At 47.5% G+C, this 114207-nt stretch overlaps 3 protein-coding genes and 1 pseudogene across 5 annotated transcripts; 2 read left to right on the top strand and 2 right to left on the bottom strand.

The window, feature by feature from the left end:
* Nucleotides 1-16673: 16673 nt before the first annotated feature.
* Nucleotides 16674-17680, bottom strand: G0S2 (G0/G1 switch 2). Its single transcript, XM_081224928.1, has 2 exons — nucleotides 17538-17680; nucleotides 16674-17378 (listed from the first exon to the last, which is right to left on the bottom strand). Exon 2 carries the CDS (start codon nucleotides 17345-17347, stop codon nucleotides 17036-17038), a length of 312 nt encoding a protein of 103 aa, XP_081081054.1. The 5' UTR covers nucleotides 17348-17378; nucleotides 17538-17680; the 3' UTR covers nucleotides 16674-17035.
* Nucleotides 17681-46436: 28756 nt separating this feature from the next.
* LAMB3 (laminin subunit beta 3) lies at nucleotides 46437-88410 on the top strand. The gene is made up of 23 exons (XM_081223806.1): nucleotides 46437-46519; nucleotides 48455-48519; nucleotides 49333-49487; nucleotides 61496-61610; nucleotides 62135-62208; nucleotides 68533-68724; nucleotides 69754-69817; nucleotides 70168-70361; nucleotides 72462-72582; nucleotides 73362-73550; nucleotides 74586-74741; nucleotides 75107-75303; nucleotides 75611-75722; nucleotides 76460-76838; nucleotides 78039-78199; nucleotides 78300-78520; nucleotides 78802-78999; nucleotides 79321-79465; nucleotides 83134-83341; nucleotides 83745-83886; nucleotides 84264-84440; nucleotides 85152-85305; nucleotides 87901-88410. The coding sequence occupies exons 2-23, from the start codon at nucleotides 48492-48494 to the stop codon at nucleotides 88035-88037; spliced, it is 3519 nt and encodes a 1172-aa protein (XP_081079932.1). The 5' UTR covers nucleotides 46437-46519; nucleotides 48455-48491; the 3' UTR covers nucleotides 88038-88410.
* A 2023-nt stretch (nucleotides 88411-90433) lies between these two features.
* Nucleotides 90434-109315, bottom strand: CAMK1G (calcium/calmodulin dependent protein kinase IG; the record flags this gene model as incomplete). Of its 2 annotated transcripts, XM_081224926.1 has the most annotated exons (11): nucleotides 90434-90524; nucleotides 91107-91531; nucleotides 91768-91855; nucleotides 93304-93382; nucleotides 94142-94254; nucleotides 95341-95416; nucleotides 96764-96887; nucleotides 97523-97661; nucleotides 99769-99843; nucleotides 103525-103653; nucleotides 109224-109315. In XM_081224926.1, 11 exons carry the CDS (start codon nucleotides 109313-109315, stop codon nucleotides 90434-90436), a joined length of 1431 nt encoding a protein of 476 aa, XP_081081052.1. The 2 variants fall into 2 exon arrangements, with proteins under 2 accessions (XP_081081052.1, XP_081081053.1); XM_081224927.1 differs by lacking the exons at nucleotides 91107-91531; nucleotides 91768-91855.
* Nucleotides 103727-104410, top strand: LOC308612488 (small ribosomal subunit protein eS25-like; annotated as a pseudogene). Its single transcript has 2 exons — nucleotides 103727-103745; nucleotides 104026-104410. The product of its transcript is annotated as a small ribosomal subunit protein eS25-like (transcript).
* Nucleotides 109316-114207: the final 4892 nt, after the last annotated feature.

Here is a 114207-nt window from a genome sequence, read left to right as displayed (position 1 = left end):
AAGTGGGGGATGGGCAAGTAGGGCAGGCTTCAGAGGAGAGGTCAACCCTGATCCATATTGGAGCAAGAGCAGGAATACTCCACGCAAGTGAAGAAGGGTAGGAGGGAGCATTGCTAGGGTTCCAGAGTGTGTGGGAGAGAGAGGAGGGTTGGTCTGTAGAACATTCCATGCAAAGGAAGCTGTGTGAGAAAATAGAAGGAGGTGTGGAAGAGAATGGAGTGTTTGGGAAACTGCAAACAATTCCACATGGCAGAATCACCGAATTTCAAGGGGTGGGGTTACGTGGGGCGACATCAGCCAGGAGAAGTAAGCAGGAACCACATCCTTGAGGGCCATACACATTTACTGCTGGAATCTGTTGTTCTGGCATTTACTGCCAGACATGAAGCCTCTGCACCCTCATGCCTTCCCAGAACTCTGCCTGTTCGCTGGCCTTTTGCATCCCTCACAGCCTTATGCTGAAAATTCTGGATCCCTTGCCCACCTCGGGCTCATCAATCCAGCCCCCCTCCCTCCATCAACACTTCACTCTCCCAGTGCCACGCTGGGCCTGGCCTCATCCTCTGGCAGCTTGCAGCTCTGAAGCTTTGCTGAGCCATGTTCCTGGGCTCCCCAACCCATACGCAGGTAGATTTTCCTACCACGTCTTCCGCGTTTTGGTTCTGTTTACTTATCTGATGTCTCAGGAGCCCTTTCTGCTCTTGCCTCTCTCCCCTGCTCCCAAGCATCTTCTTCCCTTGGATTCTGTCCATATATAGTCTCTGGGCTTTCTTCCTACTCCTCAGACTACTTCCTCTTGGTGTTCTTTAGATTCTGTCCTCACTCTTTCCTCCGTTCTATCTTCTCTGGGCGATTTCCCTCATTCTCATGGTTCCAATGGCTATCTTTAAGTTGATGACTATTAAAAACCTCTATCTCCTGGGCCGCATTGTATCCTAAATTTCAGGCAGCATAATCACCTGTTTACTCCACCTCTCCCTCTTAATGCCTCCTAAACACCTCAAACTCAACATGCCGAAACTGCCCTGATTATTTTTTTTAACAGCTTTTGTGAAGTACTGTTTTTGTTTTTTTCGGTACGCAGCCCTCTCACTGTTGCGGCCTCTCCCGTTGTGGAGCACAGGCTCCAGATGCGCAGGCTCAGCGGCCATGGCTCACGGGCCCAGCTGCTCCGCAGCATGTGGATCTTCCCGGACCGGGGCACGAACCCGTGTCCCCTGCATCGGCAGGTAGACTCTCAACCACCGCGCCACCAGGGAAGCCCAGTATAGTTTTTATACCAGAAGAGTATCTCGTGGTAAGTGTACAGTTCAATGGTTTTTAATAAATTTGCGGAGTTGGGAAACCAACACCACAATCCAATTTTACATTTCTGTCACCCCCCAAAGATTCATCTTACCCATTTACAATTACTCCCTGTCCCCATCCCCAGACTTGGGCACCCAATAATCTAAGTTTCTGTCTCTCATTTTAGTGGAATCACATAATATGTGATCTTCTGAGCCTGATTTCTTTGACTTATCATGTTTTTGAGGTTCATCCGTATTGTAGCATGTATCAGTACTTTGTTCCTTTTTATTGCCAAATCATAGTCTGCTGTATGGATATACTACTTTTTGTTTATCCATTCACTAATTCACAGACATTTAGAATTTCCCACTTTTTCGCTATTACAAATAGTGCTTCTATGAACATTGGTGTGAAAGTCTTTGTGTGGCCTTGCTGGGTTGTGAGGTAAATTTATATTTAACTTCTAAAGAAACTGCTAAACTGTTCTTCAATGACTTTGTGATTTATTTCAATCAAGGGCTTTACCATCCATCCAGTTAATGCTCCAGAACCTTGGAAGTCCTTCTTTACTCCTGCTTCCCCATCTCCCTACATTCCATTACTTACCAAGCCCAGGCAATTCTACCTCCTGGATATTTCTAGAACCATGTCCCAGTCCTCACCCTTGCTGTGACTATCCTCACTCTTCTCTCTGCCTATCCCACCTTCTCCAATCCATTTATTTATTTATTTATTTGTTATTATTATTTTTTTTTGTGGTACGCGGGCCTCTCACTTTTGTGGCCTCTCCCGTTGCGGAGCACAGGCTCCAGACGCGCAGGCTCAGCGGCCATGGCTCACGGGCTCAGCCGCTCCGCGGCATGTGAGATCTTCCCAGACCGGGGCACGAACCCGTGTCCCCTGCATTGGCAGGCGGACTCTCAACCACTGGGCCACCAGGGAAGCCCCATTGATTTATTTTTTAAAAAGATTGTGAAACATTTGATATGCACAAAACAATAGATGAAGCCATGAACAATTTAGGGGGCATGATAATGAAGCAAAAGCCTTGCTGGCCTACCAACCACCTTAAGACCTGACTGTTGCCAACACTGTGGAAGGGCCCTGTGGGCTTCAGTGCACCCAATTCTTCAATGACTCCTTATTGTTCTTAGAATAAAGTCCAAACACATTATTTTAGCTTTAACAAGCTCTTTGTAAGCTTTGAAATACGTTCCCAGGAACCTCTCACCACTCTACCCCCATTCCTTCTTATCCTTTAGGTTCTACCCATTGAAGTCTCCCTCCCTGCCCTCCCTTGGACATGTAACGTATCCCCAAACACTGGGTATTTCTCTTATCATAGCTCCCATCACTTTGTACTCACAGTTGCCCATTTGTCTGTTTTTCCCATTACACACAGGTCTGAGAGGGCAGAGGCTTGATCTATCTCACCAGTGTATCTCCCGTGCTTAGCACGGTGCTTGCACATGGTGCGAGCGCTAGAAAGCATTTTCTGAGTGCTTAATGGAAACAGACTCTTATACATACAAATAAATATGTCTGATAGATATTTGAAGGTCAGGAGAAATCTCTAGGCTAGAGATATTGATTTGGGAGAATGAAATCATATAAGTTAAAGTTAAAAGCAAACAGATGACACCCCCAGGGAGTCGGTGAAGGGCACAGTGGGATATCACAGAAGACGAGAACTGGTGGAGAGGAGCAAAGCAGGAACAGGCAGCCGGAGGACCTGAGGCAACAGGTAACCTGGGGGAGGGGTGGGGGTGGGCGGAGGGTGGTCTCTACGAGATGCGAGAGGTCACAGCTTCTGAGAGGTCAAGGAGGATGAGAAGCGACCAAAATACATCGGGTCTGGAAATAGGAATCGCTGGAGTCCTGTCACAGTCGTGAAGGCACTAAAGCTAGGATGCTATGGGTTGAGGAGTGATGTACAGAAGGAAAGGACATGTTTAGTGTGAGTGTGGAGGAGGGGGACATTCGAGTAGCTTGGGAGGCACGCAGATCTGAAGGAGGGTTCTGATTTTTAGGATAGCAGTGAGTTAAGGTTTCATTCGAATGTTTTCGAGCATTTTCTCTGTGCCAGACACTGTGCTGGGATGAGCAGATTTTCAGCGTTTGGGAAACATCCAACAGCGTCCATAGACGGAATCGCTGGAGCGACACGATTTACAGGGTCCGACGATCTGGCACGTGGCTCCAGAAAAGGAGACTCAAGGAAGGAAGGTGAGGGTGGCTATTGAACTCCTGCGGTCTGCTTCTAAATTCCATGAGCTTTTTAGCCCAGCGTGTTTCCTTCCTTCGATTTTTGAGAAGCAGATGGCTAAGGCTTCCCCATGTGTCCACCTCTCTTGGAGGAGGGCGAGGAAGCAGGCGGGGAGTTGAACTCCTTAAGGTCTCCTTTTCCTCGGATTTGGCCACAGTATGTAACTTCTGTCCTCATATCTGCCTCATCCTGCGCCGTTCCTGATCTTTGTGCATTCACACCTGTAAGGCAGGAAAGTCTGTCCCAGGGTGGTTGAATTTTTCCTTTTCTGTCTGATGGGAGGTTCACGAAGTTTGAGGGCTTGGAAATCACCTGGGAAAATGGCCTTATAGGAACGGAGGGAGAATTTCTAGGTTTAGGACGCTACGAGTTTTAACAGGTTTCTGCCAGAAGAGGGAGCCCCAGGGCTGAGAGAGAAAGCACAGACTGCTGGGGTTTAAAATCATGGGGATGGGGTCTTTGTTTCTCGTATTGTTTTCAGCAGTCCTCAGGGGTTTATGCGTTAAGATAAAAGAAGATGAAAGAGGGAAGGAGGGAGGAAGACAGACTCACAATACACCGACATATACACAGAAACAGTCACACACACACAAATCACATAAACCCCCCTTCCTCACCCCTCCCTACACGCACTCACAATTTCTGCTTTAGTCCAGTGATTCCTAAAACTTGCTGTGCAATTGAATCATCTGGGGGAACTAAGGGCAGATCCCCAAGCCCCACCAAGGCCTGTTGAATCGGAACCATCAAAGGTGGGACCCAGCAATCTGTATTTTTGCAAAGCTCCCCAGGTGATTCTGAAGTAACTTTTAGGTAGACAGACTGGGGAACTCTTCTGGGTAATTAGGTAAATACTTTAAATATAGCTTGTTTGAGACTGAATTTAATGGCTCCAGCCATCAACATGTTGAGTGGTAGGTAGAATGTAATCCATGAATGCTGTTATAACTGAGCCCTTTCCTCTCATCTTTCTTTCTTCTTCCCTCCCTTCCTCCCTTTCTTTCTTTCCTTCTTTCTTTCTTTCTTTTTGTATTTATTAATATAATACATGAGAGGCGTTACAAAGTCACATGATATCAAAAGGCCTATGATGATAACAGCAATCCTTGCTTCTCCCATCCCCATGCCCTAGTCCCATTCAGAGGCAACCACGTTTTAATATCTTCTTTCTTTCCTTTGGGAATTAACTGCATATTTAAAAACATTTACTGCTATTTCTTGATTTTGCAGTTTTAGAGATTATTTATTGATTTTCCACTAAGGAATATTAGGACTTTTCCTTTTTTTTTTAAACAGCACACACAGATGCTCATTCCCTTCCTTCTAGATTCCTAACACTATTAAATTACAATTTTAATTAAATCAATAGTCAGTGTTCATATTATTATGACTGATTTTTTGCAGCTCAGCAATATAATGTACTATGATTGCATTTCTTTTCTTCTATTCCCCACCCCCGACTGGGGAGTCAATAATCACCTCATTTTTGTTTGTTTGCTTACTCAGTTGTCATGTTCTCCAAATCCTCCAGTAAGAGCAATACAACTCAAATAAATTGGTCAAATTAATTGGATAAGCTATGTATTTTTTCCCTTGGAGACATCCATCTTGGAGCCCCGTTCTTCCTGTTCCAATCTGGACTAGGAGCTTGATAGGCTGGTAGATGGGACCTCCCTCTGCCATCCACCTGGCAACCCCGACTTTTTCTTGGTTTATTTCTTCATGATGGTAGGGAACTTTTTTTGAGACCTTGGATGCAGGAGTGCTATTTTACATTGAACATCTTTACATGGGCTTTAGTCCATCAGACCCTGGCCACATACAACCCAGTGTGTCAGCCCTGCCTGCTTGTCCTTATTTTACCCTCTCCCTGATTCATTGTTTGGCTGGGTAAGGATTTCAAGATTGGAGATTATCTTCTCCTGGAATTGGAAGACATTGCTGTATTGCCTTTCGGTTTCTAGCTTCCAGTGTTGATACTGAGAAGTTCAATTTCTGTCTGGACTCCTGATCCTTGGTTTGTGAACTGTTTTTCTTCTCTCTAGAACTTTTGGGATCCTTTATTCCCTGGTGTTCTAACGTTCCTAATTATGTGCTTTGGGGAGAGGTTTTTTGTTGTTGTTGTTCATTGTGTTGGGCACCCACTGGGTCCTTTCAATATGGAAATTCAAATTTTCATTATGGGAAATTTTGGAGAAATTATCTTTTTGGTTAATGTATTCCCCTCCATTTTCTCTGTGCTCTCTTTTTTGGAATTCTTATTAGAAGATGTCAGATTTCCTGGATGGATCCTGTAAGTCTCTTATTGTTTTTGTCCTATTTTTCATCTCTTAACCTATCTGTCCTACTTTCTGGGAGATTTTGTCAATTTTATCTTCCAGTACTTCTTTTTAATTTTTAAATTTCTAGTTGTATTTTTATTTTAAAAAGCTCCTTTCTGTTCTCCACTATTTTTAAAAACACTGACTTCCTGATCTTCATTGATGAATACACTGCCTTCCTTTATCTCTGGGGGGATATTGACATTGCCAGGGCTGTTGTTAATGATTTCTTCTGCTCCCTGGATTACCTGTGTTGGGGTCTCCATCGACAATGTCAGAGGCTTTCATTTTATGCTTGGTGATCTTTGGAGTCAATTCCTTGGCTGTTGGAAGCTTTGTGTGTGAGGGCAGGGCTTGTCAACTATGGGAATGCACTGCAGGGTAACCCAGAGGGAAGTTGGCAGTATCATTGGGGGACCCCCAAATATCAGTGTCTGTAATCATTTTTTCTTTAGTTGTATACTTTCTACAAGGAGGAATGCTTCATTCTTCTGCCTGGGGTGGGCTGGAATAAGGAGAATGCAGAGGGCTGTGCGTGTTCTGGGATCTGAGTCAGGATAGGGGCTGGGGAGTCTCATCTTTCAGGATGGCGTCTTCCTCTAATCCTCTGTTTCTAGCTCCCTGCCTAAGCCCACCCTTTGCTGTGCCTGATGTCCCTGAGCCTGGCATCTCTTTGGCCGATTTCTCCAGAAAATAAACTTTCCTTCTTCTTGGAGGGAAAGAAAGGGGATTTGGAGCGTCTCTTCCTATTTTTGCTCCCATCTCTCCCTCTGAATTGAGGTTTCTGGTGGCCTGATCCCTGGGACTCTCCTGGGCTCTGTGGCTTCTTGTTGGCCTCCATGGGCTCTTGGGCTTCAGCAGTCTCCAGTTTGCTAAGTCACTTATCCCTCGTCCATCCACTTTCCATCTTCTGAAAGGGTATTGACATTTCTCATCTGTTGTTGTCTCCATTCTGGTTCTCTGTCCTTGTGATTTATAGCATGCACATTCTTCTACTGTACTGTGATCAGTGCATTTTGTAAGGGAGCAGAAATGAATGTTTGTTCAACTGGCACGTATAACCCTAGAGAGTGCTTCTGAGCAGCCTGTCAGGTTTGAAAGGAGAAGAAGTCTATAGTAGTGCCATCTTCTATTCCTTCCAAGATACCCAAAAGTCAGGAGTGTGGGAGTGACACTTTTTAAGAAAAGGAGGGGAAATCTTTCATTTGTTCATTCATCCATTTCCCCCAAATGTTTATTGAGCACTAATAAATGTCCAAAACTGTGCTTGGTGCCAGGAATATATTGTAAAAGCTGATCAATATCTGATGTTTTCCTTCAAGGAGATTCTAGTTAACTATAAGGAGGGTAGGCAAGTAAATCAAAGCTCACAATAGTGTAATAATAATGTGCATAGTGTGCTAACGGAGTACAGAGTAGGGCAGCCAAGTCATCCTAGGGCAGTGGGAAAGCCTTCAGGGAGGAGGTGACCCTGGGGCTAAGTTTTGAAGAATAAGTACAAGTTACGGAGATGAAGAAATTGGGGGAAGGCCATACCAAGCAGAGGGAGCTATATGTGTTTAGGTAAGGAGTCTAGAAATAGCTTGATACGTCAGAGCGACTTCAAGTAGTTTGAAGTGGCTGGAGCAGGGGTCCATGTTGGGGAATGGCCTGAGTAAGAATGTAACAGCCACTGAAATATAAATATTCACGTTAGTCCACAGCATGATGCTGGACCTACTAATGAAAGATGCAGAAATAATAATATCTTATTCTCTCTGTGAATTTGAGCAAATTAAAAAAATATTACTTGTAAAAGGAGGATACTATGTGATTATATAAAGAGATAAGATATGTAAAATGCTGGATCAATGGTAGGAATGTAAAATATTCTGGCTCTTTCATGACAAATCTGTCTTGAATCCTTCTACTCTCTCCAGTTTCCTAACAGTTTCAAAACAGATCTAGAAAAGCTTAACTATTAGGAAAATCTTTTCCCACTTTCCATTTCTACCAAGTAAGGATTAGTTGAGCATCTTTAACTGAATATTTTACTTTATTTAATCAGGAGTTGCCATGTTTATGTGTCCTTGGGTATCTGGGGCACTTTTGCCTAAAGTTTCTTGCAAGGCCCCTGGGTGGGACTGAGATAATTGAGTTCCAGTCTCCCTTCCTCCACTGACATATATGTGACCTTGGGCAAGACCCTGCCCCTGTCTTGGCTTCAATTCCTTCACCTGGCAAACAAGGGGAATTAGATTACCTTTAAGATTTGTTCCAGCTCAGAAATTGGATGCATGGAGCTTTTTAGCTGTACTGAAATTAGTATCAAGAAAGAGCTAGGATTTTTGGATTTTATTTTCATATCATACATAAGAGGGAAAGGCAATTCCTTCCAAATTTTGGCAAGCAAGCAGAAGTGAGATTCTTCCATCTCTCCTTACCTCTCCCGCCTTCCTTTCAGCTTCCGTCTGTGATGCACTCACAGAAAACCTAAAGGAAAATACTGGCACTAAAAGAAAAATAAACACTTCAAGTGTGTCCCTTTGAATTGGTAAGCTCTGTTGGAAAGGTTGGGGGAGCAAGACTCTTCAAAGCCAAGTGTTGTGAAAACACACCACCATGGTCTATAGGCATTTTCCAAAGTGTGAGTTTAACTATTTTAATTCCCCCAAGTGACTGGATCAGTAAACTGCAACCTTCTGGATGGTACTAGCTGTCAATGGCAAGGGAAGGTTTGGGCAAGTGGGGGTGTAGAGAGTGGGGAATGCTATTTCTTGCTCCTGTTAGGTTTCCTCTAATGGACCTAAAACCAGGGGCTTTGAAATCTGATTAGACCCTTCTAAGGCTCAGAATGTCAGTATCCTGAGCAGCAGGCTGGACTGGGATTAAGGAATAGATGAACAGCACAGGAAGAATTTTGAATGACAACTTTAGGCCTCCCTTGGTCCTTTGAATAAGACTCCTTGAGATAAAACATGCCTTCTTCAAAGCTCTAGATCTCAATATTAAAAATGTGAAACTAGCTGATGATTGGATGCAAAAGGCAGATATCTGCACTCTTAGCAATTCCCAAGATACAGCATAGTGTTTGTGCTCTGTCATTACTTTAAAGCCGCTTTATAAAAATGCTTAAGACCTGCAATCTTCGTATGATTTCAAAAGAACATGCAGACACTTTTAATAATATTTTTGCAATTTTTTGTTTCAACTTAACTTTCTGTCCCCAAATGATCAGAATGTGCTCAGTGCCAGTAACAGACATCTGGTTCCATCTGTGTTTTATCACATCTTCCCTCCTACAGAATGCAAAGCTCCAAAAAGAAAAAAGAATGCAAAGCTCATCGGGCATTTCTTTTTGTTTCTTGTTTTGACCAGCATTTGACATTGAAATCTCTTTCAGCCCAGCCCTCCAGTTTATTCCAAATAGATGCATTATTTCAATAGCGGTTTTTTGAGGACTTACTATGGACTAGGCCCTTACACAAATGGTGATGCTATTACATATTATTGTGATTTAAAAAAGTCTTACCTTAGCGTTTCAACCAGATTTGACTTCTTTTTATTGATCTCGTTTTTCCTTTTGCTTCTTTTCTCCCTCTCCCTCCTTCTCTGCTTTCCCTTCTGTTTCATCTCTCTCTTCCTCTGTAGTTTCCCACTCTTTGGGGAGGGGCAGGGTTTCCTGTTCAGAAGGTGGTTGGTTTCTGGGAGGAGTCAGAAGATCTGATTAGGAACTGGAACCAGCTGGTCTGCCACCTGATACAAGAAGGTGAAACACAGGCCAAGGAAGAAAGCCCACATGCTAGGACTGAGCTTGCAGCCAGGAGGCACCGGGAGATGAGCCCAGTCCTGGGCACTGGGCATCAGGACTCCCCAAAGAATAGAGGGCCCCTGAAGCGGCCCACGGTGGGAATGCTTGGAAGTGGTCCTGGTTGCCCTGGAGACTTGTCTATTACTATTGCTAGCTCTGAACATGCCAGAGGCACACCAGGCAGAACCCCTGTCCCACCCTTAGCAAGCGCTCACTCTCAGATTCCTGGCTTGGCCTCAAAGGAAATAATTAAAACAAGAGCTGGGTTTGGGCAGATTTTCCTTTCCCACCAAGAGAGACCAGCAATCTAATGTACTCTGTGAGGCTGCGTGTCTACGCGTTTCTTAGTTATAAACTCCTTAGGAATCATCGAGATGACTTATAGACCATTATGGTGATCACATCAGCGGGAGTGTGGAGTGGACGGCAGTGAGGAGACGGATCCACATGGGGTAGGGTCTCCACAAGTAGGGACAGTAATTCCAGCCTGATTGACACCAACTAATGATGGAGGGTCACATCCCAATTCAGAGGTTTCCATTCTTTTGGACTAAGGCATGGATAACAATGGGTCATCAGAAAGTTTACTTTCTTCATCCATTTATTTATTCTATATTCAACAAATATTTAATGAATACTTGCTCCTTGCCAGGCCCTGGGTTAATACTTCAACTGTTGGGTTTACTCCAGAATGCTCTTGGAAAGTTTCCCGAAGTCTGTTTTCATTTTTAACTTACAATTTTGTATTTTTGTCCACTGTATCTTTAAAAGAAAGGCTTCTGGAATTGTCTTTTGTACTGTGTTTTCTGTTTTTTTTCTTGCTCCCCCTTAAAACACTTTTTTTTTCATTTTACACAGCTGACTTATTTAAAATTTTCCTTTCTTACCCTGCTGCTTTTAAATATTTTTCTCCAGCTGAAGGATTAACAATTCACTGAACTAGTTGGTAAAGATCTAGTCCAGAAGAATAAGTACCAAATAAAATCCTAAATGATGTAAAAATTTTTTACCTGGCTTCCTGAGATTTAGGAAAATCCTTAATTTTAACCCTTAATATGGCTCCAGATCAGGGTTTAAATTTAACTTCTTTAGGGATGCCTTCTGGTTTAGCAGATTTACAGTGTAATTGCATCTTTTCTAAAGAAAACTCTGAAAAAAGGTTGTTTCATATAGAAGGTCAGAGAAAGGTGAGTGGAAGAGAGAGAAATGAAATTAGGGTGGATCTCAGAAGGTATTAGAGTCTTTGCGGGAGACCATGCTGGAATTAGAATTTTGTTTTTTAGGCCTCAGCATACTAATCAAAGAAGATAACTACTGACTCTTTAGATTTCTGGGGTTCCTCTTAAATGTATTAATTTCTTTGGGGGTTCCTCAAATGAATTAATTTATTGATTTTGATATGTCAAAAGTTCCCTCATGTTGACCATAGTTATTCTAAACTCAAAGTTTTTGCTCTTTATCAAAGTAAGTGCAAGAACTGGGATTATAGTGCAACAGGAAGCAGGAGTTCTTCCAAGAGGAGTTTGCAGATTTGACGTAGAAGAACCCAAGAAAGACAAGAAAGGCTACTTAGTAAGAATGTGTGCCTGTGAATGGTATGTTGGGTTCCCTTTCTATGCAAAAGTTAGGAAAGGGCCATGTAATCAATGACCTGACAGTCTTTGACCTCAGAATACAGACTAAAAGTGACCTTCTTTTACACCTTGGTGAGATAGATAGAGAGTGCTCTCAAGAAAGTTTTAAGGACACCCAAAGCCAAGTTTGATCATTTACCTTTTCCTGAATTGGTCACCAATCTAATGGAGCTCCAACTGTTGTCCCCTAGGACCAGCTTGGATTGGCTTGTTGACTTATTGGGCCATTCCATATGGAACACTTCTTTATTTGTGTATCAGAAATAAGGCATTTCAGTACAAAACAAAAACACATAAAATAAAACTTTACAATATAGATAAACAAAAGCAAAAGCAAAGTGAGCAGCAGGGAATTAGCAGTTTAATGGCAAATACAGTTATCAAATGGTATGCCTCCAAAAAAAGAGTCTAATGAACTTATACAAGACCTATGTCTAATTACTCAGTAGTATACCTCCCAGACAAAAATGTCTAATGGCCATATACAAAGGCCTAGGTATAATTATTTACCAGAATGTACATCTGTAAACTAAAATTTCTATTTACTTTACACAAAGACTGAGATCTAATGATTTTATACAAAGATGTACTTGGTTAGAAATTTTAGAAGCCATGAGAACTCAGTGAAACTCATCAGATTCAGATTATAGTTGAGACTGACTTATCTGGCAGCAGACCTGAAGGACAAATAGAGTCTGAACACAAGGAACCCGGTAAGTATATCTTTTGGTTTTGGGAAAGCAGGAAGTTCAGAGTTTGGTGTACTTTCCTGGTGGGCTGATATCTGTAGAAGCATATTTATTTGTTGATTGGTTGGCACTCTGAAATATATTTATGGGGGTGAGTCACTTCATGGTTAAATGATCCTTAGAAGTGAGGGAGTGTTACTGATTGGTTGGCTTGTAAAAGTGTGTTACCTGAGGAGAGTTGTGATTGATTGAGCCAATGGGTTTAAAACTGGTTCTGGTTACCATGACTACACAACAATCAAACTTTTCCTAAGAAAGTGTGAAACTTTTAAATGTTCTCACAGTTGATACCTAGTATCTGTTTTCACTAGAAAGTAGTACAAGTTCACATCTGATATAGCACAAAATGATGTATATATATTTATTTATGTTAATAGATCAGAGTTTTGTGGTGTTTTGTAAAGAGCAAGGTGACTAATAAGTGGGCTTCCTTGGTGGTGCAGTGGTTGGGAATCCACCTGCCAATACAGGGGTCACGGGTTCGAGCCCTGGTCTGGGAAGATCCTACATGCCACGGAGCGGCTGGGCCCGTGCACCGCGACTACTGAGCCAGTGCTCTAGAGCCTGCGAGCCACAACTGCTGAAGCCCGGGCGCCACAACTACTGAAGCCCATGCGCCTAGAGCCTGTGCTCCATGACAAGAGAGGCCACCTCAGTGAGAGGCCCACACACTGCAATGAAGAGTAGCCCCCTCTCACCGCAACTAGAGAAAGCCCTGCACAGCAATGAAGACCCAACACAGCCAAAATAAAATTAATTAATTAACTAAAAATAAAAGAAGGTGACTTATAAGTGTTTCACTATGACTAACTGTGAGGACCATTAGGTTCAACTATGAAGTTAAGGTATTTTCTAAGAGACAAGAGCATTAGTTAAGTAAACTTAATCAGGAAATAGTTTATTTTTAAATTAAATGAACTTAATCAGGAAATCGTTTATTTTTAAATTACTTCTAATAGTCACTGAGCCAGAAGGAAAATATTTGTCAACATGCTAAGAAAAAGAACAAAGAAGCACTGAAAACATAGAGAAGGAGGGGTGGGTTCTAGAGAAGCAGGCTGGAATGGGTAATACATTCTCTATTTGGTGGTTATATTAAACAGAATCCTAGCATCATATAATTGGATGGGACCTCAGAAGTCATATAACTAACCTCCCTCCAAGTACAGAAATCTCCTCTCCAGTTTATCCCATCCCTGGCATCCTTTGCTTGGGCATTTTTAGTAATGGAGAGCTTACTATGTATCACAAGGCAACTCATTATATTTTGAATTACTCTGATTTCTTAATGACCTATGATCTGCTTCCTTGTACTCCTAGTTGCTAGTTCTAGTTCTGCGTTTCTCAAGCCACATAAAATAAGTGTATTTTAGTGGACTTTGTTGGACCAATATGGCGGCCCTTCAAATATTTGGAGGAAATTGTTGTGTGACACTACTGTATTTTATCTTCTCTAGATCCATTCAATTGTTCTGTGTATGGCAGGAGTTCTAGACTTTTATCTGCCCAAGTTACTCTGATCTAAGCAGGTTTTTGTTTGTCAAGGTCTCTCTAGAAATATAACAACAACTATCTTTGGCTGAAAGCTTACTATATGCCAGGTACCACTGTAAACACTTTATGTGCATTATCTCATTTAATCTGCAAAATTATCTCGTGTGGAAGGTACTATTTTATAGATGAGGAAAGAATTGAAGTAACTTGAGGCAGAGAGTTTACAAGTAACTGGTCCAAGGTCTTAGAGCTAGCAAATAGAGGCGTCAAACCCAAGCAAATCCAGGCAGTCTGACTTAACTTCTTTGGTTTCCCACCTGCCAGACTGCAAAGTAAAACAAAACCACCTCTCCTTCCCTTTTTCTGGTCATTCTACTTCTACTAATAAGGTGTTAGTTTATTTCAGTAGCGCTATCACAAAACTCGTTGGGTTATACCGAGCTTGTAATCAGTGAAAATACCTAGGTCTTTTTCACATGCTAGAATAAGTCTAATTTTGTGGTCATGCAACTGATTTTTGGACCTGAATTCTGTGCTGTATCTTCTTTCGTGTTCAGTGTCAGTTGGTTAGCCTCAGTACATGGTTCTAGCCTGTTGAGTTGTTCTGAATCCTGACTCTATCTCAGCTCTGCATCATCAAAAAGAACTGATAAGTATAAATTCTGTCACTTCTCCTAGGTTGCTGATAAAATTTGCCAAACAGGATAGGGCCAAGGACCCTTTTTGTCCCTGTGTTGAGAGAGGGACTTTTGTTTCATCACAATCAGACACAGTCTTTCGAGACCACCTCAAAACCTGGATTCTGAAACGATTAAGCAAACCCTTTTTCTTTACTTTCCTTTAACCCAGGGTTTCTCAATCTCAGCCATATTGAAATTTTGGACTGGAGAATTCTTTATTGTGAGTGGCAGCCCTGTGCATTATGAGATATTTAATGGCAGCCTTAGCTTCAACCCATTAGATGCCAGCAGGAGTGCCCCTCCTTCACTACCAGAGAAGCAGAAATGTCTCCAGACATTTTCCAATGTCTCCTGGAGGACAAAACTGCTCCCCTTCCCATTGAGAGCCACCGCTCTAAAGTTATAAGTAATCGAGAAATCAAGTATATATTAAGAATCTACTGTTTGCCTGGGACTTGTTCGTTTCCTTCAACACTAAAGAGAAATACATCAAGAAGATTATACTCTGAGAGAGATGATCACCTCCATAAAACAACTGGGACAAAAATGTCCATTACTGTGTGATCCAGTATGAGACCCAGACTGAATGTCCTGTAGGAATTCAGAGAAGTGAAAAGATCAGTGAGGACAGAAAAGATTTCGATAGCTTGGATTTGATTGGGTTGGGTAGTTTATACACGTATAGGTAAAAGGCATACCCGTCGAAACTAAAAATACATAGGCATTTCCTATATATTTAGGCAAATATGTAAAATATATGTAGTTTTACATATAGGCAAACCAAAAAATATAGGCATTACCTTCTAAACCAAAAATTGGAGTACACGATTTGATATACAGTTTGACAAGAGGCAGAATATTTGAAATGATCCCTCTCTTGGAGAATCTGAGGTCTGTGGCTTCAGAAGGTGTGGCGATTGTGGGTGGGCGGGCATTCAGGTGGGAAGAGTAATGTGAACAAAGGTGTGAAAGACCAGAAGGGACTAGGAAGGTCCTGGGGTTCAGGCGGAGCGTCAGGTGGGAGGGCTGAGATGCAAGCAGCATGGAGACACTGGAAAATCTGGACAGGAGTCTTGGGCGCTGACATTTTTGAGGGAGGAGCAGCAGGATGAAGGAAGGTCACAATCCCCAGTCTGGCAGGGATGTTTTGGGGTGAATGTGCTAGAGAGTGCAGGAGGTGGTTTGAGATGCTGACAGCTGGACCAGAGAGAGGGTGGCTGCATGGGTGGAAGAATAATAGACATAATAGGAGAGGCACTTGGGAAGGAAAAGTGAAGAATAAGATGGGGTGAATTCCTGAGAAGTTTTTTGGACAATTAAGGTGAGGTTATGTCACCTTAATATAGGGTCAAGTTTCCCATTTTGGAAACTGCGAGAACAGTGGTTCCACTGGTATTCTTCTTTTCCTTTAAATACGTGTCTTTTCCCTTGATTAATCTCACCCCATTCTGACGGCTCTCTTGTTTGGAGTGATAAGGATAGATATCAGAGATGGCACTTGATCAGGGCCAGGAACACTGGGTAGGATTTGAGTTGGCAGAAATAAAATGGAACGGTGTGTGTGAGGGAAGAGGGTGGTGGTGGAGAGAGAGTCTGGTCAGAGGCGATGGCACGCACCTTGCTATGTTTGGCAAAAATGCATAGCCATGGATGGAGAGAGGGAAATGTCTGTACCTGGTTAGGGCAGGAGACGTATTAAAATCACTAGGGGAGTGGCATCAGGCCTATGCCCCTAACTACTTCTTTAAGAGCCATTGTTTAAAATTCCCTATGCTGAGCCCTATAGAGCCACTGGACTAGCTATTACCACAGAGCAAGTTCTGTCCCTGGAGGAAGATGACTCAGGACTGTGACAACCGGTCTTTCCCCCTCCTAACCTAGAACTTCTTACTGTGATTCAGTTTGTGAGGAGAAAGGCTTGGTAGAGCTAGACATACAATTAAATGTTCTTGGGAGATTGCCTTCCCTCTTTTCCTACCAGCTAGCTAGTTTCCTCCCTCCCTCCCTCCCTCCATCCCTCCTTCCCCCTCACTGTCCCCACCCCCCTCCACTAAAATACAGTTAGGAAGAAAGAGGTATCAGCCATGAGATCCTCTGGTGCACAGGTGTGAGATGGCAAATAGGCTTTGTGCTCTAGAATTAATCAGTATCTCTCATTCACTTACTCTAGCTCAGAAGTTGAGTTATCTTCTGATCTTAAAATGCTGAGTCTGGTGGGACTTAGAAAAGTTTCTCTCTTGCCACTCCTAACACAAAGCAAAAACAAATCCTCAACAGACTTATAAGCATGTAACATCAATATGAGTCCAGAGCCCTGAAGCAAGTGTTGCCTGACCTTCAGGAAACTGCTCTCTCCACTGGGCTCACGTAAGACCCCCTCCGCCAAAATGCCCGCCCTCCCTGCTGCCCACCCCAGAAAACCATGCCCCTCAGGAATCAGATGCTGAGATATAGTACAAAACGTTTTTTATTTCAAAATGCAAAATGGTGGTCACTGTAATAATAATAACAATAACAACAATAATAATATAAAAAGCATTTCTCCTCCGTTCACCCTAGTGCAAAATGCTGGATGCAGTCAGAGAGCTGGAAGGTTTTGGACATGTCATCCTTCTGCAGTGCTGCACAGCAGCAAAACTCAATCCCAAACGCCTTTTGGTGGATCCACGTGGTAGTTCAATTCTAAAGTCAGTAGTTTCTCGGAAGTCCAAACAGCACGAGACGCCCACTCGAGCCCGACCCTCGCGCTCTGCCTCACTCTCCTCTTCCTGTGTGTCTCTCTCCCGCTCCCTCCGCCGGCCCCCAGGGTTTCTACGAGGCGTGCAGCCGGTAGGTCGGGGCCCGGCAGCCCTGGACGGCCTCCAGCTGCTTGCTTTTCTCCTGCAGGGCCCGCGCCCGGAGGGCCTGTCGCTCCCGGGCGGCCTGCAGCTCGGCCACCGCTGCCTCCCGCTCCCGCAGGCGGCCGGCGGCCGTGAAGGGGCTGCACAAGGTCTCCATCAGGCCGAGCACGGCGCCGAAGAGCGCCAGCACGCCGCCCAGCACGTACAGCCTCACCAGCTTCCGGCTGGGCTTCTGCGCCATCAGCTCCTTGGCCAGAGGAATCAGCTCCTGGACCGTTTCCATCTCGACTCCGGGCTCTCGGGGTGGGAGTGATCTGCGGGAGAAGCGGAGCAGAAAAGGGGGCTTTTAAGCCACCGAAAGACGGATGCATCTTCCCGAGCAGCCCTCACTCGGCTCTCTTGGGGTAGGCCTGCAGAGAGGGGAGCCCACCCTGGACCCCGCGCCCCGCCGCGCTCTTCCCCGCCGGGCTCACCTAGGGGCGTCGAGCGAGCAGCAGGCAGCGCAAGCCGGGTGGGCGATCACGGTGTGCGTGGGTACCGCGGCTCTGCGTTCTCCTCCTCCTCCTCCGCCTCCTCCTCCCCTTGCTCGGCAGCCGCGGGTATTCCGGATGGAGATTCCGCAACTGACAGCTGGTCAGCGCCCCGGGGCCACTTATATGTTTTTCTCCGAGCCCCGCCTCCTGGGCTCCTTGGGCTGGGGCCCGTGCTGCACCGGCCAGAGAGTGGAGGGGGCGGGAAGAGGAGGGTGGGGGAGGAGCGGGGCAAGGACCCTGGGGGAGTCAGCCACGAGATGTGCACGTCGCGCCGGCCATGTGAGCCCGGGGTGCGGGAGGGCGGTCCTGGGTGTACAAGGGTGAGGACCCAGAGCCCAGGGAGGTATGCACGTCCATTTCTGACCCCTTTCTTCTTCTTCTTTTTTTTTTTTGGCGATACGCGGGCCTCTGCCGTTGCGGAGCACAGGCTCCGGGCGCGCAGGCTCAGCGGCTATGGCTCACGGGCCCAGCCGCTCCGCGGCATGTGGGATCCTCCCGGACCTGGGCACGAACCCGTGTCCCCTGCATTGGCAGGCGGACTCTCAACCACTGCGCCACCAGGGAAGCCCCTGACCTCTTTCCTAATCGTGTGGGTGGGTCACAGCTTCCCTCGTCCGGGGCAGCCTGGAAGGACCCCTTATAAGGACACCTGGGGTTCTACCTAACTGAAAAATTAGTTTTTATTCGGGAGGTTTGTCGTCTTTCCACACGTATAGGGATCCGAGGTAGAAGGCAAGGGGGAGGGATCCGGGTAATGATCAGAACGGGTCTCCAGGCTCTGCATAATGCAGTTTGTGCTTATACTGTTTATTTCTGGTCTGACTGGTTTTATTCATAGGTGCTTGCATTGCTAGGGTCACTTGATAGATAACTATTCACTGAGGGTGCCCTTTATGCACAGATGGGGGCGTGTGTGTGTGTGTGTGTGTGTGTGTGTATGTGTGTGAGTGATGTCAGTCTCTGTGCCTGTAGGTGTTTGTATCTGTACTTCTGTGTATCAGGGAACTGCCATTAAATCCAAATTGTCCCCACTCCCACTTGAGAAGTGAAGTTGGGGTCTAGGGAGAGGTGAACATGGAGGGGGGGCCGTTGGTAAAAGTTTGTCTGCTGGTTTTTCCTCAGTAATTATATGCCACTTCCCTGGATCTGGGGGGCAACACCACCGTACCAGCTCCACTTGGCATAGAAACAGTTTAGGGGCAGAAGAGTGAGAGTAGGCAGCCTGGGTAAGAAGCGAAAGAGTAGAGAGCGCTCTAGGAAGCATGAGGAGGGTGGGGTTGATTTCAACTAGGATTAAACTTCATCACCTTTGCGGCGGGTGTTCTGGGGTAGCTTTGGTTATCCATACACCAGAGTTAGTTAGCAAGTAGGGGAAAGGAGAGACATTGGGCTAAAAGCGCTTCAAGCAGAGAAAGGGAGAGGGCAAAGAGAGGAGGGGGAAATTGGACTGGCCAGAAAATTGCAAAAGTCCGTGATGCAATCTTGCAACAGCGAAGTCAGTCAGGCTGAGCCTTGCGGGGAGGGACCAGGAAACGGCTGTGGCAGGGCTCACGTATTTGGGTTCTTGGAAATTTTAACAGTAATCTTTCTTTGGGGTCTGAGGTAATTTCCTAGACAATTCAGTTTAAAAAGGCAACAATTACGCCTACCCTTCACCTTGGCTATTAGTAGTTCAGTTAATAGGATTTGTGTGTGCAGAGTGGGCAAGAATACCTAAAGAGCTTATTTGAAATTCTACATTTTAATATGTACACAAGCAGTCAAGGTGACAAAGGGCCAAATAGGGATGATTCCTGGAGGCTTGTGTCCCCTGCTTATTATTCTTTTCACCTCGTGAGGCAGGAAAATTCTGTTACAAGGGGGGATGAATATCAGTCTTGGCATTTTCTTTGAATCTTCCTTATAACTTTGGAGAAGCCTCTAATAACTGGCGGAAATGATCTGTGAGCAATCCCAAGATCTGTGTGAGTTTCAAATACTACGGCTTCTGAATGAGCGTATGCTGTACACCTTAATACCAGGGCTTTCACATGGTTTCTGATCTGAAGGTGAGTCAGCCCTTTGGAGCTTTGGACCCAAAACTCCGAAATGGACTGTTCAGTGAGCATTTCTAGTGTTTCTGTAACTCAAAGACGCAAACTGCACGTCTCCCAACGTCAGCAGACTGTAATTTATCGGGGGTTCCCCTTTCTTGTGATTTGCTGTGGTACAGCACGTCACCATCTCAGATGGGTTCCCCTCTTTCCCTCTCTGATAATCCAACTTTGACCACCGCCCCCAGGCCCTACCAGCTTGCTGTCCAGGGCTGGGCAGAGAGGGTGGCCAGTGCCATGGATTGGGGTCACTGGTGGATTTGGTGTTCCTTGTTTAGGTGGTAGCTGGAGCTGAGTGTGAGATGGTGGGAATAGAAGGCTGAGGAATCCAGGGTCACCACATGCCTAGGAATTTCTGACACAGCTCCTCTGTCTGGGTGGGAAAGAGTACCCAGTTTCTAGGGTAGCAGTTTGGCTAGGGCTTGGGAAACTAAGCACGTGATATGACTGTGCTCTTCTCTCTTTAGAGATGTAAAGCCTTGTGTTGCATCATGCAGGTCAGACATAGGGTATAGCAGTCAAGTTCATACCAGTTGCAGGGTGACCATCCATCCCAGTTTGTCTAGGGCTGAGGGGTTTCTCCAAGATATGGGACTTACAGTGCCAAAACTGGAACCGTTCCGGGCAAACTGGAGCCTATGAGTCTATCCCAACGTTAATTCCTGCCATTTCTAGGAAGGCAGGATTGGTCAGTTTAAAATTTGTTTATTTTGCTTGCCAAATCCCTTTCTCCCAAACATTAAAACGTTCAGAACTGTCAGCAGAAGAAGCAATCACAAAGGGGCAACATATGGTCCAAGGAGTCAGTACGGAAGAGGGATAGAGCTATCCCAGCAACCGTGCTTAGGGGTTTGAAGGAACAGGGGACAGACATCTTTTGGATGGTTGGTTGTGTATAAGCCTCAATTATTAGTATTATTATTTTGTTACTAGCTTGCTGCCTATCAAAGTCACTGCCCAGGGCTTCCCTGGTGGCGCAGTGGTTGAGAGTCCGCCTGCCGATGCAGGGGACACGGGTTCATGTCCCGGTCCGGGAAGATCCCACGTGCCGCAGAGCGACTGGGCCCGTGAGCCATGGCCACTGAGCCTGCGTGTCCAGAGCCTGTGCTCCGCAGCGGGAGAGGCCACAACGGTGAGAGGCCCGCGTACCAAGAAAAAAAAAAATAGTAACTGCCCAATTCCTGAGGTTCCAGGAGGCTGGAGCATGGGGATCATCACAGGAGATATGGTAAAACTATTTGTGTATCTTATACTCCAATTTTTTCAGTCCTTGAGTTACTTACATTTCATGTCAATTAGTTTTGGAGAGAAGGTTCTTATCTCTGAAATATCAATGGATGATTTTAAAATCTACATGGCTAATGTTTATCTTCCTCTGATCTTGTACATTAGAGTTCTAGTATCCTGACATTTCTGTGTGGATATCCTGCTTTTAACACAAGCCTGCCACACTTGAAACAAGACTCCCCACTTTCTCTATACTCTTCCAAACTGAGTCACCTTCTCAATATTCTTATTTCTAGTGGTGGCATCTCCATTTTGCCTGTTCTCTGGGTTTGAAATATTGTGACATTTTCTTTTAGAGGTCTTCCTTGACCTCTTTATCACACCATTCCCTGCCCAATGCCCTGCTTTATTTTCCTTCATAGCACTTCGTACCTGGCTTTACATTGATGTAATTATTGGTTTGCTTTTGTGTTGTCTTCCACACCCACCTGAGGCTAACCTTTATGAGGGCCAGAGCTTTGTTTTATTCTTCACTGCATCCCCAGGACCCAGTATAATCCTTGGCACATAGCAGGTCCTTAATAGGTAACTATGGGATTAATGAATGTCTTCCTCGTTGGACTGGCAGGAGATAGACTATGTTTATTAAGTTTGCATGCAGTCAGATTTTTAGTGTATACCCAAGAAGCATTCAGGATTTATTTGTTTTTGTTTTTGTTTTTTTTTTGACAGTTTTGTTGTTGTTGTTTTTGCCTTTAGTCCTTTTATCTCTAATCCATCTCAAACACTACCACCAAATAAATCTTCCTCAAATTAAATTTTTATTCTTAATTGCCTTTTTCAAAGCCCGGATGATTTCTCATTGCCCACGTGACGAACTTTTGGATTCTGCACGTTAAATTTACTTGATCAATATTCTTGGATCCAGGACCTGTATCATCTGATCTTCCCTACTCATCTAACTTCAGATCCCATTCTTCTCCATCAAGAATCCTTTGTTCCACAGATGGGTTTCAGCCCAGGAAACAGTTCCTTCTCATCGCTGCCGCCTCACCTTTGCTCCCCCTCTTCCTCCTACCCGAAAAGCTCTTCTCTTCTACTCTGTCTTCCTTCATGTGCTCCAAGAAGCCCCCACTGCCTGTGCCAGCACACTCTGCTCTTTCCTTTCTGTGAATTCCAGCTGCCTTTGTGGCTGGGACTGCACAGGTTGGCGCTGCATTATGTATTGTTTTATACAGCGCTCCCATTGTGTCCTGTCGCTTGCCCTGTCTCTGCAGAAGACCAGGTCTTTGTACGTTTCACGGTGCTAACGTCTAATCAGGGTCCAATCAATGCTAATGACATTGACCTAAAAGTCAGAACTGGGATAATGATTACAAAATGGTCAGTTAAGACTCTCTTGGGAGGTTATTTTAGGCACAGTGGCTTGTCCTTGGCTCAGGGCCTTGGGCTTGAAATTGCCCAAGACCTGGCAACTTGGCTCGATCCTCTCCACTCTGGCTCCCTCACCTTTTACTTCCATTCCCAACTTCATGTCTGATATTGCAGTGACTGGCTTACTCTTTGGAATCCCTCCTACCTGCCCCCGGGACCCCAGGGCCTTGACAAATCAATACCAAGGGAGAGACCCTTCACAGACATTTTGCTTTTGTCCCTCACAGCTTCTGGCCAAGCAGAGCCACTAGCTGCTGGAGCGGGCAGCGTGGGCTGGGAGCAGTGGCACCCTGATGCCCACATAGCACAAGCCCAGTACTGTCCGTCACAAGTTTGAATCAATGCAAGGAACTTCCTTCAAGCTCAAGTGCTAGCTGGACTTAAGAGTATGGGGCTCTGGAGTCAAACAGACCTGGGTTCCTTCAAGTCCTGGCTCCTCTTGTCAGGGTCTGACCTTGGATGAGTGACTTAACTTCTCTAGCCTCCATTTCCTCATCTGTAAAGTGAGGATGATGCTAACACCAACTAAGGGGTGTGGTGAATACTGAGCTAGGGCACTATGAAGGGCTTAGTGGTCTGGCACCAATGAAGCAGTTGGTTCAGTTATTATTTGGTTATGCTTCAGTTGTCTTTGCTTCTTGCTCCATGTCAGCAATTCCCGTGGTCGTTTATCCTAGCCCAAGACATTTGCATTCCCTAGGTGGTATAGGCAGCAATAGGGTCCAGAGCCTTTGTTGAAGCCAGCTGTGTGTCTGATACTATGTCATGTATAGCTATAAAAAAAGCAGAATACAAAGTTCTCCTTGCCCTCAAGTAGCTCATAGTCAAGTAGAGGACACAAACATTAAATAAGTTATGACAATATATTGAATACTAGGATAAGCACAATCATAGAACTATATACCAGGTAAACAAATAGAATGAGAAATGTATTGATTCATTTTGGGGAGGAGGTGGTCAAAGAAGGCCTAAGAGTGGATGATGTCTGAGCAGCTTAGAGTATTAAAGGATGGATAGTGTTTGCTGATTCTGTGGGGGAAAGGAGGGGCTCAGGGTTGGGGATTCAGGAATGAGAGAGGGCTTCACATGAAAAGGGGAGGATGCATGAGAATACATTGCATGGTCCAAGAGAAGTTAGACAAGATTGGTGTTAGAACATAAAGGATGGGTTTGGGGAAATGGCAGGAAATGAGGAGGAAGTAGTATGCAGGAGGCAGGTAATGAACAATTCTGTAAATGATCACGACGTGTGCCATGCCTAGGAACTGTTGACCATTCCCTTCTAGAAATACATTCTCCTTGGCTTCCATGATATCAGATTCTCTTAGTTTTCCTGCTGTCCTATTATGGACACTCCTTAGTTCTTTTTCTCACTCTTGCTTTTTATCTAACCTCTAAATGTCAGCATTTCTGAGGACTAAGTCCCGAAGCCTCTTTTCTTATTCTGCGTACTCTCTTTAGGTAATTTAGTTTACTCCCAAGCCTTCCATTACTGCCTCTATGTAGATGACATACAAATCTGAGCTCTAGACCTGTGTGTCTCCCTGCCTAGTCTACATTTCCATTTGGATATCTTGCAGGTATCAAACTTACCATGTCTAAAGCCAAATTCAATATTTCTACTCCATAAACTTGCACCATTATCTTTCTTAGTCTAAGCTTTGCTGTTTACCTAGTGTCTCAGATCCTAAGCCTGGGAGCCATCCTTTGCTCCTCTCTCTCTGTCACCTCTTATATGCAAACAGTTACCAAGACTTGTCATTCTACCTCTTAAGTATCTCTTGCTTTTATTTGCTTTCTATCCCCTCTGTCATCCTCCTAGTCAAAGCCCCTGTCCTCTCACCTGGACTATTACTGGTCTCACAGCTGATCTCTCTGCTTTGGGTCTTGACCCACCCAATCCAATCCAGTCCAATCCAGTGCAATCTTAAAAAAAAAAAAAAAAAAAAGCAAAACGTGTCACTCTTCTCCTTAAAACCCTTCAGTGGATCCCCACATTGCCCTTTGGATTATGTCCCAGATTCTTAGCATGGCTTGTAAGCTCACCCATGATCTTGTCCTTGTCTATTTTCCCAGTTTCATTATATATATAATTTCCCTCAACCTTTGCTTTCTAGGTGCCAGCCACACTGTTGTCTTCTTTCACAACTTCAGATCCTTCCTCATGCTATTCTCTCCCCTTGGAACACTTCCTTCATTTTTTCCTTTGACCTGGTGAACTCTTACTCATCCGTCAAGTGTCACTATACTCCCACTTCCTTAGGGAGTCCTTCCCTACTGCTTAGACGAGGCTAGTTCTCTTTGCTACACACGTCCACACAGTCACCTCATTTTCCCTTTCATAATTATCATCTATCTCCATTGCAGAGCTGTAAACTCTATGAGGGAAGGAACTACCTCTGTCTTATTCTCAGAACTAGCACAATGCATAGTTCCTTGAGGTGTTTAATCATAACTATCAATTTGTCTTATATTGAATTGGCTATTTTGCAGGCAATGGGAAACACTGATGAATTTTAGGCAGCAAAAGAGTTCAACAAGGCTGCCATTTTAAGTAGATAACTATGGCAGAGTGAAGAATACATGAGAATGGAGCAAGCTAGAGGCAGCCAGTGGGGTATTGTTAGAATAATTCAGGCAGGAAGCGGTGAGGGAGTAGACCAAGACAGAGCAGTGGGGACAGAGGGAAAGATCTGAGTCATAAATTATAGGTGAAACTGGAAGACTGTGGAAGAGAGAGGAGTTGGAGGTAACTCCCAGGCTTGGAGAAGAGAAGAGGAAAAACACATTTGGTGAGGAAGAGAATGAGTTCCATTTTGAATGTATTAAGTTTGGGCTGTTTATGGGACATACAGGCAATGATGGTCAGCACAGAGTTGTATGTAAACCATGAATCTGGAGCTCTGGAGAGAGGGTAGGTCTGGAGTTGAAGATCTGAGAGGTTTCAGTGAGTTGAGGATGGATGAGATCTTGGGAATGGGAGAGATAACCCCATGAAGGGACAGAGAGAAGAGGGAAAGGTTGGAAGTCTGGAGATTGAGGAAACTTCGATGCTTGCATAAGGCTGGTAGTGAAGCAGAGCCATAGGTTTTATTTCCTAAATCAGCTTCCAGAGTAGTTCAGTTCTAGGGGTATGTATCACAAAATCTGATTTTCTCCCTTCATATCCAGAATCTAGGTCAGAAGCCCTCTTGTGATAAAGTACTCTTTTCTTTCCTTCCTTCCTTTCTTTTTCTTTCTTTCTTTCTTTCTCTCTCTTTCTTTCTTTCTTTCTTTCTTTCTTTCTTTCTTTCTTTCTTTCCCTTTCTTTCCTTCTTTCTTTCTTTCTTCCTTCCTTCCTTCCTTCCTTCCTTCCTTCTCCCTTCATTTTTTCTTTCTTTTTTCTTTCTTTTTTTTTTTTTTTTAGTAAAGCCAATACTTTATTCACATTTCCTTAGTTTTTGCCTAATGTCATTTTTCTGTTCCAGGGTCCCATGAGAATATCACAATCCATTTAGTCATTATATGTCTTCAGGCTCCTCTAGACCGTGACAGTTCCTCAAGCTTTCCTTGTTTCCATTGACCTTGACAGCGTTGAGAAAACTGGGCAGGTATTTTGTAGAATGTCCTTCAATTTGGGTTTGTCTGATGTTTTCCTCATGGCTAGACTGGGGTTATGGGTTTGGGGGAGGAAGATCACAAAGGTAAGGTAACATTCCCATCACAGCATATCAAGGGTACATGACATCAATGTGACTTATCACTGTTGACATTGACCTTCAGGCTCAGGTAGTGATTGTCAGGTTTCTCCAGTGTACTCATTAAAAGGAAGTCTCTGTGCATGGCTCACATTTCAGGGACAGAGAGTTATGTTCCACCTCCTGTAGGGGAGAGTATCTACATTATTTGGGATTCTTCTGTCAGGTTTGTCTATTCTCCCCCACTTAAAAGGACTCTTTTCTAGTGTGGTAGGCAGAATTCTAAGATGGCCCAAAGATTCCTGCCCCTGGTGAACAAGCCCTGTAAAATTCCCAGGACCTGTGAATATGATTGGATAGTCACTCCCATGATTAGGTTATGTTACACGGCACAGCTAATTTTAAGAAAGGGAGATTATCCAGATGGACCTGATCTATTATGTGAGCCCTTAAAAGGAATTGGGCTTTTCCTGAAGAAGAAATTCAAAGTGTGAGAGGCATTCAAAGTGAGGGAGAATCTCCCTTGTTAACTTTGAAGATGGAGGAGGCAATGTGGCAAGAAATGTGGGTGGCCTCCCAGAGTGGCTCCCAGCTAACAACCAGTGAGAAAATGGGATGTCTGTCCTACAACCATAATGAACTGAATTATCCTGCAACTATGTCAACTTGAAAGAAGACCCTGAGCTCCAGATGAGAATGTAGCCCCCTGGATATTAGCCTTGGGAGACCCTGAGCTGCTGTGCCCAGACTTCTGACTTACAGAAGTGAAAGCTTATAATTGAATGTTGTTTTAAGCTACTAAGTTTGTGGTAATTTGCTATGCAATAATAGACAACTAATACAAGCAGTATGCTAGGAGCTCTTGCTGGGATGCCAGGGAAAAACCCAATCAAAACTTGATGAGGATTGGGGAAGACTCCCTGGGATGAGGAGAATCTGGCTTTGATTCTATGGTCCATCCTCATAAGCACTTCTTTGAAGACACCTTGTCCTTCCTTGTCCTCTCTGTTTCTTTCATGTTTACCCAGAAAGACTTAACTGTGGTAGAGTCAGCCATCTGCTCTATATCAATCTACACCCAAGAAATTGGAGAAATTTGTCAAACTAGGCTGACTGCTCATTTTCTATAAATTTAAGATCACAAATCTCAAATGAGCAGTTAGCTATAACTTATGTTTTCCCAGTCAGTTATTTTTATTATTCTCTAAAAAGACTTTTCCACACTTTCTCCCCACCTCTTAAACAGGGTATATCCTCTTCTTCCCTGATACCTCCTGCCCTGGTAAGATAGAAGGAATCAGCCAGGAGCTACTTCATTTTTCAACCACCAAATCTATCTGCATCAGTACCCACACTCTCTACCTTCCGTCACGTTACTAGGGAGGAAGCATCCTCCATTCTTTCTATATAGAGGTGCCCCTACATCTCATCCTGACTCAACTATTTAAGGTCTTGGGAATCTACACAAAACTTAGGTTGCTTTGGGTTGCAAGTAAGAATCTAATTCAAAATGATTTAACAATAAGACAAGTATATTATTTCACAAGACAGGGTTTCCAGGATTAATTCAGTAGTGTAACATTATTAAAAAAAAACCTGGTTCTTTCCATCTTTCTAGTCTATTATCTTCAGCATCTTGTGGAGATTGGCACAGTCTGGCTCACATGATGTTTCTAAGATAGCTGTCACTGTTCTAGGCATTGCTTTCAATATGATAACATCTGGTGAAAGGAGAGAGACTTTTTTTTTCTTTTATCAGCAAAGAAACCTTTCCTAGAATCTTCCTAGAGACTTCCTTTCATTGGCCAGAACTGCATTAAATGCCCATCCCTAAGACTACTTATGAAGGAAAGGATAACCTTCATGAACTTGGACCGGTGGTTCTCAAAGATTCTTCCTGGGACCAGAGCAGTAACATTACCTGAGAACTTGTGAGAAAAGCAGATTCTTGAGCCCTACTCCAAACCTACTGAATCAGAAATTCTGGATGCAGGACTAGCTGTGTTTTTAAAAGTCCTGTAGGTCATTCTGACACATGCTAAAGTTTGAGAACCATTGGCTAAGGCTAATCTTTGAACTGGGGAAAGGACAACAGCCCTGAAGACTTGAAAAACACTGGGGATCTTTAAGCAAGGAGGAAGGAGGGTAGGGATTTTGGATAGGAAGTCAACTTCCTGCCAGATCCTTCCTCTTTCCTGAATAATCATTTTCTCCTTTATTATAGTATCCCTCAGCATACAAACATACTCTAATATCTGTGTCTTAAAAAACCTAGTCCATGACCCCAAATCACTATCCCGCTGCTGCCAGCATTCTTTGGTCCTCTTCATAACTGAAACTGTTTATTAACAGTTGTCTACAATCACTGTATTTATTTCTTCATCAACCATTCATTCTTTTACCCACTCCCATCTGGCTCCCATTAGCACTACCCCAACAAAATCCAATGGGATGCTTATTAAATGAACTGAATTTTAGTATTCAACAGATAGAACCATTTCTTCCTTCTAGAAACACTTTTTTTCTTTTTGCTTCAGGGACACTGCACTCTCTTGTTTTTCATCGTATTGCATTATTTTATTCTTCTTAGCTCTTCTTCATTACACCTTTCTCCTCTATCAATCAGTGGTTCTCAGCCTTGAATGTCCATTAGAATAACTGGGGAGCTTTTAAAATTTCTGAAGACCAGGCTTCACACTAGACCAATTAAATCAGAAATCTCTCCAAGCAGGACCCAGGCATTAGTAATATTTAAAGCTCTAAAGGTGATTCCAATGTTCAGCCAAGATTGAGAATCACTACCCTTAATATTGGGGTACCCTAGGGCCCTACCAACATTATTTTCTTAGATCAGTGGTTCTCAGCTCTGGCTCCACTTCAGAATCATCCTGGGAACTTTTAAAAACTACCATTGCCTGGGAGTTCCCCAAGATGAATTGATTCTGAATTCCTGGGGTGATTCTAATGTGTAGCCAGAATTGTGAACCACTTCATAGATGATTTCCTATAGTTCCATGGATTGAGACTCAGTACTTTCCTATAGAACTTTCTGCAATGATGGAAATGTTCTGTATCTGCTCTGTCCAAGATGGTAGCCACTAGCTTCTTGTGGCTGTTGAGCACTTGAAATGTGACTAAAGTGTCTAATAAACTTAATGTTTAATTTTATTTTAATTAATCTAAATTTAAATCAAATAACCTTATAAGTGTGGCTACTGTCTAGCATATTGGACAGCACAGCACTATATGTTAATGACTCTGAAATTTATTCCTCTCCTGAGCTCCAGGATTACATATTAAGCTGTCTAATAGGTATCTCTTCTTGGATATCTAATAGAGTGTCTTTAACTTAATACATAAAAATGAAATTCCTGATTTTCTTCTTCAAAATTTGTTCCTCTCCTAGTCTTCCCAATCTTGGTAAAATGTTACCACTTCAATTGCTAAAGTCCCGAACATGGAAACCATCCTTTATTCCCTTCTTTTTTTTTTTTTTTTTGTGGTACGCGGGCCTCTCACCGCTGCGGCCCCTCCTGTTGCGGAGCGCAGCCTCCGGACGTGCAGGCTCAGCGGCCATAGCTCACGGGCCAGCCGCTCCGCAGCACGTGGGATCCTCCCGGACCGGGGCACGAACCCGTGTCCCCTGCATCGGCAGGCGGACTCCCAACCACTGCGCCACCAGGGAAGCCCGCTATTCCCTTCTTTTCCTCATCTTTGTCAGCCAATTTTCAGCAAGTCCCATTTGTTCTACTTCCAAATATATAATTTGACTCTGTCTTTTCACCTCCAGTGCCTCCAACCTGGGCCAAGCTGCCATTATCGCTCACATAGAGCAGCCAAAGCTAGAAGTCATTGCATCCTTAATACATGCTTTCTAAGACCGTTGTATGTATTAGCTTGTTAATCCTACAAATAACTCTACAGAATAGGTAAACTACTGTCCCCATTTTGCTTAAATAATGTGCTTTGGATCACACAGCTAGTCAGTGGCAGAAATGGGATTCAAAACTAGATTGTCTGATTCTAGGGTCCATATTCTTCACCATTCACTTTTCTGTCTCTCTGACTGTCTATAAGGCCCCATGTCAGTGGTTCTTCATCCTGGCTGCAAGTTGGAATCATCCAAGGAACTTTAAAAGATACCAGTTTCACAACCCCACCTCAGACCAGTTAATTCTCTTGGGGTCAGACCTGGGCATCAGAAATTAAAAAGAAAAAAAATCAGGGAATCCTCCTACATAACCAGTGTTTAAAATTACTCCCTGTCTGAGACCAGGCCCCTGCCCACATGTCCCACCCATTTCAGCTCCTACATCAATCATACTGTTCCTGTCCCTTCTTCTTACCTGTAGAAGAAGCTAAGCTCTTTCCTGCCACAGGACCTTTGCACTTGCTCATTCTTTGCCTGGAACACCCTTTTGAGGTATTTCCTAGGACTTGAGTAAGACTGCAGAGGTTCTAATCCCTGAAAAGATTGAATGCTCTAAATCATAAAGATGAGAGCAGAAATAAATGAAGTAGAAATGAAGAAAACAATAACAAAGATCAATAAAACTAAAAGCTGATTCCTTGAGAAGATAAACAAAATTGACAAACCTTTAGCCAGACTCATCAAGAAAAAAAGGGAGAGGACTCAAATCAGTAAAATTAGAAATTAGAACAGAGAAGTTACAACTGACATCATAAAAATACAAAGGATCATAAGAGACTACTACAAGCAACTATATGCCAATAAAATGGACAACCTGGATGAAATGGAAAAATTCTTAGAAAAGTACAACCTTCCAAGACTGAACCAAGAAGACATAGAAAATATGAACAGACCACTCACAAGTAATGAAATTGAAACTGTGATTAAAAATCTTCCAACAAACAAAAGTCCATTACCAGATGGTTTCATAGGTGAATTCTATCAAACATTTAGAGAAGAGCAAACACCTTCTCAAACTCTTCCAAAAAATTGCAGAGGGTGGAACACTCCCAGGCTCATTCTACGAGGCTACCATCACCCTGATACCAAAACCAGACAAAGATATCACAAAAAAAGAAAATTACAGGCCAATATCACTGATGAACATAGATGCAAAAATCCTCAACAAAATACTAGCAGACAGAATCCAACAACACATTAAAAGGATCATACACCATGATCAAGTGGGATTTATTCCAGGGATGCAAGGATTCTTCAATATATGCAAACCAATCAAAGTGATACACCATACTAATAAATTAAAGAATAAAAACCATCTGATATCTCAGTAGATGCAGAAAAAGCTTTTGACAAAATTCAACACCCACTTATGATATCAACTCTCCAGAAAGTGGGCATAGAGGGAACTTACCTCAGCATAGTAAAGGCCATATATGATGAACCCACAGCACACATTATTCTCAGTGGTGAAAAACTGAAAGTATTTCCTCTAAGATCAGGAACAAGACAAGGGTGTCCACTCTCGCACTCTTATTCAACATAGTTTTGGAAGTCCTAGCCATGGCAATTAGAGAAGAAAAAGTAATAAAAGGAATCCAAATTGGAAAAGAAGAAGTAAAACTGTCACTGTTTGCAGATGACATGATACTATACATAGAGAATCCTAAAGATGCCACCAGAAAACTACTAGAGCTAATAAATGAATTTGCTAAAGTTACAGGATACAAAATTAATACACAGAAACCTCTTGCATTCCTATATATTAATAAAGAAAGGGCAGAAAAAGAAATTAAGGAAAAAAATCCCACTTACCATTGCAACAAAAAGAATAAAATACCTAGGCATAAACCTATCTAAGGAGGCAAAAGACTTGTACTCAGAAAACTATAAAGCACTGATGAAAGAAATCAAAGATGACATAAACAGATGGAGAGATGTACCATGTTCTTGGATTGGAAGAATCAATATTGTGAAAATGACTCTACTACCCAAAGCAATCTACAGATTCAGTGCAATCCCTATCAAACTACCAATGGCATTTTGCACAGAATTAGAACAAAATTTTTACAATTTGTGTGGAAACACAAAAGACCCCGAATAGCCAAAGCAATCTTGAGAAAGAAAAAAGGAGCTGGAGGAATCAGGCTCCCTGACTTCAGACTATACTACAAAGTGACAGTAATCAAGACAGTATGGTACTGGCACAAAAAAACAGAATTATAGATCAGTGGAATAGGATAGAAAGCTCAGAGATAAACCCACCCACCTATGGTCACCTAATCTATGACAAAGGAGGCAAAAATATACAATGGAGAAAAGACAGCCTCTTTAATAAGTGATGCTGGGAAAACTGGACAGCTACATGTAAAAGAATGAAATTAGAACACTCCCTAATACCATACACAAAAGTAAACTCAAAATGGATTAAAGACCTAAATGTAAGACCAGACACTATAAAACTCTCAGAGGAAAACATAGGAAGAACACTCTCTGACATAAATCACAGCAAGATCTTTTTTGACCCACCTCCTAGAGTAATGGAAACAAAAACAAAAATAAACAAATGGGACCTAATTAAACTTAACAGCTTTTGCACAGCAAAGGAGACCATAAGACGAAAAGACAACCCTCAGAATGGGAGAAAATATTTGCAAATGAAGCAACTGACAAAGGATTAAACTCCAAAATATACAAGCAGCTCATACAGCTCAATATCAGAAAAAATAAACAACCCAATCCAAAAATGGGCAGAAGACCTAAATAGACATTTCTCCAAAGAAGACATACAGATAGCCAACAAACACATAAAAAGATGCTCAATATCACTAATTATTAGAGAAATGCAAAGCAAAACTATAATGAGGTACCACCTCACACTGGTCAGAATGGCCATCATCAAAAAATCCACAAACAATAAGTGCTGGAGAGGGTGTGGAGAAAATGTCTTGCACTCTAGGTGGGAATGTAAATTGAACAACCACTATGGAGAACAGTATGGAGTTTCCTTAAAAAGCTAAAAATAGAACTACCATATGACCCAGCAATCCCATTACTGGGCATATACCCAGAGAAAACCATAATTCAAAAAAACACATGCACCTCAATGTTCATAGCAGCATTATTTACAATAGCCAGGACATGGAAGCAACCTAAATGTCTATCGACAGAGGAATGGATAAAGAAGATGTGGTATATATATACAATGGAATATTACTCAGCCATAAAAAGGAATGAAATTGGATCATTTTTAGAGACGTGGATGGACCTAGAGAGTGTCATACAGAGTGAAGTAAGTCGGAAAGAGAAAAGCAAGTATCATATAATAATGCGTATATGTGGAATCTAGAAAAATGGTATAGATGATCTTAGTTGCAAAGCAGAAATAGAGACACAGACATAGAGAACAAATGTATGATTACCAAGGGGGAAAGGGGTGGGGCGGGAGGATTTGGGAGACTGGGATTGACACATATACATTGTTGATACTATGTATAAAATGGACCACTGATGGGAACATGCTGTATAGCACAGGGAACTCACCTAGTACCCTGTGGTAACCTAAATGGGAGGGAAGTCCAAAAGGAAGGGGATATCTGTATGTGTATGGCTGATTCATTTTATTGTGCAATGGAGGCTAACACTACCTTATAAAGCAACCATACTCAATAAAAGTTAATTAAAAAAAAGATTGAATGCTCTAATCTGCCCTAGTAAATCAAAATAAAAACGGTATTAAACTTTAAAATATGTGTAAGGGGGACATACAGCATTCTATTTCTGCCCAAGGTGTCTATTGCCATGTTTTGTTTTTTTTTTTTGCGGTACGCGGGCCTCTCACTATTGTGGCCTCTCCTGTTGCGGAGCACAGGCTCCGGACGCGCAGGCTCAGTGGCCATGGCTCACGGGCCTAGCCGCTCCGCGGCATGTGGGATTTGCCCAGACTGGGGCATGAACCCATGTCCCCTGCATTGGCAGGCGGACTCTCAACCACTGCACCACCAGGGAAGCCCTGCCATGTCTTTTAAAATATATTAGATATAAAATTTTTCAGAAGAAATTTTGCTGCTTCTCCTTTCCTGGTGCCTTAAATACATGTTTAGGCTGCCTTGTAATGTTCAGCCCTAAATCTCTCAGGCTCATCACAAGGGTCACCTCCTCAGAGAGAATTCTCTTACCCATCCTTTCTAAAGTGGTACTCCCAACATCCTGAGACCCTCATCTATCATGTCATCCTGGTTTTTAAAAATATTTCATAAAAATCATTGAAAGCTGTAATTGTCAGTGTTAGTTTCTAGTTTACTTCTTTATTGTTTGTCTCCTCCATAAAGGCAGGGTCTATCTAGTCTGTTTTGATTGCTGCTGTATATTTTTGTCCTAACCTAGCACAATGCCTGGTATAAAATATATGTTCAGTAATTATTTCTGAAATGAAAGAATGACTGAATGCAGGCTGATGTATGGCAAGTAGCAGTGAGTAGGTTAATTGTAAGGTAGATGGGCCAGCTTGGGTTGTTACCCTGTAAATGGCTATCTTCATGGGGTGAGATGGGAGAAGTGAGTTCACAGAAAGGAGTTCTCCTGACTGGTTGCTCCCCAGGAGGGAGGACCCTGGTTCCAGCAACCTGGGGAAGGCTTAGAGCTAAGGAGGGAGATGGCAGCAGGAACAGGCTATGATGCTGGACGGATTCTGGAGACAGCGGAAGCTAGTATTTATTGTTAGGCTGTAATTTCCCTGTGTCACCTTCAAACTTTCAGTAAGATTTCTCAAGCTCAGCAGTTATGTCTTTTGTTCTTAGGAGAATGGAGAAAGGATCATACATTTGTGTTTGGGGCCAAAATAGGCTGGAGAGATCAGGGGCAGCATGGAGAAATGGTAAAAAGGAAGCTAGGATTGTTTGAGGACAAGCAGCTACTGGAATGAATTTGCATTATCTGTTAGCATCTCCTTAGAATTCTCAGAATTGGGGTTATTCACATAATAGAGGAAAGAGTGACTTGGATGGCTAAAGAAGTTGAGGTCACTCTGGTTGCATAATTAATGAATTCTTTGGCAATTATGTGTTTAATGTCTGTGTTCCATTAGACAGTAGTCCCCCCTCTGGACAGGGATGTGTCTGACTTGTTTACTACTGGGTCAGTGGATGCCTGGCATTGGGTGGGTGCTCAGTAAGTATTTATTTTGTGAATGAATGGTTCGGGATGTTTTTGAGTTTCTTGGTCAGAAGTCAGAAGGGTTTGCTGAGATGTGAGGAGAAACTGGAAGAAAAGCCCAGGCTCTGAGGATGAGGACTGGGCAGAAGCTGTGGGTGGAGGGGTGTCCATGTGCAGGCTGATTTGCTGAGAGGATTCAGACCTAAGCTTGGGCCTCAAGGACAACTGGAGGGAGAACAGGTCCTATCAGAGGCCCAGGCAGAAAGGCCAGAAAAGCAGCAGACCAGATACACAGAGGGGTGTAAATGAGAGAAGCCCCTCTCAGTGCTCGTGCCAGCTCCTGGGACACTGCTGATGCCCAATGAATGGACTTAGACAAGCAGATACACCTAGACCCATTTGGCTGTGGGACAGGGTTCTTAGTGTACCAGGCTTGGCCCTCATTGGCCAAGGGTTGGGATGGGCCTGAAACTCCCAGCAGGACACATTTTCATTGGCAGCACAAGGACAGGCAAGGACCGACAGACCTTTTGCTACACGTCTCCCGATTATCTGGGAGTGACCAAGAATCCTTGAGTCATGTTTAGGAATTCTTGCTTCCCAAGACTCTCTCTCCATTTGTGCCCTCCTCTCCCCTGGACCCACATTTACCCCTTTCCTCACCTCTCAGGCTTCTAAAAGCTGGAGCTTGAACATCTTGAGGACCTGGATCTGTGACCGACTTCAGAAGTATTTCAGTTCCAAACACCAGAAGTACAGCCAGTTTGATTCCTGGCCTTTCTGTCCCCAAGTACCAGCCATTGTGGATGGGACTGGGAGCACAGCCTTGGAAGTCTGCTCATCAGTGGATCAACTCATCATGAATTTTCTCAGGTTCTAATTCTTAAGGGAAATAAAAGGTATTTCTTTTTCTGGATGATTTTTTGTCTATGTTGTCTTGAGAGGGAGTTATAGGTATCAACTCATGGCATCATATTCTTTGAACACTTTTTGGTAGATTTCTCCTTGCCCCAAGGATTCATACTAATAAATCAATATGTGTTTATTGAGCACTTAACTATGTGCAGACAGTGGATGATGCACTCATTAGCAGATAAAAAGAGTGGCCAAGGGTTGCCCCTGTCCTCAAGGAGTTTGCAATCCAGGTTTGGGAGCAAATCACAAAATAACTAAATGTTGAATAGCTGTAAGTATGTAAATTTGAGGTAGAAGGGATCTACAAGACAGAACAGAACTGGTTGCTACTTGAATTGTATCGGTAAGGTCCGCTGATGGAGTTTGGGAAGAATTTACAGAAAATAACAGAGAAGCCATCACCTATCCAGGAATCTGATCTGAGTCTTGGATTTAGCATTTGGCCAAGTACACAAGGGTGGAAAGGGCGGTGTAGACAGTCAGAGCCAGATGAATGAAGCCTAAGTGTGGTCAAGGATTAGAGCAAGTGTGGCAGGATCAGAGCACTTGTGGGAAGTGGAGCTGTGTGAATTAGGGCCAAAAAGACAGCTTTTTTTTTCAGCAGGACTCCAAGAGCCTGGCTGTGGACTCTGGACTTTAACCTGGAGATGATGGAGAGTGTATAGGTCAAAGTACTTGCCAAATCCAACTTTGTAAATGGAGTGCTAAGCCAAAATTTACAAGACGAAATGCAATAGGAAAAAGTGCAAAGGCATGTGTGTCCTTCTGTGTGTGTGCATTTGTGAGTACATGCATGTCAAGAATAGCACAAATTCAGGACGCCACTGACCTATTTTAATGGCATTTGACTTGAAAAAGATAGAGGTATTAATGTATCTATAAACTCAATATGAGTCCTTGATGTGATTTGGCTGGCAAAAGCCTCCTGCACATCAGGCTGCAGCAGTAGGAACAGAGTCATACTCTTTTCTTCCCCCAAATCCTCGAAGAGGACTACTTTGCTGAGGTGAGCCAATATCCATACAGGAGCTTCCTGAGCTCTTTCCTGTGAGCGAGTTTTATTCTCATGTGCTATTTCCACCCAGGTTTTTCTTGGGCTCAGGGCCAACTTCACTTTCTCAGATCATTGTGCATCTGCACTCAAAGTTTACTGAGCCACTTGAGATGACACCTTCGAAAGTTGTCAGGGTGAAAAAGTATTGATGTACAAGCAGATGACCAAGTATTTGTCTGGGACTGAAGAGTGTCCTGGGAAGTGGAACTTTCAGGGTTAAAACGAGAAGAGCCCCAGTGAACTAGGCTGGTTGGTCACCTTACAACATACCAGAATCTTCTCCTTGAAGATTTGCTCTCACCACCAGTGGTTTTTCTCTTAAAGACTGGAGTGGTGTATATGTCTCATAGATATTTACCCTCTGGGTACAACCTGCAGAGATCTCACTGTGTTTAAGGTTTTCCATGAGGCAATCTTGTGATGCTTTAGGCTTTGCAAATCTAAAACATTCACTATGGGCATTTTTCCTACCAGCATCCTTGAGCAGTCTTATTCTACACGTTATCCTATCAAAATTTTTTTTAATGAAAAACAAATTCAATTTTGAGAAGCCAATTGTTGTAGTGGAAAGAGCATGGATTTTGGAAGCTTAAAGATCTGCTGTTGGATTCTGGTTTCACCATATACTAGTTGTAGTGGACAATGCTATGTGTTCACAAAGTCCTACTTCATTTTCCTCTTTTGGGCACATAGGAAGGTCACTTAGGAGCCCTCTGAGTAGATCTGCCCAGTGGGTTGTAAGCAGCATGACTGTGAACCCTGGAGTAACTGGGGAGAGTTCCTCCATGCCCCTATAACCTTGCTGTCAAGGCCACTAAGACCATGTGTCCTGGCTGGTGCAGATGCAGGATGGCGGAAGTCCCTGAGTGACTGGATGGAACAGAAGACCTCTTCCCTCACCATTGTTCTGCATCGTACTCTGTGCAAGCAACAAATAAACATTTGTCTGTTGTGTTAAGCTGCTGAGATTTTGCGGTTAGTTTATTACTGCAGCATAGCCTAGCCTAACTTGACTAAAACGCTAGTTCTGTGTCTTCATCACTTCAGGCTGCTCTAACAAAACACCATGGTTGGGTGGCTTAAGCAACAAGACATTCATTTTCACAGCTCTGAAGGCTAGAATTCCAAGATCAAGGTGCCAGTAGTTTGGGTTCCTGGTGAGAACTGGCTTCCTGGTTTGCAGATCACTGCCTTCTGGCTGCGTTCTCACATGGTGGAGACAGAGTCCTGGCGTCTCTTCCTCTTCTTATAAGGGCACTAATTCCATTATGAGGGTTTTACCTATGTGACCTCATCTAAACCTGATTATCTCCCAAGGCCCCCACCTCCTAAGACCATCACATTAGGTGTTAGAGCTTCAACACATGAATTTCTGGGGGTCCATATTCAGTCAATAACACTCAGAAACCTTGAACAAGTTATCAAATAATGCTGAGGCTGCAAAAATGTTATAATAATAAGTCCTTTCAAAGAGCCACCTTAAAGGGCTGCTGTGATGCTTAAATGAGTTATTGTAGATGTGGTGTTTAGAGTGATGCCTTACTTTCTTACACATTTACCGAGGAACTGTGTTAAGTGCTTTCTTGACATAAATCTAACAGCCCCAATAAGCAATACTTCTTAAGAAGGGGAAACCACACCTTACAAAATCTACAATGATGTAGAAAACTTGTAGAACTCTGGGGCAGTCTGTGGATTTAGTGGACAGGTTCAGGGCAAAGGGGGGAGCAAAGAGAGGAATGATTAATCACTTGTAGGTGGACAAAAATCACCCTCCTCCTCCTGAAACTTTTTGCTTTATTTGTACTGATTATTCTAGTAAAATATCTTCATTGTGGAAGATGAGAGCACACAGAGGAATATAAAGAGATGGGAAATGTAACATTTTGGATATTCTCTCCCTGTCCTCTCTCTGAGTATTCTTTTTTCTTTTTTTTTTAAATTGAAGTATAATTGATTTACAATATTGTGTTAGTTTCTGGCGTACAACGAAGTGTATATACATATATATATACATACCTATATATATACATATACATTTATAATCTTTTTTTGACTCTTTTCTATTATAGTTTATTACAAGATATTGAATATAGTTCCCTGTGCTATTAAGTAAATCCTTGTTGTTTTTCTATTTTATATATAGGAGTGTGCATCTGTTAATCCCATACTCCCACATTATCCCTCTCCCTTCCTTCCCCTTTGGTAACCATAGGTTTGTTTTCTATGTCTGTGAGTCTGTTTCTGTTTGGTAAATAAATTCATTTGTACTATTTTTTAGATTCCACATATGAGTGATATCATATAATATATCATATCATATCTGACTTACTTCACTTAGTATGATAATCTCCGAGTCCATCCACATTGCTGCACATGGCAATATTTCATTCTTTTTTTATGGCTGAGTAATATTCCATTGTATATATATATATGACATCTTCTTTATCCATTCATCTCTGGATGGACATGAGTATTATTTTGTCTTTAGAGTTAAGTAGATTTTGTGCATGTTTGTTTCCTTATTTTTCCCCCCAGAAAACCATATCTCGTAAACATTTGCCCAGGCTATTAAAACCTCTTTATCAGTATTTTAGATCAGAAGAGGGTCAATTTTGAATGACGTTTTAAAGGGAAGGAATTAGATTAGATAAGGTCTCATCACCCTTGTCTGATAGAATATAGACCAGAATATAATCCGTGTAAGCAGAAGCCCCTGGGAAAGAAAGTGCCTTTTCTCTATAGCCCTCAGACTTGCTGGGCAATTGCCCCGAGGTAAGTAACAAACTGCTGTCCAGACCAGCTTTGACTCCTCTCTTTATCAGAGGTTGGACTCTTGGTTTTGTTAACTCTTGGAGGCCAGGAAACAATACGTCTGTCACGCTTCCGCTTGCTCTTCTGCCCTCTGCCCTCTGTAAACACCCCACACCCTGTCTTTCCCTGTCCAGGTAGGCCGGAAGCACCACACTGCTCTCAAGGAGCTTAGCTAGTCTGGCCCGCCGAGTGCCCCCTCTTCCCTTCTCATCCAGAACACTGCTCTTCAGGAATTTGCAGCCCTAAGGAACTGATTGGAATGTGGGACCTGGGGCCTCCCTGGGGGAGATGGAGGGGGGCAGCCCAGGTTGGCCCACTGCCTGGTAAGTGAGTTGTGAGACATCTGGATGGAATGGCATTTGCTTTCTGTTAAGCACAGCTGCAAAGACTGCTGCTCATACCCCAACACCTGTGTGTGTGACGCACACGTGGTGACAGACATTTTATAGAGCACGTTTCTATCCAGGTACTCTGCTGAGAGTTATATATGCATTGTCTCCTTTGATCTTTACACGGATCCATGAGGTAGACTGTTATTACTCCCATTGGAGTAGTAGCAAAGCAAGTAGCTTAGGCTGTGCTAAGTCATGTGGCTGCTGAGTACAGAACCAAGACTTGCACCTTCATCTCCCTCACTCTAAAGTCTAGGCTTTGAACTGCTGTCCTAAACCACCACCCCCGAGAACAAAGCATCCTAAAGCTGGAGGGGGCTTCAGGGGAGGTTTAAAAGCATTTTCAATGTCCCTGTCCCTCTGCCATCCAATTAAATCTCTGGCTGGGGCCTGGCCTAAGATATTGTAAGTTGTGCAAGTAATTCTGAGGGCAGCTTGGGTTGAGAACCAGTAAAATCCAACACCTTTATTTTTTATTTTTATTATTTTTTTTGCGGTACGCGGGCCTCTCACTGTTGTGGCCTCTCCCGTTGCAGAGCACAGGCTCCGGACGCGCAGGCCCAGCGGCCATGGCTCACGGGCCCAGCCGCTCCGCGGCATGTGGGATCTTCCCGGACCAGGGCACGAACCCGTGTCCCCTGCATCGGCAGGCGGACTCTCTACCACTGCACCACCAGGGAAGCCCCAACACCTTTATTTACAAATGATGAAACTGAGGCTCAGTGGCGGGTTCTCCCAAGTTTATGCTTCTATTGAGAAACAGAGCTGGAGCTAGGTCTGGGATTTCAGAGCTGTTCAAGTCCATAGAGACACGATGTGGCCACAAACATTGCAGGGAGGTGCTGATTCAAAGCCGATAGGTGGGGTTGAGTCCAGACAAGAAGACAGACTCACCCATGCTTCTTCCCCCTCAAACCACAGGAGGCTCATTTCTCCATACTCAGCCCTCAAATGCCAATTAGAACATTAGGAAATTGAGTTTGCCTCTCGAGTGGCCCTTTTAGGGATGATATTTGGAAGTTTAAAGTCCCGTGAGGCAGCCCTCCGCTAGCACGGGGAGCAGACCCCCCCCCCCCATGACCTCCGCTGCCAGGTCCCTCTCAGGCATTCCCAGATGCTCCTGACCTCACCTGTGGCCACAAGTTGCCCCCTTCAGGTGTGTGTCTCTCTCCCCTCAGGCCACATGGCCAGCTCCACATGGCAAGTCTGTGGCCAAGGGTTACAGAGGTTGGACTTAGGTCCCAAGAAGCTAGTTCCCAGAGGCAATGGTAGAGAGGGAGTGTGGTCTGAGCCAGCCTGTCCCCCCAGAAAGGTTGGGAATTTGGGAGGGCAGTGAAAGTGGCAGAATGGTCAAGATATTCCTCCCTCTTTTCTGGGGAGCCACGAGCCAGCGTTAGTTCCCCTCAGGAGGGAGGTGACATTTGGAGGTGCACCCTAGGACCTAGGAGATAGAAGAAACTGGGCCCCCTGACCCAGAAGGCTGACCTCTGGGGAGGGGATCCCCTTCCTTCGGTGAGGGGAAAGTTGTGTCATCCTGTCATCATGTTCATTCTTGTTTGTTTAGTCTTGTCAGCTCTCCGAGATGTTTGTCTGGTCACCTCCCCTGTCTTCCCACCCTTGTAGGTTGCTCACATCCTCACTCAGAGCAGCTTCCTGTTGGTATGAGGGGGAAACCCTGCTGGTATGTATGTGCTGGAGTCTCTGAGAAGGGGCATCTGGAGTCCAGCACCGTCTCCATCCATCTCCATCTCTAACACAAAAGAGGTTGTCTACATGGAAAACAAACAGGAAGGCACCTAATGGTGTCTGTTCTGGATGTTTCTATGGCATCAGTGTCTCCCCAGGAGTCTCCAGTCGACATTTGTGCCCCCAAAACACCCTTTTTCAGTTATTGGGTCTTGATTAGGTTTGGGAAACATAAAGTTCAGAGTCTGGTGGACTCTGGTCAAGGATTACCAAGGGTGGAGGCAGGGAGTTTAGGCCATCTTAGGCCCAAAGTAATGCTTAAGAACATAAGTGCCAAGCAAACTGGTCTGGTTTCAAATGACCACTTACTAGCTGGGACCAAGTTCTTTAAAGTGTGCCTCATTTTCCTAATCTACAAAGGAAGAATAATTAAGTGTCTACTGCATAGAGATGTAGTGAGTATTAAATAAGGTAATATGTATAAAGATCTTAGAACAGTGCCTGGCACACTGCGAGCTCTCCAGAGAATGTTAGCTGTGGTTAGTTTAGGCTGACTGCCTGATTTCTCCCAGACCTCAGGCCCAAGCTGATGTGCACCGCTGTCAGTTGGATGGACATTCAGGATGGGAAGGGGAGGGTCAGGGGAGACAGACTCTATGGAATAGAGTCACCCCATGATGGCAGCCCAGGCTCCCGTTTTCTTTCTCCTGGCCCCCACCCGAGGCTGGGCTCCTGCCTGAGCTCATAAAGCCCCACCTTCTCTCTCTCGTTTTTGGAAAGGTGCACGAAGAGTGACCGCTTCTCTGGGCAGCCGAGCGGTTGTGCAGAAGGGGAGACACGCCAGCTTTAGTCACTTGACAAATCCCCAGGACCCTTCCTGGAGCCCACCCAGTCCCACAGACGAGGACTCAGCCATGACTCACTGGATCCGGGTGGTGCCCAAGCCTTAGTCACCTGGCGCCCCTTCCTCCAACACCTGGGATCTGGCATCCACAGCCTGGACCAGGTTCTCTTATCATAACTTCTCAACCTCTTTCCTCCTCTCCACCCTCCTTCCCTCATTTCTTTTCTCTCTATCCCTTGATCTCTCATTGATCAGATCTTGGCTGATTTCCCTGGCAACATGGATGGTTTGAGCCTGAGAGATGGGTAATGGAGATGGTAGCTTCTCAGGCCACCCCCCCTCCCCCCGTCAGAGATATTGTAAGGGACAATGGACAAGCAGGCAGAGAGGGAGACTGCCTGCACTGACATGGTGCCATTTCTGTAATCTGGGGGTAGGTGTCTCCAAAGAGACCTTCCCCACCCCGCCCCGTCTGCAGCTGACTGATGCAGGAATTTCCACTATTAGTCATCCATTCTGGTGAGCAAAAGCCCAGACTGTCCCCTTTGAGAATGCAACTATACCTACAGGGCATGAGGAACTCTTTAAATTATATCAATGATTTCCACAGAGTGTGAATCCATTCATTCCACAAGTATTGAGCACCTCCTATGAGCCGGACACTATTTCTAGGTACTCGGAAAACAGTAGTGAAAAAAATGGACAAAAATCTCTGCCTTCTTGGACATCACATTCCAGTGGGGGGAGAGAAAATAAACATGATAAATAGATAGATTGTATAGTTGGTTAGAAATTGGTAAGTACTGCAAAACAAAACAACACAACTCATCCATAATGTAGGGTAGGTGGGGTTGGAAATGCTAGGGGTGGGGGACAGGGACGGGGAAGGGAAGTTTGTTGTCATTTTAAATAGGGTGGTCAGAGTGGGCCTCCTTGAGAGGGTAGCATTTGAAAAAAGAGTTCAAAGAGGTAAGAGAAGTAGCCTTGCCAACGTGGGGGAAGAGCGTCCCAGGCAGGGAGAGCAGCTGGGGCAAAAGCCCTAACTCAGAAGCAACCTGGTAATTTGGAAGCAGAACAAGGAGGCCGTGTGGCTGGAGGGAGAGGATTCGTGGGGGAGAGTAGTGGTAGAGGTGGAGAAGGAACGGGCAGTGTCAGATCACGTGGGGCCTCATGACTGACTGAAATGGGAGCTGGTGCAGGGTTCTGAGCAGGGGAGTGACAAGACCTGGTTGTGGGACTAGACAGTTAGGAGTTAGGGGGCTGTTGCAGAAGCCTGGGGTAGACAGGCTCAGGCCAGGAGGATGGAAGTGGATTCAGGTTGCCTTTGGAAAGGGGAGCTAACAGAATTGCCAAATGGACTGATGTAGGTACGAGAGGAATGGGGGTCAAGGATGACCACTTTCCTGAGCACCGCTTTCCTTGTTCTAACAAGCCAAGGCTCGGAGAGAAAGAGAGTGGAGAGCTCTGGAGCAGGGTGGTGGGCAGCGGGAGAGGAAAGGGATACAGAGGGGATGGTGTTGGAGCAATGCTCCCACCTTGCCTTTAGCCTTGGCCAGGTCCTACCCTAGCTTCTGTCTCTAGATTAGGCTTCTTGTCTCTGAAAAAACTGGGTTCTGAAGTTCAAACCCTGTGCCTGGGGCCCTGCGGTCCTGGGGGTACTAGATTCCCACTGGGGAGTCCTTAGTGTCCCTGAGGAGTGGGCTGGCTGGGCCCTCCTTGGGGTCTGCAGAAACAACGTCCTGGACTTGGCTGGGAACGCGGGGGTGGGGTGAGGGACCCACACAGAGCAATTGCCTTTCCCTCTGCGAAGCCAAACTGCTCTGGGACCTGCCCCAGCCTGTGAAGTCTGAGACAGCTATTTACCTGGGCTCCTGGCCTCATAATGGGAGAGGAGAAGGGGGATTTAAAGGGCCCAGCCTCCCATCGCACTCCCGCCCCACCGGTCTGAGGATATGGCATTGCAACGGCTGCTTCCTCTGCTGAGTTAACTATTCATGAGTTCTTTGTCATATCCTCTTCCTGGTGGTGGGCAGAGGATGGACAGCTCCATGAGGGGCAAGATTCTTGGAAGCCTCACGTTCAGGGAGTTGGAGAGAAAGAGAATAGATGGGTGGGCTCAAAGCTCGCGGGTGTGAGCAGTAACCTTTCCCTGTGGCGGACTGGAGGGGGTGTGTCTCTGTGTTCTTATTGCAGAGGCAGGGCCCAGGAGGGCCAGCTACTGATCCCGACTCATTAAGCCAGATTTCACTGGAATGTTTACAGGGGTGAAGACACTAACATTTATTGGAATGTCCGTTTGCATCCAAACAACTTATTGCCCATTTGCTAATTATAGTATTTTTCCTGCCCATCTAAACTTCTTCGGCTACATTAGAATCTGAGGATTAGAAATGCCCAGGTTACCATTTAATCCACAAAATCCTACATTTTCCCCTTAAGCGTTCTCAGACCAGTTTCTTGGACTTAACCCTCCAATTGTAGAGAATTTCCTGCTGAGGAGACACTGACAGGCTGTACTGGCTCCTTAAGAGTCTCCTTTAAATAGAAACTTTGAGGCAATAATGTCCAAACAAGGCCAGTGTAGGCTCTCTGGGGCCAAGATCTGAACTGGGTGACTTTCCAGATCTCTCTAAAAGCCCTCTCACCCTAACCTGGGGGGAAGACTGTCCTCCAAGACCAACCTCTCGATATGGGCCATTTACAGAAGCTCTCAGCCCAAAGCCCTAAGCCAGGAGCCCGCCCAGGGTCCTACAAAGGAAGCTGTGTTCTCAGGCCTGGCAGGAGGCCAGGGGAAGTTGGTCCAGTCATTCCTCAGCCTTCCTTTCCATCCCTTAGGAAGGTCAGGTCTGTTTTCTGGCCCTCGAGGCAGGCATTCTTGCCCAGGGTGGGAGGGGCTAGGAGAGCAGCCCTTCCCGAGCTGGGAGCCATGACTCACAAGTAGTTACCTGTCCTTGGGCTCCCTGCCAAGGTTGTGAGGGAGCCTGAAGGGAGACATTTAGAGTTCATTCCTGTTTATTCCTCTTAAGCTTTTCTTGGGTGAGTTGGGCTTTGACCCCTTCCTGATGAACCATAGCGTTTTAATCCTCCAAGAAGCAGGGATTTTCCATTTTTTTGTTTTCCCTTGGGAGGGGTCTGGTGCTTTCCAGGGTCCTGGATGTTCCCGTCTTTTTCCCTTCCTGCTCAGTGACCGGTCTGGGGCTATAACACCTTATATAGAAGCCCTGATCCTTGTGTTCTCTGCTTGGTCTTCTGTCCAGGTTGGTCCAGGACACCAGAGGAGGCTGACCTCTATGGGCCTTGGGAAAGTGCCAAGCGCAGTGCCTGTCACAGATGCCAGTGTCCTTCCCACCCCCACCCCTCCGCCAGGAATCCTGGTCTCCAAAGATCACTAACATTCCCCCCACAAGGCACCCACAGGCAGGCGGGTTCTGCCGAGCTTGCTGTGAGGCCTCTGAGACCGACCCACCTGCCCAGTCCTGTCTGGGATGGGGGTGGGGGTGAGGTTGAGGGTGCAGTGACTACAGATGGGTGTGCCAGCTGCCAGATTCCTGAGTCCCGCCCTGCAGTGGGTAACGCCCAGCCAGGACCTCTCCAGAGGTGAGGCCGTTGTTTAAAACCTAGGAGCCAGGAGAGGGGACTCCCACATTCAAGGCGCGCTCTCAGAGAGGCGATCTGGAGAAAGAACCGTGGCAGCAAGGAGTGAGGTATGTTATCTGCCTTCACCTGCCTGGTGGGGGCCAGATGTGGGACAAGGGCTGTGTATCTGGGTGTCTGGGGCCTGGTTGCAGGGCCTGATTCATTCCTCTTCCTGGGAACTCAGCTGAGCCAGCTAAGATCAGAAGGCTAGGTTTAATGTCTGCCATTGTTTGGATTTCTTTTTCACAACTGATAAGCATCTCAGTGACTTAGAAGAAAGCAGGTTCAGAGTTGGGACTGAACACAAAGAGACGAGGAGAGGGTGGGCTGGCCCGGCTAGAGCTCTTCTAAGGGCTGCCCAGAATGCCTAGTTCCGGGTGTGGGTGTGGTTCCAGCCCCTGGGTGGGAGAGCAGAGATAGAGCTGGAGGAAGCCAGAAGACGGGTCTCCCTCTTAGGCCACAATTGGCTGTGTCACCTCAGGCCACCTGTCTCTTCCCTGGGCCCCTGACTCCTCTGGTAGGGGATTGGAAGGAAAGATTTTGAAGCATTAGGATGTAAGATTTAAAGATGTAGGAGTATCCCTGGTCCCCCCTTTCCCCTGCCTTTCCAAACCCCCATCCTTCCATCCCAGCCAGAGGAGTTTGTGGCCGTCATTGGAGCAGAGTGAGCATCTGATCCAAGGCAGAGGTGGGCGCTGCATGAACAGGGTGGGGCATTTGCCTCTAGGACCCTTTGAATATCCACCCCTAGCCTCCTTCAGAATCCTTGCTCTGTGGCCTCCCAACCCCCATGTCTCCTGTACAGCCCCAGCCCATCACTAGAGACATTTTGGGTTGCTTCCAGTTCGGATGAAATCCTCACTCACTCTTTTTTTTAAATTTTCTTTTTAAAAGTTTTTATTAGAGTATAGTTGCTTTATAATGTTGTGTTAGTTTCTACTGTAGAGCAAAGTGAATCAGCTATCCGTATACATATATCACTTATGTTTTGGATTTCCTTCCCATTTAGGTCACCACAGAGCACTGAGTAGAGTTCCCTGTGCTATACAGTAGGTTCTCATTAGTTATCTATTTTATACATAGTCTCAATAGTGTATATATGTCAATCCCAATCTCCCAGTTCATCCCACCGCACCCCTTTCCCCTTGGTATCCATACGTTTGTTCTCTACGTCTGTGTCTCTATTTCTGCTTTGTAAATAAATCGTCTATACCAGTTTTTTCAGATTGCACATATATGCGTTAATATATGATATTTGTTTCTCTCTTTCTGACTTACTTCACTCTGTATGACAGTCTCTAGGTCCATCCACATCTCTACAAATGACCCAATTTTGTTCCTTTTTAAGGCTGAGTAATATTCCATTGTATATAGGTGCCACATCTTCTTTATCCATTCCTCTGCTTACTCAATTTTAAAGACTGCTAGGCCTGCCTTTCCATCATATTCCACTACCTGCTCAGACCAGAGATGTGGCCATCACAGCCTCACTCTCAGGGTGGTTCTGTGTAGTACTGAAGACCATGCCAATAGCAGGAGAGGGCTCAGCTCCAGGTCCTCAGCCTCTTTGACCCACTCATCATTGCACCTGTAGGTGGGCCAGGCCCTGAGAAAGGACACTCCTCTTTCTTGGGGAGGCATCAAGGCCCCGGACTTCTCCTGCAAAGGGTCCAGCTCTTTCCTGCTCCCCACATTGTCCTTCTGACCATGTGGGGTAGGGCAGTGTCGATCCTCCTCCCCTCTATTTCAGAGGGGGAAGCTGGAGTCAGGGAGGGGGTGGCATTATCCCAGGGCACCCTGGAAGTCACATGCCAGCTGGGACGGGGGCCAGGTCTCTGGCATTTTCCAAGTTTTTGGCTACAGATGCACCTGCTGCTCAGAAGTGCCCTAGGTCAAGACCCTAAGTAAAGGTTTCTGAGAAAACATGAGTCCAGAAACAGCAAAGGGCTGGTGCACCCTAAGGGTGTGCATGGTTTCACCCAGGCTACTTTGTTCTGTCCCAGGTGAGGTCCTGGGTGGGGATCATCCCATTGGCTGAAGATGAGGCCGCTCCTTCTCCTGTGTTTTGGTAAGTATCCCTTCCCATCCTTCCAGGCGCTGTCATATACCAGGGAGGGGACAGCCGTGGGTAGGAGGACAGTCTACCAAAGTGTGAGCATCACCAGTCACCCTGGGGTCTTTGGGTTTGGGACACTTGTCTACCGGGATGTCCATGAGGTTTCTCTGTCCTGGGGGCCTTTGAAGAAGATGATCTTGAGAGGCTCCCAAATGTCTTCTTCCTACCTGAGGGTGGTTTGTGGCTTCCCCAGTGCCCTGCATGGTTTGTTTCCCATCCTCTCACTCTCAAGCTGGTCCCAGAGCCATCATGGCTTGAGTTCTTGATGTCCAGTGAATTGCAGCTGGGTACTCCCAAAGCGTGGCAGGGTCACCTTTACAGATAAAGAAGCAGACAGAATGCAGGTATCTCTCAGTGTCCCACAAACAGCCAGCAGCCAGCGCTACTCTGGGCTGTTGACAGAGGCCATGCTGCAGGTGAGGAGAGTTGTCGGCCATGTCCTGGTGGCTGAGCGTGTGTCTGCAGCTCTGTTCTAAAAAGTCACATATAGATGCTGCATTTCAGGATCATCCGGGCTTTTTAGTTGCCAGTGTTTCTCCTCCTTTCTTTTTAGACTGGGGGCTACAGACTATAAAATCAGCTTTTTTAGCAAACAGCATCAGGATTGCGATTATTCCCACAACCAGCAGGTGGGAGCATGAAGAAGGTGGAGAAGAGGGTCTAGTCTTGCCGATCGACGTCGGCTTCCCTGAGGCACACTGGGGTGGCCAGCTAGACCCTCTTCTCTCTAGGCTGCACCCCTGCCTGTACCCCCTGTGATTTCAGTCTTGCCCAGCATCCTGTGTGCCCAGCAAGCCTGCTCCCGTGGGGCCTGCTATCCACCCGTTGGGGACCTGCTCATTGGGAGGACCCGGTTTCTCCGAGCTTCATCTACCTGTGGCCTGGCCAAGCCTGAGACCTACTGCGTCCAGTATGGAGAGGTAGGCTCTTCCTCCATGGCCTCCGGGGGCTGGAAGAAGGCGAGCTGGGGCGGGGATGGGGAAGCCTGCCATCTGTTCACTGAATACTTAGAGTGGACTTGGTATCAGCTTAGATCCATGCGCTGTGGGGAGTGCAAGAAAAGCGTAAGACCAGATCTCTGCCTCTAAGGAATTTTCACCTTTGTTGGGCAAGAGAAAATGTACTCAGAACTAGCGGAATAGCTCCTTTCTCTCTTTTGCTTGATAAAGCTGGAGTTTTTCTCAGCCCCTGGGCCTGGGCAGGACAGTTTTCCAAGTCTTGGGAATAAGCAATCAGATAGATGGGGATCCTTTAGGTGCGTGGGGTGTACGGTGCCATCTTTGGTGGACAGCGTCAAGGCTGGTGGAGCACAGATGCTGGGATGTGTGCAAGGCTTGTGTTCTTGCTGAAGGGGGAACTGAGCTGTGCCATGGCCCCTCCCTTGCTGCCATCTCTTTGGCTAGTGTTGGGGAAAGGGTGTGGCTGGAGCTACCAAATGATTATAGGCTGGAGTTTATCCTTCTATATTTTGCAGTCGTCACGTATGACTTACCTCTCAGCCTCTGCATGTTTGGTCCACATGTTTCACCACTCCGGGAGAAGTGGGAGACATCTTTTTTTGTAGAATTTTTTTTAATTAAAAATTTTTTTTTGAAGTATAGTTGACTTACAATGTTGTATTAGTTTCAGGTGTATAGCAAAGTGATTGAGTTGTATTCTTTTTTAGATTCTTTTCCATTATAGGTTATTATAAGCCATTGAACATAGTTCCTTGTGTTATACAGTAGGTCCTTGTTGGTTATCTGTTTTATATATAGCAGTGTGTATCTGTTAATCCCAACCTCCTAATTTATCCCTCCCCCGGGGGATATATTCAAATTGCCGTTAGAGGACACAGATCAGTGAGACAAACAAGGAAGTGACTTGAGGTTAGCAAGGAGGTTCAGTGGCTCAGCTGATAAGGAAAAGAGCTGAGCAAATCCAGGCACTGGAACTCTTTGACCTACGTCAATTCTCATCACCTATTTAGGCAACTGATTTGTTTCAAAGAGCCGTTGAGATTTTTCTTCTACTTTGCCTCTGGACCTTTCTGGTAGGAACTTTGGTTTTCTTTTTTTTTTCCCTTCAACAAGGTTGGGGTCTTTCCTTGCTCCTTGTGTTTACCAAGGTAGAAATCACTCAGTGTTTTCTTGTTTCCCAGCTGCCTGTCTCATTTGGCCATTTTTATGCCCTCAAAACACAGGTTTGGAAAAAGGGAAGAGTGAGGGAGTGGTTTTCCCTTGAGCCTCTGCATCTCTTGGGGTAAAAAGAGAGAGAGAGAGAAAGGGAGTGAGAGAGATTAATGGCCATGAAGGAGGCTTGGGTTGTCTGTGGTTTCCTCTTTCTGGGTGGTCCTTGTCCTCAGGACCATGGAGATGGTATCTGATCCCATCTCTGGCCTCCCTGCCCTTCCAGTCCCCAGTGTTCTTTTGGCCACTTTTTAATCATAGGTGGTACTGTATAGTGGCTTTGGAGGTGCTGAGCAGAGATGGCTGTGGTTTCTGCATCTCACCCACTTGGATGTGGGAAAGCCCATTTGACAGTGTTGGGTAAGATGGCCAGCATCAGGCAAGTCCTCCCTGTGAGCCCAGATTACTCCACAAGCATCAGGGGACCTGGCAGTATTGAGCCTTCCAGGGCACAGAATGGCTTTAGTTGCTGCCTTCCTACACATCCTCCAATCTTGTGCCACTGAGCCGTGTCTAAAATTTTCAGGGAGTCCTCTGCTGATTCCCTTCCTTGGGCTGATCCGTCTTCTGGGATGGGAAGCAAGGAGAGATCATAGGCCCCTGTGTTGGGATGTTCCTCAGCCACAGCCCTGTCTGGACAGCCTCTTTCCCTCTAGGCTGGGCTTTTGGCTTCATCCTGACCTGCCCTCTGCCTCTCTCAAATGCCCCAGGGAGACAACTGCTTCCCTTGCTCTTAAGCAGCCCCTTGAGAGAAAAACTGGGTGCTTGCAAAAGAGAAATCTAGACTTTTGAAACCATGGGGATGGATAAATCTCAGCTATTTTAGTGCTGTGAAAGCTGAGAAGCATTGGTTCTTTTTCTCCTTTTTCTATAAGGGGGAATAAATCCATGTAACCTCTTGGAAGAGTGGAGGATAGGGCATCTTGAGTGCAGTGTGTAGCCCCAGGTCTGCCACTAACTTGTGGTGCGATCTTGGGCAAAATATTACCCCTCTCTAAGTCTTGCTTTCCTCTTCCATGAATGAGTGTCAGAGAAATGGTCTTTAGGGTCGCTCTTTGCTCCAATTTTCTTTGGGAATGAGCTGCCTGCTGAGAACCAACTTCTCTCCCCCACCTGTCTCCTCTGCCTTTTCTGATTTCTCTTTCCTTCTCCCTTCCCTACCTAACCACCTAGAGGCCACTGGTTGTCAGCAGTGAAGACACACACTAAAGGCACAGATACCCTTCTGTACAGGTGTACCCTGAACCCTCACTTGGTGCAGGGGCAGCTGTGTGACGAAAATTAGGAATCCGGATTTAACTCTGATGAGTTCCAATTTCAGTTTTGAAGTTTATTTTATTATTAAATGATATTATAGTAACTATAACTTATTAAGCACATATGACATGTCTCAGGCACTCTACTAAGAGTTTTATATAAGTTATCTCAATTAATTTTCACAATACCCCATGAGGTGGCTCTTATTATCCCCGTGAGCTATTGGGAAAATTTGGGTGTGTGCTGGGACCCCCACACTTCTGATGGAAACACATAGGTATTGAGTTTTCTGAGTAGTTAGAGATGGGGGTGCAGTGGCCAGCCCCAGCTGGAAGGGAAGGTGGCGTGGTGCAGAGCTGCATTCCTAGGGCCTGTCCCTTCAATCCCCCTGCATCCCCCTCTACCAGCTCCCACCTCCATATACATACCTTCCTTAAGTCATAGCCTCTGGTTACTGCCTCTGTTCTATTTTCAAGCAGGGGTGACATGGTGAGCCCTGATCCCAGTAAAAGTCACCCAGCACCTGCTGCCTGCCCGCGTACTGGTATGGCATGTAAGTGCATTAGAGATTTATGACTCTTGGACATTTTAGCATTGCTCGCTGCCCCCTGCCAACCCTGAAGAAACTCAGGAACAGTGGGGACTCCTTCCTGTTCCAAAATTGTCTCTCCCAGCTCCTGATCTCAGTGTGGCTCCTTTCTCGTGGGTCAATCTTAGCCTGTTAGCATGTCACCTCTTCTGCCTAATTTTGTCTCACTGGATCAATCTTATTGGCCTTGAGGGCCGGCTTCTATGGGTTTTGGGTCCATATTGCAGCCTTTACGATGGACATACGACTCGGCCAGCTTTGCCTTATGCGCCCACCCCAACCCAGCTTTGCCCTTCTGGGCCTACCTGCCTTGACTACCCATTAACTGTCCAGGCTTGAACCCAGGCTGGTCTTTATCAAAATGGCCCGAGGCTGCAGTCCCACCCTGTCCCCTGGTTCCCTCTCTTCCAGCTCCTAGGTAACCTCTGAGTAAACTCACTGCACCGTTTTTCCCTAAAACCCAAGGCATGGATGAAAATGTCTGTGATGTCTCCCTACCCTCATTCTCGTCTGTGCTTCCTCTGAGCCTTAGTTCTTCATTTGAAAAATAGGAGTAATGACAGCACCCACTTCAAACAGTTGTTGTGAGGACTGTATAAAGGAAGGAGCCAAGTGACCACTGGGCTGGTGTCTGGAAGATGCTAAATGTCCCATCCCCCTCTCCCCACCTCCCCAGACATGTGTCCGCATGCAGGGGCCTCCGCATCTGTGAATCATGCTCTTGAGCTCTTCTTCCTGGATCAGGACACACTCTCTCATACTTACTGATTATTATTTTTTCTTTTTGCGGTACGCGGGCCTCTCACTGTTGTGGCCTCTCCCGTTGCGGAGCACAGGCTCCAGACGCGCAGGCTCAGCGGCCATGGCTCACGGGCCCAGCCGCTCCGTGGCATGTGGGATCCTCCTGGACCGGGGCACGAACCCGTATCCCCTGCATCGGCAGGCGGACTCTCAACCACTGCGCCACCAGGGAAGCCCTCGCATACTTATTGAAATCAAACTGCCCTTGGGCCAGCCCACTTTCTGCTTCCAAGGTGACCACTGTCCATCTGATTTGCAGTGGGCTGCTGGGAAATCTGGAAGTGATCGTGGTTAATGAAGTCACCCGACTGGGGGTGAAGACTCTCTAGGTCTGGTCCTGGCTCTGACACTTAGAATAGTAACGTGACCTCAAGAAGGTCATGGTTTCTGTCTAGACCACCATTTCCCCATTCATGAAATGAAGGAGTTGCGTTAGTCAGCCTTTGTTTGTTCAGCTCTAACATCTCTGCCAACTTCTGGCTGGGCTGTATGTGACCCTGAGGGTTGGCCATCGTCTCTGTCAGGTGGGTGCTGGCAGGGGCTGAGCCATGACCTTCAGTCATCTCTGGGCTGGTGCACGCTCCTTGGGAACCAGTGGGCTTCGCCTGGAAGTTTTCCAGCCCTGATTTCTGCTCCTGACAATGTCTTCTCCAATGTTGTGTCTGTTCCCTTAAATGCTTTATTTATCCCCCACTCCCTCCCTTTCTGGGGGAAAACTTAATTACCCAGCTGCCTTCATAACAATCTTACACCGTGCATTCCTCAGGTTAATTAGCTGTGTAAAGCAAACAGCTGTCATTCTTATCTCTTGGAAACAAGCTAAGGAGCAGTAGCCAGTTGACGTCCCCTCCTCCACACACACACACACACACACACACACATGCACAGAAGCACACTCACACCCACAGGCACACACCCCAACAACCACTGCCTTTCTGTGTTTGAAAGTCATCTGTTTTCTTGACGTTTAGCATGGCTAATGTGTAGGCAGAGGATGTGAGGATGTGTTCATATCCATCCTGAGGTCCTTGTCCTCCGCTCACAGAGGACTTTGAGCCTGTCTCTGACCAAAATATCTGCCCTCCTATTTCCCAGAAGTTCTTAGAATGTATGAAACTTTCAAAGCTCCTACTATTGGGGATTTATTCTTTTGGATGAAGCATCCTTGAGCTCTTTGTTTAAAATGCAGACACCCTTGGGGAAGGCATCTTGTTAATCTATCATCATTTATATTTCAGGAAGGGTTTGCTTATCAGAAAATTAGCTGTGGCTTTTGCAAAGGCCCCTAAGAGAATAAGACCCAGAATGAGTAAGTTTTGAGGGGATAGAAGAAAATGAAAAGGGACACTTAGAGAAAGAGTTGGATCAGAGGGAAGCAAAACTTGGGTTGTGAAATGTGAGATTTTGGGGTCCTGGTTGTTATGGGTTGGGGATTGTGGCTTGTGGGGTTAAAAGGAGGGAAGAGAGTGGAAAAGTGAGATGGAAACCTGGACACAAATCTGGGTGGCCTCATGACTTTGCTGGCCTGGCTTCTCACTCCCTTGCTCCTTGGGTCAAGTCCCTAGAAGCTCTCTGGGTAGTGTCTTGCAGACCTACCTTGCTTCTTTGCTCTCAGGGGCTATAGGAATCATTGTTACTGGTAGAGCTTTCAGAGGTCCAGGAATGCAAACCAACTCTCTGCAATCAGATCTAGGGGGATAATTCTGTTTCTGTAGAAGTCTGGGCTGAGGTTGAGGATGCCCTTACTAGGGGAGAAGAGAGGGAACATCCTGAAAACCAACTCTAGTTCCTGCAATTTTCTATGGTTGCCAAGTGACCGCTGTGTCCCTTGAAGCAGAATACGATAAGAGAGGGAACATCCTGAAAACCAACTCTAGTCCCTGCAATTTCCCATGGTTGCCATGTGACTACTGTGTCCCTTGAAGCAGAATACGATGAGAAGGTTTGGAGGCAGAGAGCCTGCGAGAGGAATCCCTCCTTCTTCTCTTCCTAGCCCTGTGGATTTGGACACATTTCTTAGCTTCTCTAAGACTTGCTTGCCTAATCTGTCAAATGAGGATACCCCCATTTAATATAATATACCTACCTCAGAGATTTTAGAAGCATAAAATGAGATAATGTGTGTATAGTGCTCAGGACAGAGCCTGGTGCAGTGTAATTTTGGGGTGTGTGGTATTCATCATCTCTGTCATCAGCTTTAGAATTGAGCTATCTAAATTTAGTTTAGATGGAGATAAGGGCTCTGTTGAGTTAAGGCTTTGGTCAAGATGTTACTTCATGACAGTGCCTCCTAGCACTGGGGACCTCCTCCCACCTGGCACCACAACAGGTCTTGATTTTTAAAATTTGCTGGCAAAATCCATTGACATAGAAATGGTAAGGCTTGTGGATCATAGTGGGGTCTAATGGAGGCCTTGCTGACCAAGGTCTGAGGGTCCCCTCTTCCCCTGCCCACTTTGCTGGGAAGAGTGTTTCTCTAGTACAGTGTTTGGCCAGTGTCTTATTTTCCTTCTTTTGTTTGGCCAATGTCTTACTTTGCTTCTTGTTTTTTTTTTTTTTTTTTTTTTTCCGGTATGTGGGCCTCTCACTGTTGTGGCCTCTCCCGTTGCGGAGCACAGGCTCTGGACACGCAGGCTCAGCGGCCATGGCTCACGGGCCCAGCCGCTCCGCGGCATGTGGGATCTTCCCGGACCGGGGCACGAACCCGTGTCCCCTGCATCGGCAGGCGGACTCGCAACCACTGCACCACCAGGGAAGCCCTTACTTTGCTTCTTTTGCATTCTTGTTTGGAGTGTCTTTAGCCTCTGAGCAGATAAGCTGGAGTGGGGGAGAACTGTAATAGCATGTTAAAGCAAGAAGGAACTTCATTATCTCATCCCACCCCTGCATTTTACCAGTGAGGAAGGTGAAGTGGAGGAAATGCCTTTCTTGTAGGCAGCTGCATTTTTTTTTTTTTTTTTTTTTTGGCGCTGGCTTTCTTTTGGCTCTGGCTGGCGGCCATGACCCTGACTACAGCTCCTTAGATAGACACAGGCAGTCTCTGACTTGCTTGTGGGAGGGAGTTGGACCACATATAACCAGAGCCTGTTTTCCTATTTTCCCCCAGAATTAGCTCCATGTTCTGCAAAAGCACAGAGCTTTGATTTGCATTGCTTTCCTTTTTCCACCCTCTCCACTGTGATTCAGGCTCCCACTGGCTCTTGCTCTCTCCTTTGCCCCCACCCCCACCCCCATAGCTCTCTGGGAGGGTTTGTCTTCCGGCCAGACTGCTGAGCTTCTAGAAAGCTCCAGGATAAGGGAAAAGGCCCAGTCTTTCCAGACTGAGGGGAACAGGAGCCAAACTGGCTGGAAGCCTGACAGGCTGAATTGATAACAGTGTTGTGCCTCTGAAGTAGCACAGCCATGGGGATGCTGGCCAAATGACCCCAGAGAGAGAGGCAGCTGCAGCTGGGAGAGACAGAGGAATGTAACACATATGAAAGGAGGAGCCTCATGTTGAGAACCACACACATACACACACACACACACACACACACACACACACTCTTATACACATACTACCTACAAACATACAAGAATAAAATAGGAAGGGAAACTGAGGCCCAGAGAAGAGAGGGAAGAAATTGGAAGCTTGCCTTCATGTGGGCTTCTGCCATAAGCTGCCCTATTTCAGGCCTCCATCCCTCTAGCTGGTTGACAAGCAGAGCTACTTAAAATACCTGTCCCAAGACTTATGGCTTAGCCTGTTTCTGAGGATTGAGATAATCCCTCCTTTAGCTATGTTACTGTGATAAGCGGCATGTAGATATTAAGCTCATGAGGCCATCTGATCCCTACATCATTGTCTGAGCACGTGGAAGGCAGGTGGAGAAGGCGTGGGATACCCCAGACTGGCTGTGAAGACAAGGTGGAGGCAGGGTGACAAGCCCATGCTGAGTACCCTGTGCCTTTTCAGTTTGTTTTGCTTTACAATAATGCCTGAACATAAAAGTTAATATATACCCAAAGCATCAAAGTTTAAAATTATTTAAAAAGAACAAAGAAAAAAAGTTACCCGTAATGCCATTTCCCAGAGATATTAGGTTAAAACTGTATACAGTTGCCATTTTTGTTGGTCAACATGGCTGAATATCAGCCATTTCATTTGGTTCAACCTAATATATTGGTGTATTTCCTTCCACATATTTTCTATTCCTTCAAGAATAGATATTTGTGATCATGACATGTATACAAGCTTATGCCCACCTTTTTTTCAGAGAACATGATATTTTTTTCGTAAAACATTATAATGTAAGCATTTCCCCCATGCAATGAAAATCTTTCTCTCAACAGTCTTTTTAATGGTACATAATATTGCATCATTTGGGAATATCAACGGCATTTCCCCAGTCCCAGGTTGAGCTGTTCTAGCTCCTGTGTCCCATGGCCCAAGAGAAAAAAATGAGCCTTGTTTCTGGCGTTCTCTTGGCCAGGGAACAGGCTGGGATCAGTTCCCAACAGAGCAGGGGGGTCTCTGGTGACAGGTCGCCGGAAGGCAGCTGGCCCTTGTCTCTCTGCAGGACATGTGCTGAGTGCAGATGGAGGATGGGCAGTGGAAAACTTTGCCTCTGAGAGGCTGGCCAGAATGGGGAGAAGGGCATGCTTGCTGCCAGGGACCAAAATAGGATTCTGGAGGAGACTTAGATTCCAGCAAGAGGTATCTTTTGCCCAGACAAGATTATTTTAAGTGCTCAGGTATTTAGTTTAGCCACTGACACATCTGCAGTCTCCGAGTTAACTGAACTAGGTTAGCCTGACAAGCCAGCGTTCTTCCCAAAGTGCTTTCTCTGTCTGAGGCTCTGCCATGGTCAGCCTCAGGGTCAGACCAAGCCCTTTGGGTGAGACAGAGATTGTCACCCTTTACCGCGTTTCCCACAGTGTCTGTGCACCCAGGTGGTTTCCTAGTGGAAATGAGAGGATGACAGAGAAGGAGGGAGGGAGAGAGAAAGAGAAGAGTAAGGACGGGGTGGGGAGGGGAGGGGAGGAGGAGAAGAAGAGAAAGATGTAGGGAGGGATCCTGTCTGGTGCTGGTGCTGGCACTGGCTATCAATCAACAGGAAAGTCCCATAGCCTCTTGGAGCCTCAGCTGTCTCACATGTGAAATGGGAATAATATTACCACGTAGGGTGGTTGTGAGGCTTAAATAGGTTATTGCACTGAAACTCCTGATACAGTACCTGGCACATGGTAAGTGCTCCAATCACTTAATACTGATGTTTGTCACCTCCGCACTCCCTCGCCCTTACTTTTAAACTCCCAGGAAGGGAGAGTCTAGTAATAATGTAAATGAAAATGCTAGCATTTACTGAGCATTTACTATTCATTCAAAAAGTATTTATAGAGGGCCCACTAAGTGCTGGGCACTTTGCTAAGCACTGGGATACAGTGTAAAGGAAAGTAAGTTCTGCCCTCATGGAGTCTACATTCTAACAGGGGGAGGCAGACAGTACAAACACTGTGAGCAAATAAATTGACAGTAAATGAACAATATGTCAAGTGGAGATAGTACTATGAAGAAAAATGTAGCAGGGCAAGGGATGGACAGTGGGTGCTTTTTTTTTTTTTTTTTGTGGTACGTGGGCCTCTCACTGTTGTGGCCTCTCCCGTCGTGGAGCACAGGCTCCGGACGCGCAGGCTCAGCGGCCATGGCTCACGGGCCCAGCCACTCCACGGCATGTGGGATCTTCCCGGACCGGGACACGAACCCGTGTACCCTGCATCGGCAGGCGGACCCTCAACCACTGCCCCACCAGGGAAGCCCTGGGTGCTGTTTTATATAAGGCATATGTGCCAGCCATTATAAGAGCATTGAACATCCCCCCAATATTGTTTTTTTATATTTCATAATCATTTTTAATTCTTTTTCATATTATTTTCCATTATAGTTTATTACAAGAGATTGACTATAGTTCCCTGTGCTGTACAGCAGGACCTTGTTGTTTATCTATTTTATATAGAGTAGTTTGTATCTGCTAATCCCAAACTCCTAATTTTTCCCTTCCCCTCCTTCCCCTCTGGTAACCATAAGTTTGTTTTCTATGTCTGAGTCTGTTTCTGTTTCGTAAGTAAGTTCATTTGTATCCTACCAAAAATTATTGTTTAATAAAGCACTTTGGGACATGATGAGGACACCTCCAAGTACTAGGACGGGTGACAATCCTCTCGTTTTGCAGATTGGAGGTGGGAGCTGGAAAGTGGAGTGGGAAGCAGAGGCTCACAGAGCCAGGACTCCTGACTCCCCTCCCGCATCCTCCACTGTTCAGGCTTTGTCAACAGTGCAGGGGGAAGAGTGGTGTCGGGTGAGGAGTTTCTATAACTCAAGGCACAGACTCAGCGTGTTAACTCAACCCCTCTGGGACTGAGCTGTCAGCTTCACCAGTTCAGCAGACATCACTCGTTCTGAACATCGGCTTCCTTAGCTTAGTGGCTTCCCTGGACGGGACAGAGGTTCAGGGGCTAGAAGGCCTCAGAGAAGGCTGCCTGAGCTTCCCCCTGGTTCTGGTGGGTGGAGGCTTAGGGGAAAGCAGAGGCAGGAGGTGTGGGGAGGTACACTGGTCCCTACCCAAAGGAACTCACAGGTCAGGGAGGTTCTCGTCCAAGCCTTGCTTTTACATGTGGGTCAATTGGGAGCCCTCTGAACAGTTTTCTTTCTCCTGGGCACAAGGTTTGGGACCATGGTTACTCAGAGAAAATCGGTTTGATGTGTGTTGCATGAGGGACCTGGGGTAAGGTCATAGTGTCTCTGTGAGGTGTGCGCGCGTGCGCACGTGCACACACATTTGTGCACATATGTACAAACTGAAAGAACAAGGGCCATGTTCTCTGGCTGTATTCTTTTTCTTGGTCATCTCTGCCCTGCTCTGGAGCCCATGGGGTTCAGTTCTGTATCTTGTCTCCCTCCAGAGCATGGGCAGGCCAGGGAAGGTGAGATTTCGGGGGGACTTCCCCAGTGAGGCTGTTTCCTTCTTGGCTGCTCACTTTGACCCAGATCTTCATGAGGAAGAGCCTCTGCCTTCAGCCCCAGGACTGCAAACTTCCTTTGCCTTATGCCTTCTTGGCTTTGGGACACCTACCTACAGAGCTCCATCTGTTTGGAGACCCTAGGCTTCTCTCCTGTGGGTAGGGGATGCCAAACCTGGGAAAGAACCTCAAGTCCCTGATGTCAGTGCTGGAAGGCCTTTGAGGTCATCTGATGTTACTAGAATGTTGGCTTCCTGATGGCTGGGTCTTTTTTTTTTTTTTTTTTTGCGGTACGTGGGCCTCTCACTGTTGTGGCCTCTCCCGTTGTGGAGCACAGGCTCCGGACACACAGGCTCAGCAGCCATGGCCACGGGCTTAGCCGCTCCATGGCATGTGGGATCTTCCCGGACCGGGGCACGAACCCGTGTCCCCTGCATCAGCAGGCAGACTCTCAACCACTGCGCCACCAGGGAAGCCCCTGGGTCTTTGTTTTGTTCACTATTATAACTCAACCCAGAGCAGGGTCCAGCATGTAGTATGTGCTCAATAAATATTTGTTGAATGATTGAATGACTCTACTTAAATCTCCACTCAATTTACAGAGGAGAGCTAGGACTGGAACCCCAAATTCCCTTGTTCTGTTTTCCTGTCCCCTCGTCCTAATCCTTAGAAACTTGATTTTCCCCAGGCTGCCAGAATTAAGTGAGATGAGATATAAAACTCTCTAGCCTACACATAGCACATAGCAGATATTAAATTAATGTGAGCTTCTCTTTCTTTCTTCTTTTTGCTCTTAGCACCCTTTTCAAATTTCTCTTTGGGGCAATGTCAGATACGAAAATTATTTTTTCTCTACTACCTCATACCACTTTCCCAATCACAACCTCTATTTACTATTTACTTAGCTATGTGTTGGGGGGAACCCAAAGGACATAAATGAAAAGATGAACGGTAGCCTTGTTTTGAGAGGTTGATCCTTCCAAGGGTATTAATGAAATCAATGGATCCCCAAGGGTAGCATTTCCATGGAGAGAATGTTCTGGGCTCTCAGGATACAAGGGGGGAATTCTCACTGGCCCCACCTCTGAGTCTCTCGTATCTCCTTGTCCCTCAGTGGCAGATGAAATGCTGCAAGTGTGACTCCAGGTTGCCTCACAATTACAACAGTCACCGAGTGGAGAATGTGGTCTCGTCCTCGGGCCCCATGCGCTGGTGGCAGTCACAGAACGGTAAGGACCTGCCACAGCCTCCAGGGGCCCAAACATGTGGAGGCCCCCACAGGATGGGGAGGGTGCCCGGGAGCCCTTTGGGGTTCCCAGGGCTTTCTTATGGTAGTGGGAGGTGGGTGGTTGACAAGCAGAACCTTCTCTCTTTGTATTTGAGGTCTTTCAGATGCTGTAGGTAGAAGAATTTATTGGAGGTTAATGAAAGGGTCAGAAGAGAGAGAAATGCCTTAATTTCATTCTACTTACTCACAGTGGGCTTGCTGATGGAACTGAGCTTTGGGAACAGATTTGTGTTGAACAGAGGAGTTGAAACTCTTTAAGGTTTTAAGGGCATCATGTGAGGGTGGGAAGGAAATTTGACCAAGAAGAGATAGGATCCTGAATAGGTGATAGTAAGTAGAAACATACTGGTACCACTCCTCTCTGAGAGGGAAATTGGAAAATCAAGGTTAGAGAGTTTCTGATTTCCTAGAGCCTGGGAAGGTAGAAATCCTCTGCTCTAAAGTTTCTATGTTTTGTCTTTCCAGATGTCAGCCCTGTTTCTCTGCAGCTGGACCTAGACAGGAAATTTCAGCTTCAGGACCTCATGATGGATTTTAAGGTGTGCTTCCTGGGCATGGCAGTGGTTCGGAGAAGGGGACTCTGGGCTATGTGGGCGTGGACTCATGGGGAGCACAGGGTCCTTGTCTCCTCAGGCTGGAGGTGATGGTACCACGTGCTGGGTGGGCCTCCTTTCCCCAGGTGGGAGTGACACTTACCCTGTGCCTGTATCATGGTGACAGCAGAGGTACCACTTCCGGGAGAACAGTGGCGCCTCCACATTCCCTGTCTTGGCTGTGTAGTGCTTATATATCCTCTCCCTCTTTGCATCCCCCACCCTTAGCCCATCTAATTTATTCAGCTCTGCCAAGACCAATTGTACAAAGCCTGGCCACTTATTATACAGTTGTGTTTTCTTGGTATACTCTGCTTTAATAACTTTGCTGATGAGATTGAGTTTAACAAACAGCCAAGAACTGGCCCATCCACATGTAAGATGTGCTTTTGGAGCAATCTGCTCATTCAGTGCTATTACTTTTCAGACTCTGCTTTTAGACTAGCCTTTGGAGATATGCCTTTTGGAGGGAACATTTTCATTCATTACTGACAGGTCTTTTTTTTTTTTTTCCTTTTCCTTTTCCTAATATCCTATGTGACTGAGGAAGTTGCTTTAAGAACATTCCCTCAAGAATAGGTCAAAAGTATTTTGAGACATTCTAGTGCCATTTGAACAAATGCCCAGTCTTTAACAGTGACAACTTCTAAGGGCAATATTCATTTGGATGGATACTGGTAGTCTCATTGCTTTGTCATCACTCACCCATTCATTTATTTGTCCATTCTTGCTACACACATATTGAACACTGATTATATGCTGTTAAAAAAGATGACTAAAACTAGATCACGATCCTCGAGTTGCTTTGGTATATGTAGGGAAGGCAAAGAACCAGTAGCAAGACAGTGAGATGTGTGCTCTGATGTTGGTAAGAAGAGGTGCTGGAGAGCCCAGGAAGGGGACATCCAGCTTGATCTGTCTTTGGGGGAGTGGATCAGAGAATACACCCAGGGGAAGATGAAACTTCCTAGGCCAGTAATATCCAGGTGAAAGGTAAGTTCATTCCAGGCAAAGAGAACAAAGTGCAAAGGCCAGGAGGCAAGAGGCAAGAAGGTATATAATTGGGGGGAGGGGGCCAAGGAATGCACGTAGGGTCTGGTGGGGCAAATGTGTATACGGTAGTGAGAAGTAGGGATGTGGAAGGCTACAAACTGATGAGAGATGAGTTTACAGATGTAAATGGGGAGGGAGGAAAGTAGATGAAACATTCATCTATTCATTCAACAGATGTACTAACTGCCTACTATGTGCTAGATGCTGGGGGTATACTGTGAACAAGATAGACAAGTTGGGGGAATTCCCTGGTGGTCCAGTGGTTAGGACTCTGTGCTTCCGCTGCACCAATGCAGAGGGCACATGTTAAATCCCTGGTTGGGGAACTAAGATCCCACAAGCCGTGCAGTGTGGCCAAGAAAAAAAAAAACAACAAAACAGATAGACAAGGGGGTCTATGGTTTACTGTAGTGGTTCTCAAGCAAGGGATATTTGACAGTTTATAGACAAATTTTTGGTTGTCACAACTGCCAGTATGCTATTGACATTTAGTGAGAAGAGGTCAGGGATGCTGCTAAGCATCCTAAAATGACAAGGACTGACCCCATGGCAAGGAATTATTCACCTCCAAATATTAATAGTGTCAAGTTTGGGAAACCCTGGTCTGGTAGGAGGAAAATAAAAAGCAGGAAACCAACAAATAAATAATTGGAAATTGTGTGACATTTACAAAGGGAACAAATGAGATCCTGGAATAGGAAATGATGGGGTGGGGTGGGCAGAGTGTGGGCAGAAGAATGCACGTTAGACAGGTATAAAAAGATCTCTGTGAGGAAGTGACGTTTAAGCTGAGAACAAAAGATGTGGAGGAACCCATGAGGGGGAGGAGTATCCCAAGCAGAAGAAACAACGTGAACAAAGGCTCTGAAGAGGGAATGTGACTGAGGGCTTGAGGAGATGGAGGTGCACAGTGGCATGAGACGGGGTGAGGGAGCAGGGCCCAAGAGCATGGCCTCTTCAGCCATGGTCAGGAGTTCAGATTTATTCAAGAATAGTGGGCAGAAATTTTGTATCCTGCAACCTTACCAAATTCATTGATTAGTTCTAGTAGTTTTCTGGTGGCATCTTTAAGATTATCTACGTATAGTATCATGTCATCTGCAAACAATGACAGTTTTACTTCTTCTTTTCCAATTTGCATTCCTTTATTTCTTTTTCTTCTCTGATTGTTGTGGCTAAGACTTCCAAAACTATATTGAATAAGAGTTGTGAGAGCGGACATCCTTGTCTTGTTCCTGATCTTAGAGGAAATGCTTTCAGCTTGTCACCATTGAGTATGATGCTTGCAGTGGGTTTGTCATATATGGCCTTTATTATGTTGAGGTAGGTTCCCTCTGTGCTCATTTTCTGTAGAGTTTTTATCATAAATGGGTGTTGAATTTTGTCAAAAGCTTTTTCCGCATCTATTGAGGAAATACTCCCATGTACCATTGCAACAAAAGGAATAAAATACCTAGGAATAAACCTGCCTAAGGAGGTGAAAGACTTGTACTCAGAAATCTATAAAACACTGATGAAAGAAATCAAAGATGACACAAACAGATGGAGAAATATACCATGTTCTTGGATTGGAAGAATCAGTATTGTGAAAATGACTCTACTACACAAAGCAATCTACAGATTCAGTGCAATCCCTATCAAACTACCAATGGCATTTTGCACAGAATTAGAACAAAAAGTCTTACAGTTCGTATGGAAACACAAAAGACCCCTAATAGCCAAAGCAATCTTGAGAAAGAAAAACGGAGTTGGAGGAATCAGGCTCCCCAACCTCAAACTATACCACAAAGCTACAGTAATCAAGACAGTATGGTACTGGCACAAAAACAGAAATATAGATCAGTGGTACAGGGTGGAATGCCCAGAGATAAACCCACGTACATATAGTCACCTAATTTACAACAAAGGAAGCAAGAACATACAATAGAGAAAAGACAGCCTCTTCAATAAGTGGTGCTGAGAAAACTGGACAGCTACATGTAAAAGAATGAAATTAGAACACTACCTAACACCATACACAAAAACAAACTCCAAATGGTTTAAAGACCTAAATGTAAGACCAGACACTATAAAACTCTTAGAGGAAAACATAGGAAAAACACTCTGACATAAACTACAGCAAGATCTTTTTTGACCCACCTCCTAGAGTAATGGAAATAAAAACAAAAATAAATAAATAGGACTTAATTAAACTTAAAAGCTTTTGCACAGCAAAGGAGACCATAAACAGGACAAAAAGACAACCCTCAGAATGGGAGAAAATATTTGCAAATGAAACAACAGACAAAGGATTAATCTCCAAAATATAAAAACAGCCCATGGTGCTCAATATCAAAAAAATAAACAATCCAATTAAAAAATGGGTGGAAAACCTAAAAAGACATTTCTCCAAAGAAGATATACAGATTGCCAACAAACACATGAAAGGATGCTCAACATCACTAATCATTAGAGAAATGCAAGTCAAAACTACAATGAGGTATCACCTCATGCTGGTCAGAAATGCCATTATCAGAAAATCTAGAAACAATAAATGCTGCAAAGGGTGTAGTGAAAAGGGAACCCTCCTGCACTGTTGGTGGGAATGTAAATTGATACAGCCACCTGGAAAACAGTATGGAGGTTCCTTAGAAAACTAAAAATAGAACTACCATACGACCCAGCAATCCCACTACTGGGCATATACCCTGAGAAAATCATAATTCCAAAAGAGACATGTACCACAGTGTTCATTGCAGCACTATTTACAATAGCCAGGACATGGAAGCAGCCTAAGTGTCCATCGACAGATGAATGGATAAAGAAGGTGTGGCGCATATATACAATGTAATATTACTCAGCCATAAAAAGAAATGAAACTGAGTTTTTTGTAGTGAGGTGGATGGACCTAGAGAGTGTCATACAGAGTGAAGTAAGTCAGAAAGAGAAAAACAAATACTGTATGCTAACGCATATATATGGAATCTAAAAAAAATAAAATAAAAATGGTATTGATGAACCTAGTTTTAGGGCAGGAATAAAGATGTAGAGATAGAGAACGAACTTGAGGACACAGGGTGGGAGGGGGAAGGAAGCTGGGGCGAAGTGAGAGCTGCATATGGACATATACACACGACCGAATATAAAACAGATAGCTCGTGGGAAGCAGCAGCATAGCACAGGGAGATCAGCTCGGTGCTTTGTGACCACCTAGAGGGGTAGGTTAGGGAGGATGGGAGGGAGGTTCAAGAGGGAGGGGATATGGGGACATGTGTATATATATGGCTGATTCACTTTGGTGTACAACAGAAACTAACACAGTATTGTGAAGCAATTATACTCCAGTAAAGATCTATTAAAAAGAAAAACAGTGAGCAGAGGACTTGAATAGGTAATTCTCCAAAGAAGACATACAAAGGGCCAACAGGTGCATGAACAGATGCTCAACATCATTCACCATCAGGGAAATGAAAATCAAAACCACAATGAGATGTCATTTCACACCTGTCAGTATAGCCATCATCAAAAAGATAAGGAATTCCATGGTAGCCTAGTGGTTAGGCTTCTGGGCTTTCACTGCTGTGGCCTGATTTCAGTCCCTGGTTGGGGAACATCCTGCAAGTCCCATGGTGTGGCCAAAGAAAAAAAGATAAGAGATAAGTGTTGGTGAGGGTGTGGAGAAAAGAGAACACTTGTGCACCATTAGAGGGAATGTAAATTGGTGCAGCCACTATGGAAAACAGTATGAAGTTTCCTCAGAAAGTTAAAAAAATAAATCTACCATATGATCCAGCAATCCTACTTCTGGGTATATATTGGAAGGAAATGGAGTCACTTTTTCAAAGAGATATCTGTAACTCCCGTGTTCATTGCAATGTTATTCACAATAGCCAAGATATGAAAACAACGTAAGTGTCAATCAGTGGATTAATGGATAAAGAAGATGTCACACACGCACATACACACACACACACACAGAGGAATATTCAGCCATGAAAAAAGAAGGAAATCCTGCCTCTTGGGACAACATGAATGGACTTTGAGGGCATTCTGCTAAGTGAAATGAGACAGACAGAAAGACAAATACTGCATGTCTTCACTTATATACACAATCTTAAAAAGCTGAACTCATCAACATAGAGAAAGGGATGGTGGTTGCCAGGGGCTGGAGGGTGGGGGAAATGGGCAGGTGTTGATCAAAGGATATAAACTTCCAGGTTTATAAGATGAATAAGTTCTACAGATCTAATGTACGGCGTGGTGACTCTAATTAATAATACTGTACTAGACACCTGAAAGCTGTTAAATGACACACAAAAAGGTCATTATGTAAGCGGATAGAAGTGTTAGCTAACCTTATTGCAGTAATCATTTTGTAATATATATGTGTATCAAGTCATCACATTTGATACCCCTTAAACTTACATAGGTGATATGTTCATAATATCTCAATAAAGCTGGGGAAAAAATAGTGGAAAGCCACTGGAAGGTTTCTAGCGGAGGGGAGTCATGGCTCACTTTACATTTTAGAAAGAAAGTTCTCTCTGTGTGGAGGTTGGCTTATGAACCCAAGGAAGTGTTCCAAGCTGGGACCTGTCAGCATAAAGACAACACTTAAAGCCAGGAGAAATGGATGAAATCACTGAGAGAAGAAGGAGGGACATGAGAGTATGTCATGCTAAGGGGCTTGCATTTTATCTTTAGGCCAACGCAGACCCATGGAAGGGTCTCATGCAGGGAGTGACGTGATCAGATAACCCTGTAGGTGAAGTGGGGAGCGTGGCTTGGAGAGCCTGGACAAAGGCTGGGCTTGAGTTCCAGGCTGTTGTAGGAACCCAGGCTCAGTGCAACTGGGACCTGAACTATGGCCACGTCCATGTGAGGAAAAAGAGGAGGGACAGAACGGGGAGCTAGAGGTGATAAAAAATGGTTGGCTGTGGGAGAATTTTCTGGCCTGGCCACCTGGGTGGTGGGCTGAGCTAGGGATCATGCCTTCTGGAACGCAGTTCTGCCTTCTATCACTTTCCACGGCTCCCCTGGGGAAAACCCACTGGGGCCGGTGGTTTGTCAAGAGAATTGGACCCGGGTACCCCTGAGCCCACTTGTCCCATGCAGCCCCCTTTCTCCCTCCTCACTGTGGTTCTCAGGGGCCACCAGCACCTCTTTAAGAGCCTCTTTCTGTGATCGCGTCCCCACTGCGGGGAAACTCAGGCCCCAACCCTGTGTGTGTCTCTGCAGGGGCCCATGCCTGCTGGCATGCTGATCGAGCGCTCCTCGGACTTCGGCAAGACCTGGCAGGTGTACCAATACCTAGCTGCTGACTGCACGTCTGCCTTCCCCCGAGTCCGCCAGGGCCAGCCTCAGAGCTGGCAGGATGCTCGGTGCCAGCCTCTGCCCCAGAGGCCTAACGGGCACCTGGATGGGGCCAAGGTAGGCAGAGGGGACCCTGAAAATGTAGGCACATTTTGGGAAAGGTCTCTCCCATCCCATCGCTACATGGTCGCCAGGCTTTGGAGAATCTATGAGAACCACCCCCTCCCCAGGCAGTGAGCCTCTGTCTTTCCTGAGCTCCCCAATAATGATCCCTCTGGGCACGTCTTAGCTGCACATTCTCTTTGCTGCCCAGGAAGGATGTTTCAGAAACACACTGAGTGTATTACATAACTCAACCCCACTCTCTCCTTGAATCCTCCCACCTGGGGTCAAATCCTTTCATTTCTTTCATCACTGCTCCCTCGCTCCCACCCTCGGGGGCTGTATTTTGTCTCCTTTCTCTGGCTGAGGCTCAGGGGAGCCCTCAGAGCTGCTCGGAGCGCTGCCTTTCCTGTAGGCAGTGCGTCTCTTTCCTTCCCTGCAACGACTCCTCCTTGGTTACTGCCGTATCTAGATCCACATAATCACATGCCCCAGACCACACATCAGAACACGGGACTTTTCCCTGATTTGTGGAAGGTTGATGTGAAAACTCATCCTGGGATATGCAGCTGAAGTCACATCCAAAGAGTGTTTTTTTTTAATCAAGTAAGAACAGCATAGTTGAAATTGGGGTTGCCTAGAGTGTGGTGGTCAGCATGTCCATGCATCCTTGACTCTGGACCCTCTCACTCATCCTGGGTCTTTGGAAAATTAGTATCCCCTAAACCCTTATGTGTCTATTATATATCTTACTGTAACTTCTGACCCAAGGAAATCAGGAAATTCTTGGGATAGCTATATTTGCAACAGGAGAGGAGAGGTTGTACACAAACACACACACACACATGCACACTCATCTAAGGCCCAGTGATCATCTCCCTCCCCCAGAGTGATTGGCAGACCTCACATCCATGGTCATCTCAGGCTCCAGGTAAGAAAGACCTTAGTATGAGAAGGTCAGGGCATTGAATGGAAAGGAGGACCTCTGGGCTTGGGCCACAGTTCACCTCTTCCTCAGGTCTTCCATTTCCCCTCTCTCTGCAGGTCCAACTTAACCTTATGGATTTAGCCTCTGGGATCCCAGCAACTCAAAGTCAAAAAATTCAAGGTCAGTGTGGCTACTCCTCTAGCCTGTGGGACTGTGGATGGGGAACAAAACATGATTGCAACCCAGATCATGGACATTTCCTTGTCTTTCCTACCTCTGTCAACATGGTTGGATCGAACAGTTGCCCTGCTCAGCCCATAGGGGTATTGTGGTGGCCCCAGAGACTCAAAAGGCCTGAGCCAGGGTGGAGTGGGTCTTTTCTGTTGTGGGAAGGTTGAGGAAGATGGAATGGTGTGACCAGAATTCCTTTCCTTATCATCCTGCCCTAGGAGTCTCTATTTGCCTCTAACTTCCTGTTCTTTATTTTCCCATCTCTACCCCCTCCCTCCTTGTTGTTTGTCCCCCCTCAGAGCTGGGGGAGATCACAAACTTGAGAGTCAACTTCACCAGGCTGGCCCCTGTGCCCCAGAGGGGCTATCACCCTCCCAGCGCCTACTATGCTGTTTCCCAGCTGCGTCTGCAGGGGAGCTGTTTCTGTCACGGCCATGCTGATCGCTGTGCCCCCAATTCCAGAGCCCCTGCCGGCCCCTCCACCACTGTGCAGGTGACAGCCCAGGGAGGGGGAAAGGAGAGGGGAGGGGCAAGACCCGGGCAGACTGACGTCTTTGGCTTCTATAAAGGAGGGAGGGCACTAAATTTAAGACTCGAGTACTTAATATTTTAGCAATGGTGAAAATGAGTCTAAATGATTATCATTTCAAAGGTCAGATTTTGCAGCACTTTTTTGGACCTGCTTTATGGTTTGAAATTATTTTTATTCAGTAACATAGAAGTATATGTAAGTATAAACGTACATATAAGTAGAAGTATAAGCATGGGTGTTTGTGGGGGAGCTTAAGGCATTGATTTTCAGCACTGGCTGCACATTGTAGTTTCCTGGGGAGCATAAAAACATCGCCCAGACCCACACCTTCATACACTCTGATTTTATTATTGTTATTTAAAGCCCCGGGTGATTCTCACATCCTGCCAGGGTGGTTCTGACATCCTGCCATAGAGCCACTGGTTTGGGGACTGTAAAGTCCCATGTAGAGGTGAGATATGGGGCAGGGTGAGAGAACAGAGTCTAACACAGATGCTAAGTCCACCCCAGAGCAGTTGAGTCAGATGCATCAGGCATGGAAGAGAGAAACTCCAGCTTAACAAGCAACCCAGGGGATTTTCTGTGAAACCAAACTTGAGAACCATCAGTAGAGGAGAGAGAGCCTAGGACCAAGAAGCAGAGGGAGCTGTCATTTCACTTTTCTGGGGTTTCGGTTCTTCTATTAACAGATGGGACCATGATATTTGCCCCCGTGATAGAGGCGCACGATGAAATCATGTAAAGGGACCCTTGAGGTTTGCCCCAGTGATAGAGGCGCACGATGAAATCACGTAAAGGGACCCTTGAGGTTTGCCCCAGTGATAGAGGCGCACGATGAAATCATGTAAAGGGACCCTTGAGGTTTGCCCCAGTGATAGAGGCGCACGATGAAATCATGTAAAGGGACCCTTGAGGTTTGCCCCAGTGATAGAGGCGCACGATGAAATCATGTAAAGTGACCTTTGAGGGAAATACAGGTGACATGAGCATCGGGCAGCTTTATCCTTTCCACTTCTGGGCCAGTGCTTGCCCCAGGCTACAGAAGAAGGCAGAGGGAGACCAGTGCCAGAGATGTGTCATCCATTAGGGTCCATAAACAAAAGACCAGAACACAGGCTGAGCAGGATTGCTGGCTTATGAGGATGTAGAGGAGGGCAACGGCCTGCCCAGCCCCGGTGGTTCTCAAATCTGGCTGCACCATGGAATCACCACTTTATAAAGTACCAATGCCTGGGCCTCGTCCCTGAGATTGGATTGAATTGGGCCTGGGCATGGGTATTTTTTAAAAAGCTCCCCAGATAATTCTGAAGTGCATCCAGAGTTGAAATCCATGGAACTAGAGAGACAAGGCAAGCCTGGTGAAGGACATGCCATTCTAGCTGGCAGGATTTTGCTGGTGAATAGAGTGAGGGGACTTCTAGTCAGGAAGAAAAACATCAGTACAGGCCAAAAGGTGGGGAAAAGTAGGGCTTGTCCTGGGAGCAGCTAGTTCAGCTCAGCTGTGCTGTTAGGAGTGAGTAGGGGATGAGGATGGAGCAAACACAATACAAGTCCTAGATGCCAGCCTGCGGGTGGTGAGCTTAATATGGAAGACAATTAGCACGCAATTGCTATTCTATTTTTATACCTTAATGAGTCTAGTAACAATTCATCATTGCAGTCTCATTAGTCAAACAACTGCAGTCATAGATTGTTGGAATATAAATCTCCAGAGGGCCCACAAGCTTCTAGAATCACAGTTTACCAACAAGGTTGTCTAAGCCCTTTACAGGTGCTGCTTTGGACTGGGCAGCATGGGGATGGCCAAATGCAAGGGCTGAGCTTTTAAAAAACTAAATGGAGGAGCAGTGCAGGTGTGCACGCATGCACGCGCACACACGCACACACACACACACACACACACACCACAAAAGCCGGCATCTGGGAGTGTCATAGGAGCTGAGTGAAGGCTGGAGGAGCTGGGGTCTGAGCTGGACCCTGGGCACAGAGCGGAGAGGGCAAGTCCATCTCTGGGACGCTCATGTGATAATTATTCATGGTAACCTATGGTCCCTCTCCTAGGTCCATGAGGTCTGCGTCTGCCAGCACAACACCGCCGGCCCCAACTGTGAACACTGTGCACCCTTCTACAACAACAGGCCCTGGAAACCCGCAGATGACCAGGACCCCCATGAATGCCAAAGTATGAGCCTGGGACACCCACCTCCCCTGCAGCAGCTAGTTGGGGTGCTGGCCCATGGGGGACACAAGGAGAATCTAGTCTTTATTATTTATTATTTAAATCTAAACCTAATTGCATTCTGTAATTTAAGCTCTCCTTGTTCTTTGGGGAAGGAGAGGGTATTTGAGAAAGTATTTGAGTTGCATCTTCCCACCGCTCCTGGCCCTTCTCCTCAGCCAGGCCTGGAGGGACCACGATTTGGTCCATGCTTCTGATGCCACGTGCCTTTCGTGCTAACCACAGGTCCTCCTCTTTCTGGCCTATCCAGTGTAGGACATACGTGGTTCCCTGTTTCATTCTTTCTACTTCAGATGTGCCTCCAGAGTTGAAATCCATGGAATTAGATTCCTGGAGGCAGGGCCCTTCCCTGCATAAATGAGGGCGACAAAGATCCCCGGCCCAGAGAAGGGCAGTGACCCAGCAGGAGACCCAGCAGGTGGCAGTGGGGGAGGGTTGGCATGGGACCATTCCAAGGGCTCTCTCTTTGGCTCAACATGGGTGTTATTCTTGGGTTAGTCCCCACGCTGGGAGTCAAGAGGCCTGAGTTCTCTATTTCCCTTTCTTACTGGCTATATAACCTGAAATAAATTACAAAAGCCTCCCTGGGCCTCAGTTTCCCTGTTTCCCAGACCTGAGCATCTTGCAGAGTTGCTGGGGATGCCAGGGAGTTAGTGTGGAATGTGCTTTGTACATGGCAACGATGCTGGTCACATGTCAGCCCTAGTGATCTCCTTTTGCAGGGTGTGACTGCAACGGACACTCAGAGACATGTCACTTCGACCCAGCCGTGTTTGCCGCCAGCCAGGGGGCACATGGAGGTGTGTGTGACAACTGCCAGCACCACACTGAGGGCAAGAACTGTGAGCGGTGTCAGCTACACTATTTCCGGAACCGGCGTCCTGGTGCTCCCATTCAGGAGACCTGTATCCGTGAGTAGGGGCTCCAGGGACCCAAGGCATCATCTGTCTGTTAATCCCCATCTGTTCTGGGCTCAACAGAGCACATGTCCCTAAGGACATACAGGCCCTCAGGAAGCGTGAAGACTTGGTTGTGAGTCAGGACTTGTGGGCAATTGTTTTTAACTTAGCTGTGCCCTTCTAAGCAAGTCAGTGTGGTTTGCTCTTTATTTTTCTGCTTCCTCCAACATTAAGGACCCCTCCATGGCAGGGGTTATTCTTGTATCCTTGGGCCCTAGCACAACGACAGACAAATAATTGATGCTCCAGGAATGTTTATGAAATGAACACGTAAGTCACCCAGGAGTGACTTAACACATCACAAGGGCCAGTGAGTTCATATGGGAGAGAGCAAAGAGATAGAAGCACTCCGATCCGGGTGGGGTACATCAGGTAAGACTTTCTAGGTGAAGGAAGAGTCTTCGTTTTGAAAGCCATGAAAGGGGCTTGGGTTTTGGGGTGGGAGAAAGTTGGTTCCCTTCCTGTTGATATTATCTATTTATGGAAAGAGTGAGAAAGTCTTGAGTTTGACTTCTGTTTCCAGCACTTGCTTGCTGTGTGACCTTTCATGTGTTCTTTGAACATCTCTGAGCCTCAGTTTCCTCATCTGTGCAATAGGGATAAGCATCCTCACCTCTCAGGGTTATCCTGAAGATTACATAAGGTGACAGGCAAGAGTGCCCAGCTCTGTGCTGGCCACAGAGTAGCTGTTCAGTAAATAATGCCAACCAAAACTTTTATAGTACTTAACATGTGCCAAGCACTGTTCCACCTGCTTTACACTTACTCACTGATTCCTCATAAGAAGCCTATGCGTGTTGTATAATTACCCCCATTTTATAGGTGAGAAAACTGAGGCACAGAGGGATTAAATAACTCAAGTAAGGTGGTAAGGTTGTAAGTCAGGAAGTGGTGGAACAAGGATTTGAACCAGGAAGCCTGGCTTCTAGAATGTGCTCTCTGCTTTTCTTCTTTGTCCCTCCTGCCGTGGCTGCCTTTGTCTCTCAGCCTGTGAGTGTGATCCAGATGGGGCAGTGCCAGGAGCGCCCTGTGACCCAGTGACCGGGCAGTGTGCGTGCAAGGAGCAAGTGCAGGGGGAACGCTGTGACCTGTGCAAGCCGGGATTTACAGGACTCACCTATGCCAACCCGCAGGGCTGCCACCGTGAGTAAGAGGCCCAGCCTGCCGTGGCGTGGGGCAGGCGGCCTGGGGCCACCAGATCTGTGACTGGTCCTGCTCACTGAGCTGAGTGCTGGGTGCTTTGCCACTGGCTTCCAGCAGGTGACAGCACGGGCCTGAGGTGGAAGGTGGGACAGAGTCCTCCCGAGGGAGGGCAGGCAGGTGGCCAAGCAGCCAGGTGTGGGGACTGGTGGGAAAGTGCGGTGGCCTTATGAGTCAGCCAGGTTATCTGGAGGGAACGGCCCTGCCTCGCTCTTTTCCCAGGCTGTGCCCCTCCCTGATGCACGTCCTCTGGGGGTAAGATTTCGGTGGCCCGGCCCCCGAGCTCAGCAGCCCTCCCTCCCGTGCAGGCTGTGACTGCAGCGTCCTGGGTGCCCGGCGGGACATGCCGTGTGATGAGGAGAGTGGACGCTGCCTGTGTCTGCCCCACGTGGTGGGCCCCAAATGTGACCAGTGCGCTCGCTACCACTGGAAGCTGGCCAGCGGCCGGGGCTGCGAGCCATGTGCCTGCGACCTGCACAACTCCCTCAGCCCCCAGTGCAACGAGGTACATGGCGGGGTGGCCCATGGGCCCCTCAGCAAGGGAGGGCTCCCGCCCACCAGCCTCTGTCTCCCCTCCGCACTGCCCTTCTGGGTCTTTCCAAAGTCAGACTGGGCTGCTTCTGTCCGTCTTCCCCTGGGGAGGCCACCAAATGTCCCTCCGTCCGTGGCTCTCAGCCTTTGGCAATGCCACATTCGCACACCTTCTGCAGGGCTGTCCTGGGCTTTGACTTCAGAGCTTGTGTCCTCGTGGGAGCCCTTGCTTTGGGGTGCACTGGGGAGTTCTGCCCCCTGACCAGTCTCTCCCCGCACAGTTCACAGGGCAGTGCCCCTGTAAGGAAGGATTTGGTGGCCTGACCTGCAGCGCTGCAGCCATCCGCCAGTGTCCTGACAGGACCTACAGAGATGCAGCTGTGGGATGCCGAGGTGTGCTCACTGAGTGGGGACGCGCAGGACATGGGGGGTGTGTGCTCGGGTGGGCTTGTGGTGGGGACATGTGGGTCTGTGGTGTGGGAGGGCATCCCGTACCGGTCCACGCGGGGTGGGCCCTGGCAACCCATAGGAGCGCTCGCTCCCCACTGCTGCCCCGGGGCTGACACCAGGCCGTCCCCATGTCCCTATGTGCGCATGACAGGAGGGCTGCTTTGCTTCCCACTTCCCTGAGAAACCATTTCCCAGAAGCCATCTGCAGGAAACGTCCTCCTCTCCCTCTTCATAGATGGAGAAAGTGAGTCCTGAGGGGGAGTCAGTTTGACAAGTAGTGACAAGGGCACGCAGACCCAGGTCTGTTCTCAGCTCTGTGACCTCAGGAGGAGTTGCTCCTCCTCTTCAGGCCTCAGCTTCCTCATCTGGGCAAGGGGCACACTGCCTCAGATGCTTCATCTGTGAGAATGGGAAAATAAGCGTGTTAACTCTGCCACAGGGTGTGTGGTGAGGGTCAGAAACGTTAGCGTGTGCCTGGTGAGTGAGGCTCAGAACAGTGCCTGGCACGTCGGAGGTGCTACGTAAGGGCTTGCTGTCATTACCATGATTTCATTCTGGCCTTGACAGTCTTACTCTAAGTGTGAAAGACCCTGAGGTCAGACCTCCTCTTTGGGCTTTCCCCACCAAACACCTGATCTTCCTGACCCCCCGGCCTCTGACTATCATTTCTCCCGCCTTAGCCTGTGACTGTGACTTCCGGGGAACGGAGGGACCAGGCTGCGACAAGGCCTCGGGCCGCTGTCTCTGCCGCCCTGGCTCGACCGGGCCACGCTGCGACCAGTGCCAGCGAGGCTACTGTGACCGCTACCCGGTGTGTGTGGCCTGCCACCCCTGCTTCCAGACCTACGACGCCGGCCTCCGGGAGTGGGCCCTCCGCCTCGGCAGCCTCCGCAATGCCACCACCAGCCTGCGGCCCGGGCCGGGCTTGGAGGACCGCGGCCTGGCGTCCCGGATGCTGGACACAAAGAACAAGCTGGAGCAGATCCAAGCCATCCTCGGCGGCGCCTCGGTCACGGAGCAGGAGGTGGCCCAGGTGGCCAATGCCATCGTCTCCATCAGGTCATTCCCTCTCCCTGCCGAGCCACGTGGCAGAAGAACAACTCCACGTGGGTCCACATAGGGGCACACTGGTCCTTCCTTACGTCGGTTACAGCCCTTTACCGTCTACCAAGGCTTCTCACAGACGCCTCTCTTTTCACTATCACGGCAGTCCTGGGAGGTTGGCGTAGGTGGGTGTTATTCCTTGCATTTTGCGGATGAGGAAACAGGCACAGATAGGTGACATGATAGAGTCACGTGGCCACCGAGAGGCAGAGCGGGGCACCGGGAGCACAGGCACGAGCCCAAGTCCTGAGTTCTTTCATGTCCCCGGTGCCGCCCGTGGGAGAGTCAGCTCTGCATTAGTCAACCTTGTGGAGGGCATCTGAGAGGCAGGGCTCTAAAAATAACGTGCGTTTGCCTTTGGAATGGGAGCAGTCCCACCCACGGTCCCCTCCTACCAGCAGAGGTGCCTTCTCAGTGAGGTTTCGTTCTGAAGTTTTCATGAGTTTGCTTTCCCTGAGCACTTGCTGACTGTGAGGGCCTGAGCCATCTAGGTGTGCCATTGACCTTGGTCTCAGCACTGAGTAGGGAGTCCGCAGGCGGTTGGTGGGCTGGGTGTGCAGGCCTGGCGGGGCTTTCCAGAAGGACGGTCCGCGCTGAGCAAAGCCCAGCCATGGAGAATGCGAGGCTGGTGGAGGGAATGGTGGTGGGTGGAGCTGCAAAGGGCCTGGGAGGGAGGGACATCTGAAAGCTCAGCCGTGGTGGGTCAGGGCAGGTGACCCCCTTCAAGTGGAGACCACCAGTGGGCCGCAGCTACAGGAGCTCCGTGGGGAGGTGTGGGCTGCAGAAGAGAGACTTGGGAGCCTGGGGTACAGGTGGTGGCTGATGTCGGCCTGTAGGCAGCAGAGGAGGAGGAGGGGCTCAGGGGATGCTCCTTGTGGAAGCCGACGTGGGGAGGTGGAGGAAAGCCGGGACTGTTAGGGTCACACACGCCAAGGAGGGAGAGATTTTTATGGATCTGCCTGCATAGGGGTGGAGGGAGGTTGTGCTAGCTTTTGCCCAGCAGGATGCTCTCCAGCCTGCGGAGGCTGCCTTCTGTGGCTTTTGCTGACGGCGTCTCTTTTTCCTGACTCAGTAGCGATTTCTCCGAGGGGATGGCTGGCTCTAGGGAGGAAGCCCTCCTCCTGTATTTTAGTGGAAGCTTCTCTCCCACTTCAGGCAGACTCTCCAGGGCCTGCAGGTGGATCTGCCCCTAGAGCAGGAGACCTTGTCCCTCCCGGGAGACCTGGAGAATCTGGACAGAAGCTTCAATCGCCTCCTCGTTATGTATCAGAGCAAGAGGGAACAGTTTGAAAAAATAAGCAGTGCCGATCCTTCAGGTGAGGAGGGGTACACAGACACCATGCTGGGCCAGGCTTCATCTCCGTCTCCAGGCCTCCGGCTCCAGGGTCAGCTTGGTTCCCTCTCTTCTTCCCACAGGAGCCTTCCGGATGCTGACCGCGGCCCACCAGCGGTCATCCCAGGCTGCTCAGCAGGTCGCGGACAGTTCCCGCTGGCTGCTGCAGCTCAGGGACAGCCGGAGAGAGGCAGAGAGGCTGGAGCAGCAGCTGGGAGAGGCAGGAGGCGCCGGTGGCCCCCAGCTCGCAGCCCTAAGGCTGCAGATGGCTTCCTTGCCTGATCTGACACCCACCGCCAACAAGGTGACTCCTGTCATGGAGCCCCACTTCCAGAGGCCCCCTGCCCCAGTTTGTCACTCACCGACTGTTGCTCCACATTCCCCCCTGGGGCCATGTGGACCTCCCACACCCCCGCCCATCCCGACCCTTGACCCCACGTAGTGTGTTCAGCAGTTACCAAGGAAACAAGTTTCTGGTGCCCAAGTTGCCGTGGAGATGTCTGGCTGCTTGTTTCCCAGGTGTGGGAGGGGAGTGATCACTGAGGAGGCTTGGGGATCCCCTCTGATGTCCCCATCTCTCCACAGCTCTGTGGGGGCCGCAGGGAGATGGCTTGCACCCCGGAAGCATGCCCTGGGGAGCTGTGTCCCCGAGACAACGGCACGGCCTGTGGCTCCCACTGCAGGGGTGCTCTCCCCAGGGCAGGCGGGGCCTTCCGCACGGCAGGGCAGGTAGCCGAGCAGCTGCGGGGCTTCAACACCCAGCTCCAGCAGACCCGGCAGATGGTAGGTGTGGCTGAGGTGGGGTGGGCCTGTGGTGGAGGAGGCAGAGGGGACAGAACCCCTGAGCAAGTCAGAGCTCCCATTTCGCAGCCAGGAGTCAAAAGCCCAGAGACGTCAGGTGACTTTCCCGTGGCCCTACAGCAAGTGAGAGATAGAGCTTGAGGCCAGTGTTTTCACATTATTTCTTCTGGGGCCAAACCAAGCTAGTTACGAAAGTTTCCTAGGGAGATCTTGGGTAGCAGGTGCCTCCAGAATCCTCGGGGGCTGCTGAGGGGCCCTCTTGGGGCTTTAATCACTGCTGACCCATAGTGTTTGTGTCAGCAGATCAGGGCAGCCGAGGAAGCCACCTTGCAGGTGCAGTCAGATGCTCAGAGCCTGGAGATGCAGGTGAGCACCAGCCGCTCCCAGATGGAGGAAGACGTCACACGCACGCGGCTCCTCATCCAGCAGGTCCGGGACTTCCTCTCAGGTGAGCTGGTCTTCACCTTTCCCTGGGCTGATGTTTTGACTTCTGCCTGTTCTCAGTGCCCCATTCCCTGTCCCTCATCCCATTCGTCAGTCAGCTACTTCCTTCCCTGGTCTCTATACCCCTGGACCAGCCCCCATCCCTCACCTGGATGGCTGCACGGCCTCTAGGTGACCCCCCACCTCCTTTCTGCTCCCTCCTAGCCCGTTCTCAGCAGAACAGTCTGAAACATCTTTGAAAAATGTGTAAGCGGGGTCACATCCCACTCATGCCTAAAATCCTTCACTGGCTTTCCCTTGTTCTTGGGATAAACTCTCAGCTCCTTACCATGGCCTCTGTTACCTCCTGGGTATGGCCTGTATCCTCTCCACGTTGCTCACAAACTGTCTTTGAACAGGCCAGGCTCTTGCCAGCCTCGGAGGCTCTTGCTGTTCCTCTGCCTGGGATGCTCTCTCTAAGGCTGCTGATTCTTGCCCTCCAGGTCTGAGTTTAACTGTCTCCCTCAGGGGGTCTTTTCTGACCACCCCATCTGGTCATCCCCCTCCCCCATATTCCCTCTGGAGTCTCACCTTCACTGCTGTACTCCGAGCCTGTGGTTGTTGAGCTCACGTGTCTACAAGTGTAATGTTTGTCTCCCCACTGGACTCTTAAACTCCAAGAGGGCGGGGATGGCTGTCTGTCTTATTCACTGTGTCCCTGGCACTTAGCATAAGTCCAGGCCCAGAAAAGCACCCTATGTTGACTGAATGAATAAATGAACCTGATCTCCTCCCTTGCCACCTGGGGAGTGGGAAGGTCCCTGGACAGGACTCAGGAAATCTGTGGGACTTTGGGCAAGTTGTTTTCCTCTCTGCCTCATCTTTCGCTTCTGCCAACGGGGATGATAGTATTTAAGTTTATTCCGCGTGTCAAGCAACTGATGTAAAATGTGTTTTGAAAAATTAAAGATGCCTCAGGAATATGAACTGTTATTATTAAATTTCTGGTCCCTGCCAGGGAATTTGCTTGGCTGGGAGCCCAGTTAACATGAGCTGACGGCCTGGTGTAATGACAGTCGTTCTTCCGGCTACTATTGCGGTGCCTTTGCTTCAAGAGGCCAGAGCCCCCTCCTGGGTGCAGGTGGCAGGTTGGAGAGAAGCAGGGACAGGCCAGAGTTTGGGGATGGGACTCACAAATAAGGAAGACTTGCCCTGAGTGAAGCCGAGTAAGGCAGGCTAGGTGGCCCCCCATCCTGCATCAACCCCAGCTAGGGGGTGGTGGGATAGGAAGCCTGTCCTTGGGGTGCAGTGTGGGCTCCAATGAATGGGCAGGGAGTGGCCGGGCTGCGGGGTCCCTGCTGTCCCCTCAGTTATGCTTGTGTCTCAGGTTGAGTCCTTGGACAGGATGAGGGGCAGACAGAAGGAGCAGGGCCTGAGAGAGGCCTGGCCCCTGGGAGGGACCTGGGACAATTCTTACAGTCTCCATGGCTGTGGATTCTAAGGTCCAGAGTCCTGCTGCAGGAAGCATGGGTACCAGCTGCTGTGGGCACGCAGGGTCACAGCGAGGGCGGGAGAGTGGAAGGCTGGTGGAGGAGGGAGGAGACACCATCTTTCTCAGGTCATCAAAGGAAGTGACAAAAATAATAGGTCAGGTTTACTGAGTTCTTACTAAGTGCCAGGCACTGTTCTAAGTGCTTCACATTATTTAATCCCGACTGCCTACCACTTTGCACGTGAGGAATCCAGATACAGGGAGGTTACGAAACCTGCCTAAAAGCATCCAGCTTGGAGGGAGTACGGGTAGGGCTCTTCTCACTCCGGAGTCCACACTCTAGATTATTGCGTTATGAGATGGACCACCTCCCAGCGCCCCACCACCCATCTTGCTTCTTTGCCTTCGCTAATGTTTGTCCTCTCCCTGCATTGTCTCCCCTGCCCTGCCCCACCCCTCCCGACCTGGCTAATTCCTACACACCCTCTAAGGATCCCCTGGGTATCTCATTCTCCAGGAAGCTTTCCTGGACCTGTCAGACTGGGTTAGGTGCCCCTGTAACAGCCGTCCTAGCACCCTGAGCTTACCCCCGTCACTCAGGGTTGTGCTTCCTTGTCCCACTAGATTTCAAGCTCCATGAGGGCAAGGACCAAGTCCAATCTGACTTTGCAGTCTCAGCTCCCCACATCCTGCAGCTCGGAGCAGTGAATGTTTGCTGAGCCCACCCTGAGACTCAGAAGCCCATGAAACTGAGTGTAACTCAGACAAAGCCCATGGGTGCAGCTGAAGTGAAGCAGAACAAAGAAGGGCAGGTGCTAGGTGAGGGTGTGCTTGCCGGAAGAGGCTTTCTAGGGAAGGCACATATAAGCTGCGTTGAGAGTAGGACTCTGGGTTAGGTGAGAGGTTGGTTGTCTCTATGGGGAGGTCCTTGTGAAAGCTTGTAATTGCGGAAAAGCCCACTTCATTAAACTTAGCCACAGCTATGCCTTGAGCTCCTGTGGTGTGCTACCCTGGCCCCCAAAGGACATAGCAATAAAGAGGCATGGTTTCCACCTTCCAGGAATGTCCTTCCACCTGGCATGGGGAGGAGACTGGGTCTAGGACCTGTGTAGCCAGCTGGTGAGGAAACTTTTGATTGCAGAGTAAGGCTGGGTGGGCCCCAGAAGAGTTAAGTCCCAGGGCAAACTATCTGGGTGGAGGGTTGCCCCCTTCCCTACTATGTCAGTACCAGTGGAATCTGTAAAAGTGACCATGGGGAGGAGATGCCATCTCTGTACTTCTGACCTTACTCTCTGACCCAGAGTTGGATTGTGAAATTCCTGCTGAACTGATTGTTTCATATCATCCCTTGAGGTTGGGCATTGTGATTCCCATTTCACAGATCAGGAAACTGAGCTCAACGAAGCCAGTTGACTTGTCCCAGTTTGCTTGAATAGTAAAGAAGAGCCCTGAGACTGGAGCCCCTTCAATCATTCATTCAATGTACAAAGAGAGTGCCTCCAAGTGCCATGCACTGTGCTAGGGGCTGGGCTATAGCTGTGGATGAAAGCCAGTCCCAGTCCTCACGTTGTTTACATTCTAGTGGGGAAATGACAGAAAATCCAATAAATGAGTTAAGTGTCCAGCACGTGGGTGGCGATACATGTTAGGGAGAAAGATAAAGCTGATGAGTAGGATAAGGAGTGTTGGCAGAGGGTAGAGGTTGCGATCCTAGATTGGGTGGCCTGGGCTGGCCCCTCTCAGAAGGTGACATGTGAGCAAAGCCCAGGTAACCTTGACCTGCCTTTGCAAAAGCAAGCACTCTGCCCCAGAGGAGGGGCACGTGGAAGGGTTCTTATTGCCAAGGAAGCAGTTCCAGTCCCTGGCTGGTCTCCCCACTTCAGGGCTGATTGTATCTGTGCTCCACGCATTGTTCAGTACCAGCTGCCTGGTACCACCTCCTTCTCCCCAGCCTGCAGCTTCCTGTGGTGCCACTTAGTTGCCACAGCTGTGCTGACAGCCATCCTCCCGCGGCAGCGAGCCCGGAAATTCTCAGAGCAGGGTGCCTGAGTGTGCCTGGGAGGGACCGGCAGCTCCTTGGGCAGCCCGGGCAGAGATGGCATGCAGGTGCTGCCCACGGGTGCTGCTCAGCCTGGAGATGGCCTCTGATCTTTGGGGAGGTGGCTGAGCTCCCCCATTCCGATGGATGGTTTGTCTTCCAGACCCTGACACTGACATAGCCACCATCCAGGAGGTCAGTGAGGCCGTGCTGGCCCTGTGGCTGCCCACAGACTCTGTCACAGTCCTGCGGAAGATGAATGAGATCCAGGCCATCGCAGCCAGGCTCCCCAACGTGGACCTGGTGCTTTCTCAGACCAAGCAGGACATCGCTCGGGCTCGCAGGCTCCAGGCTGAGGCTGAGCAGGCCAGGTGTGGCCCTGGGCCCTGAACTTCTCCCAGGATCGGGCTGGGGTTTTGCCCCCGAACTGTTGCCGGAAGCAAGAGAGGAATGTCTGCAAGTCAGAGGGGTGCCGAGGGCTGGGAGACAGGAGGAGGTGCTTACTGTGGTGGGGGATGGTGAAGTGATACACCGCATCCAGCTGAAACTTTACTCGGCACAGCCCCTTCTTCCTTATTGGAAACTGTCCCCAAAGGCTGCCTCAGACAACCTGCTCGGTGGGGTCCTGGGATGGAAAAGCTACTGAGTTAATACTTGGCTTCTTATCTTGGCTGGAAAGGATATTCTCTGGACTGGGGAGTGAATTGGATCCCACATCTCTTCATTCACTGTGCACCCATTCCACCCCCCACCCTTCCATTCCCCTGGCCCCAGGAGCCGAGCCCACACAGTGGAGGGCCAGGTAGAGGATGTGCTGGGGAACCTGCGACAGGGCACGCTGGCACTGCAGGAGGCCCAGGACACCATGCAAGGCACCCGCCGCTCCCTTCAGCTTATCCAAGACAGGGTTGCTGAGGTAGGCATTATGGCTTCCTTCCCCCACTTGTGGGAATGAACATTCAGACTCAGGCACAAGGCCTAGAAGATGCCAGGAAGTGACCCGGGTGGAAACTGAGCTGGAGCCCTGAAGAAGGGAGCCTAGGAGCCTTGAGCCTGGCTTCGAGCCTTTGGTTTTCTGCTCTCGTGGCTGCTGCAGGAGTGGGCGGGGGGTGGTCAGCTGAGCTGGAGAACGGGGAGGCCTGGATGCCGGGGGCAGATAGAGGATTGGGGTGGTGGTGATAGTGATGTCCTGCTTGTAGAGAGTTTTTGTGACCTGATGAGTTGGAGGAGAGAAGAATGAAGGTCACTGCCTATGAGACCCACCCCAAACTCCAGGTCTCTTTTTCCACAAAGGTTCAGCAGGTGCTGGGGCCAGCGGAAAGACTGGTGACCGGCCTGATGGAGCAGCTGGGTGGCTTCCGAGCACGGATGGAGGAGCTCAGCCGCCAGGCCAGGCAGCAGCGGGCGCAGGCAGCCCAGGCCCAGCAGCTGGCAGAGGAGGCCAGCAAGCAGGCACTGAGTGCCCAGGAGGTACCTAGAGGGCAGAGTTAGCCCAAGCAAGCATGGCCCGCGGGAGCAGGACAGGACTCTGTACACTTTATAAGACCATGGGTTCCAAAGCACTTTGAGTAACAGTTATTCTGAAATATCAAGCCGGGGTTTCAGGGTTAAGGCACACCTGGCCAGGCATCTGAATTCTCCCTCTGGCTGCCTTTGGTGGAGCTGGTTCAGGGATGCTGGAAACAGCCAGCCCAATCCCTCTCCTTCCACAGATGAAGTGGTGACTCTGTCCAGACCTAAAGCTCATCTACAAAGGAGGTCTCTTGACACCTGAGCCAGAGCTTGTCCCCTGTCATGGTTATCCAGCCCAGACAGAAACTCTTGACTTAGCCCAGCCTGAGCCCCATCACTGTCAGACTTAGATCAGAGAGAAGGTCGAAGAGCCAGTTTCAGTGTCTCCAGGGTACTGGTGGTCCTGGCACAATGGCCAAGCTGCCAAGCATACTATTAAGTGACAACTGTATACCTGGCCCTGCACTGGCACTGCAGATGAAGGGAGGGAAATACAGAAGTTAAGGTATGGCTTGTGGCCCAGGGGCTTTTATAGGCAGAATCAACCCCTTGGGGATATCAGGAGGCACCTCATCTCTGTGTGCTGATTTGAGTTACATCAAGTCCTTTAGCCAAAGGCCTTTAGGACTTTGGATGATGATGATGTGGAGACTGTTCTTCCTTTTTCAGGGATTTGAGAGAATAAAGCAAAAATATGCTGAGTTGAAGGACCGGTTGGGTCAGAGCCCCATGCTGGGCAAGCAGGGCAGCCGGATCCTGAGCATCAAGATGGAGGCGGAGGAACTGTTTGGGGAAACCATGGAGATGATGGACAGGATGAAAGGTGAGGGAGTGGTCCAGGGGCTTGGACTTCAGGGCATCCCTGAAGGCTGCTCCCAACCCAGGGTTTCTGAGGCCTAATGTTTGGAGCTAGCAGTGCTAAGGCAGTGAGATCAATAGGGATTTCCTGAGCACCTAGTAAGTACAAGGCATATAATGTGGCTTTGAGGCGTGTGGACATGTTCACAAAGACGAGGCCTGCCCTCAAGAGGCTCGCAATCCATTTTTCCTATTGGCCACCAGCTTCATGAAACTGTATTTAATAGCACAAGGAGGACTGTGATAAAAGCCCGAATAATAGGAGCTCTAGGGGCTCAGAGGATAAATAACGTCAGAGAGAAATGTTCAGGGAAGGTAATGTTCAAAAAAGATAAGATTTGAGGTGGGCCTGGGAGGATGTATAAGCCTGGAAGAGGCTGTGAGGAGGAACATCAAGACATATTCTGAGGATGGAGGCGGGACCACGCAACTGGAGAGGAGGGTGGATGAGGAGAGAACAGGTGGGAGAGAAGTAGCATGGAGCCAGTGTGGCTGGTCCACGTGGCCGGCCCCGATGCCAGGAGGAGGTGGGTAGACTCAGCCCTGGAGGCAGTAGGTAACCATCCAAGGGTTTTGAATACGGCAAACCACAATGAAAGAAGCTTTCGGAAGGGTTCCGAGGTTCCTTGGAAAGGAGAACAGAGATTTCCAGGCTCAGTCTCTGAGATGTGATGATGGGGTCACTGCCCTGTGAAGGACAAAGCCAGAGCCTCTTTGAATTTTAGAGAAAGCTTTTGACAAAAATCTGTTTGGCTAGCTAGATGGACACTATGGAGAAGGGCGGGCTGGCAGGTGGACAGTGGCTATGGCCGGCCACAACTGAAGCGGGAGGCGAGAAGAACTGACCTAGATGGAGGAGTCCAGGGCTGGGTCAGTGCACGCCCTGGCCCTGGCCATCAGTGTCTTGTATGAAGATAAAGAATTTGCTAATCAAATCTGAGGATGACTGGTAGTTAATACACTAGATAACAGAACCAGCGTTCTAAGGCAGTCTCAGAAGTCTAAAAGGATGGGCTGAAACTAACAGGATAAAATTAAGTAAGGAGAAAAATTCTCTCTCACTCTGGCCTTGTTTGGACCTAAACTCACAAGTATTGCTCAGGTGAGGTCTGGCTTCTCAGTGGATAATGTAGCTAAACACTTTATAACCGGTTAGTGATAAACACGTATGAGTTGTTACTCACCCGAAAAAGACCCAAGAGTTTTGAGTAACTGTAAGCTTGATGTAAGTCAGAAGTGCCTTGCTCCTTCCAAAAGAGCTAATAACTGCAAAGCAGCCAAGACAAGCGGAGTAATGGCTCAAGGATGATAGTAAAAATATTTAGTAACTGGTGTGTCCTGCACCTACCAGCCAGAAAGGCTCAGGTTGTAGCATTAAAGCAAGCATTTACCTGCTTGCAGGAGTTTACCTTTAATTGCAGGGTTATGGGCAGGAGCATGCTTAAGGAGCCTCTGGGGACGGGGGTCGGGGAACAGAACAGCAACTGTAAAAATTTCAGTATTTTATTAACCCATAGGTCCATGTGGGAACCCACTGGCTGAATGTCAGAATGTTAATAACCCTGTTACTCTCTGCTGATCTCCCAGGTGAGATCGAGTTCAATGGAGGCTACTACACCTTCAAAAGGGACATTGACGAACCCACACACTTGAGAGGGAGGGTGGCCAGGGTTGGGAGGTAGGGAAGGCCTGGTGATTATATCAGATGAGGAGTGGATGAAGGAACTAGGGCTGTTTCATCTGGGGAAGATGGGGCCTCAGACATGTGAAGGACTGCCATGTGGGAAACAGAAAGAATAGATCCCTACACCCCAGGAGACAGACCTGGGCCAACTGGGTGGCAGCAAGGTGTGCTCAGATTCTGGCTTAACGAAAAGACTTTTTAACAAGCAGAACTGCCTAAAGTTGGAGCCTTGTGAGACAGTGCCCCCTGGCCCTATTCCTGGAAAGTTCAGGCTGAGGCTGGGTACCAGCTCTCATGAATGTGGTACAGGGGGCTCCTGCCTAGGATGACAGGGGGGACAGGCTGGACTCGATCACTTTAGAGTCCTTCATATCCTCCACACATAATCGGGTGGTGGTATGTGGAATGGACCAGGGGGGGAGGATTAGATTTATCTGGAGTGACATTTCTGGGGAGAGACAATGGGGAGGAATTCTGGCCACCCAGCTCTTTTGCCCTGGTGCCCACCTGAGGAATCATTGGTGGGATGGCAGCTGTCTGGGTCCAACATAGCGGGTGTCTAATCTTGGTGCCAATGGCCTCCCTCATCAGCTTGGGACAACTCTGCCTACAGCAGAGGACAAGAGTAGAGGCAGAGGATCCTTGGGGTAAGGGCTTCCTGGGTCTGGCCCCTGCCATGTTTCTCTAAGAGTGGGCTGGGGGCTGGAGAGGCCTGAGGCTGGAGAGAGCTGCCTTAGGGGCCAGACTCCCTCAAGGTGGAAGTGATTTCTCCCGCAGATGCTGTGTCCACGTGGGTGGGAGGAGAAGGAAGGGTTGGGAGTCTTCAGGTGTCTCACCAGCTCGTCTTCCTCCCCCTGCTGTTCCATCTTCCCTCAGACATGGAGTCGGAGCTGCTTCGGGGGAGCCAGGCCATCATGCTTCGCTCGGCGGACCTGACGGGGCTGGAGAAGCACGTGGAGCAGATCCGGAACCACATCAACGGGCGCGTGCTCTACTACGCCACCTGCAGGTGATGTGCCAGCGTCCAGCCTGTGGCCCTGCTCACCTGCCCTCTTTGCTTCTGGGGGCCAGACTGGCTTGGAATACTTTCCAGCTGCAGGAAAATTTTATGCAGCCTAAAGTACAGCCTGGACCACCCTGGTGTGCAGTTGTTAGGATTACTCTGGGCTTCAGCTGAGCCTGGGCTGAGGGGACAACTACCGTTGAGGGACAGAGATGGTGGATGCGGGCCACATCATTGTAACCGGGAGCTCTCAAGTGGAGGGCGCTTGGCTGGGCAGTGTCCTTGCCCTTCATTCTCCGTTGAGGCTGAATCCTGGACCAACACAGAAACATAACTAAAAATGATGTACAAGTGGAAAGCCCAATAAAAATCTATAGAAAGGAGCCTGGAGTTTCAAAGAGGGGAAATAGTCTGTCTCCCTGTGAAGTAAACATTTCTCATTTGTTTCTGTCTCCCATCTGGGGTTCCTGGGTGATCCTCTGCTCAAGCCCAAGGCCTGGTGGTGGGTGAAGAATAGGCTGCCCCCACTCTGCTCAGTCTAGCGACTCATCACCTAGACTTAGGGAGACGGGACCCCTTTGCTCCAGGAACTGATGGACTCTATACTTGAGAGACCAGAGGAGGCGTTTTCACCTCTGAACAACTATACAGTTTCTCGTTTACAGAAGGAAATGTAGAAATCCAGAGACGGGAAGCAAGCTGTTCAAAATCACACAGCTCCTAGAGGCAGAACTAAGACCAGACTCTGTGTCTCTAGAGATCTCAGAAAGAAGCTGTAAATGGATGTGTGTGTGTGTATGTGTGAATGTGTGTGCTGAAAATATGGAAATGGCACAAACGTTTGTGTGCTAACTGTGGCCCAGACACTGTGCTAACATTTTATCTACATGAACTTCTTGGTCTTTATTGATCAGAGTAATTATTTATTGAGTTCTATGCTAGATACATCATCTGCATTATCTCATGATGTAGGTGGCACTGTTGTCCCCAAGTGAGGAAACCAAGGCACAGAAGGTTCAGTGACTCCCCGTAGGTCACAGATGTGGCAGGCAGGGCAGAGCTAGGCCTCAAACCCAAGTTCATCTATTACAGGCATTAGGAGGATGGCTTCTCGGGCTGGACTGTCTGGGTTCCGGTGGCACCTCCCCCAAGGGGTTGTTCTGAGAAGGAAATGAGTTGATGCGTGTAGCTCATGTCACTAGGTGCCTGGCCCACTGTGTGTCCCCCGACCACTCCTACCGTCGCGAGATCCTACCTGACCTCAAGCTCTCCGTGCATTTTCCACTCCAGAAGGCCCAGAAGCCCCTGAGCTGCTTCTGACTTAGAGAAGAACCAAAAGAAGCCTCATAGAAAAAAATATGTTCATTTTATTCAGCACAACACAGAGCCTGAAGCTGGAGGGAGCTGGAGACCAGAAAACTGGGAAGGGACAAGAATAATGTGCCTGATTTTCAGGGAGAGAGAGGGGAGCAGCGCCAGGATTTGAATTACTGGCTGAAAGAACAGTCAACTTCCAATTCTTACTTAATTGAGCGTGTGTGTAGAGGGCATCCGGCCAGGATAATAATTCCTTACGGTACCTTGCCTTGGGTTTCTTTCTCTTTCATCTTGGAGGGTGTGGTCCTGCTTTTGGATGGGGGCAGGGAGGGAGGTGGATCAGAGGAGTGCTGGGTGTAGGCTGGCCGGGTTTGGAGCTAATCCTCGAGTTAGGATTTGAACTTGGAGAGCTCACAAGCAGACCACGAAGCTGCCTGTCATTCATGCAGATGCGCAGGCCACTCCATTAACGAGCCCATTCTAGGCTACGAGGACGGAGGCTGGAGAGGCAAGATCCAGTGTGTGCTGAGCGGGGAGTCTGGGTAGATGCTCCATATGGCTTTGCCCGGAGATGGTGACGCAGCTGGGCCAGCCCATTAAGCTTTTCACGACAAACGACACAGACCTGGGTGAGAGCTATCTACGGACACTGTGCAGAACCACGGCACGTAGGGTTGGGGGCACGGAGCAGGCAGGCCAGGGAGACCTGGAAGCCTCGGATGCCGCTCCTCCCGCCCACAGTTTCGGTGAGGCCTCCACGCTTGGGGACTCACTCCTGGGCCTTCTGGGAGGGTCTGTCCCAGGTGGCAGCTGTCTGCTGCTCCTGATCAGGTCTTGCTCGGCTTGCTCTCCCTTCTTCCCCCTGCAGCGTAGACTCCAGGTTTGGAAAGGCAGAGAAGAGGAGAATAGCTCTCTCTCCTGCAGAAGAAGGGGGTTCAGGGTGGGGGGGTGCTGTCGCCTCGGGTACCCCTCGGACCCCATCACTGAGACTCTGTGACTGCGATTTCCCCCTGAGCCCACGGCCCTGGCCCTCCTCCCTCTAGTTCCCTCACCTGAAAATTGTAGTGACACAGACACAGGCCCCAGGGATCACATAATGAGACAGACTCCAGTCTGCCCCACCCGGCAGTGGGAGCTGCCGCTGGCTTTAACTGGCACCATGACCTCCGATTTGAAGTTCCTGGAAAGGAAATGGAGCGGCCGGCTATGATGGAGTATTTGAGGAGGAAGGAGAGCTGGAATAATTCTCTGTGCCAGTGGCTGCCGCTCAGCCCTCCCTTTATGAGGTTCAGAAAGTACGAGCCTTTATAGAAAAGATGAATGAGATAACCGAGCCCCCAATGTCCCCCCGAAACACAGAGGCCCTGGAAGCTCAAGGAATCTAACGCCCACCACTCACATCTACCCAGCTTTCTGCAGGCATTTATAATCCCTGTTGCCTCACTAAACTTTGACAGTACCTCTGTGGGGCAGGCTGAGCAGGTATGATCCAATCAACCCATTTTACAGATGAGCAAACTAGAAACAGAGATATGGATTGAAATGACAGTGGCCACACAGCTGGTGAGGGGTGGGGACAGGACTGGAGGCATTTCCCTTGATCCCCTCCTCCCCACCCCCCCATCCAGAGCTCTTCCACCCTACAGAGCTGCCCCCAAATGGGAGAGGCTCTTTGGTCAATTTCTTTCAGCTCCATTGCCTGAGTTCTTTCAGACCCAGGCTGAGCAGGGCTAGGCCTTGGGCTTTGGCTGAAATTACGTACTGTTTTCTGTTGGCCTTTTTGAGGAGTGTGGGCTCAGAGCAGTAGGAGGACTTCCCTTTGGTCCCGACGCTCAGGCAGCTGGAGCAGCAGCCGCAGGGCCCAACAGCCAGGGGCCCCTGCTGCATGGGCACGAGGCTGCTGCTGATGCGGAGGGAGCCGTGGATCAGGCAGTTGAGGGACCTGCCCCCAGGGGCAGTGGGCCGGAGGCCATGCTGGCAGGGCAGCCGGGTCAGAGCAGGGAGGGCCACACTCTGGTCCAGGGCGGGTGCCTCGGTGATGGTGATCTCAGGGGAGCTGGGTCTTGAGGCTTCAGAGGCTTGAGTGATGGGTGGCCTGTGCTCCACCTCCGGGCAGACACCTGGGCTGTGCAGGTTCATGTGCAGCTTCCGCATGTGGTGTACCACGGCTGCTGCGTTGAAGGCTTGCTGAGGAGACACGAGACCAGTCTCTGGCCGTCTCCATCCTCAGAGGGCCGTGAGGTTTAAGCTTTCCCTTTGCCCTGGGACCTCTTGAAACCGATGTGTGCACTTCTCATTTCAGAGAGGGTTCAGGGAACTCCAGGGTCTGCTGGGAGACCCCAAGGAAAGCCCCTCCCCCAGCTGCCCTAGCCCAGCCTCCAGGGCCTAGACAGCCTGCCCGCCTCCTGGAGAGGACAACTCACCCTCCACTTGCTCTTGGCAAAGTTCTTCTGGATCTGGAGGCTGACTGACGGGTAGATGTCCCGGTGGAGGGCTGTGTTTCCGTTAATCCTGTGGACGTGGAGGGGACCCCTGTCTAGTGGTGGTTACAGGGACTCAGCCAGGAGTTGGGCAGGGGGCTGGGCATGCAGGTCCAAGGTAAACTGAGCAGACTGCCGGAGCTAGGAAAGGGCTGGAGCCAGGGCTCCTCTTTCCGCCGGGCAGGTCATAGGGGGCCTATGCTTTAGAAACTTGCTTTAGAGCTGGGTGGGCAACCTATAGCCTGTGGGCCAAATCTACTCATTGCCTGCTTTTGTAAATAAGATCTTGCTGGGACACAGACACGCCCATTCATTGAGCCATGGGCTATGCTGCTTCCGAGCTGCAACGGGCAGATTGAGTAGTTGCCATGGAGACGATATGGCCAGCAAAGCCTAAAATATTTCCTATCTGGCACTTTATAGAAAAAAAGTTTACTGACCCCATCCCCCCACCTCATGTCAGAGGGTGTTTGGGCTGTCACCATCCTTTGGCTCAAAACTTTGCTCAGAACCCACCTTCTCCTGCAAACCTTCCTCAGTAAAGCCACCCAATACAGGCTGCCCTTTTCTTGTCCCCTCAGCCTGTTATTCATCCATCTCTAAGTGTCCCTCAGACACTTGCCATGTACATAGTATTTTCTAGGTACTAAGGGACCCAGAGAAGTAACAGACATGGCCCTGATCGCTAGGGGCTTACAGTGTAGGTTGGAAGCCTTGTTTCATGCCATGAACTAGAGTAATTCATGGTGAGCTGTGTCATGGATAAGGAAAGATGGGAGGTCTGTCCAGACTGCAGGAGGCAGGGCTTCAGAGAAGGACAAAAACTGCTGCGGATCCTGAAGAATGCTACATCCCAGGCAGGGCATTCGATGTGGTGAGAATGGTATGACCCAAGGTGTAATGTGGAAAAAACTTGGTTTAGAAGGCGGGGGAGGGCAGGGAGATCAATATAGCTATTAGGCCTTTCTGGAATACAGAAGGTACGCTGGGAATCCTGAGAAATGAATTTGGAGGTAACGGGTCAGGCCAGATTAGGGAAAACCTAGGCTTGCTGTGGTGGGAATTGGGGAGCTTGTAAATTTCCCAGCAGGGGTGTAGCATGAAAAAAAGAAGTGTTTCAAGACTTTATTTACCTGCTTTACCAATTGGTTGCTTTGTGATTGTTCTCAAAGCACTTTGCATGGAACAGACTTTGACCCCAGAGTAAAATGATGCTCTTAAGAACAGGGCAAAGTTACCTGTCTAGCTGTATCTGCCTCCTGAACTTGACTAGAGGACCCAGCTGCCACCATTGGGTCAGAATCCACTTACTTAAATGCTATTTTGTTCTCTAGCTGGATCTGGTCTGTGCCCTTTGGATGTCACCCAGTAAACCGCTAGGGCAAGCAGACTCCAGGGAAACACGCTGTGAACGAGTCAGCATGGTGTTTGCGGAAAGACAGGTGAGGGTCTAGAGCCCATCCCCCATTCCTCACTCACCAGGGGTGCCTCAAGGCCTTCTCACAGGTGTACCGCTCATTCGGGTCCTTCTCCAGCAAGTGGCAAATAAAATCCTTGGCTGGGGGAGCAATCAAAGATACAACAGATAAGGACCAGATTTCATGACTGATGGAAATTCACTTCCAGGCTGGTGGGTGGCACTGAAAGCATCTTTAGCTCATCTTCCAAAGAGGCAATTTTAAGAGTCTTGAAAGAGAGAAAAAACCAAACCACCTAACAACAACCCACCACAAACCACCAGAAAGGCTCTATGCAGCCGTGTCACCCACCCAGCACTGTAGATACATCTCTGGGCACGAGGCACCAACGTGCCTGATGCCATGCAGGTGCACGTTTGCACCAGTCAGGGGCCAGCACCGCACATGGGCACTCGTGTGAATGCTAGCTTATCCCAGCTCTGATCCCCACTTAATGGACCCAACAACAAACACTGATAACCTTCCCACACACAGACATTGCAGACTCCTGATCTTGATATGTGAAAGGCAAAACTTGGCCTTGGTTTTGCCACTCCTGCCTGGAACACTCCCTTGTGCCTGGCTCTGCCTTCCTGGCCCCTCATCTGAACCACCTCCTCCACAGTTACCAGACATACTGTGGTTCTGCCTCCAGGAAAACAAAAGCATGAACCTGAGATGCGAATCACTTACTTGGCCTTTGACCCAGATGAAGATTTCTTCACTTTCCTTGGAGTGTGTTCTGTTAGATTCCCCAGGGACTGTCAAGAGCCAGGACTGTCATCCTTTGTTAAGCTCTTGTCCCTTGGCAGCCTCTGCCTTGAGCCTGTTATTTTGTCCTCCACACTGGCTGGTCTTACCTGACTCAGAAATGTCATCCCAGAACGGAGACTCAAACTCATAGTAGCCCTCCTTGATTTTCTCAAACAGCTTAGACTCAGTGTCTTCATAGAACGGGGGGTACCCACACAGCCTGCAGTGGAATAGGAAGGTACATGCTGCTGAACGACCCCATCCTCCCTGGGCCAACCTCTCCCCTCTGTCTAGCCTCCCACTATATATACAGGCAGACAACATAAAGGTCCCCACCAGCAGTGTGACCAGGACATGGGTCTGCCTGTGATTCAGGAATGATGCAGGTTCTGGCAAGTGTTTATGCAGGAGTCAAAGCTTGGAACAGGCCACCCTGAAAGGCCTCTTTGAACGTTATATCCCCCAAACCCTCACCACCTCTCCACATACTTCCCCTGACTCTCAGAGGATATATAAAATATTTTTAAGAAGGATGGTAGAAATGTCCACTTGAATGTAAGTTTCATGAGGGATTTTTTAGGCTCCTTTGTTTGTTCGTCATTCTTCAGTACCTAAACCACTGATTGGCACAGAGCAGACAGTCAATGAATATTTGTTGAGTAGATGAATGAAGAGAAGCATTATTCAACATAAGGTGAGGAAATAGAGAAATGCATCCACACTAAGGAGTAAATGACTAATCGCAGGTTATTTTCATAAGAGCAAAGTTTGCTATAGGTGAGAAGGGATGCTGGGGAAGAGGCGGTGAGCAGGTTTGGAAGGGAGAGCCTGAGAACGTGTGGAGAGGAGCAGTGACCAGGTTTGGGTTCATCCAGGCCATCATTTTGCCTTGGGCTGACGTTGCCAGGAGAGAAATCTGAGATGTGAACATTTTGCCCACTTGGCTTCTGAGCTTAGCTTGGCTTCTCTCTCTTTTATTGCTCATTCCACAGAGTGGGACTCAATACATTTATAGACAGTAAATGGGGGTGGGGTGCTTAAAGATGGAGTGCCATGTGACTGAACAGTGGGTTCACACTGAGCTCTGTTTTTATAACCTGGTGGAGATCAGGACAAGAGCCTTTGGAGCTGTGTGCATAAGTGTGTGTGTGTGCACGTGTGTGTGTTCACATGTGTGTGTGCGTGTGTACATGCATGTACTTTGGAGGTGGATGCTGCTCAAGGAGCTGAGATGGGGAGGAGAGAAGAAAGGGTGAGCAGGCTCTGAGGTTCTTCAGGAACTGAGCCAATGCCAGCTTCTACTCACAGTATGTAAGTGATGACGCCAATGGACCAGCAATCCACAGCCTTGCTGTAGGGTTTCTGGGCCAACACTTCCGGAGCTGCAGCAAACCAAAGGCAGAGTCAAAGCTGAGCGGGGCAAGAGAAAAGGCTGACGGGTGAGGGACAATTGTCAGGAAGCAGCTTAGCGAAGAGGACTAGGGTAGCACCTGGGGTAGTGTTGTTTTTTAAGACTGAAAATTCCCCTAGGGCAGGGATTGTGTCTTTCCCAGCAGACGAAATCTTCCTCCATCAGACTGAAAGTTCCCATGACAGGGCCTATGACTCCCCCATCAGACTGGGGATCTCCAGGGCTATGTTTTTCCCATTAGACTGAGTACTCTCTGGAGGCAGGGCTTATATCTCCCCACTCAGATGGGGGACCCCCAGTACAGGGACCTTGTGTCTCCTTTCAGACAGGGAAATCTGCAAGGCAAAGGCTGTCTCTCCCACTAGATTGGGATCTCCCTGAAAGCAGAAGTTCCATTAATTGAGGACTTCCATTGAGTCATAACTGTCCCATCAGGCTCTGTTAGCTCCTACCCCATCAGATCAAGAGCTCCGTGAGGGAATGGGCCATGTCTTCCTCTGATTAGGAGCTCTAGGGCAGTAGTGAGCTGCTGTCTGCATTTATCCCAGATACCAGGGATTTGTATCCAATGGACTCAATACGTGCTGGTAAGTGACCAACCTCTCTTTTGGGGAGAGAGAAGATTCCCTCTGTTGAGTCAGGGTTCTGCTTCCCACTCCCAGCCCCAATCAGGTGATGAGTGGCTAAGAGGGAAGGGGCAGTAGTGGATGCTCTGAGTTTTGGCTTTCTCCCTCCTAGATCCCATGAATGCTCTCTCCTGGTACCCTGCCTGCTCTCACCTTTTGGGGGGCCCTGGAAGCCTATAGGGCTGTTAGGCAGGAGGCCCCACTTCTGCCAGTTTCCTAGGGTATTTTCTTGTGTGTATATTTGGGGACCCATATTTGAGTTCCTCAGATTCAAACACAATACTGTGCCTCCAGGATACCACCAGCTGGGGGGCTGAGGTCTTCTCCAGACTAGGAGAAAGTAGAAGGAGGTCTAATGGCCAACCTCTCAGCAATGTACTCATCTCTGGGTTTGTGATCTTTTCTCTGCCCCTGGTCTAGATAAAGGCAGGGAGTCTGTCTGCAAAAGTGAGAGCAAAAGTACAGATAGGAGGAGTGGGAAGGCTCAGGGGTAGGATGCCTTTGAAGATGTAGGATTTGTGAGCAGGAGGGTCCAGATGGATTGGCTGGCCCTAAACCTCATAAGCGACTGTACTACCAGGATCACCCCTGAAATTGAACCCTGTCTCCTTACAACAATCCTTCTTCATGAATAACATCCATGTGGTGGAATGTAGCCAACTGGTCAACCTCCCTTCTGTTCCTAGACTCACCCACGTAGCCTGGGGTCCCACAGGCAGTGGACATGACACCATTCTGCTCCATCTTGGAGAGGCCAAAGTCTGTGATCATGATCTTAGAGTTCTCCTCAGGGGTGAGGTACAGCAGGTTTTCAGGCTATGGGTGAAGAGGAATATCATGTAATACAGGATATAATCACCTGAAACAAGAATCACTTTCCTTCCCCCGTTATATAATTTCTTAGGGAGCTGCATCCTGTGCTCCTGACTTCAAAGCCAGACTAATCTCCCTCCATTCTTCCTTCCTGCGTCCTACAGGACCTTCAACCCCTCTAACCCAGCACCTTGACTTTTGGTTTTGGCCCTGACTTTGCTTAGCTTTATAACTATTAATGTACTAACCCTTCCCTCTTCTCATCCCTAACTACCCTAAGACTGTTTTGCTTGTTGAGGAAACCAACCCTTAGTCTATTTTCTCTGATCTCTCAAAAGTCTGGTAGGTGTCTGTTGCAATGTTGACTTTCAATAAGTATTTATTAAATTTGACTGTGGCTAAATTCAAGAAATGTGTGGATTATTTTGGTAACCTAGTAGGGTGAGGCCTAGTGAAAAGTTCAGGAAAAGGCTGATGTGCAAATGAACAATGATTGTTCAGTCACCCAAGATTTGTTTTAGAATCTGAGGGATGAGCTACTCTAACCCTCTCATTTTACAGAGCTTAGACGTCCCATGACTCATGCAGCTTCCTAAAGGGTCATTCCCTGTTTCCCACTGAGGGCCCCGCCTTGGCACCTTTAAGTCTCTGTGGACGATGCCATTCTCGTGGAGGTATTTCACTGCTGACAACACCTGCTGGATCACCAGGCTGGCATCCTTCTCTGTGTAGACACCCCGTTCCAGAATCCGGTCAAAGAGCTCCCCACCAGAAACACTGCAGGCACAGGGGCAAGTGCAGGAATCCAGTACTTATTTCAGGTCAAAGGGACATGAATTCATTTGTTCTGTAGCCCTGGGGGCACAGCTTTGGTGGAACAGGCAAGTGCCCACAGACTGTGATTGGAGGGGTGCAGGGAGAACTACTCCAACCTCAGAACACATTCTTTGGGTACCTGGAATGATATCACTAGGGAGTCATTTATTTGGGTCAACCATTGACTTCTCCCTGGAAACTTTTTTTTTTTTTTTAATGCAAAATGCCTCTGGTTAGGGTTTTGCAAGAAGCCAATAATCAACTAACACAACATTGTAAATCAACTATACGTCAAAAAAAAAAAAAAAAAAAGGAAGCCAATAATTGCTTCCTGTGGACACATTTCTTAGCTGCCGTCTTTCCTGGCCTAGGACACAGGAAGCCATGATGCAAGGGAGAGGTGAAGCTGAAATCAGACGAAGTAGGAAAGAGAAGGAAGTGCAGATGAGGCTAACTGGGCTTATGCCAGGATTTCTTTCTTCATTTTGGAAAGTTGAGCTACCTAAAGCTGAAATTATGAGGTAGAGTCATAGAGTGACTCTAATAGTAATAGTGTTTTTAGGCTCACATGGTATGGTATCTGAGGATTCAGAGGAGCTTTAAGATCAGGCCCAACCCCCATGTTTTGAACGTTCTCTCCACTATTTTTGCCAATTTTTCTAGACAGTACTGGAACACATCAGTGGCAGAGAACTCACTCCCTCCTAAGACAGACTGTTTTATTTTTTGTCACTTTCTTACTATTTCTATATATTATGATGTAACCTGATTCCCTGTAGTTTCTGCAAGTGACACTGGTTGTGAATATGCACACGTGACAGCACCATGCAGCAATAAGGAAGTAGAATTTCTCTAATCAAAATGCACACAGTCCTACTCCTTTTGTTTCTGTCCTGAAGCTCTGGGCTCTGCTATGGGAGCTAGAGGCCCATGAGAAAGATGCTCTTTGTACACAGGTATGAATTCCTGACTCAGACTGGCCTGGGTCCTGGAGCTGGTGCTCTAGGAGGCTTGACGTACTTTGGTGACATCTAAACCTGCCCACCTTTCTACCTGGATGACTGTGTGCTAATTCTGTTGACTTGGCTTCATTAAGGTGCCACATGGTCCCTGCTTACTTGTTAGTGCTGCTCTGGGCCCCTCCAAGCTCACTACCTTGACTGCTTGCTACCACTATTCACTGGGCCTCAGGTGAGCCCAGGAGTTAATAGCCTGAGTTAGCTCATTAAAATTTCTGAGGAATCAGCCTATCAGTCAAAAACATTGTATCCAGCTGTGCTGAGATTGCTGGGTGATGTGTGTGTGAGTGTGAGTGTGTGTGTGTGTGTGTACTTTATACACAGAAGCATCTCTGAGCCTAAGGCTGAGCCCTCAGGAGCACTGACCAGCCCTATAGTAGTCACTCTCAGGCATAGCTCTTATTTGGATATGACAGTGACATGGACACCTTTCTAATGGGGCACCATTTCTGTCCTACACATGGGTACACACACAGTATCAGCTTATTGTTAACATTGGGTGCCTCTCTTTTGAGAAAGTCATTCTTTCTATTGAATTGATAACTCTCTACCTGTGGCTTCTACTTCCATGGTAATTTTACCCTGGAGGATGTTAAAATATTTAATGCCCGGTTAAGAGGACATAGACTGACTGGTCAAAATGGACTCAAGCTATGGTGCCAGAGAAGGGTTCTGGAGGCCTCCTGCTATGTCAGGCATTACCCCTTCAATTGTAGGGTTGTGGGGAGGTCCAGAAAGTTGGGGGTATAGGGAAGCAGGGAAGGATGGACAGGTTAGGGCCACAGCTATTTGCTGACCAGTAGGAAATATTTTAACAAGTGGTAAGGTTACATTGGTACATACCAACTCAATCATCAGCCCTAGTTTTACCCCTTGGTCCACTCAGAACACATCCATGACCAGAAGGAACTCTTGGCATTTCAGGGTCTCTTGCACTAATTCCTGATTTGTCTTTTAATCACCATCTTTCCCTCATCACCGACCAACCTCTTCTAGTCCTCTAAGGCCCCGCAAGACATGTGTGGAGAAGCAGGTCACCTTCTACTTACAGCTGCATGACCAGGTAGTAGTGAGTGGTGCTCTCATAGATGTCCTCCAAGGTCACGATGTTTTCATGCTTGATCCTGAGGAAGAGTAAGGGTAATGGAGAAAGTTATATGGTTCAGGTTATCCAGACAAAGAATGCAGATCTAGCCCAGCTAGACTTTTATTTCTTTCAGAGACTATTGCTGACAATGTTTAGGAAGATAGGGTCCTTGTGAAGCCTTCCTAGTAAGTAGGCAGTCACAAAGAAATTCCAGAGAAAAGATTCCCAGAATGGTGTTCAGTTCATATTTTTGAATGGGTAATTGATCCTCGTGCCTTCAGAGAACAAATACTTCATTGTCACTCCAGGAATCTCTTTAAACTTTACCAAAAGAGAAAGTTAAAAGAACTGAGGGAGGCTAGGGGAGCATCGATCACTAGGTTATTCTACAAAATGGGTATCCAGGTCTCCTTCAGAAACATCGCATGAAGTGTGATCCCTCAACAGGTGGGATTTTGGTTAGCTAAGCCTCCTCATGGGTAACCATGGAGGAAGTGCTGCAAAATTATTGTTCCAGGATATTGTGAGAAGTAAGACAAATGCTCATGTTGAGGGTCAGTTCGGTGGGATGCCTTAGATCAGTGATTCTTAAGCAGGGGCTCTTTTGTCCCTGAGGGGACCTTTGACAATATCTAGTGACATTTTTGACTGTCACGATTGGGGAGGGGGGAAATGCTCCTGGCATTTAGTAGGTAGAGACAGGAAAGTTGCTAAACATCCTACAGTGCTCAGGAGAGCCCTCAACACAACAAAGAATTAGCTGGTTTAACATGTCAAGAACAAAGTAAGAGAGTAGCACTGACATATATACACTACCAAATGTAAAACGGATGGCTAGTGGGAAGCTGCTGCATAGCACTGGGAGATCAGCTCGAAGCTTTGTGACCACCTAGATGGGTGGGATAGGGAGGGTGGGAGGGAGACACAAGAGGGAGGGGATATGGGGATATATGTATACATATAGCTGATTCACTTTGTTGTACAGAGGAAACTAACCAACATTGAAAAGCAGTTATACTCCAATAAAGATATAAAAAAAAATAAAATGTCAATAGCACTGAGGTCAAGAAACCTTGCCCTGGATTACCTTTGTCTGGGATTACTCAGAGGCTGAGGCAAGCAGAATAATCATATTAGCTGCGGGGTTGGTTTCTAGGCAGCATCTCTGTGCATGCCCATCCAGGAGAAAAGTCTCTAAGAAGTTTTACTCAAGGCTGTGCAGCACAAGGGTTAACTTAGACTCGGAGTCAGTTGGACCTGAGTTCAGGTCTGACTCAGGCACTTACTAGCTGGGTAACCTTGGCTGGTTTACTCAGATCTTCTAAGCCTCACTTTCCTTGTCTGTAAAGTACATCTTTCCCATAGAATTATATCAAGATGAAAAGAGATAAGATGTGTAAAATGCTTAGTACAGTGCCTGGGGAAATAGAAAACACATAATCAATAGTAGCTAGCATCTTTAAGATATTAAAAAAAATACAGACCCCATGCAGTGGCTACATGATGGATTCAACTACATTTATAATCTGACGATGCTAACAGTAATTTATCGATGATTTACTCACTGAACAAATATTTATTGAGCACCTATGCTGTTAGAGACTGGTGATACAATGCAATGATAAGAAAGACCATCTTTCTTAGTCCTTGCTCTCAATGAGTTTACAGTCTCTACCCTAATATCCCTGAAGCCCAGACCTACATCTCTAACATCCTACCAGACGCCTACCTCTATGTAGAGAGAGGTGGATATTTATTCAATATATGTAGAGGTAGGTGGATATTTATATTCAATATATTGCAACCAATTTCTATTTCCTCTCAGCCTACACATCCTTTTCATTTGCACTCCCAAGTAATGATATGACTGTCCGCATAACAGCTCAATCTCAGGGTCTTTTTTCTTTTTCCTTAAATTATACATATATATTTTATTTACACTTTGATATATTTCATGATAAACATTTTTTTTCCGTTTTAACCATTTTTTAAGTGTACAGTTCAGCGGTATCAAATACGTTCACATCATTGTGCAAAAATCACCTCTGTCCATCCCCATAACTGTTTTCATCTTGTGAAACTGAAGCTCTATGCCCATTAAACAATAACTCCCTGATATTCCTTGCCCCCAGCCTCTGGTAACCACCAGTCTACTTTCTGTCTTTATGATTTTGACTATTCTAAGTACCTCATATAAGTGGGATCATACAGTACGTATCTTTTTCTGACTGGCTAATTTCTTTTAGCATAATGTCCCCAAGGTTCATCCATGTTGCAAACATACTGCAGGATCTCCTTCCTTTTAAAGACTGAACAATCTTCCATTGCATGTATATCCACATTTTGCTTATCCGTTCATCCACTGATGGACACTTGAGTTGCTTCCATGGTTTAGTTATTACGAATAATGCTGCTATGTACGTGGGTGTACAAATATCTCTTTGAGATCCTACTTTCTCCGGGTCTTTTTAATGCTTTTCTTTTTTACACTCCTACCAGCCAACCCCCAAACCTGATCACTTCTCTCTCTGAAAGATTTCTTGAACCCAGTCTTCTTGCCACCATGTGATCTTGCCACTACCTTTGCTTGCATCCTCATCCCTTGCCTCGATTATTGAGAAAGTCTGGCAATTGGTGTCCTGTCCTCCAGGCTGGCATCCTCCAATCCATCCTCCACCACCATGCTTAAGAGGGATGGCTCTAAAATATAAATCTGATCATGGGACTTTTGACTTAAAATCCTTTGATGACTTTTCTTTGCCCACAGAATAAAGTCAACATTCTTTATCACAGCATCTAAGACCCTTTATTATCAGATCCCACTTGACCATTTTAATTTCATCTCCTGTCCCTTGACGGTACTCACTCTCAGTTCAAGGGCTTCCAGTTGTACCTCTCCCCTAATATCCCTTGCCGTCCATGATTCTATGTTAAAGTTTATGTTACTCTTGGACAGACTTCCCTTTCTGTACTGCCCCTCCTGCCTCCACAAAATTCTACTCATCCATCAAGGTCTGTCTTCTTTGAAAATGTACCTAAAACACATACTCGTGAAAACACACATATAGGCAACCTGTATTTCTGTCTCCTCTGAACTCTGCCTTTTGCTGTGTGGCTCACATCCAATGGGACTGGTGTTACTTATGGGCACCTTTGACTCTGTTCACAAAACGCGAGCTCCTGAGGGTAAGGAATTTTGTTGGTTTCATCCTTGTGGTCTTGATGCCTAATAAACTTTTGGCTCACCATAGGGGCTCCGCAAGGGTTTGTTTTATGAGTCCCGCTCTAAACATTTGATGATTTGTTCGTGTCAGCTCCCTCATGATAGTCGGAGTGCTGAACCTGCATTTGCTTTGGAAGAAACTGAGGCTCATTTCCAAATCTTGTGCTGCTTCCTTAATTACTGATTCTTCCTGGTGTTGGCCCTCAATTGATTTTTAGTCCTTTGAGCTAATTACCCTGTGGTTTATGTACACAAACCAACTCTGCTATCAGTTGATCACTAGTTAATTTGCTGAAAAAAAAAAAAAAAAAAGAAAATCAGCCAAGACAGCTGTCTGGCTAATAGAGCTGATGGATCAAACTGACCCATTAGCTCAATCGAAGGGAGTAATACCTTTGGGTGTGCAAATTCAGCCCCAGTCCTTCTCGAAGGTAATTTGTGAAGGAAATGTTGTGATCCCACGGTTGCACTCGACCAACCCTAGGACCCACTCACTTTTTCAACACTGCGATCTCATTCTCCAGGCTGCTGTCCCGGAAGGCAGGCGACTTTTTGATGCACTTCAGGGCAAAGAGCTTCCCAGTTACCCTTTGCTTCACCAGGAAAACTTCTGAAAAAGCTCCTCTGAGTAGAAGACACCAAGAGATAAAAATTAGTACTGGCCGGTAGAGAACATTGCTGGAGGCAAAATTTGTAGATGAAAGAATGTGTGACTGGTAAGTCATTTCATTGTCATCATGGGCACCCCGTGGAGCCGTATCCATGGCAGACCCCATCTGACATGGCCTTGTGTTCTTTCTTTCACCTATCACATGGGAAAGAAAAGATTCTATTACAGACTCAGGGACTAGGCAGCTGCTCTTGCCTAGTTCCATAAGTTGGGAATGGTTCCCAGAAACTGCTTTAGCTCTGGAGATTTCTCCACTTGGCAAACCCATTAAAGAGAGGCCACTGCTGATCTCAGCAAGGCGGCAGTGATAGCACTTGCTCTCCCAGCTTCACTATTGCTGTCCAAGGACGACAAGAAGAAGAAAGATGCTGGAAAGTGGGCCAAGAAAGACAGAAGCCCAGTGAACAAATCTGGGGGCAAGGCCAAAAAGAAGAAGTGGTCCAAAGGCAAAGTTCGGGACAAGCTCAATAACCTAGTCTTGTTTGACAAAGCAACATATGAGAAACTCCGTAAAGAAGTTCCCAACTGGAAGCTTATAACCCCAGCTGTGGTCTCTGAGAGACTGAAGCTTCCTGGTTCCCTGGCCAGGGCAGCCCTTCAGGAGCTCCTTAGTAAAGGATTTTTAAGCTGGTTTCAAAGCATAGAGCTCAAGTAATTTACACCAGAAACACCAAGGGTTGAGATGCCCCAGCTGCTGGTGAAGATGCATGAACAGGTCCCACCAACTGTACATTTTGAAAAATAAAACTTTATTAAATCAAAAAAAAAAAAAGAGAGAGGCCACTGCAGAGTCAATTTACTTGGCTTCTCCCAATGTGGTGTGCTGTGTGGTCACTGTGTGGCAGTTAGAAGTAGCACTGGGAGACAGGGCTCTGACAGTGAGAGAAAAAAGACTCTTGTATCTGTTTTAGATAGTGATGATTGCCCTGAACCAATGATTAGCGGCAAGGGAGGTGAGCATCCTCTTGCTCAGTAGGATATGTGAGGACAAAACGGAACTCAGCAGCTCTGGGCAGGCTGTCTGAAGACAGAAAGGATGGAACCCAATGGGAACACAGGGTAGGATTCCAAATTGCAGGCTTCTTGGTTCAAGGGGGTCCTCCGGAGACAAGGCCATAACAGCAGTTAACAAATAGTGGATGCTGGAGCCTGATGGAACCCACGTTAGAACCTCAGCTTTTTGGATAACAATTCACTTAAATTCCATATGCACAGCTTCTTCATCTGAAAAGTGAGAATGTCAATAGTATCTGATTCATAAGGTTGTTTAGAAGAGTACCTGAGTTATAGATATAAGTGCATAAAAGTTTTCCTGAGATCTAGTAAACTACATGTGCTAGATACTATTATTCTTATTAGTACTATTATTATTTGAATACCAGTAGGGAGAACACCTGATCATAACAAGAGGCGATAGAGTTTAGGTGAGGAAATAGCTGAGCCATCCTCTCTCCCCAGCCATCTGGGGATTCTAGCATGAAGCCCCAATAGCAATCAAGCTTGTGTAAGGACATTCAGAATCTGCATTAGAAAATACTTGGTGTTTCCTGTTTCCCCCAGCTGCACTTGGAACTGAGTTAATTAGAGCCTTCAGAGCTTGCTCTATTCATTCATTCATTCATTCACTCGTCCCTCTAATCAAGATTTATTGAGCACCTACTGAATCTTAGACACTAGAGATAAAAAGGGAAGTGTTTCTGCTCTCAAGGAGCCTGTAAATTAGTGAAGAGCACAGACAAATGAGCAATTAACATTCACTTTGAAAAATTACATGAATGCTTGTTGAGCTGACAGAACCTCTCCGTGTTAGGCACTGGGATTAGTACTGGTCTAGCTTAGAATCTAGCATGAGAGACACAGATCAGCGGGAAGTATTATGAGACCACAGAAAATGGACACTTCAGACAGGGCCTCTGCTATGGTTGGGCGGTTACACACTGTACAATTCCAGCAGAGGCCATCACCTTGGAGCCACTGTACCTTTTCATACAATAATTATAAGAACATTTTCACTCTGGACAGCAAGCTAGAGAAAAGGGCGCTTTTCCCTAATGTGTCCAAACTGACCACTTGGGATGGCGGAGAAGCACATCATTTGTGGCCCTCTGACTTAAGAACACACTGAGCTCAGTTTTAAGGGATCAATGAGAGTTAGCCTAGGGAAAAAGCAAGTTGGAAGTGATGTTTCAGGTGGGGGTGGGGAAGAAGCATGAGAAAAAGCCTAGAGGTGCAAGACAGCAGGGAGAGGCGGGGCTGCCTCCGGTAATCCAGCCTCTTTTGCTAGAGTGTGAGGCAGGGAACGAGGGGAGACAAATGTGGATGGGCACCAGGTCCTGCGCCTGGCAGCATGTGGAAAGTGGTCAGTGTTTGTGTGATGGATGGATGGGTGGATGGGTGGAAGGAAGGATGGATGGATGGGGAGGAAGTTTGGACGGGGATTATCTGTGTGTTCTACTCATCTTGAGACCCCGCTTTCCTTATTGTAAAAGGAGAGTTGTACCACATGGCCTTAAAGATTCCTTCCACCTGTGATGTTCTTGGGTCCACCTTCAGATTTCTCCCCTTTCACCTGTATCTTTAGAACCACACATGGATGGTCCCCTGATTTCAAAGCTGACACCCACTCTGGGTCCACGTGTAAAATGAGATCAAACCTTCCTGGGGGATCCTGCAGTTTGTGGTATCTCCTAGGGTTGTGCAATGTTGTGGTAATTACTGCTCTTTTGGCTCAGGCTGCCTTGCATTGTGCGTGTGTGCAGGGGTGGGAGGTGTGGTGTGTGTGCGTGTGTGTGTGTGTGTGTGTGTGTGGGTGTGGGTGTGGCAGGGACAGGGGAGAGGGATTAGAAGACTTAATTGTGCCATTTTTCAGACTGGGGAGCAGAGAGCTAGTTTTGAGTGGCCAAGGTTGTTTGGGTCAGAAGGCAAGATGGACAGAGGCTTCAGAGCCAGGAGCAAGCACTTGCTGCAATAGATCTTGATTTGCGTTTCCTGCTCTGAATAGCTCTCTGCTCTTGCTGGGAGCCTGGGTGATGGAGGAGGAAGGGAGGAACCAAGAAGAAAAATCTCTTCCTTGGCAGTGAAAGGAGGAGGCCTGGGACTTGGGTGATGTACCCTCTGTAATGGATGAGTTTTGCCCAGTGTCCCTACAGCTGCCCAGGGCCCTGAAATTGTGGGTGGCATCTGGGCAGATTTCACAAAAGCCTGTTTTCCCTGGTGGGTTGTTCCAGAGGAGCTGAGGACTAGAGGAAAGGGGCCTTTGTCATGGGATTCTGGTGCTTCCTGAACACGGGAATCAGCTCTGTCTAGCTGCCCGCTGTGGAGAGCACGTCACCTGGGTAACTCTGTGGGGTCTGCAGCCTGGGGCTGCCTGTCCCCATCCTGAGCACCACAGAGGTGACTTCTTCTTAGCTTTTGTTCAGCCTTAGCTGCTGCAACAGCTGTGACTTGCCCTGTCTTGTCCACCTGCTTCCCTCAAATGAGTGCTGGGCTGGGTACATTAGAGCCACCAGCAACACTTAAAATACAGATGCCTGGGACTTCCCTGGCGGCGCAGTGGTTAAGAATCCACCTGCCAATGCAGGGGACACAGGTTCGATACCTGGTCCAGGAAGATCCCACATGCCGTGGAGCAACTTAGCCCATGCGCCACAACTACTGAGCCTGTGCTCTAGAGCCTGCGAGCCACAGCTACTGAAGCCACGTGCCACAACTACTGAAGCCCACATGCCTAGAGCCCGTGCTCCGCAATAAGAGAAGCCACTGTAATAAGAAGCATGCACAGTGCAATGAAGAGTAGCCCCTGCTCACCGCAACTAGAGAAAGCCTGCATGCAGCAATGAAAACACAACACAGCCAAAAACAAATAAATAAATAATTAAAAAAAAATACATATATAGATGCCTGGCCACTGGATCCTAGCCCCTTAAATTTCAGCTTAGTAGTCTGGGACCAGGAACCTGTATTTTTTCAAAAATTCCCTAGACTAAAATGCCTCTTAGGCAGGGCCGACAGAGGACTCAGAGGTGAAGTGTCATGATGTTTGCAAGTTGTTTACAAATTGTTCAATGCAGTGTGTGTTCGTGTGTGTTCGTGTGTATGTAAAACAAATTAGTAAAATGTTAACCACTATTGAATTTAGTCAGTGAGTATATCGGAGTTCACTGTGCTATTATTTCATCTTTCCTTTACTTAAACATTTTCACAGTTAAAAGTTAGAGGCATAAGCTCCCCAGGTGGCTCCAACGTCCTCCTGGGTTTCAAAGCTGCTTGGCAGACCTCACTGAACTCTGTAAGGGTGGCATGTGCTGCCTCTCAGAATCCTATAGCACAAATCTGAGCAGTTGGTGTGTACGCTCTTGTCAACCTGGGCTTATTTCTCTCTCCTTCTCTGGATTTTTGGGCTGCTTAGCAAATCATTTCAGATTCACGCATGAGCGTTGTCTCTCTCTCCTGCCCAAAATCCCCTCTCTAGCCAACCCCATCTCGACAATGGCCCTCCATGGAGGGTGGAGGCTCTGATGACCAGGGCGGCCGCTGAGATCCTCCTGTGTGCGGAGTGTCACCCTCGCCTGGGATGGGAGGGCTCAGAGGCCTCCTCTCAGGGCCGAGCTGACCCCTTTACGGCTGCAAAGAGAGTGTAGGCAGCTATCGCTGCCTGAGGTCACTGCCTCCTAGCCAGGCGGAGGGGGTTAAACTTAGCCAATTTGGCTAAAGGGAAAGCTGGCTTGAGTGGACAGCCCACTAAGGGCCCCTCATGTCCCCAGCCCAATTAGCCCAGACTAATTAGCTGACCAGCTTGGGTTCTGAAGCCATGGGAGCCGGTGGCCTGGAGTGGGTGCCAGCCTGTGTCAGAGGCTGTGACCTCTCGGAGGAGGGGTAGGACTAAGTGGAGAGTCAGTTCCAGACAGGCTGTCTCTGCTCCACCAGCCATGTAATCATTGTCAAGGGGGAAGGAACAGACACCCCAGAGGCTGGCAGGAGTTTGGCTACAGTGTGACTTTATTTTTCCAACACGGTACTTAAATATGGAGCAGAAAGGATGGTGGTGGTGGGAGCCGATTCAGGTGTGTGTAACCCATCCACTCTCCAAGCATCAGAAGCTCCTTTTTCTGTCTATAGCAGACAGTGGGTTTGACCTGTTCGCTACAGGGGGGAAATGAGGAAGCTGGGTGAGGAGGCCCAGGAAGGTTCTAGAGTCACTGAGTCTCCAGAGATGCTCCAGAACTCCTCTTTCCTGCAACCAGGGCAGGACTCACAAGTTGTCACAGATCTGGAAGCAGGGCGGGGGCCTCTTGGGGTAAGGAGGCAGAACCCTGGGGAAAGGGCTGGATTGTTCTCTGTATTATCCCAAGATGCCTTTCCCTAATCTACCCCCTGAAGCCCCTACTCTATTCCCTGAGAGCTATTGAGATAGTGTTACAGCAGCCTCAGCCCAGTTTATCATTCTCTGCTGGCCCAGGATGACTCTTTTCCGACTCCCCACAGCAGGCAGCCCAGCCACCCTATCCTCCGCCCCAGGACTCACGATCCCAGCACTTCCATGAAGATGAACGTTTTCCGGATGTTGGTGGTCTGTTTCTTCCAGGAACTGCAGTCATCTTCTTCCTTCCGACCCATTGCCTCCAGAGTTGAAGCTTCTGGGGATGCTTGGTTTGAGGAAGGGAAGAAAGGGTCTGATCAGATAATTCCTCCAATCGGATGAGAACAAGTTGTAAAAAGAATCTAAAATACATCCTGCGTGTAACAACTGGAAGGAAGGACTGGAAGCAAAACCTGGGTAATTGGCAAAAATAAGACTTATTCTCTCCACTTGCTTTTTAAACTACCATGACAAATTTTATTGACCGTCTACTGCATGCCCATTGTGCTTGCCCCATGCTCATGGAGTTTAGAGTCTAGTAGTGGAAAATCCACTTTGAACAAACATACATAAGGGCAATAAGACATACACGAATGATTAACATGGGACTATCCACCTTGAGGGCATCTGGGCTGTTTCTTAAGATACCAAGTGATCGCCCAGGTATTTATTCAGACTACTGGGTCAGCCGCCCTTCTTTCTATTATCACAGCTCTGATGCCACCTCCAGTCATTACTGTTCTTAACTTATGGGTCAAATGAATGAATATTAGATGAATGAGCATTGTGTTTCCTCTGCAAATCCCATGACATTTAGCACAGTGCTGGAAAAACAGTTATTCATTAAAATCTGAATTGAATTGTGTCCTGAGCTTACATGAGTTCTCTCAATACCATATTTATTCAACAGTCAACACCTATGATGTGCCAGGGGCTGTATGTATATGTACCCTGACTGTATTCCTCTAAATAATACCTTCGGTAAACTCTCCTTGTCAATCAATGTATGTCATCTGTTTCCTGTTGGGACCCTGACTGATGTAATGAGAAATGGAGAACCAGAGAAGTGGTCTTAGCTTCTAGTGAGGTAGATAGAGCAGATCTCAAATCTTTTATAAGGATGATTCAGAATGATTATCTGAAGATCAGATAATCTAGCCAAGGTTATAGAGCTAATTGTTTACAGTCTAGATTTCTTAGTCAAGACTAGGAACAGAAGCTATGCATCCCTCACTGTATCATGCTGCATTCTAGCCCCCTGACACCTAGTTCTAGGGTCTTAATTAATGTTTTTCAATACGTTTTTAGACAAATGAGTTCCTGTTACATTTCATTGCAAGGTAAAATTGCTTATGGTACTTAGTGTATAACCCAGTGGTCAGGTGAAGAACACAGGTGATGGCTCTGCCTTCCTAGGGCCGGGAGGCTGGAGGGGTCAGGAAGAGAGCAAGTCAGCTAACATGTATACAGTGACAAAGTGTGGGTAGATCATAAAAGAACAAAACCTGAGCTTGTTAGAGGGATAATCAGGAAGGGTCTTATTTAGATGAAGGTCAGGGGAGGACTCACGTCATAAAATAGGTTCTGTGATACAGGGGGAAACCTTTTCTGCCTTTAAGTGACAACTGTGAGGCTTAAGACCCTGGAAATAAGAAGAATGTGACACAAGGATGGTCCTTGCTAGGAGGAAGAGGTGTGGAAAGACTGACAATTTTGACCCAAGTGGATCCTGAGAAGGAGATGGGGAGACAGATGGTGTAGTTGTCAGAAACACACATCTTGCTTTCACCCTCTTGTAGTAAACATCCATCTAGGAATGCGGGAGATCGGTGGCATGGATGGATGGGCTCCCCAGGACTCTGCTGGTGGGAGACCCTAAGCCTTGGAGGAACTCTGACTTCAACACATTTAACAGTCATCATGGGACAGGCCCAGAAGGGGGAGGTGAGTGAGTCAGTGTCACATGACTTGCAGGGAGTCCAGAAGTTCCTCAGGGACTGTGGGGGCTGGACCTACGGCTGACCAAACTCCATGCTCAGTGGCCTCATGTTGTTAGCTTGGAATTGACCACAGTGGGAGTATTTACCCCATGGGAACAGGCAAATGCTACCATCAGGGCTTCTCCTCCACTCCTCGCCCCATCCCCCAAGAACCAGACGTTAAACGTTTACCAGCTCACCTCTGCCCACAGCCCTGGTGAGGGGATATATTGTTGCTAGGGCTCCTGTCAACCAGGGTCCAGAAGAAGAGACGGCTACAATCAGGGCTTCTCATGTGGAAGCAAATGTCTGGGATCAGGGCTTTAGTGGAGGATGTCGGCCTGATGCCCCAGGGGCCAGATGGGACCAGGCACACCTCAGGGGTCGCTAGTCAGCCTCTGTGAGTTCTCAGAGAACTGGGATCTGAGGTCCCTGATAAGTAGGGGGCCCCCTTCTCCCCTGCCACAAACAGGTCAAGTAAGTACCTTATAACATAAAAGGCTACCTTGAAAATGGAACAGGAGGAGAAAAGACCATCTCAAGGCTGTGTTTTCCTGAAAGATACTGGATCAGCCAAATGAGACTCTTTATTAAACCTGAGATGCTATAATGGACAAGTTCAAATGTAAAGTTGCCCTTTGTACACTTTTTGCTGCCTGGTAGGGTGGGAATTCATGGGGAAGATTTTATAGGAAATAAAGAAGCTACATCTTCTTTGTACATTTTAGCCTAGTGTGTAAATGTGCAACCTGGCTATATAATAATTGGTGGCTATTATTATGAAAAGCACATGTGGGAAATGTTAAGCATTCTTTAGCATTCGATACAGCTGAATGTAGATCTGGTGTACCCTTGTATTTCCAGACCCATTTGTTGATTTGTTCCTTTTGGCAGGATGGCAGCCCAGAGGGACCACAGCAGTTCAGGGCACAGGCACCGGCCAGAGGAGGACTCGCCGGGCATGCAATGGTGGGCTGACCTTGAACTTCAAGGGCACAGTCTACAAGGTGGAGACAAATGAACCCTGACTGGCAGAGATTGCTTTGGGGAAGATGAAATATTAGAAGAGAGGGCTATCTTTAGCCAGATACTATTCTGCCGATTCTTAGCCCCAAATCTAGCAGCTTCCACTTATCAGAGCTGTGCTTGGACCAATTGCTTCTTACTGTATAGAAACAGGACAGCTGAGAAGTCTTGAAGGATGTAGGGGATGAGGGCCAGGGGCTGGACCTTAAAAGGAGCCTATCAACAAGATTAGCTTGTGTGACTCCCTCTCTGTCTCTCCCCTCCACAGAACAACTGGGCTGTAGATGCCGCTTTTCCAGGTAAAGAGCCAATCAAGGGCCTTCTTTCCAGCACAGGCCCATCAGTGTGGCATGCATCACTCCCCCTTCTGAAGCCCCCGTGGAATGATGGGTCCACTTTCCAGGAAGCATCACCACCACATTAGCAGATCTGTACTCACTGTTCCTTCTTTCTCATTGCTCTTAAATAGCTTAAAAACATAGTATTCTTAGCCTAAGCTCGGCTATAAGAAAACATCTTTCCCGCCCACCCCTCCTCCCATACACTCAGCCCTAACAATTTAGTTCTATCTTCAGAGCCGCATGGAAAGCTCAGGGACCCTGATCTGAAACTCCACTTCATTGCCACCCCTCCTTGACCTTGGAGAAACCTCAGGGCCCTGGTGCCCTGTGTGCTAGGGGTCTAACTGTGGGCTCTGAGATGGGGGGCGGGGGTGTTCTATTGCTGCATCCTGCTTCTTTCCCTGAAAATCCTCCCTCTCCTCTCTCGACTTCTGTAATTGAGGTCCTTTCAGAGAAAAAGAAAAATTCCGAGAAGGTTGAAACTCCAATATTGCTCTCACTTGGTTCTAAAGTAACCCCCACAGGGCAACACCAGGCTCCTAGTTCCTGCTCTGTTGTGTGGTCTTCCATATGACAGATGGCCTTCCTGATCTCTTGGGAAAAAATTTCACAGCTGGGGAGGAGACTACAGAGGGAAAATTTATTCCTAAAGGGCAGGCTGCACAGCCTCGAGGTGGACGCTACCCCTGAGTGTGGCGCTTTCTGAGCTTCTGCGAATAGGCGGGTGGCATCCAGCCTGGCTATTTATGAGTTGCTGGGGAGAGATGCTCAGGCTGTGAGCCCAGGAGGCAGGCACGCTTCACATGCTTCTTTCACGGAGCATTGATGTCCTTCTCTCCTTCCCAGGCTCCAACTGGTCACAGGGGCAGCAACTAGACCCAGGCAGAACCTGAAGGCATGTGACATTTATCTTCAGGGGCCTCCTCGTTGCCATCACCATATTACGTAGGTACCAAGTCATGTTATGACCCCACCCTGCCCAGGACCCTCTCTCTGGACACTCACTCCTGCCTGCCCTGGTCCACATGGCCTCTTTAGCCAAAGTTTACTATCTTGAGTCATAGCCACTTAAGACTCTGCTCTGAGGTGCTTTTAAAAAATTAATCAGCAGGGCTAATTGCTTCAGAGTGTCACCCCACCTGATGAGACGTCCCAGAATCTCGGGGGCACCATGTTTGAATCCAGAGGCATTCAATTCAGTCCAATCCAACGTATGTTTCCCAAACCCACAGTAGATTCCTAAACTGGATATGAGTAAACTAGAGGAGATGGACACATGGAAGGGGAGAATCTTCGAGTAGCATCCCTGCAGCCTACAACTCCAGATAATGGCTCTCAACTCTGCCTATGGGAAGAGCCTTCTCCAGTGCTCTCACTTGAGGCTTCTGAGCAAGGAGGCATGAATGAACTGGAGGCATGGTGGGCAAGCCTCAGCCTTCCTGTGGGACCAGGTGTGGTTCCTTTACTGACCCCAGAGGAATTTGCCCACCCTAAGACCACTTCTGGGGTTCTCCATTCCTTGCGAGCATGACTCAGAAAAGGCTGTGGGTCTTGGGAAGGAGGTTATCAGTTGTCTTATAAGCACATAAGAATGTGCTCCCCGGGCATCCCTGGTGGCGCAGTGGTTGGGAGTCCGCCTGCCGATGCAGGGGACACGGGTTTGTGCCCCGGTTCGGGAAGATCCCACATGCCGCGGAGCGGCTGGGCCCGTGAGCCATGGCCACTGGGCCTGCACGTCCGGAGCCTGTGCTCCGCAACGGGAGGGGCCACGGCAGTGAGAGGCCCGGGTACCGCAAAAAAAAA

Source organism: Mesoplodon bidens, assembly GCF_964165515.1.
Source record: "Mesoplodon bidens genome assembly, chromosome: 2".
Classification (NCBI taxonomy): domain Eukaryota; kingdom Metazoa; phylum Chordata; class Mammalia; order Artiodactyla; family Ziphiidae; genus Mesoplodon; species Mesoplodon bidens.
This window is presented reverse-complemented; position numbering and strand designations above follow the sequence as displayed.

Excerpts from the sequence above, each read along its gene's own strand:
- G0S2 (XM_081224928.1), bottom strand. The coding sequence starts at position 17,347 with ATGGAAACGGTCCAGGAGCTGATTCCTCTGGCCAAGGAGCTGATGGCG.
- LAMB3 (XM_081223806.1), top strand. The coding sequence starts at position 48,492 with ATGAGGCCGCTCCTTCTCCTGTGTTTTG. Across the intron at positions 49,488-61,495 it reads ACTGCGTCCAGTATGGAGAG|TGGCAGATGAAATGCTGCAA; the intron begins GTAGGCTCTTCC and ends CTTGTCCCTCAG. Across the intron at positions 61,611-62,134 it reads CTGGTGGCAGTCACAGAACG|ATGTCAGCCCTGTTTCTCTG; the intron begins GTAAGGACCTGC and ends TTGTCTTTCCAG.